General features: G+C 32.6%; 24 protein-coding genes across 24 annotated transcripts; 15 read left to right on the top strand and 9 right to left on the bottom strand.

The window, feature by feature from the left end:
- The first annotated feature begins 45,905 nt into the window (after nucleotides 1-45,905).
- Nucleotides 45,906-47,441, top strand: K444DRAFT_666776 (uncharacterized protein). Its single transcript, XM_024887221.1, has 4 exons — nucleotides 45,906-46,047; nucleotides 46,122-46,240; nucleotides 46,307-47,076; nucleotides 47,130-47,441. The coding sequence occupies exons 1-4, from the start codon at nucleotides 45,978-45,980 to the stop codon at nucleotides 47,260-47,262; spliced, it is 1,092 nt and encodes a 363-aa protein (XP_024732481.1). The 5' UTR covers nucleotides 45,906-45,977; the 3' UTR covers nucleotides 47,263-47,441.
- A 353-nt stretch (nucleotides 47,442-47,794) lies between these two features.
- K444DRAFT_596514 (MFS general substrate transporter) lies at nucleotides 47,795-49,445 on the top strand (the record flags this gene model as incomplete). The annotated part of the gene is given in 5 exon segments (XM_024878432.1): nucleotides 47,795-48,207; nucleotides 48,224-48,322; nucleotides 48,377-49,028; nucleotides 49,078-49,140; nucleotides 49,194-49,445. The coding sequence occupies 5 exon segments, from the start codon at nucleotides 47,795-47,797 to the stop codon at nucleotides 49,443-49,445; spliced, it is 1,479 nt and encodes a 492-aa protein (XP_024732480.1).
- Nucleotides 49,446-50,583: 1,138 nt separating this feature from the next.
- Nucleotides 50,584-51,611, top strand: K444DRAFT_617258 (uncharacterized protein). Its single transcript, XM_024881086.1, has 4 exons — nucleotides 50,584-50,979; nucleotides 51,046-51,101; nucleotides 51,166-51,314; nucleotides 51,372-51,611. The coding sequence occupies exons 1-4, from the start codon at nucleotides 50,792-50,794 to the stop codon at nucleotides 51,417-51,419; spliced, it is 441 nt and encodes a 146-aa protein (XP_024732479.1). The 5' UTR covers nucleotides 50,584-50,791; the 3' UTR covers nucleotides 51,420-51,611.
- Nucleotides 51,612-51,688: 77 nt separating this feature from the next.
- Nucleotides 51,689-52,400, bottom strand: K444DRAFT_666772 (uncharacterized protein; the record flags this gene model as incomplete). Its single annotated transcript, XM_024887220.1, has 2 exons — nucleotides 51,689-51,706; nucleotides 51,738-52,400. 2 exons carry the CDS (start codon nucleotides 52,398-52,400, stop codon nucleotides 51,689-51,691), a joined length of 681 nt encoding a protein of 226 aa, XP_024732478.1.
- A 789-nt stretch (nucleotides 52,401-53,189) lies between these two features.
- On the bottom strand, nucleotides 53,190-53,720 carry K444DRAFT_537914 (ribosomal protein 60S; the record flags this gene model as incomplete). Its single annotated transcript, XM_024875504.1, has 4 exons — nucleotides 53,190-53,236; nucleotides 53,295-53,436; nucleotides 53,500-53,577; nucleotides 53,652-53,720. The coding sequence occupies 4 exons, from the start codon at nucleotides 53,718-53,720 to the stop codon at nucleotides 53,190-53,192; spliced, it is 336 nt and encodes a 111-aa protein (XP_024732477.1).
- A 312-nt stretch (nucleotides 53,721-54,032) lies between these two features.
- Nucleotides 54,033-56,029, top strand: K444DRAFT_617256 (uncharacterized protein). The gene is made up of 5 exons (XM_024881085.1): nucleotides 54,033-54,836; nucleotides 54,886-55,052; nucleotides 55,103-55,316; nucleotides 55,366-55,551; nucleotides 55,600-56,029. Exons 1-5 carry the CDS (start codon nucleotides 54,177-54,179, stop codon nucleotides 55,756-55,758), a joined length of 1,386 nt encoding a protein of 461 aa, XP_024732476.1. The 5' UTR covers nucleotides 54,033-54,176; the 3' UTR covers nucleotides 55,759-56,029.
- A 176-nt stretch (nucleotides 56,030-56,205) lies between these two features.
- Nucleotides 56,206-57,093, top strand: K444DRAFT_645733 (uncharacterized protein; the record flags this gene model as incomplete). The annotated part of the gene is made up of 1 exon (XM_024885115.1): nucleotides 56,206-57,093. The coding sequence occupies one exon, from the start codon at nucleotides 56,206-56,208 to the stop codon at nucleotides 57,091-57,093; it is 888 nt and encodes a 295-aa protein (XP_024732475.1).
- A 139-nt stretch (nucleotides 57,094-57,232) lies between these two features.
- On the bottom strand, nucleotides 57,233-58,360 carry K444DRAFT_645732 (Pex19-domain-containing protein; the record flags this gene model as incomplete). The annotated part of the gene is made up of 3 exons (XM_024885114.1): nucleotides 57,233-57,331; nucleotides 57,381-58,132; nucleotides 58,177-58,360. 3 exons carry the CDS (start codon nucleotides 58,358-58,360, stop codon nucleotides 57,233-57,235), a joined length of 1,035 nt encoding a protein of 344 aa, XP_024732474.1.
- Nucleotides 58,361-58,699: 339 nt separating this feature from the next.
- K444DRAFT_617253 (ubiquitin-conjugating enzyme) lies at nucleotides 58,700-59,866 on the top strand. The gene is made up of 3 exons (XM_024881084.1): nucleotides 58,700-59,091; nucleotides 59,146-59,169; nucleotides 59,218-59,866. Exons 1-3 carry the CDS (start codon nucleotides 58,893-58,895, stop codon nucleotides 59,469-59,471), a joined length of 477 nt encoding a protein of 158 aa, XP_024732473.1. The 5' UTR covers nucleotides 58,700-58,892; the 3' UTR covers nucleotides 59,472-59,866.
- A 3,836-nt stretch (nucleotides 59,867-63,702) lies between these two features.
- Nucleotides 63,703-66,197, top strand: K444DRAFT_617252 (asparagine synthetase). Its single transcript, XM_024881083.1, has 7 exons — nucleotides 63,703-63,958; nucleotides 64,042-64,148; nucleotides 64,203-64,387; nucleotides 64,438-65,445; nucleotides 65,495-65,778; nucleotides 65,826-65,930; nucleotides 65,982-66,197. Exons 1-7 carry the CDS (start codon nucleotides 63,936-63,938, stop codon nucleotides 66,022-66,024), a joined length of 1,755 nt encoding a protein of 584 aa, XP_024732472.1. The 5' UTR covers nucleotides 63,703-63,935; the 3' UTR covers nucleotides 66,025-66,197.
- A 286-nt stretch (nucleotides 66,198-66,483) lies between these two features.
- On the top strand, nucleotides 66,484-67,688 carry K444DRAFT_633686 (mitochondrial porin-like protein; the record flags this gene model as incomplete). Its single annotated transcript, XM_024883648.1, has 5 exons — nucleotides 66,484-66,528; nucleotides 66,588-66,608; nucleotides 66,657-66,758; nucleotides 66,830-67,486; nucleotides 67,539-67,688. 5 exons carry the CDS (start codon nucleotides 66,484-66,486, stop codon nucleotides 67,686-67,688), a joined length of 975 nt encoding a protein of 324 aa, XP_024732471.1.
- A 246-nt stretch (nucleotides 67,689-67,934) lies between these two features.
- On the bottom strand, nucleotides 67,935-68,848 carry K444DRAFT_645728 (DnaJ-domain-containing protein; the record flags this gene model as incomplete). Its single annotated transcript, XM_024885113.1, has 2 exons — nucleotides 67,935-68,583; nucleotides 68,697-68,848. The coding sequence occupies 2 exons, from the start codon at nucleotides 68,846-68,848 to the stop codon at nucleotides 67,935-67,937; spliced, it is 801 nt and encodes a 266-aa protein (XP_024732470.1).
- A 346-nt stretch (nucleotides 68,849-69,194) lies between these two features.
- Nucleotides 69,195-70,753, top strand: K444DRAFT_537881 (methionine aminopeptidase 2-like protein; the record flags this gene model as incomplete). Its single annotated transcript, XM_024875497.1, has 5 exons — nucleotides 69,195-69,234; nucleotides 69,293-70,299; nucleotides 70,349-70,510; nucleotides 70,562-70,648; nucleotides 70,697-70,753. 5 exons carry the CDS (start codon nucleotides 69,195-69,197, stop codon nucleotides 70,751-70,753), a joined length of 1,353 nt encoding a protein of 450 aa, XP_024732469.1.
- Nucleotides 70,754-71,383: 630 nt separating this feature from the next.
- On the bottom strand, nucleotides 71,384-74,879 carry K444DRAFT_90669 (uncharacterized protein). Its single transcript, XM_024888800.1, has 10 exons — nucleotides 74,495-74,879; nucleotides 74,388-74,433; nucleotides 74,181-74,331; nucleotides 73,742-74,126; nucleotides 73,123-73,675; nucleotides 73,035-73,073; nucleotides 72,909-72,986; nucleotides 72,589-72,854; nucleotides 71,828-72,522; nucleotides 71,384-71,768 (listed from the first exon to the last, which is right to left on the bottom strand). The coding sequence occupies exons 1-10, from the start codon at nucleotides 74,728-74,730 to the stop codon at nucleotides 71,728-71,730; spliced, it is 2,490 nt and encodes an 829-aa protein (XP_024732468.1). The 5' UTR covers nucleotides 74,731-74,879; the 3' UTR covers nucleotides 71,384-71,727.
- A 601-nt stretch (nucleotides 74,880-75,480) lies between these two features.
- On the bottom strand, nucleotides 75,481-76,030 carry K444DRAFT_90645 (uncharacterized protein). The gene has a single exon (XM_024888799.1). It carries the CDS (start codon nucleotides 75,928-75,930, stop codon nucleotides 75,589-75,591), a length of 342 nt encoding a protein of 113 aa, XP_024732467.1. The 5' UTR covers nucleotides 75,931-76,030; the 3' UTR covers nucleotides 75,481-75,588.
- A 1-nt stretch (nucleotide 76,031) lies between these two features.
- On the bottom strand, nucleotides 76,032-77,256 carry K444DRAFT_90680 (uncharacterized protein). The gene has a single exon (XM_024888801.1). It carries the CDS (start codon nucleotides 77,045-77,047, stop codon nucleotides 76,334-76,336), a length of 714 nt encoding a protein of 237 aa, XP_024732466.1. The 5' UTR covers nucleotides 77,048-77,256; the 3' UTR covers nucleotides 76,032-76,333.
- A 3,166-nt stretch (nucleotides 77,257-80,422) lies between these two features.
- K444DRAFT_633681 (putative dicarboxylic amino acid permease) lies at nucleotides 80,423-82,689 on the top strand (the record flags this gene model as incomplete). Its single annotated transcript, XM_024883647.1, has 7 exons — nucleotides 80,423-80,628; nucleotides 80,691-80,787; nucleotides 80,859-80,915; nucleotides 81,083-81,127; nucleotides 81,247-81,550; nucleotides 81,604-81,693; nucleotides 81,764-82,689. The coding sequence occupies 7 exons, from the start codon at nucleotides 80,423-80,425 to the stop codon at nucleotides 82,687-82,689; spliced, it is 1,725 nt and encodes a 574-aa protein (XP_024732465.1).
- Nucleotides 82,690-84,849: 2,160 nt separating this feature from the next.
- Nucleotides 84,850-86,224, top strand: K444DRAFT_666761 (glycoside hydrolase family 30 protein; the record flags this gene model as incomplete). Its single annotated transcript, XM_024887219.1, has 2 exons — nucleotides 84,850-85,047; nucleotides 85,304-86,224. The coding sequence occupies 2 exons, from the start codon at nucleotides 84,850-84,852 to the stop codon at nucleotides 85,808-85,810; spliced, it is 705 nt and encodes a 234-aa protein (XP_024732463.1). The 3' UTR covers nucleotides 85,811-86,224.
- On the top strand, nucleotides 85,795-86,184 carry K444DRAFT_617244 (uncharacterized protein). The gene has a single exon (XM_024881082.1). The coding sequence runs from the start codon at nucleotides 85,938-85,940 to the stop codon at nucleotides 86,106-86,108; it is 171 nt and encodes a 56-aa protein (XP_024732464.1). The 5' UTR covers nucleotides 85,795-85,937; the 3' UTR covers nucleotides 86,109-86,184.
- Nucleotides 86,225-91,449: 5,225 nt separating the features above from the next.
- K444DRAFT_568593 (tethering factor for nuclear proteasome sts1) lies at nucleotides 91,450-93,065 on the top strand. Its single transcript, XM_024877206.1, has 2 exons — nucleotides 91,450-91,670; nucleotides 91,731-93,065. Exons 1-2 carry the CDS (start codon nucleotides 91,592-91,594, stop codon nucleotides 92,588-92,590), a joined length of 939 nt encoding a protein of 312 aa, XP_024732462.1. The 5' UTR covers nucleotides 91,450-91,591; the 3' UTR covers nucleotides 92,591-93,065.
- A 257-nt stretch (nucleotides 93,066-93,322) lies between these two features.
- On the top strand, nucleotides 93,323-95,064 carry K444DRAFT_633678 (recombination protein Rad52; the record flags this gene model as incomplete). The annotated part of the gene is made up of 4 exons (XM_024883646.1): nucleotides 93,323-93,330; nucleotides 93,380-94,050; nucleotides 94,098-94,130; nucleotides 94,178-95,064. 4 exons carry the CDS (start codon nucleotides 93,323-93,325, stop codon nucleotides 95,062-95,064), a joined length of 1,599 nt encoding a protein of 532 aa, XP_024732461.1.
- A 407-nt stretch (nucleotides 95,065-95,471) lies between these two features.
- K444DRAFT_568587 (uncharacterized protein) lies at nucleotides 95,472-96,681 on the bottom strand (the record flags this gene model as incomplete). Its single annotated transcript, XM_024877205.1, has 3 exons — nucleotides 96,476-96,681; nucleotides 96,220-96,421; nucleotides 95,472-96,138 (listed from the first exon to the last, which is right to left on the bottom strand). The coding sequence occupies exons 1-3, from the start codon at nucleotides 96,555-96,557 to the stop codon at nucleotides 95,472-95,474; spliced, it is 951 nt and encodes a 316-aa protein (XP_024732460.1). The 5' UTR covers nucleotides 96,558-96,681.
- Nucleotides 96,682-96,760: 79 nt separating this feature from the next.
- On the top strand, nucleotides 96,761-98,211 carry K444DRAFT_596475 (putative vesicle-associated membrane protein-associated protein C16G5.05c; the record flags this gene model as incomplete). The annotated part of the gene is made up of 7 exons (XM_024878431.1): nucleotides 96,761-97,058; nucleotides 97,105-97,175; nucleotides 97,240-97,262; nucleotides 97,316-97,374; nucleotides 97,433-97,548; nucleotides 97,599-97,733; nucleotides 97,771-98,211. Exons 1-7 carry the CDS (start codon nucleotides 97,019-97,021, stop codon nucleotides 98,209-98,211), a joined length of 885 nt encoding a protein of 294 aa, XP_024732459.1. The 5' UTR covers nucleotides 96,761-97,018.
- Nucleotides 98,212-98,949: 738 nt separating this feature from the next.
- K444DRAFT_645722 (uncharacterized protein) lies at nucleotides 98,950-100,226 on the bottom strand (the record flags this gene model as incomplete). Its single annotated transcript, XM_024885112.1, has 3 exons — nucleotides 98,950-99,618; nucleotides 99,677-99,955; nucleotides 100,038-100,226. 3 exons carry the CDS (start codon nucleotides 100,224-100,226, stop codon nucleotides 98,950-98,952), a joined length of 1,137 nt encoding a protein of 378 aa, XP_024732458.1.
- Between the last annotated feature and the right edge of the window lie 14,129 nt (nucleotides 100,227-114,355).

Raw genomic sequence — 114,355 nt, 5'->3', positions numbered from 1 at the left:
TTAATAATTCTTTAGATACTTTATTTCTATAAAATATTAGAGGTTATTATAGTCTATAATAACCTTAATTATAAACCTGAACTTTTTAAAGTAATAGTACTAATATTTAAAGGCTTTAATAATTATAAGTAGCTTTCTATTATAGGTATTATAGTTATATTTAGCTTCGGAAAGTTTCCGGAATTAGAATATTACTAGATACTAGTATTTTTTTAGGCTATTACTAGAATTAACTTATTATAAAATAGTACTAGTAATTATGAATTTTAATATATTAGTTTTAATATAAATTTTCTTAGAAGAATTAAAATAAACTAGAATAGATATTATAATAAAAGCTTTTTTTAAAGTCTTAAAGCTTTTAGCTACTTTATTTATCTATATAAAAAGACTAGATTTCCGGCCCTTTTCTATTTCTTTTAAGAGGTCTATTAAGCCTATAATTACCTAAAAGTAATAGTAAATAAACCTATAATAGAAATTAGTAAATCTAAGAAATACTTAAATATTATAAAATAATTCTAGTTCTAGTTATTTAATAATATTATAGACTTATTTAGGATCCGTATAAATACCTTCTATTTTAATAAAAAAGCCCAAAAATTCGACTTTCTTAATATTAAATTTATATTTACTAAGTTTATAAAACAGGTTATTTTTATATAGTCTAATAAGTATCTAGTAAATATAATTATAATATTTACTTTTATTTCAGAAATAAATAAGGATATTATTTAAATAAATAACTATAAAATAATTTAGAAGCCTTATAAATATAATATTAATATATATTTAAAATATAGCTAGTATATTAGCTAGCCTAAAAGATATTATAAAATATTCAAAATGGCTATAATAGGTTCTAAAAGCTATTTTTTACTTATATTTTTTATAAATTCTTATCTAATAATATCTATTCTTAAAGTCTAGCTTTATAAAGATCTTGGCTTCTTAAAGCTAATTAAGGATCTTATTAATAAGAGAAAGCAAATACTAATTCTTAATTATAACTTAAATAAGTCTATAATAATTAATATAAAGATATAGCCCTCTATTCTTTTTAAGAATAAAAAGAATAGATATTTCTACTAGGCTTTTACTAGGCCTTATCTAATATTTATAAAGCATATTCTATAAATATAAATATAATACTTCTAGTTAGGTCTTTAATAAATTATATAAAGATTTATATAAGACTATACTATCTATATTAATAGAATATTTAATACTATTAAGATTAGGAAATTCCGAAGCTTTATTAGAATTAAAAACCTTTAAGAAATCTTTATATTTATTATTCCGGAAATAAATAGGTATCTTTAAGGCTTCTTTCTAGAAAGTATTAATTTATTATATTAAAAACTTCGATTTAATATTACTAAAATTATATAATAAAGCAGAAACCTAGTAATTATTATAAATATATAAAGCCTATTATCTAGGATAGTTATATTTGCCTTTAATTAAGAATAAGACTTAAAATACTAGTTTAGAATACCGGTTAAGCTTTTTATTAAATTCTTTTAATATTAGAATCTTAATATTATTAGGCTATATAAATATATATATCTATTATTTCTTAATATAGTTTATATATTATATAAGGGTTACTTTATAAAATTCTATACTAAAGATAAGGCTATAAGAGCTAATATTCTTATATCTATAGAACAAGAGCTTAAAAAAATATATCTTACTATAAGTTTAGGGCTATTTTACTAAAATTATTACTAGTAGCCCTATATAAGCTCCGGAACTAGTAATAATTTTGCCCTAAACTTATCCCGAGTAGCTTTAAATAATACTTCTTAGTAATAAATTTTTTATAAATTATATAAGAAAGAAAATAGCTTATAAATATATATAATTATTTATAAATAAGCTAAAACTATTCTTTTAATTTATATTTTATATATAATTTCTTTTAAATTTTAAGTTTAATTAAATTTCTTTTTAATTATTATTAAAATATTTAATAAAATTATTTAAAATATAAACTTTTATAATATAATTATATATAATACTAAATTATATAAAAAATTCTTAATATTTTTAATTATTAAATTTTAATAATATAAATATTTTAAATAAAAACTAAAAAATATTAATTTAAATATATATAAATTATTAAAAAAAGAGTTATTAGATTTTATATAATATTTAAAATTAATTAATTATTATTTATTTATTTATTATTTATTTATTATTTATTTATTATTTATTTATTATTTATTTATTATTTATTTATATTTTAATAAAGAAACTTTTATTAAAATATTTAGCCTTTTATTTTATATATTAGACCCGGTTTGCTTTCTTATTTTATTCTTAATATATATTATATATAAAGAACTAGCCAAAGTCTATAAAAGGCTTTTTTTAATTATAAGAGAAATAGTATTACTTTTATAGGCTTTTCTGGAACTTCTATAAGCTCTTTTAGCTCTCTTATAGGCTCTCTTAAGCCTTACTAGTTCCTATAAGCCTTTTACTACCTATACTTTTACTTATAACTTCTTTTCAAGTCTTATTCTCACTTATAAAGCTTTTCTTTTCTTTCTATAAACCCTCTTAAGCCTTATTCTTACTTATAAAGCTCTTTCTTTTTTTCTATAGATTCTTCCAAGCCTTATTCCTATTTATAGAACTCTCTCTTTTCTTTTATAGATTCTCCCAAGCCTCACTTCTACTTATAGAGCTTTTTCTCTTTTCTTATAAGCTTTTCCAAGCTTTATTCTTACTTATAAAGCTTCTATTTATAGAGCTTCTTCCTATTTACAGGTACTTCCAAGCCTTACTTACTCTAAAATTAAAGCTAATAATTATTATTATATTTATATTTATTTATATATATTTTCTCTTACCTTTTTACTAGTTTATAAGCCTGCTTTTTCTCTTGCCTTTTTCTCTTCTCTTATACTTCTTTCTTTTATACTTTCTTCTCTAGCTACTTTGCCTATCTCTTTTTCTTTTTTCTTATTTTTCTTCTTATATTCTATTTCTTTTTTAAATACTTATATTCTATTTATTTCTTTTTTTTATTCTCTTTCTACTATACCTTAAACTCTTCCTCTTCTAGAAACTAGCTGGCCCTCTTATACTTATAGCTCCCTTATTTACTTTTTAGGATCTGCTTCCTAAATTCTTCTTTATATCTTTCTATTCTTATATTACTATTACTAGTTCTAGAGCTCTTACTTCTTCTCTTAGGTTAGCTCCTATATATAATTATTAACTATAATTACCTAATATCTAGTAAATCCTCTCTTTTTCTTACTAGTAGCCTGCTACTAGTACTAGATATAATTTATAAGCTTAATATAAGTAAGAGAAGAATTTGGATTCTAAGTATAAGATTAATAATAATTCGATTTAGTATTCTAGTACTAATAAGACTTATAAATAAGAAAGTAGCCAAGATTACAAAGTTATAAGTAGCTAAAGTAATAGGTTTATAAGTCTAGAAGAATTAGCCTGCCTATAAATAGGTCTATTAATTTATCTATATACTCTTCTTTCTCTTACTCTCTATTTCTCTTTTATTCCTAAATTACTATATAATATAAGGCCTATTACTTTAGATATAAAGTATATATTATGGTTTACTAGCTATTCTTAAGAAGGAATTAGAAGATTAATCGAGAGTAATAATACCCAAAGTAATAAAGTTAATTTAATAAAAATATTATATATTATAAACTTAAGTAAAATAGAATATAAGAAATTTAAAAAATATAAGAAATATAAATATCCAGAAGTTTTAATATTCCTATATAGATTTATTTATATAATAGTATTGGGTTTTATAGGTCTAAGCTTAATATAATAGAAAAAAATAATTATTTATAATAAATATCTTAAGATTATAGGCTTAATAAATCTTGAATCTGTTTTTATAAAAGGTTATAAATTCTTAGTTATATTTAGATAAGGTAATAAAGTCTTGGCTTTAAGTCTAATTATTATTAAGGAAGTTATAATCTAATCTAGTATTATTAAGTCTATTATATATCTCTAAGATATTTATTTCTAGCTATATTAATCTTATTTAAATAATTATATAAAGTAATATATCTTTTTTATTATAGCTAAAATTATTAATATTTAAGATTTAGTCTTCTCTTTTTCCTGTTTTTTAGAAAAGTCTTTTCTTAAATATTTCTCTATAATAATAGTATTAACTTACTTTTATAAATATCTTAACTCCTCTATAGTTTTGGCCTTATTAGAATTCTATTAAGTTTATTTAGTATATTTAAAATATTTTATATTTCCTAAGAAATGTTTTTTCTATTTATAAGTTTAATAAACTATATCTAAAATAGAACTAGTACTTTATTAAGGCCTTAAAGAGACCAAAATACTATTTGAGGTTTTCTTATATAATTTTCGGAACTTATTTTTTCTTTTTTAATAGCCTTATAAATTAGAATTTACTAAGTTAAAGTTCTTGGGAATAGAATTGCCTTTACTAGACTCTCTTGCCTTTATTTTCCTTAATTTAGAATAAATAATATATTTTGCTTTCTGAGCTTTTTTAAGCTATTTAGAAATAAATACTACCTTATTTCCTGAGAAAATAAATACAAGTATCTAATAAGTCTTATAATTAGATAAAGTAGTATTAAGAATCCGGACCTGATTTCTTTCAGGATATAGGTTCTAATTAATTTCGAGACTAATTATCCAAATATATAATTTAGTAATTATTTTACTATTTTTCTAATAAAGATCTTAAAGTTCCTTAAAAAAATCTTATTAATAGATTTGAGATACTTAAAGTATATTAGCTAAATAGGCCTTAAATTACTTCTAATAAACCTTATATAATAGTAGGCTTTATTTTATTATAGCTTCTTAAATATTATAAGGTTTATTTCTAAAAGTACTTATAATAGAGTTAATTTTAGAAAAGTATTTATTATAAATTCAAGATTAGGTTCTAAAGACTATTTTTTAGGAAAATATAAATATTCTCTATTTTTTAAAAAAACTTTCTATAATATAAGTCAGATATCCGGATCTTAAAAAGCTTTTTTTGGTTTAAATATATCTTTAGGATATTATATAGTAGCTTCTAATAAATAATATTAAGATTACTCTTAAAGCTTATTATATTAGGAAAGGAAATAGGTTCTAATTCTATTTCAGGAAATTCCCTAATAAGAATTACTAAAAAAGAGAAAATAGACTTATAAATAAAGTTTCTATAAAATATAATAAACTATAAGATATCCCTAAAACTATTCTTATATTACTTTAATTATAGAATATACTAGTTAATTATATTTACTAATTCTTGCTTTTATTAGAGTACTTCGATTTTAGTATATAATCTCTATTTTATAGTTTAGGTAATAGTAATTTAAATATTAATCTCGGTATCTTAATTATTACCGGAATTATTTCTATTATTATTACTAGCTCTCGAAGGCTTCTAAAAGGCCGTATTAAAAGTATTAGATAAGCTTTTACTATTACCTATATTAGAATTAATCTATTTGACTTCCTCTATAGAAATAGCTCTAGTAAGAAATTATATATTTTATAGATTTCAAGATATAACTACTTATTAAACTACTTCCTTTAAGGGTAAGGAGATTAGCTTATAAGGTATTTATTAGTAGGTAATAAGATAATAGAATAAATTAGTAAGTTATAAAACTATAGTATTAAATTTAGTATAGAACTAATCTCTATTTCTCCTATAAGATTTAGGGAAGCCCTCTCTAAATAGAAAGCCTTAATAGTATATATATAATTAGTAATTTATAAGCCTAATATATATAATATAAATAGTAATTAGTTAGGATATTAAAGGGCTATTAATCTCTCTAATTAATACCTATAATATCCGAGGTTTATTATATATTCTTAAGTTATATATAATTCTATATATATTATAATTTCTAAACTATTTTTATATTTATAAATTCTTTAAAGACTACTTTTAGTAATAAAGAGGCCTAATATTAATTAGTAATATATTATTCTTTTAATATATAAATTAATAAAGAACTATTATAACTATTTATAAATATAAAGTTTTAAGTTAAAAGAATTTATACTATTTACTAAAATTTATTATAGCTTTTTAAGAATCCTATATTTATATAAGATTAATTAAAAACATTTTAAAAAAGTATAATAAAATATTATAATCTTAAAATAGCCCTAATCTTTATATCTGTTTTTAAAATACTATTATAGCCGAAAATAGAAAAAGAAACTATAAAAAGAAATAGACTTTTTTTAATAATTCCCGAAAAATCTAAAAAAAATAAACTAAATCAGAAAAAGAAAATAAAGAAAAGAAAAATAAAACCGGCTAAATAAAGTTTAAGATAATAGATCTATTATTTCTTAAGCTACTTTATATTTTTAAGAAATAAAAATTATATAAAATAAAATATTATTTAAATATAATTCAAGTAATTAGCTAAAATAAGTTTTAAAAATAGACTAAAAAAAGCAATTTAATTCTAGCTAATATTTTTATAATTATTCTCTAAATAGCTAAAATAATAAAAACCTTTTATAAATATTCCGATCTAATATTATTCTAATTAATTTCTATTTAAATAAATCTAGTATTTTTTAAGCTTGCCTTATAATTCTCGAAAAAAAACTATTTTACTAAAACTATTTTTCGAATATAGTATTAAATAAAGGATATTCTAGAAAGAATAAAAGTTACTAAAACCAAATTCTTATTTATAGTTAGTACTTTTACTATTATTTTTAATAATATTAAAAGTAGAGAAATACTTTATTAAATAATTTACTAGTTTAACTAAAATAAAAAATATAGAACTTTTTTAGCCGGATTTATATTAATAGAAATTTCAGGTAAAAATAAAAGAGGCTAGTAATATAAAGTTTATATTATATATCTATTTTATTATTTAATATTTTTTTAATCTAAAACTAAAAAATAATATTATATTAAATATTTATTATTAGTATTAGCTAATAAGTTCTATTACTTTCTTTTTCTTTATTTTTTTCTATTTATTTTTTTAATTACTAATCTTTAAGTTCTTTTTTAATTATTATAGCTATAATATTTATATTATCTATTTTAATACTATTTTAAATTAAATAGAAAATATAAATAAAGCCCTAGTTCTAATATCTTATTATTAAAAATAATTAATAACTAAATATTAGCTAGTAGAAATTAGCTAAATAATTTTATAATAGTATTCTAAATAATATATAACTATTTTAAGATTTATATTTTTACTTATATTAAACTTTCTATATTAATTCTTTTATAATACTTTTATTTTTCTTAATTATATTTAATTTATATAAGATTAGCTTTTTATTAAATAATTAAATTAATTTTACTTTTAGTATTTTAGTATTAGTTATAGAAATAATTAATATTATACTTATATAAATAATATTAATAGAATTAAATAATATTATATTTATTTAAGTTATAAATTATATAAATTAGTATTTTTAATTTAGTAGCTTTAATTTAGTATTTCTAATTTAGTATTAATATTTAGTAAGATTTCTATTTCTTTAATTAGACTTTTAATAAATCTCTTATTTTAATATATCTTTTTAGAATATAATATTTAATTTTAGATTTAAATATATTACTATTAATTTTCTTTTCTAAATTTATAAATATTTTCAAATATATTTAAATATAAAGAACTTATTTCTTTAAGAACTATAAATATTATAAGCTAGGCTTTATTAATTAAAATACTAATATATATATTTCTTATATTATAATATATATAAAATTATATATAACTTAAGAGTATATAATAAATCTCGGATATTATAGATATTAATTAAGGAAATTAAAAGCCCTTTAATATTATAACTAATTATTATTTATATTATAAGTATTAGACTTATAAATTACTAATTATATATATATATATATATTATTAGAGCCTCTTATTTAGAAAAGGCTTCTCTAAATCTTATAAAAGAAATAGAAATTAGTTATATACTAAATTTAATATTATAGTTTTATAATTTACTAATTTATTCTATTATCTTATTACTTACTAATAAATACTTTATAAATTAATCTCTTTACTTTTAAAGGAAATAGTTTAATAAGTAATTATATTTCGAAATCTGCGAAATATATAACTCTTTACTAAAGCTATTTCTATAAAGGAAATTAATTAAATTAATTCTAATATAAATAATAATAAAAGCTTATTTAATACTTTTAATAGAGCTCCTTAAAAGCCTCTAAAAGCTAGTAATAATAACACAAATAATTCTAGTAATAATTAAAATACTAAAATTAATATCTGAATTATTATTATTTAAGCTATAGAATAGGGCTTATATATTAAAGTTAAAATACTTTAATAAAAGCAAAAATTAGCAAATATAATTAATTAATATATTCTATAATTAGAATAATATAAGAATATTTTCAAGAATATCTTATAGTTTATTATATCTTATAGAAACTCTATTTATAAGTCTATTTTATCTTTTTTAATAATTCTTATTAAAGAATTTCCTAAAATAAAGTTAGAACCTATTTCCTTTTCTAATATAATAAGCTTTAAAAATAATCTTAATACTATTTATTAGAAACTATTATATAATATCCTAAAGATATATTAAAACTAAAAGAAGCTTTTTAAGGTTCGAATATCTAATTATATTATAGAAAGTTTCTTAAGAAATAGAAAATATTTATATTTTTCTAGAAAGCGGTTTTTAGAATCTAATTTTAGACTTATAATAAATATTCTTTTAAAATTGACTCTATTATAAGTATTTTTAAAAATAAATCTTATAATATTTGAAAGGCTATAATAAAGTAAAATCTACTATTATATAAGATTTATTAGAAGTAATTTAAGGCCTATTTGGCTAATATACTTCAAGTACTTTAAACCCATTAATAAAATGCCTTTAAGAAACTCCGAGATCTTTACTAGAAAAATAATAAAATAGTTATTAAATTATATATTTAGATAATTAGTCTCGAAATTAACTAGAACTCATATTCTAAAAAAAAACCGGATCCGGACTCTTAATATTACTTTATCTAATTATAAGACTTATTAGATATTTATATCTATTTTCTTAGGAAATAAAATAGTATTTATTTCCGAATAGCTTAAGAAAGCTCAGAAAGCAGAATATATTACTTATTCTAAATTAAGGAAAGTAAAAATAAAAGAGTCTAGTAAAGATAACTTTATTTTTAAGAACTTTAATTTAGTGAATTCTAATTTATAAGGCTATTAAAAAAGAAAGAGAAAATTCCAAAAATTATATAAGAAATCCTCAGGTAATACTTTAGCTCTTTTAAGGCCTTAATAAAGTATTAGTTCTATTTCAGGTATAGTTTATTAGACTTATAAATAGAAAGAATACTTTTTAGAAAATATAAAATATTCTAAATATATTAAATAGATATAATAGAACTCTAATAAGCCTAAAGCTATAGAAGAATTAAGGCATTTATAGAAGTAAATTAATACTATTATTATAAAAGAATATTCTAGAAAAGACTCTTTTAATAAATAAAGAAAAGAAAAAACCAAATCTTAAATATTAATAATTTTAATTATAATAAAAAAGATATATTATTTTATATAATTATTTAAATAAAATTAATATAGCCAGAAATAAATACTTTAGAAATATATGGCAGATTTAGTAATACTAGATTAGATTATAACTTCTTTAATAATAATTAGATTTAAAGCCAGAACTTTATTACTTTAACTAAATATAATTAAGAATTTATAACCTTTTATAAAAATAGATTTAAGGTTTATTAAGACTATAATTTTAAGGTATTTATTATAAATAATTATAATAAGATATATTTTTTTAAATTCTAATTCTATAAATATAAAAATATTAGCTCTTATAGCTTTATTTTTAGTATAGAATTTTATAAAGTAATTCTTATATAATATATAGACTATATTAAGAAATAATAAATATATATACTTATATAGCCTAATAATATTAAGATCTTAATACTAAAAGAGTTCGGTAAAAAGCTTAACTAGTATTCTAAGCTAGTATTTCAAGTTTTATTTTTAACTAAAAGCAAATATAACTATTTTAAATAATAAACTTTATATATTTATAATAATTACTAAATCTCTATTTTATTATATAATTCTAGTAATGCTAAATAAGAGTTTTTAATATAGTAAATTAATATTAAATTAATATTTTCTAGAAAGAGACTTTAGAAATACCTATTTATTTCCGGAATAATAAATGCAAAAATTTCTTAGAGGTTTTTAATTCTAATAAAGCTTTAGAATTTTCTAATTTTAGTAATATGAAATATTCTATTAATATAAATAGTATAGTCTCGTATAGACCTTTATATAATCTATTAAAAACCTAACTAGAAGTATTATATTTGTATTAATAGAATATGTTTTATAAATATTAGATAAGGTCTAATAAAAGCCTAATAAAGGTATTTATTCTTTTTATTTCTAAGAAGAATAGAGGGCTATATCTTTATATTAATTACTATAGACTTAATTAAGTTATAATTAAGAACTAGTATCTATTTTCTCTTATTAATAAAATACTTAATTAGTTTTATAAAGCTAAGATCTTTATAAAATTAAATCTTAAAGATATATATTATTAAATAAGAATTTATAAATAATATAAATAGAAAATAGCTTTTAGGATCTATTATAGCTATTTTAAATATCTTATAATACCTTTTAGGCTAGCTAATATACTAGTTATATTTTAAGTATATATTAATACTATATTTATAGGACTCCTAAATTATTTTATAATTATTTATTTAGATAATATTCTTATTTATTTCTGAAATAAAAATAAATATTTACTAGATATTTACTAGGCTATATAAAAATAACCTATTTTATAAACTTAGTAAATACGAGTTTAATATTAAGGAAATCGAATTTTTGGGCTTCCTTATTAAAATAGAAAGTATTTATATAAATTCTAAATAGGTTTATAATATTATTAAATAGCTAGAACTAGAATTATTTTATAATATTTAAGTATTTCTTAGATTTATTAATTTCTATTATATATTTATTTACTATTACTTTCAAGTAATTATAGGCTTAATAAATCTTTTAAAAAAAATAGAAAAGGGCCGGAAATCCCGTTCTTTTATATAAATAAATAAAGTAGTTAAAAGCTTTAAAACTTTAAAAAAATCTTTTACTATAATATCTATTCTAGTTTATTTTAATTCTTTTAAAAAGATTTATATTAAAACTAATATATCGAAATTCATAATTACTAATACTATTTTATAATAAGTTAATTCTAGTAATAGCCCGAAAAAATACTAGTATTTAATAATATTCTAGTTCCGGAAACTTTTCGGAGCCAAATATAATTATAGTATCTATAATAAGAAGCTATTTATAATTATTAAAGCCTTTAAATATTAGTACTATTATCTTAAAAAGTTCAGGTTTATAATCGAGGTTATTATAGACTATAATAACCTCTAATTCTTTATAGAAATAAAATATCTAGAAAGCTATTAAATATATTAGATAATATATTTTATAATATATAATTTTAATATTATTTATTATAGAGATATCTTAAATTTAGTAAATGAATCTAGTAAAAACCCAATTATAAAAAAGATTCTATTAATATAACTTGGCTTTTGACTTTTTAAAATAAGCTAAAGAAAGCTTTTATAATTGCGATTTAGAGGTTCTTATAAATATCTAAGAGTTCTTTCTTTAAAATAAATATTATTTAATACTTACTATATTTATAATAGCTAAAAAGAAATATTTATTATAAGACAAATAAATAAATAATTTTATAAATCCCTTAATTATAGAATTAGTTAAAAAGCAAAATATAGGGAAATGCCTTAAAGGCTTTACTATTATAGCTAAGATAATAGAGATATTTATAATTATATTACTTAATAGAATTAAAAACTTCTTAGTTTCTCGAGTTTTTAAATTAGATAATTATAAATATCTAATTCCCTATATATAGATATATACGGCTATTAAAAGAGCTATAGTACTAGCCTCTTTATCTGAATTCCTTTTAGATATTATCTAGGTAACTTAGAAAAACAATTCTTAATATTAGAATATCTTGAAATAAAGATTTAGTAAAAGAGATATTAAAGAAAAAGAAATCTAGAGAAATAATTCGAGCCTATTTAGATATTATTTAAGAATTATTATATCTAATAATCCCGCTTTATATTAAGAAGTTATAAAGCTTTATTATAATAATCTAATAGCCGGATATTATATAATAAAGAAGACTTTTGAGTTCCTGAGAAAATTCTAGTATTAGAAGAATATAAAAGGAAATATTTACAAGTATTATTAAAAATATAATATTTGCCAGAAAGTTAAAGCTAAAAGGCATTTGCTATATAGTTTATTTAATAGTTTATTATAGCTTGAAAGATCCTGAAATAAGATCTCTATAGATTTTATTATAGGTCTATTATTATATAAGAACTTAGTAAGAGATTCCGATTTTAATATAATTCTTATAATTATTAACTAATATTCTAAAATAGTAAGATATATTATATATTATAAGATAATTAATTCTCCGGAACTTACTAAGATTATATAGAAATATATTTTCTCGATTTTTAACTTTTTTAATAAAATTATTTCCGATTAAGAAATAGTATTTATTAGCTAGTTTTAGTCTATTTTCTATTTCTATTTAATATATAAATAATATTTAAATATAGCTTATTATTCTTAGATAAATAATTAAATAAAAAAATAGAACTAAGTTCTAGAATATTATTTGAAATATTATTATAATACCCTAAAAAATAACTAGTTTAAGAAATTATCTTTTATAAAATTTATATATAATAACTTAAAATATTAGATTTTATAAAATATATCTTTTAATATATATTATAAATACTATTCTTAACTTTTATAAAATCCTGAGAATAGAATTATAAAAAAAATACTAGCTATATATAAGAGGCTAAAAACTCTTAAAGTAAAATAGAGAAAGCTTAAAGATTTATAATATTATATATAAAATAACTAGTAAATCTATTATAATAAATACTAATTAGCTAAATACTATTCTAAAAGAGCCTAAATACTATTATTAATAAAAAATATTAAATTTAAGGCAGGAAAGCTTAAGCCAAAATTTATAGGTTTATTTAGGATTCTTAAATATATTAATAATTTAATATATAAATTAGAACTACTAAATATATATAATTATTTATATTTAACTTTTAATATTTCTCTTTTTAAGAAATATATAATAAAAAAGAATTAAAAGCCATATTTATACTTTTTTTAAAGAATTTCCGGAATTAATAAATAATAATAAATAATAATAATTAAAAATAGAAGCTATTATTAATTACTAATAAGATAATAGAAATAAGAAATAATAGTATTTAATTAAATAGAAAACTTAGTCTAAAGATTATAATATCTAATTATTTACTTTTCTTAATCTTGAAAATTCCAAGAAACTTCTAAAATTATATAATTAAAACTATAGTTTAGAATTCGAAATTATCTTCTAATAATTTTTTAAAATTAAAAAGAATTCTAGATTATTAAAAAAAAGGCTATTTAAAAGAAAAAGAGAATCTAAATAGCTAAAAAAAGGGTCTGAAATAATAATAGAAATACTCTTTTTCTAGAGTTTTTTTATTTATAAAGGGTTTCTAGGGTTTTATTAAAACTTATAAGAATTATATTCAAATTATTAGAGAATATAATTAAATTAAGAAAGATTTATTATAAGTAGATTAGCTATAGATATTTCAAATAAATAAATTCTAATTCCTATAAATTCCTAATTCCTAAAATAAGAATACTAAATACCGGCCCTATTTAGGACTTAATAAAAAATCGAGTAATACTTTCCGGAATCTGCTTATCTTTTAATAAGATATAGTTATATTATAATAATATTAGTATTAATAATATTAAAAGAAGTAAATAAGAAACCTATAATAGTTATATATATCTTATAAAAGGCCCGAATTTCTGAAATTAAATCCCGAATAATTATAAGTATTATATTATTAGTATTTAAAGTATTACTAGTAATTTACTTAGAAATTTCAATAATAAGCTTAGTAATAAAATTAATATCTTAAAAGTAGACTTTATAGTATTCTTTTAAAAAATTAGTAAATATCTAAATATATTAAAAAAAAACTTATTTTTAAGATACTAACCTAAATAGTATTATTATTTACTTTATTAAAACGGGAAAAAGAATTCCGAAAATTATTAGTCTTTTTCTAGTTTTCGAAAATCTAATTAATAGTATTATTTATATTAGTATAATACTATTTAGAATATTTTTTAAGAAATTTCTTAAAGGTTATAATAGTATTTTCCTAGAACTAGTAAGCCTCTAATAAATAATAAGGAATCTGAAACCATATTAGCTTTAATAGATATTAAAATTAAAGAACTTACTAATATATAAGATTTAAAGCCCTTATTATAATAGTTATAATTCTTTTTACTAAATACTATAATATATAAAATAAAGGAATTAATAAATAAATACTTAAAATATTTTAAATATCTACTAGTAATAGGAAAAAAAGCTATAAGATTATTTTTATACTTATAATTATATTAGTATTATAATATATATATTATTACTAATTATTATATTATAATATTTCTTTAAAATAAGGCTATAATCTTTTATTATTATTAAATATATTTAGTAGCTACTTGCTTTATTTCAGAAGAATTATTATATAATATAAAATGCTTTTAGTTTTAGAAGCCTTTTTTCTAATATATCTAGAGAAATCTATATCTTTTTTATTAAAATATATAATAATTTATATTATTCTTTAGTTTTCCGAAAAGTATAATTTAGAGAACAGAAATAAATATATATATTTTTACTAGCTTATAAAATAGATACTAGTATTATTTATTTCTGGCTTAATAAATTCTTATTAGTTTATAAAGCAAGAACTAATATTATCTATTTCTGGCTTAATAAAAATAGAGGTATTAGATAATCTCTTTATACTTGTTTTTATACTAAAGGCTTAATTACTAGGGATTAAGGTAATATTAGTCTGAATTTAGTATTATAGAAAGATATTTTATTATTTTTTATAATTATATTAATTTTCCGGATTTTGAGATAATTACTTTTATAGAGTCTTAGCTATAGTATTAGGTAGGTATTTACTAAAGAATATAAAATATATTAATTTTTAAATAAAGAATAATATAATTTCCTTTTTTCTTATATTAGTAATATTATAAAAAATATCTAAAAAAAATAGTTCTATTTATAATATTAAAATTCCCAGAAAATTGAATTCCGGATACTTTAGACTTCTTTTTAGAATTAATACCGGATATTAGTTTCTTTATAGCTTATTTACTAGTAATTTTCATATTATATTTCTCTTCTAGCTAAGGTTTTAGATTCTTCTAATACTTAGTTAAAAGCCTTTCCCGGATTTTTCTAATCTATTTCTTATTAGGCTTGAATTTTATTTAAGTTTTATTTAATTTAATAATTGCAATTTCTATAATAATATAGCTAAATAGATCCTACTTATATTTAAAAGTCTTAGAACTCTTATAAAGATATTTATAATATTTATACTTATCCGAATTAGGTTTACTATTCGATTTTTTACTAGTTTAATTCTCGAATATAATAAAGATTATAAAAGCTTTTAAATACTTAATATTCTAATTTTCTAAAATAATTTAATTAAATATCTAGCTATATTATTTAAGTATAAGAATTAGAAGCCCTAGTTCGTTTTTACTATATAAATTACTAAGCTATTTTATTATTTAGATTAATACGAGTTTCTACTAAAAAGCTATTAAAAATACGATTATTATTAAAATACTTTTAATTTTAGTAATTTTAAAAGCTCTAGTTCTATTAAATATCTTTTCTTAATTAGTAAACTAGTACTTTAAACTTATTTCTTTTTTATTTACTTATAATAGAACCGAGCTATATACTTTTTAAATAATAGTAATTTATATTATATTTATAGAACTATATTTCATTAATAAAGCCTTAAGAATCTTATAAATAAAGCTTTATTTACTTTTTTTAAATCCCAAAATAGAATTTATAAGGATTTTTATATTAATTATTTAATAGAGCTATTACCTAATTATATAATAATATACTAGCTTATTTATCTAGTCTAGTTTCTTAATCTTATAGTCTTATAAAAGTACCAAATAGTAATTTCTAATATCCCCGAATATTATAAGCTATAGAGATACTAGTTTTAATTCTTTTTTAATTATAGATTAAGTATTCTTATTCCAGTTTTCTATTTCGACTTAATATCTAATATAATAATTCTCTATTTCCTTTAGTATAAGCTCGTTAATTATAGGGAAAGGCCTAGAAAGAGCTATTATATTCGTTTTAATTACTTTATTATTAAATAGATTAATCTTATTTCGGATATCCTTATTACTAGCTATTTTATATAAAGTATTAAACTAGTCTATTCAGGAATTGCGGTCTTTTAGAATAATAATCTTAACTATAGCTTCTAATATAATTATAATTAAGCTTATAGAAATAGTAAAAGCTATAGAAATGATTTCTATTAAGTAGTTAAAGACAAAAATATAAATTAAAATATGATTTTCGAAGAAATAAATTAAATAAGCTCTTAAATACTTTCTATAATATACTAATTAGAAAGCTTATTAGTATAAAACCGGGCTTATAACTAATATATATAAAGATTATAGAATAGAGAGTTATATTAAATAATAAAAGAATTAATTAAACTAACTAGAAAAGAGTTTAAATAAAATATAAAGCTTTAGGAAATAAGTATATAGATCCTAATTAAGTAAAGCAATTATACTAGCCCTAATTTAATAATTCTTACTATAATATTAATAGTATTAAATTTGGCTAAAGAACTTTTATTAATAAGTTATTCGAATTCTTACTTTCTATATATTTTAATTATTCTAAAATGCTTTTTTAAATAACTTATTATAAAAGAAGAAGCTTATAAGTCTAATTAGTTATATTCAAATATTCTTATATATTTCATTCTATTTTAAAGAGCTATAATAATATATTTAAAATCCGGAAAAGATATTTCAATAATACTAATTTAATTATATATAAAAATAGAAAAGGTTTATTCTAAATATACTATTATTAAAAAACTATAGACTTTAAATAAATTTAGAATATAGAAACAAAATATATAAAGCAAGAAATATTTTAGTAATAAAGATTAAAAAGCTTTAGTAAAAAAGAATATATATTATTAAAATAATATTTTCTAAAACTAGAAATAATATAAATAATATAAAGATTATTAATAGTTTTTATATATTAGTTCAAGAATTAGAAAATAACTTCTTATAACTAATATTAGAGAAATAAGCTTATAAATATAAGACTGGGCTTATTTAAAAGAATAAAGAAAGAATTATCTTAAAAATATAATTAAGATCTTCTAATTAAGATCTATATTAGATACTCTATTAAAAATTACTAGATTTTATAATAGTAGTATAAAAATTATTACTTTCTATAAAATAAAAGTAATAAAATATTATAATATTAATATATTACTAGAAATAGCTATTTGCTTTATTTATTTTTTAATAAATAATAAACTATTTTAAGAATATTAAAAAAGTCTAAAACAGATTTCTTAATAGAATTATAAAGAGATAATAAAAAATTAATAAGATTATTATAAAAGTTATAGAATTTAGGGTTTTAGAAGTATTAATTTTAAATACTATATTTTTTTATAGCCAGATTCTAGAAAAGATTATTTTAAGAAATTTTAGCTTTTAAAAATATAAGATTATATAAAATAATATTCGAGTATTTAAAGGTATTATTTCTTTTCTATTTATATTCTTTAAGGATATTAAATTCTTAAAAGCTTATATTAATAATATAAAGTAATTAATTATAGTCTTCTTAGATTAAATAGTTTTTATTATATTAAATAATTTATTTTTAAGCCAAAAAGAAAACTAATAGATTTAAATTATTAAAATAATTTTCTAGTCTAAAAATAAAAGCTTAGAGATTTATAATTACTTGCTTTTAATATATATAAGTATTTAAATCTCTTTAAATCTTCTATTAAAAAGAATCTGAAAATAATACTAAAAGCTAAAACTAATTAAAATATATTTTAATAGTTTGCTTTTCTGGCTAAATAATTAGGCTTTAATTCTTTTAAGATTAGAGTTCTAAAATAGCTCCTAATTTCTTTTATTATTTAAAATATTTAGGAATTTATATCTCTTTTTATTATAACTAGTTCGGAAGTAATTATTAAGTAAAAATATAGAATTTTATATATAGATAGCTTTAAAGATAATATAAAGTATTTATTTCTATATAATTTATATAAAAACAGAAATAAAAGTAATAAAGAAATTACTTTATTTTTTATTTTTAAGTTCTAATTTAAGGCTTTTTTCAAACTACTTTAGTAAAGCAAGCCAGAAATAAGTATTAAAAGTTCGAACTTTTTTTACCTATTAATTTTTTACTAAAATATTTATAGAAATATAAATATAAAATACTAAAGGCTATAAATTTCTAATAACTAAAACTAGAAACAGAAGTAAAAAAGTATATAAATCCGGTAAAAAATAGATTTAACTAAATAAATATAAAATATTATTAAGCTTATATAGTAAAAAATAAGTAGATATATAATTAAAGCTAATTAGAAACTCGAAATAAAATAGAAATTAGAAATATTTATTAACTAGCTTTTAGGTACTTTTCTCTTTTAATATATATTTTCTAGAATTAAATAAAGCTATAATATAGATTCAATTTATTAAAAAAGAAAATATTAATAGAAGTAATATAATAAAGTAGTAAATAAATAAATATAAGTTTATATAAGAGCTATATATAACTTATAGTAATTCAAACTCTTTTATTAAATAAATATTTAAAGAATATATTTAGAAAAATAAAAGAATAATTAATAAATATAAAATGCATTTATTTATAAACTATTATTATACTATAATAACTTAATTATATAATAAAAACTATTTATTTTTAATTCCGGATATTAAATTCTAAAAGAAAGTATTAAAGCTAGAAATATAAGATAATAAAAATCAAGTTATAATAGATCTAAAAAATTATAAAATATATTAGAAAAATATATAAGAGCTAGAAATCGAACTAGTATATATTACTAAAATATTAGAGAGAGAATATTAGGTAATTAAAGGCTAGAAAGATTATAAAATAAATAAATAATAAATAAATAAAAAGAAAATAATATAATAGCTAGATAATAAATAGAAAAGAAAAATAATAATATAATAGTAAAATAATAAATATAAGATAAAAATAATAGTAACTATAATTTACTAAATTAAAAAAAGAATAATACTATTAATTCTTATATTTTTAATAAATAAATTATTATTTATTTTAAAAAAAGAATAAATAGCTTATATAATATATTAAAGCTAGCTAAAATATAAAAGTAAATAGATTTGAATTTAATTAAAATACTAATTAGTAATCTCTATAATATAATTTATTAAATAGTAAACGGATTTTAATATAATAAATATTTAAAGCCTTATAATAAAGATCTTAAAAAACTAGAAAATAAGAACTATTATAAAATAATAGAAAATAATATTAATTAATTAATTTTCTTAATAAAAAATATCTTAAAAATACTATAATAGAAAGCTTAATATATCTTTATAAAAACAGATAAATTTAAAATAAATAGGCCTAAAACAAATAATATTATTTTCTTTATTTAATATTTTCAAGTTTTAAATTCTAATATTAAATATAAAAACCAAGTAATTTGAATTTTTAGAAATAATTTATAAAAATAAAATAGTAAAAGTATTAAATTAAATATATAATAAACTAAAAAAGCTTAGCTATTTTTAGTAAAAGAATATTTTATTATAAATTAGAAAAAATAAGAAAAAATAAGAATAATTAACTCGGCTTTTATTAAAGATAGCTAGTAGCTTATATAGAAATATTAGAAATAGAAATTAATATAAGATTCGAATTCAAATAATATATAATAATTAAATAATAAAATAGAAACATTATTTATTTAAATTACTTTTTTATAAAAAGAAACTTTATTTAAAAAATAGTAAAATTTATAAAAATAATATAATTTATTATTAAAGCTAATATTTTCTTTTAAGGAATTTAAAAAGTATAAATAATAACTTAAATTTAGTATTAAAGAAATAATAATTAGAAAGTAAAATATAAATAAATTATTAAATAGATTTTATTTTTTTTAATTATTATATATTATAATTAAAATATACTAGATTAGATAATTAATAGATATTAATATAGCTTATATTCTAAGAAATAAATAATACTTATTATAATTATAGATTCTTACTATATTTTAAACTTCTTATATTTTAATAAAAGAACTAGAATAGAAAAAAGCCAAATTTTATTTTCTAATTATAGTATTTTTATTCTAATTAGTAAGCCTTTAGTTTTATTACTATTTATTTAATAAGTTTTTTATTTTAATTAAATCTTTTTTTTTAATATTTTTTAATTTATAGCTTTTTAATTTCTAGTTTATTAAAGAATTTATTTTTTTAATATTTTAAAAAAATAATTATTTTTAAATATTATAAGTATTAGTAAAAAGTCTAGATTTTATTATAAGAATTATTTAGTATTTCTCTTATATAAGATCCTAATAAAAGTCTTTAATACTAATATTATATTATAAATATAAAAAGTAATATTTATAAAATATAAATATATATTAAATAAGTTATATAGCTTATTAATTTCTATTAATTTTATTTTATTTTTTAATACTAATAAAATAATAGAATTCTATATTTTTTATTTTATTAATCTAGTTAATTTAATATAATTTTATATTTTATTTATTAGTATTCTTTTTCGGGTTATTATTCTAATATTATTTTAATATTATTCTAATATTATTTTAATATTATTTTAATATTATTTTAATATTATTCCTAATAGTCTATTCTAATATTATTCCTAATATTATTTTAATATTATTTTAATATTATTCTAATATATTCTAATATTATTTTAATTATTTAAATATTATTCTAATATTATTCTATATTTATTTTAATATTATTTTTAATATTATTCTAATAATTATTCTAATATTATTTTAATATTTATTTTAATATTATTCTAATATTATTCCTAATATTATTTTATATTTTTTAATATTATTCTAATATTATTCTAATATTATTTTAATATTATTTTAATATTATTCTAATATTATTCTAATATTATTTTAATATTATTTTAATATTATTCTAATATTATTTTAATATTATTTTAATATTATTTTAATATATAATAAAGCTTTTTTAAAACTAGTAATTTTTAATTTAAATATTTAATTTTATTAGATATATTAATTTTTAAAAAATATTAAAAATCGGGTTTAAATTTAAGTTTAATAAGATTTACTAGCTAAATATATTAAATAAAATAAAGTTTAAACTAATAATTATTAAGAAATAATTTTAGAATTATATTAGATTTATTATATCTCGGAAAATAAAAATAAATCTAGTATAAAGTTATATAAATCTATTTTATAGACTTATTTATTTTTATAAAACCTATAAAGCTATATTATAAAATTTTTATATATTTCCGGAAATAAATAAAACTTTATATTCTAGAATTATATTAATTTTATTATTTAATTAAGCTTATTTAATAAAACTAGTTTTATTATATTTTTTTTTAATATATTTTATTAAAATAAAATAAAAAACTATTATAATTCTATATCTAATATAATTCTTTTATTATTTATTTATATAGATTTTAATATAAGTAATTCTAATATTATAAGATTTAAATCTAATATAAAAATATATATTTCTAATAAATATTAAGAAACTCTTATTAGTAATATTTTTTTAGAAATTTTAAAAACTAATACTAAAACCGGAATTCTATTTAAGTCTTTTAGTTTTTTTCTAATAATTAATAAAGATAATATTAAAATATATAAATAAGGTAAATTAGAAAAATTATAAGTTAGTAAATAAAATAAATCTAGTTAATAATTAGAAACTAATAGAAATTACTTTAGATTTTATAATACTAAAAATACTAGTAAAAAATATATAAAAGCTAAAAAAGAACTTTTACTTATTTTTATTAGAAATTTAAAGTTTTATAATTATTTTCTTTAAATATATAATACCGGAAATTAAATACTTTAGTTTTATTATTACTTTTAGAAAAGATAAGAAATAACTAATAAAGTCTAGCTATAATTAAAATTAGATTTCTAAGATAGCTTAATAAAATTACTTTTCTTTTAATATTATTATATCTTAAAATAAACTAATTTAATTAAGATCTTATAGTTTTTTATTTTTAAGTTCTTTTTTTTTATTTTATTATAAAGAAAATAATATTTATAATTCTTTAAGTATTTGAAAATTTATTATTTATTATAAATTCTAGCTTATAATATATATTTTAATATAATATCTAATTTAGTAATTATTAATATTATTATTAAATAGAATTTACTATATAATATCTCGATTTAAATTATAATTCTTATAATTAGAACTAAAAACTATAATATTTAAGCTATATATATAGAAATATTATTTAATTAATTAGACTATTATAATTTAGTCTGTTTTATTATCTTTTTATAGAGAAATATAGCTGTATTTATATTAGGCTAGTTCTTATATAAGTTTTAGAATATTTAGTTATTATATTTTATATATTTTTTTAGTTATAAAGATTTAAAATTAATAACTTAATATATATATCTATAAAAATAATTAAATAAATTAAGTAATCTAGCTAAGATCTGCTTTTAGAAAGAAAATTAAATATAAAAATAGCCTTTTCTTTTTTCTATCTTTTTTTTTTTTCTCTTTTTATTTATTTTATTATAAATATATTATTTTGCTTTTCTATATTATAAGATATTATATATGAGATTTCTATTATTAGAACCTGAAATACTTTAAGTTTAAATACTTATAATAGCTTATTTATTACTTAAAAAGAATTTACTTTTATTTATTTCGAGTCTATTTCTAAAATAAAAGAAAGCCCTTTTAGTTTAATATAGCTAAGTTTAAAAAAATAGTATATATAATTACTAAGGTATTCGAGATATATTTAAAGGCTTTCTATTTTTATTTAATAAATAATCTTTTAATAATATATAGAAATATTAGTATATAATAAATTAGAAACTTCTTTTTTTTTTAATTTCGAAGCTATTAGTAAATTAAATAAATTTACTAATCCGGTTATTTCTAGACTATAATAGAATATTAAAAACAAGTATTAAATTAATAATAATTATTATTTAATTTCTTAGCTCGAGTTAGAAAGCTAGTTTAACTTTTATTCTATTATATTTTTATTAAGATTAATTAATATAGTAATTATAAAATAAAGGAAATATATTAGATAAGCTAGTATTTTACTTTTAATTTATATTTTCTAAAAAATATAATAGAAAGCCTATAATTATATAGGCTTATACTAGTAAAAAAGCCGCTTATAAAAGTATTATAATTAATTATATAAATAGTATAATAAAGAATATAGCTCGTCTCTAATAATATTCTAGAATAATTATTATATTACTTATATCTAAAATTAAAAAATAAGTAATAATAAATATAAAATAGAATTTTTTAGATAATTTCAAATATTAATAGAAAAAGTTCGATTTTTATAATATTTCTAATATAAGTTATAGAGACTTAGATCTTAAAAATAGAAATAAATTTTAATTTATATTATAAACTATCTTAATTAACTAGAATTAGGCTTTTCTTTTAATATTTCTAAAAAGCTTAAATTTTTATAAAGCTAAAATTACTAATAGAAAATAGTAAATAACTATTTTTATTTAGAATATAAAACATATTATTAAATATATTAAAAGTACTATTAAGTAAATCGGAAACCTAAATAGCCTTTTTAAAAGACTTGAATCTAATAGTCTATTTATAAAGAAAAAGAAAATCTTTAATATAAGTTTTAAAGCTAATAATTTACTATAGAATATAATTTAAATTTTGGAAAATTATAGAATTAGTATATAAAATAAAGGAAATAAAAATAGCGAGAATAATAAGTTTTAATAATAAGTTTTTTATATATTTTCTTTTTAATATTATAAATATATAATAAGAAGAAAATTTTAATAAATAATAGTTTATAGGCTATTTTATTTAGTAAAAAGAATTAATAATAACTTAAATTAAAGTTTATAAATACTATATTATATTTTTTAAGGCCTATATAAAAATAATAGACCGAGATTTTATAATTTTTATAAAAAAGCCTATTTCTATATTATAGATATATTGAGACTAAATTAAATATATTAATAATTTATTAAAGAATAATTAAACTAGAAAAATATAATAATACCCTTAAAAAAAGTTAGCTTATTAATATTATAAATATATAATTAGACTTGTATTTTTTAATACTAGTCTAATATATCTAATCTTCTTTTTCAAGCTATAGTTTATAGAGCTAAAAGAATTTTATTAATTTAAATAGCTATTTTTTAATTTTAATTTTAATATAATCTAGTAAAATTTAAATATATTTATTAGAAATTCCGAATAGGGCATTTATTTTATAGAAACTATAAATTACTTCTTATATACTACTTATAGTTCTCTTTTTATAAGTCTAACTAATATATTTATTAATTTTATATTAGCTTTAAAAGTATTTATTTTCTGAGATAATTAGAAAAGAATAAGTAAATATTACTAAATTTCTTATAAATACTTATATATTACTCGAAAATATAATTAATTAAAAACCGGAAAGCATTTAAGCTATTATTATATATATTAGTTTCTAATAACCCAAATATTCTAAGATAAATAAGATTAAAAATAAGATTAATATATATTATAGATTTAGTTTTAAAAAAAAATTTATAAAAAGAAAGAAAGCTATTTTATAAGAAGTTTTATAGATATAAAATATTACTGAAATATAAGAATCTTTAAAGAAAATAGAATTATCTTAATAAAGAAGTACTAAAATAATATAGAAGCCTAAAAGAGAATATTATTAGATTTCGATTTAGAGATTAGTAAAGAAGTTTATAAAGTAGTAAATATATAGGCTCGATATATTTTAAGCTAAAATCTATAGAAATCTATTAAAAATCTAACTAGCTATAAACCGGTTAGCTAAAGTATTTAGTAAAGCAAATAAAGTAATTATCTTATAATATTTTATATTTAATTTTATATCTTTTTCTTAATAAACTAATATATATAATATAGCCTATATTTTTTTTTAATATAGAGTTATAGAGGCTCTAACTATCTTATTCTAATATATAATATCTTTTCGGGAAATATTTTATTTTATTTAAATAAAATTCTTTTAATTTATTAAATCCGGCTGTTTTCTTATAAGATTAATAGTAATAGATATTAGATTATTTAAATAGAATTCTTAAAAGGCTTTTTTAGTAATTATAAAATATATATATATATTAAATATAATAGAAAAATAAAACTTCTATTACTATAGCTAAATAGATCTTAAAAAAAGGCTTTTAATTTCTATAATTTATTACTTTAGCTAATAATAATTATAAAACAGTTTTTAGAAATCATTTCTAGTATAATTATTAATATCTCTATTAAATATATATTAATTCTAATAAGTAACTAGAAGAAATTCTTTAAAAAGTTTCTCAAAATATAGATATTCTATTATAAAATTATAATAAATATACTAGTTTTAGTAATAATAATAGATCTAGTAACTTTTATATTAGAAATAAAAAATAAAATAAAGAAAAGCTAATATAATTTAGTTCAAAAATATAAAAGAAATTTTATAATTAAATTAAGACTAAATATAAAACTTATAGAAAATATAGAAAGAAATATAATAAAATATAGCCAGAATATAAGTCTTTATTATATAAATTTAGTATTAGAAAAATATTTATTAGAATAATTATATTTACTATTTAATTAAATTATAATTATCTTTATACTAGTTTATTTTATTTCTATTAATAATAAAGTCTATATCTAATTACTAAATAAAAGTAGCCTCTAATATTACTTCTATTAATAATTTAATATAAAATACCTAAATATATTTCTTTATTACTATATAGTAATTTATATTTTAGATAATTATAGAAAGTACTATAATTAAATATTATAGCTAGAACTTATATATTTATTTTTATTATAGAAAACTATTTAATATAGAAGGCTATTATTTCTATATATTAATTCTATTAAAAGAATCTAATAATAGCCTCAAAAATAATTTACTATTTATAATTCTATATATTTAGTAAATATTAATATTAGTTAATATAATTTATAATACGAATTTCTATTATGAGTTTAAAAATATATTTAAATATATTAGTTCTTATTCTAATTTTATTTAATAAGAATTAAAATAGAACTCAAATACTAATATACTATACTTAGTTTAATTTTTAAATTTACTATAGATACTAAACCCGCAAATATATAAGAAAAGCCCTTTTATTAATTTTTAAGTTATTATATAATTAGAATTTTCTATTTTTGCTTCTATAATCTAGTAATATATATAGAAAAAAGAAATACTTTCGGGCTACTATTATTTTTCTTTTAATAAAGAGCTTATTTTTAAGCGGAAATATTATAATAAAGCTTACTAGTATTTTAATAATAATATATTTTCTAAGAAATATATATATTTCTTTTATAATATCCTCTAATTTTATAAATATATTATCTCTCTAATATAAGTATTACTAGTTTTATTAATTAATTGGATTAATAATGATCTCGTTATTAAATTTTCCTTTAATTATAATATTAGTATTAGCTAAAATATTAAAATTAAAAGAAATTATATTATTTTTAATATTTATAAAATTAATATTAATATTAGATATAATATTAGATCTAATATTAATATTTATACTATAATATTACTTATTAATTTTAAATAACTAGGGTTTAGGAAACTAAATTTAGATAAAAAGATTACTATTAATTCAGACTACTAGATTAATAGTAATATTATTATTTTACTAAATAGAAGAATTAGCCGAAATAGTATTATAGAAATAGATTCAATTATTACTAGAATATATTAGCTCTTTTCTTTATTTAAAGTCTAATTTATAAACTTTAAATACTAGTAACTTTTCTTTTTATTAAAAATATACTAATTTATTTTATATAAAATATACTACTTTATATTATTATTTATAGTAATTTTACTCGAGTTATTAAAGATATATATCTATTTTACTAGCTATAAAACTAGTTAATATTGCCTATTTTACTATTAGTCTAAAAGTATATAAATTTATTAATAATAGAAATATTTAAAATATAATTGTTTTATTTTATAATTTAATAAATAATAAATTCAATAATAATCTATATTATAATAAAATAATTATAATTAGCTATATTATAACTAGTAAGATAACTATAGAATTATAGTTATTATAATTAATAAATATATAGGCTATAAAAATTTCTATTAATTTCTCTAATTCTAGTTATAGTAATTTAGAAAAATAAGACTAAGAATAAAGCTAAACTAAATTATTAATTTAATTTACTTAAAAACCAGATATATTCTTATTTTTTACTATTATTTATAAATTTAAGAAATCTAATTATTTTATTAATAAGAATATAAAATAAGCCTCAAATAAATAAGCTAGAAATCTAAATATAGATAGATAAAATAAAATTTAAAAAGATTTCAGATTAATTTTACTAGTACTAATAAAATTAAATCTGAATTCTAATACTTTATAATTATATAAATATTCTTATATTAAATATTATCTAATTATTATTATAATATTAGCTATAAAGCTAAATATAAAAACTTCTAATCTATTACTTTCTTTATTCTTTATTTAATATTTTATTACTTCTATAACTTGCCTCGAAACTATAACTAAAATAATAAATTTAATTAATTTTACTATAAAAACTATAGCGTATTTAAATTACTATTTAAAATACGTTTTATTTTCTATTATAACCTTATTATATTTTAGTATTAATAAAGAATCTTTAAAAGTAAACTTTAATTTTATTAGTACTAAATTATAAATATAGCTAATAAGATTAGTAAATTAGATAAAGAAATCTATATTTATAATTATTAAAAAAAAAGAATATTTCTATTATAATAACTATTAAACTCTTTATATTTATTTAGCTAAATATAAACTATAATTTTTATAATTAAAGAAAGCTATTTATTTAAATATATTAAATCTACTAGTAAATAGAAATACTAAAATATTAGTATAATTTATAAAGCAAATAAGTATTTGCCTGAAATTCTATAAAATAAACTATAATTACTTATAAATAATATTAAAAGCCCTATAATTAAATGCTTTTACTATTCAGCTAAACCGATTTTCTTATTATAAAAAGTCGATTAAAGTTCTTTATAAGAAGTATATTTATAATATAATAGTCGAATTATAGAAATAAAGGCTTGAGATATTAATACTAGAATATAAATTAGTTCTATTTTATTTATAATTACTAGATTCTAATATATAAAGTTTCTTAAAAGTTCTAGTCTATTACTAGTTTTAGACTTCTTATCTAAAGCCATTATATTATTTACTATATACTAAATAGAAGTTATAACTATTACTCTAAAAATAATTAACTTTAAATCTTTTTTTAGAAATATATAAAAATACTTTTAAATAATCTATTTTAGAATATAAAAGATATCCGAATTACTATATAAGATTTTTTTAAAGTAATTATATTACTAAATTATATCTATTAAATTAAATAATAGTACTAAAATCTTACTAACTTTTATAACTAGTAAATATAAATAAAAGAAGGCGAATATATCTTATAATAAAAGAATATAAACAGGAAATATAATAAATAAATTAGATATATTATATTTTAGTAAAAGAATTCTTCTAAATACTATAAGTTTTTTATTAATAAGTTTCTTTTTTAATTATAGTTTATTATTACTTAATTCAGATATTAAATTAATAACCGAACTATAAGGTAAAGCTAGTTCTAAAGGCCTACTAATTTAGTTATAAGATATAGATAGAACTTTTTAGAGATATTAAAATTAAAGATAGTATATTTAAATATTATAGTTTAGAAAATATAAAGGTCTTAAAATATAATTAAAGATTTCCTAATATATTATTTTACTAAAATTTTTGGCTTATATCTATATTTAGTAAAATACCGGATTCGGTTACTAGTATAATTAACTATAGCAAATTTATATATTTTATAAAGCTAGTATTTCTATTTAATAGATTTATAACTTTAATTATAAATAATATTATATTAGATAAAAGTAATAGAAAGTAATTAATCCGCGAAAAAACTATAAATATATTAATATAAAATAAAAAAGAATTATAATTCGGTTTTTAATAATTATAGGACTTTTAAAAAATAGCTAGTTAATAAATAAAGGCTTAAATTAAATATATATATAGTTTTGAAACTTTATTAAAGATATTTTACTTTTATTTAATAAATATAGTTATATAAACTAATAGAATAATAAAATATATTTTAAAGTTTAAAAATAAATAGATTTATAATTATATATTTTATATTACTATTAATAGTAAAAAATAAAATAAAATTAATATCTTTATTTATTTATAAGCTCGAGTTTTTAATACTATTCTATTTATAAATTTGTTTTTTAATATTTGTAATATTATCTCAAATATATAATTAATTATTATAAAGCTTCTTTATAATATATTCGATATTCTTAATTTAATAAGAATTTCGGGCTCTTTATTATAATATTATTAGAATAAGTAATTTTATAATAATATAAATTACTAATCTTTTATATAATACTAGCTTTAATTTATTATATAACTAGAATCTTAATAAGAATATTATAATTAACTAAATCTATAGTTTTTTTAGAACTATTATAATATATAAAATAATATAATATAAAATATAATATTAAGTAATATATAAAGATATTTATTTCAAAAATTAATAAATACTATTAATAAATAGTTTAATTCGTTTTATATTAATATCTTTATTTTAAATATTTCCTTTTTTTATTATCTAAAATAATACTATTACTTATAATTTATAATTAGATATCTATTAGAATTATTATTTTAGATTTAGTATCCGGAATAAATTAAAGAAAACAGAATTAGAAAATATAAAATTTATATATTATAATTAAATTCCCGACTTTATATAGCCTCTTATATTAGTAGTATTAGAGCTTTTTAGTAATAGTATTATAGTAAATAAAAATACCTTAATATATATAATATAATATTAAAAATAAATATATAGATTTAGAATATACTTTTATATTTAAATAAATATTTAATAGCTTATAAATATACTTTTCTTATTAAAATAAATATTTAATAAATAGGAAATATATTATTTTTACTAAAATAAATATTACTTTTTAAAATAGAAATATATTTGTCTTTTAAATATAAGTTAGAAGTTGTTTTATTTTATATTTTAGAGATTAATATATATAGTTAATTTTAAATATAATTATAATAAATATATAAATAAAGTTAGAATTAATATAATATAGTAATTATTTTCTATAGCTATTTCTTTTTATATAAAATATACTAGATTTAATATATAATTTAAAATCAAATTCATATTTAAATAATTAAATATATAATAAAACATTTCCTATTATTTTCTTTTGATTTTATATATAAATTAATTAATATATTTAATATTTTAGTTTTTTATTTATTTTCTATAAATATATTTTAGAATATTTTATTAATTTCTAATTGAAATATATTAAATAGAAATAAGAAAAGTATTAATAATATAAATCTATATTAGTATAATAGTAAAATATAAACTATTTTATAAATTATAATAGAATTATTATAAATAGCTTTAAATAATACTTCTTAATAATAAACTTTTTAGAAACTTTTAATAAATTATATAAATAAAAAGGTTATAAATATATAAAATTATTTATAAATAAGCTAAAACTATTCTTTTAATTTATATTTTAATAACTAAGATTTAAAATTAAGTCTTTTTTAAATTATTAAATTTTAATAATATAAGTATTTTAAATAAAAATAAATAAGTTTAAAAAACTAAAGAAAATTAATTTAAAAAATTAATTTAAATATATATAAATTATAAAGTAATAAAAGTTTATTAAATTTATATAATATTTTTACTTATTTTAATAAATTCTTATTTTTAATCCTAAATTCTTTTATTAATATTAAATAATATTTTTCTTTATTTTTCTTTAAATATAAAAGTATATTTTAATAAATCTTTTAATATTTTAAATTATTTATAAGTTCTTAAAATAAATTATTATTAAAAGTTAATAATATTTATTTAATATAAGTTTCTTTAATATAAGTTTTCTTTAATATAAGTTTTCTTTAATATAAGTTTTCTTTAATATAAGTTTTCTTTAATATAAGTTTTCTTTAATATAAGTTTTCTTTTATATAAGTTTTCTTTTATATAAGTTTTTTTTAATATAAGTTTATTTTAAAAAAAATTTAAATATTAAATATAATTTTTATATAGTAATTTTAAAAGAAAATTATATTATTAAATATATTAAAAATATAAATTATTTTTAAATTGAAATATTAAAAATATATTTCTTAATTTAAAAGCTATTTTAATAAATAATTTAGGTTATATATTTCTTATATTATATATTTCTTATATTATATATTTCTTATATTATATATTATTTAATTAATTTATAATAAACTTTCTTTTATTAACTTAATTTATAAAAAAAAATTTATATTATATTATATTTTAAATAATTAATTTTATAAATTCTTAAACTTTAAACTTTAAATAATTTCTTTAAATTATTTAAGTTATTAATTATATAAATATTAAAGTCTTATATTTATAAACTTATATTTAATATATTATTTTTATTTTATTTTTATTTTTTATATTTAATATAAATTATATAAAATATTAATTGAAATTTATAAAAATTCTTTTTAATTATAAAAGAAATAATATTATTCTTTTAAAGCTTTTTATTTTTCTTTATAAATTATTATAGCTTTATTTATATATATAAAGCTCTTTTCTTTTTATATAGGCTTTTTTAAGCCTTATTTATATTTATAGAATTATTTTATAAATTATTTTAGTTCTTATTTTTATTTATAAAGCTCTTTTTTTTATAAGCTCTTTTAAGTCTTACTTACCTTTATAAATAACTTATTACTTATATTTTTATTTATAGCTTTTTTTTTAGTCTTTACTTATATTTATAAAGCTTTTTCTTTTTTTTTAATAAATTATTATAGCTCTTTTTCTTATTTATAATTTTTTCTAAATTATTTTATAAGCTTATAAAGCTTCTTCTTTTCTTATATAAACCCTTATAGCCTTATTCTTATTTATAAAGCTCTCTCTTATATCTATAGAACTTCCCTTAAGCTCACTAGGTATTAGGATTATAGTATATAAAGTTTTAGTATTTATTATATAACTTGTATTTTTTAGAAAATCCTGAGAGCTTATAAAAGCTTAAGAATTCTCCTTACCTCACTTCTCCCGAGCTTTAAAAAATCATAAGAAAAGCTCCTTATATTCTAGAACTACTAAAATAGGAAGAAAGATATAGTAGCTTCTTTTCTCTAATCCCTAGTTAAGGGCTAAGAATTTGGATATAATTATATTCTAATATATAATTTCCTAAAATAAAGTAATTCTAATATTTCTTATATAACCCGTTTTTTCTATAAAGCCCTATAAGCCAATTACTTAGGGTAGCCTAAATATAGAATAATATAGAAAAGACGAGTTTAGGGCCGCTTTACTAAAATTATTAATTAGCGGCCCTATATAAGCTCCGGAGCTAATTAATAATTTTGCCCTAAACTTATTTTGAGTAAAATTAGAATATAATAAAGGCTTTTAGCTAAATATATAAATTAGGTACGGACTCTTTATAAATCCTTTATAAATAATATAAGAAGGAAAATAGCCCGTAAATATATAAAGTTATTTATAAATAAGTTAAAAGCTAAATAAAACCTTATAATATTTCTGGATATACTATATTACTTATATAGTTTATATTAGGAAGTAAAAAAATATAAAGCCCTATTTATAAGGTTATCTATAAGGCTGCTATATAGAACTAGCTATAAGAAAAGACTAGAAACCATAAAGAGCTAATTATTTAAGGGTAGTCTAAATATAGGATAATATAAAGAAGTAACTAGGAATTATAAATTTATTTCTATTACCTCAAATAATTAGCCTTATAACTTATTAATAGTTATTATAAAAAATAAAGCAAGTAGAAACTACTTATAGAAAAATATAAAAAATAATTACTAATTTATAGACTAGAGCTTAATTTATAGAATTATTCGTAATTAGCTATTAAAGTTATTACCTAATAACTATACTCGAATTAAGAACTTCCTAAAACTATAAATTAATATCTATAACCTGTTATAAAACCTTTCTTATAAATAGAGATTCTATAAAAGTATTACAGATATACTAATCTTAAGTTATAGCTTGGAAAGAAGTAGACCTAGTAAATAGATATTCTATAGAATTTCTAGTAATAACTCTATAATCTCAGGATTTGCCTTATTTATATTAGCTAAATCTATTATAAAATATATCTATTTCTGGCCAGGAAATATATTTAGAATTATTTAGTTAAGCTTATAGACTATATTATTTAGGATTAATAGAATTATTTATTTATTAAAGGCCCGGTAATTATATAGGGCCTATAAAAGTTATTTTTATAAATAAATATAATTAATTAGGTCTATAACTAACTAGATATATAGAATAAAAGACAGGAATATAATCTGCCTATTTAAGAATAAGTTATATAGTAGATTACTAATCTAGTCTATAAAATCCTATTTAGATAGATTATTATAAACTTATATATTAATTCGTAATAATAACTAATAGAACTATAGCCAGATTTATATTTACTATAAGTAGGCCCGTATTATATTAGCCTATAAACTATATAGGATTACTAGTAAGATCTAAATAAAGTTCTTTCTAAGAATTACAAGTATTTTTCTAAAGAAAATATTATTTATAACTAATTATAAATTAACTATTAGCTAATATATTACCTTAAAGTAGTATTTATATTATATAAGTATCTTATTTTAGATAATTAGGTCTATAGATTATAAGAGAGCCCTAAGCTAGCTTATCTTAGTAATTATATTTATAGATAACTTATTAAGCTTAAGTAAAATCCGGAATTAGAAATAAGATATATATTTATCTAGAAAAAGAAAAGCTATAATATTTATTAATACTATATATAGAACTATTTTATCTTGGCTATAATAATAGTAATAGAAAGTCTTATAAAGAAATGTTTTACTAGTTCTATCCGGGCCTTATAAATAGAAATAAGTAGTTTATAAATTATTTATAATTACTATTATAATTATCTAAAAACAAGAATACTAGTTTATATTTAGCTAGGCTTATATTATAATTACTAGTAATATCTTATAAATATAATTCACCTATAGATTAGCTATATAATAGCTTATAATCTAGTTAAAGGTATTTTTAGATAGGGTAATATTTGCAAATATTTATTAGAGATTTATAAGGCTAAAATTAAATAAGAAAAGGCTATAATTATAGTAAGAATTAACTAAAAATAACAGGAAGTTAATTAACGGGTTATAGGCTAGCTTATAGGCTAAGTTATTACAGAAATACTTCTTATACTAGTCTTAGATTACTTATATATTTATAATTAGCTATTAGTAAATACTTATAAGAAAAAGTATCTATAAACTATAACTAGTTATTAATAAAATAGCCTTATTAAAATATAAGAATTATTTCTAATTATTCTTTACTAAGCTATAAGTAATATAGATAATATAATATATAGGATAATAAATGCCTTTAACTAAATAAAGCTTATTAAAAAATTGCAAACTATATATAATTATTAGTAAGAGCTATAAGTAGAACTACTTGCCTAAAACTAGACTATAATAATAAATATAGCTAATATTATATTCTTATTTATAATATTTCTATATTCGGGTTTTAGTAATCTATATAAAGTATTATAGGAACTTATAGTATAAATACTAGTAATTATTCTTATATATTATATTATATTTAAAAAAGGTTATTAAGATTAAGTAAATATTTATAGCTCTATTTATAATTTACTTAAATAAGAGATTATTTATAAAACAGACTATATATTATTCAGGAAAGTAAATTACTAAATACTAGACTAGGGGAAATTTCTAGTATATTAAATATTTAAATAGATATTAGAAAGCCTTTATAGGGCTTATATATTAAGCTTAAAAATATTAGGTAATTTTATTATTTATTCCTGAGACTATAATAGTTATATAGTTTATTTCTTTATAAATATACTTATAAATATACTTAATTACTTATATAAAAATATAAACCTTAATATTAATATAGGAATAGAACTTCTAGAGAAAATATAGGTTATATAGAATAATCTAGTAATTATTATAAATAACTTTCTGGCCTAGAAAGCCTAATTTATAAACTATAAATATATAACTATTATTTTAATACTAGTACTCTAAATACTTATTTTTGCAAATAATTATTATAATTATAAATATTTTAGGAAATCTTTTCTAGTATATAAATAAAGCTATAAGTATCTTATAAACTATATATAGGGCTTTTAGATTATTTTTAAGGCTATATAGTCTATAAAATATCTAATTAGTTATTATAGCTATAAATTTACTTATAAAATCTTATAATAGATCTAGAAGCTTAGTATAAATAACTTTATTAACTAAATCGGGAATTAAGAAAATAGCTTTTTTTCTAAGAAATAAAAATAAATATATATATAGAAAACTATATTTCTAGTACTTAATTATATATATATATAGCCTATATATAGTCCAAAAAGATAATTTTTTAGGTTTATAAATAGCTCTTTTACTTTTAATATAAAGACCTAATAAAAGAAATTCGGATAATTAATAGCTTATTATTTATTTAAGAAATAATCTATAATTTTAGGCTAGTATAGATTAGCTATAAAAGTAATAAAAAAGCTTAGCTTATTAAAGTATTATATAATAACTATTATATTTTAAAAGAGCTATTATATAAAATAATTACTATTTATAAAACTTAAGAAAAAAATAAAGTAATAGCTAATATTACTTATATAAATATTTTTATAAATTAGAATATTTATAAGTTCTATATATATATTTATATAAATATTTTACTAGTATAAATAAAGCTAATTAAATAAAGTAATCTTATAAGTAATATATATATTAATAATATATTACTAAAAAAAATAGCTAGTATAAAAAAGTAAAAAGAAAACCAGATAAATATAAAAGTAATACTAGTAAAAAACCTATTACTTTAATTATATTTACTAATAGATTCTATTATAGTCTTATAACTATAAATTATAATACTAGTCCGAATTACTATATAAGAAAAATAAGATATAGTAAAATAATATATATATGTAATAGGTACACGTAATAGCGTATAGATAGGTATTAGATATCGTGAATCTAGTTTCCTATTTTGGGTATAGCTTATAATCGGAATTATATAAATTATATGGGATTTCCTAATTAAGTAAAGGGCTTTGTATGCCTGGCTAAGTACTAGGGAATATATAGGGAAACGCTCCTAGCTCTAAGAGGGGTATTAATTAGTCTCTTATTAGAATTAATTCTTGGAATTAGTTATATTTATAAGTATTACTCTATAGTTTATTTACCTTAACTACTTATATATTACCCTATTATTACGTGCCTCATATTCTAATTAATTTAACCTTCGGGAAGTAGTTTATTATAAGGTAGTTAAGCCATTAATAGACAAAACTACTAATAGCTAGAGTATTAACTAGAAGAAGCGCCTCTACTATTACTAGGGCGACCTAGTTAGGTACCTAGGAAAGCGCCTAGTTAGCTACTTTAGCTACTATCTAATTAGGAAAAGGAAATAGAACTCAGATACCCCCAGAACTAGCTAGTAGAATAATAATAATAGAGAAGCTAATGGCGGCTCATTATTGCATTACTAAGTTAGAAGCAGAAATATAATAGAGGGAGGATCTAAAGGATCTAGAAGCTTAGATTCGCTATCTTGAGAAGATTTAGGTACCTATTATAAAACCTATTACGCTACCGGCGGTACGTTTGGTTTGCAAGGCTCCAAAAACCCGAGAATTACTAACTTATAAGGGGAAGAGTATTAAGAAAGCCCAGGACTTCTTCTATTAGGTAGAGCTGAAATAGTATAAAGATAACGGGATTACCTGGGCCACAAATATAGTAAAGTTATGTATTATACTTCCTCTTTGAGAATATAGCCAGGAATATCTGGAAGTATAGGGAGTAATTAGTAAGTATTAATATTACGGATTAGGAAACCTTTATTAAGTTTATAAAGAATTTTATCTTAAATCCGGAGAACTATAGTAATAACGCCCTTGCCAAGTTCAAGGATACAAAATAGTAGCCAGGTTAGAGTATCTAAAGCTTCGTATCCTACTTAGATAGCCTATTAGATAACTTGGGATATATGGGTTTATTACGAGAGCAGGATAACTTATTTAGTAGCTTAAGGCAGGAAATTCGGAATAAGATTAATTATTAAGAAAACGCTTTATAAGAAAGAGAAAAGCTTATTTCTATAGCTATAAGAATTAAGAATAACTTAAACCTATTTACTTAATAAGAATATAATAATAAGCTAACGGGTTAATAAAAGAAAGGAAATTAGAAAAAGGAAAAAGGAAATAATAAAGGAAAACGGAAGAGAAGTATATTCCCGTTACGAGATTCACATAACCGGGGTAGCAAAGGCATAGTAATAGGGTCTAATATAATACCCGTATCGGGATTTATAAGACCGGATATAACTTGCTTTACTTATTAGAAAAAAGGTTACTATATTATTACTTGCCCAAATTAGGGAAAACCGACTTACTATAACTATAATAAGTCTAGCTATAAGGCATATAAGTACCTAAAACTAAAGAAGCCGGGAAATAGGTATGCCCCGTAATAGTTATACTTATTTATATTATAGAGGGCAAGGCCCCTAAAATAAGAATAGTAATTAAGGTTATTATTAAGATAAGGAAAAATAAGTAAAGAATTAAAATATTAGTTAACTCGGGTATAAAGGCTAATTATATAAAGAGAAAATTAGCCTTAAATATAGATATTTTATTAATATTAAGGGCAATTCCCTTATTCTTACTAGAAAGAAAAAAAATTTATTTATATAAAGATTATATTCTTAAAATTATTACTAAGAATATACTAGGAAATAGAAAAAAGGCTAATATATATTTTATATTATATGATTTTAATCTAAACTATATTAATATAATACTTGGATTCCTATAGCTTTACTAGATTAATTCCCTAATTTCCTTTAGGAAAGTAATATAAAGATACTAGATTTAATTATAAAAAATTAAAGTTCTAAATACTAGGAAGTTTACTAAAGTAGTAAAGTATAAGATATATGTTTTTCTATTAATTACTTATCCTATAATAAATAACTAAAGAATTACTATTATTACTATAAATAAGATAGCTATATTTCCCAGAAAGTATTAGGACCTTTTTTAAGTATTCTCTATAGAAGCTATAAGTATATTACCCGACTACTATATAATAAAGCATTATATAGATCTGAAACCAGGATCCTAATTATTATATAGTCCTATATATACTTTATTAGAAAGAAAACTTAAAGTTCTTTGGGAATATCTTAATACTAGCTTAGAGAAGAGATAGATCCATTATTTTACTAGCCTAGCTAGTACCCTAATTATATTTATTTCTAAGAAAAGAGGCGGCCTATATTTATATATTAATTACTAGGGTCTAAATAGGATTATTATTAAGAACTAAATACTATTATTACTTATTAGTAAAATAATAAATAAGCTTTATAAAACAAAGATATATATAAAGCTAGACTTAAAAAATACTTATTATTAGTTATAAATACAAGAGGGCAATAAGTAAAAGATAGTATTTCAAATATATTATAAATATTTTAAATACTATATTATATCTTTTAGATTATCTAATACTCTAGTAATATTTCAGGTATATATTAACTATATACTAGTGAGCCTCGTAAATATTATTTATATAGTTTATCTAAATAATATTTTAATTTATTTAGAGAACCTAGAATAATATATAATAGTAATCTAATATATACTTGAGTAATTATAGTAATACTAGCTCTTTATAAACTTAGTAAAATGCGAGTTTAATATAAAGAGAATAAAGTTCCTGGAATTTATAATTAGCCCAGATAATATAGAAATAGAGGCTAGCCGGGTTATAGCTATTAGGAAATAGCCGGCCCTAAAGAATAATATCCAAGAAATCTAAGTATTTCTGGGTTTTACTAACTTTTACTAGAAATTTATTTATAAATATTTCAGGGTAATAAAAGGATTAACTAATTTACTAAAAACTAGTAGAAAACTACTATATTAGTTTAGCTAGACAAATAAGGCAAATAAGGCTTTTAGGAAATTATAAATTATATTTATAATAGTACTAATTCTTTATTATTTTAACCTAGCCTTAAAGATTTATATAGAAACGGATACTTTAGAATTCGTAATTATAAGTATAATTTCCTAGCTTTTTAGTAAAAGGGCAAAAGCCAGGTAATACCCTATTACTTTCTATTTAAAAAAGATAATTATAATTAAGAGTAAGTATAAGATATATAATTCTAAACTCTTAGCTATTATTCTAGTATTTTATACTTAGTAATATTACCTAGTATATGCCTGGTATACTATTATTATTAAGACAAATTATAATAACCTGAAATACTTTATAACTAAGAGAAAACTAAATAATTAATAAATAAGATAGGTAAAAAAGCTAGCTATCTTTAACTTTATCTTAAAATACTGGCCGGGATATAGTAATTCCGCTAACGGGCTATTAAGAAGGCCAGACTTTATAACGGGTATAGATAAAAATACTTTACTATTTACGCTTTATAATAAGCTATAGAATATAGAATAAAGAGCCTTATAAATAATAGTAATAAGACGCTATATTATTCCTATAATACTATAATATAAGGCCCAGGAAAAAAGAAATAGGCACTTCTTAATTAGTAAGATACTAAGGAATTCCGAAGAAGAAGTCTATTTTAGTAATAAAGTAATACCGGAAATACTATTACTTGAGCCTATTACTAGTATAGCTAGTTATAAATAATATATACTACGGATTCTAGCTATATGAGTAGCTAGGTCCAAAATAATATATAAGGAAAATAGAGAAATATTACTTAAACTACTATTATAATACTAAAGGCTTAATCTATTAGTATAATACTAGTAATATAAATAGTTCTTAAAAAAGACTTTTACTAGAGTTATTAAAACTTGGGAACTTAATATATCTGGGTTATTAAAATATTAGGGTACTATTTATATACCAAATAAGCTAGCTCTTAAAAAAGAATTACTATAAGCTAACTATAATAATTCTATAAGTAAGTATTTTGGTACTAGTAAAATACTAGAGATTCTCTAGAAAAAGTACTTCTAGTAAAATATAAGAAAAAATATAAAAAACTATATTAGAACTTATCTTATATATTAATAAACTAAAGTAAAAAGATATCTACTATATAGTATATTTAGTTCATTTCCTCTTTCCTCTAAGTTATAGCAAGAAATTACTATAAACTTTATTATAAGGCTATTTTCTTCTAGGTTTTATAATAAAATATATAATTTTATACTTATTATTATTAATAGATATATAAAAATAGTATAATATATTCTAATTATTAAGAAAGTCTCGGCTTCTGAGCTAGTAAAGCTATTTATATACTATATTATTAAAGACTTTAGTATGCCTGCAGGCATAACTTCTAATAAAGAATTTGTCTTTATAAGTAAGTTCTAGTTAAGTTTATATTTCTATTTAAAGGTTTAATAATAGCTAAGTATAGTATTTCACTCATAAACTAATAAATAAATAGAGAATCTAAACTAAACTCTAAAATAATACTTAAGGTACTATACTAGCTACTAGTAAAATAACTAGGTAATAAAGCTTACTCTTATAGAATTTACATATAATAACTTTATATATTTAATAATAAAAATATTCCTATTTTATATATTATATGAATTTTATCCTAATATAGAACTATATATTAAGAATAATATTCTAGAAAGAGAAGCACTAGTAATATATAAAAGAATATAAAGAATTCAAGTAAAACGGGAGGCACTAGAGAAGTAATAGCAAGAAATAGTAAATATATAGAAAAAGTACTATAATAAGAAATATATTAATAAGAAGTTTAAGATATATAATAAAGTCATGCTTTATATAAAGAATATTTAATAGCTATAACCTAGTATAAAGCTAGTAAATAAATATCTTAGCCCCTTTAAAGTTCTAGAAGTTATAGAAATATATAAATAAATATATTACTTGAAATTATTATTATTATATTAGATTTATAATATTTTTCATATTTCTTTCTTAAAACCATAGTACCTATAAGCTAGTACTATAGTAAAACTAGAACTAGTTAAGATTAAGGGCAAAAAGAAATTCGAGATAAAATCTATTATAGCCTATAAAAAAGGCAGAAAAGAAAGGAAGTATCTTATTTATTAGAAGAACTATTTACTAGTAAATAATATATGAGAATTATTAAGTAATCTAGAGAATATAGCTCAAGAATTACAAGAATACTTGGAAAAGAGTAATATTATAATACTATTAGCTAAATAAAGGCATAAAAAATAAATGCTTTTATTAGAAAACTATTAAAAAACCATATATTTATTCTTGGAAAAACCATACGAAAATTATTAAAAACTCTAATTTCTGTATCCTATAAATACCCTATTCTTATAACTACTTTTTACTATCCTTATTATTATTTTTATTAGAATTCTCTCGAGAAACAAATAATAAATTAGCTTATAAAGCTATTAGCTATTAGCAAGAAACGAGGAAAAAATAAGCTTACTTAATACTAAAGAATATTAACTATATTATTAAGAGTACTTTATACTTGCATTAAGCTAGTAAGAATTACTTAACTTATTTCTTAGATTATTAGGGAAATTCGTTAGCCTCAAATAATAGCTTTAATACGAGAAGTATATATAGTTTAGTATAAAAGAAAAGTAGTAATAGTCTTCTTTTTTTTGGGCAAAGAATAGGGAAAACGCTTGTATATATTAATAACTTAAAAAAGGTAGTTTAATTATACTATATATACTTAAGAAACCTTAAATAATATTAGAATAAGAAATAAAAGAAGGAATTTATAACTTATAGGATTATACTTCTTATTCTTAAAGTAATAGTAATTATATATCGAGTAATTATTACTCTTAATATAAGTAAGATTAGGGAACTTAGTAATATTCTTAGAATATTAAAGATAATAAAAGCAAATTAAGAATATAAGAGTATTAGCCAAACGGGTAGTAATAGGCTAATAAGTACTAAGAGAAGTATTTATCTTAATAAATAAAGAAGTAGAAAAGGGAATTAGAAAAAGACTTAAATAAAGCTTAAATAAGACTTAAAGGAGCTTAAAAAAGCTTAAAGAAAGCTTAAAGAAAAAAGGCAAGAAATAAGGAGAAGCTAAATATAATATTATAATTAAGGAAAAGGAAGATTAGTTAGTAAGAAAAGAAAGGCCTTTTTATAATACTTTTTTCCCGAATAATAATTACGAATTCGGAACTAGCTCTATATTAGGAATATCCAGAAAATTCTAAAGAAGGAATTCACGAATAAACCAGAAAATCGGATTAACTTTTCTAAGCTCTTGGGCCTATAAAGTAATAATTTATTTGCAAATAGAGGCTAAGTTAGGATTTACGAACTAATTAGGAGATTAGATAAGCTTTATATCTAATAGTATATACTATATTTGTACTACCTTTATAAGAGGAAATTACTAGAGGCAATTTGCGAACTAGCTAGGAAGAATTAGTAAACTATATCCTTAATTCTATTACCTAGTATAATAATAGGGCAATTATAGGAAGTTTTTAGGGAAAGCTAATAGCCAGGAAAGTTTTAGGGAGATATTTATAAAGCTATTCGCAGTTTTCCCAGGCCTCTTGGGAATAAGAGCCTAAAAAAAAGGTTAATATAATAGGCATACGTAATAGCGCATAAATAGGTATTAGATATCGTGAATCTAGTTTCCTATTTTAGGTATAGCTTGTAATTAGAATTATATGAATTATATAGGATTTCCTAATTAAGTAAAGGGCTTTATATGCCTGGCTAAGTACTAGGGAATATATAGGGAGATACTCCTAGCTTTAGAAGAGGTATTAATTAGTCTCTTATTAGAATTAATTCTTGAAATTAGTTATACTTATAAGTATTACTTTATAGTTTACTTACCTTAACTACTTGTATATTACTTTACTATTACGTGCCTTATAATATATTATATATATAATATTAATTATATATATTTATAAATATTTATAATTTATTTTATAGACTATAAGTACTAGATTATAGTAGCTTATATTTATATACTTATTCGGAATAAGGGCTATAATCTTATTATTTATTAGAAGATTCTTATAATAATAATTAGTACCTAATTCAAGAATTAAGTATATTTATAAATTAAATAAAATCCGGAAATTGGTTTACTAGCTTATAAGATACTTATAGGCTATCTTATAGATTATAATAAACGGATTATAATTCGTAAATATATTTATAAATTATAAAAGAATTATATAATCTAAGTAAGGGAAGTTAGTAGCTCGTATATTAGTTATAAAAAGCAGGTTATAAAAGAAAAGCTATATAAAGAAAAGTTCGGTATATAAAGCAGGCTATAATAGGCCTTAAAAATAAAAAAGCTTATTATAGATCTAAAAGTACTAGATTTTATAAGAGAAGTTAATCCGGGTATCCTTCTTATAACTAATTAATATAAAGGCAAAAGTATAATTATATATCCGGATATTTATTTAGAAGGCCTAGTAAAGCAAGTTATTACTTATAAAGAGGTAAGAAAGATATAAAAAAGGCTTGTGGATTAGAGGAAGTATTATATTACTCTTCTTATAATAGGCCTTAAAGTAATTATTTATATAGCTAAAATAGAGGGCTCTATAAGCTATATAGTAACTTATAAGCGGACCGGTTATATATACAGGAGCTAGCCGGAAGCGGGAGAGGAAAGCAGGAGGCCATATAGTAGGTGGGTTGGCAGGAGGGTCCTCTATAATATAAACTGGGGCCATAACGGACAGTTAACGGATCCGTTACTAGTGCTATAGGGCTGGCTTGTCCGCAGAGATATCCGTAATTAACTATTATTATTACCGGAAGGTAAAAAGGGTATTCGGATTAAGTTCTTGCAAGGCAGGGTACCGCTAGACATAATTAGTAGTATTTCGGGCCTATTAACTAGTAGTTAATTAAGCCAGAAAAGGGGAAGGATATAAACTCAATAGTAAGAGCAAGTTTTATATGGCTTAGCCCGCTCTGTAATAAAGTTAGAAGCAGGCCGGTTTTGCCTATAGGAAGTACAAAAGCGGGGAGGATCCATAGTAATAAAGAGAAGAAAGAGAGGAGAGTAATATAAGGCCAGGGTTTCTTTTCTTAGCGCTTTCTATGGAACCGCTAGCTTCAGATTTCCCCCTGAGCTTTAAAAAATTATAATAAAAGCCTCTCGTATTCCAGAACTACTCAAATATAGAGAAAGATACCTTAGCTTCTTCTCTATAATCCCAAGCTGAGTGCTAAGGATTTGGACATAATCGTGTTCCGATGCGTAATTCCCTAGAAGGGGGCGATTCTGGTGTTCCTCACGTGACCAGTTTTTTTCCAGGAGCCCCGAGAGCCAACCGCTTAAGGGTGGTCCAAACGTAGGATAATATAAAGAAGTGAAGGAAGTGAAGTGAAGTGAAGATAGAAGATAGAAGAGGAGGATTAGTACCAGAATGAATTCGCTTCCTTCTTTGACTTTATAAGGCTACGGATTCGTCTGGAGACAGTGCTATAATTATACTTGAACTCCCTAGCTATATCGGCATAATGAGTGAACTCCGTTCTTTGAATTGCGGCTACTGGCTGGTCGATACGACTTGATTTGATGAACTTATCGCGCATTTTGGTTGTGGTATTGAACGTGTTTTTAGCGTGTTTTGGTGCGGGACTTCGGTTACAGCCGTTCCGCTGCCGCCAGGAACGACTTTCGCTAAAAGTTAAGAATATCAAAAAGTCTCACATTGCGAACTTATTTTGACTAGTTAAAAATTTATACGAAGTAAAGAAAAATTTAGTTAATTATTTTGAAAAGAGTTATTTAGATATCTGAAAGAGGAGTTAAGTTTTATTATTTTTTGTGGCAAATTATTTGAGATTAAACCGAGGAGAAAATTCGCTTACGAAAGTTGTTCCTGGCGGCATTGGAACTGCTTGCCAAAACAGAAGTCTACGGAGTCACTTATTGATTATAAGATGAGAATGAATAATCACGACTTAATATTTGGCGTCTGAGAGGCAAGTAACTTAAGTATGATTTTATTAATTAATCCTTAAGAATTTGAAGGGTTGAAATTTTAAAAAATCACTAAAATTCCCTGTACGCACAGGCAAGTGGGACTAGGCCCATTACTCATTGCTGCAGTCAGCCCCGGAAGAAGGTATCCAATAGGCTTCTGACGGCGCTTGTGAACCTCGTCCAGACACTCAGGAACGCACTCGCGCTTTCATAAAAGACCCAGAGAATCCCTCATGCTCTCACACTCTCAGTAATCGAAACATGGCGTCCTCATCAGAGTGGGAGGAGGGGATTGAGGGAAACTTCCTACTCAATAAAGCTGTTGTCAGGGGTAAGCACGTCCAAGCGTTTCAGCAGCGGCCCGGCCCAGGTAGCCAGGTTGAGCTAAAATTATCCCCCCAACAGTCTTGCCTTCAGGAACCAAACCTCTTTCTGCAGAGTCTTGCGGGACATCTTCATGGACCAAGACCGCCAAAATCTCCGTTAACTTGCCAGACGGGGCTTTCAAGAGATACTTCCTCAAGGTACACAGCGAAGCCACTTTTCCATTCTATCAACATTGATCTAATTACTGATCGCTGGTCTGAAAGACCGCAACGGGGAATAGTGCTCGCGCACTGGCCGAGGGCGAGTTCCATTCTGTGTCCGCTATCGATGCCGTGGTGTCAGATCTGGTGCCAAAGGCTGTGGGCTGGGGACATTACCAGAACCACAAGTCACAAGATGTTCACTTCTTCCTGGGGGATTTCCATGATATGGTTCTGACCGAAGAACCGCCCGATCCAGCGCATTTCATGTGGCAGATAGCACAGATGCATCAAAAGGGAACATCCCCCAATGGAATGTTCGGCTTCCCGGTACCTGTTGTTTGTGGCATCATGGAGCGTACCGTGACCTGGGAAAAGAGCTGGGCAAAATCATTCACCCACCAGCTGAAGGATGTCATCAAATACGACAACCAGACGAACGGGCCATGGCCAGAATATGACGCTGCGTGCAAGCAACTCATAGATGTGGTCATACCGAGACTCCTGGGAGCCCTGCAGTCTGGTGGCCGCGAAATTAAACCCTCACTGATACACGGTGACTTGTGGGAACAGAATATCGGAATCGACATGGAAACAGACAAGGCGATCCTCTTCGATGCTGGCTGCACCTATGCGCACAATGAAATGGAATTTGGTACTTGGAGGTGCTCATGGGCGATATATTTCATGGGGCAGAAATACATGCAGCTCTACAAGAGCCATGTTAAGCCCTCCGAGCCAAAGGATGAGTGGGACGACCGGAATCGACTTTATAGTATTCATCCGTACTTAAATGATTCAGCAGGCCATCCAGGAAGTGTTTCAAGGCAACGGTCAGTGTTTCTTCTCAACGCTCGGAGAAAGTGCTGAATGAAACCTCTTACAGGGCGTACAATGATATGCTATATCTTTGCGAGAAATACGGCCCCTTGGAAACCCTCGGGAAGTATGATCCCAAGAAAGATATCAGCGTTACGGGTGATCATGTGCCATATGTTATAGAGCAGCTAAAGGATTGACATGCATATACCCCCACTTTTCCCCAGTTTCGTGCAGATCCCTTAAGGTGTACTGTACCTACAACTTCTAAAGGAGCCATTTCTGTCAGTGTAAATGGATAGAGAGTATCATGATTATCAACAAGCACCAGCACACTTGCAGTCGGATCAAGAAGGATATAGTTCCTAAAGTTTTGTCGACGTTGATTGGTGTCCTCTTTGCTTCTGAATGATTCGAGCATCCCAGAACAATCCACAGTCTGTAAGCGACTGATCCCCAACTGAAAACCCCACCCTCAAATCCACCTTCGAGTTTGCCCCTGCAGTCTGAATGCAAACTACACTTCTCAGCACCACAAGCCATCTCTTGCCATCATAAAGGCAAAGGTAAAGTCAGCCTTGCCCACACTCCTTTCCCTCTAGATTAGCAGCGTTATTTACGCGACGTTCTGCCTCCTGGCATGCACTTGCTCTACTTGTACTTTGGAACAAGTATCCGTCCATATTCTCCGAATCAATCTTTTTTTGGGCGGCAGGAATAGCCTTCGGGACAATGGATGACGAAAAAGGCAACGAGGAGAGCCAAGTCGCAAGAGAAGTGATCGATAGATACTCCCTCTTCACGACAGCAGAAAAATGGTGCATCATCGGTATGGTCGCTTACGCAGCATGGTTTTCAACTTTGAGCAGCTTCATATATTTTCCGGCGCTACACCTTCTCTCCGAGACCTTTGGGGTCTCAGTAGCAAAAATCAACCTGACAATCACTTCGTACATGGCAATTGCAACCATTGCACCGACACTGGTTGGAGACGCGGCGGATGTAGGGGGTCGCAGGCTCGTATATGTGATTACACTCAGCCTGTACATTGGAGCCAATATCGGCATTGCTCTGTCTAAGTCTTATCATGCCCTCCTTGGCCTTCGCGTCCTACAGGCTTTGGCAATTTCTGGCAAGCTTGTCCCGTGATTCTGGTTCAAGACTAATATCTTTAGGCACCTTTTCAATTGCGTATGGGGTAGTAAATGACATTGCTTCACCCGCTGAAAGAGGCTCTTTTGTTAGTGCGATATCTTTTGCGTACGTTCTTGAAACCCAAAAATGGAAGGTTCAAACTCACACAAAACTCACAAGCATAACAATTGCTCCAAGCATCGGGCCCATACTAGGAGGCGTCCTCACCTACGCCGCTGACTGGACCTGGATCTTCTGGTTTCTGTCCATCGCCGCCGGAATCGGCCTGACAACAATGATCTTCCTCCTCCCCGAGACTTCTCGGAACCTCGTAGGGAACGGATCAATCAGACCGGCAAAGTACTTGCGACTGCCTATATGTGGGCTGATGCGCCACTGGAACGAAAGTGATGTTACTGAAAACCATAAGTGGAGAACTCCAAATCCTTTCAAGTCTCTGAAGATACTTGCGAGGAAGGATAATATAGGGATTATCATCGCGTGTGGGTTCCTTTATACCGTCTACACTTGTCTCAACGTCTCGCTGTCAATCTTGTTCATTGACATTTACAAGCTCAATCAGTGGCAAGCGGGCTTGATATACCTTCCATTCGGTATTGGCGGGACCGTGTCCACGTTCTTCTCTGGCCCGCTTCTGGATACCGCATACCGCAATGCTAGGACAGCACGGGGTCTGCTGACAGACAAGGCGGTAGGCGATGACCTGGATAACTTCCCGGTCGAAAAGGCGCGCCTCGGTGTCATATGGATACCGATGCTTCTTACAGCAGCCTCCATTTTGACATTCGGCTGGGTCTTGCACTTCCACAAAGTCAGATTCCTCGTGCATGTCCAACAGGCCCAAAGCTGACACTTGTCAGCACATAGCCATTCCACTCTGTATCCAATTCATTGTAGGATTGTGCATGCAGCTCGATTTCAGCGTCAGTCCTCTTTCCCAACTGCAGCCTAGACTGATGATTAACAAGAAAATAAGATCTACAACACCCTCCTAGGCGACAAGAACCACCGAACACCAGCAGCAGCTCAAGCTTCTAGTAATATCGTCCGCTGCACATTCGCCGCCATTGCAATATCGTTTCTGCAAGGTTTAATAGATACGATAGGTATCGGATGGACTTTCACGATCCTGAGCGGCATGTGTTTACTTGCTATGAGCCTGTTTCTTTTGGATTACTGGAAAGGGACGAGGTGGAGACAGGAGAGCTTGCGCCGCTTGACGGAGTGACGGGGTAGATCTGATCTAGATTAAGACGGAAACCCTGATACCAAACAAGAGAGAATTCAAGAACAACATTCAAACTCGGGCTCTTGCAGAAATGAGAACATGGAGGCGACGATGGCAACAAGAAATGAAAGTTGGAAGACAAAATTGTCCGGATTCGGGTAAACACAGGAGCTGCCCAAAAGTCACGAGACCAACCTCCCAAATGAATCAGTCCCTTCTCCCAGATCCAATCTTCGATGGGAGATTATTGGAGATAGCCAGGCAGGAATTGATTGTCGGGTTTGTCGGGTTCTCAATATCGGTGGGTTCGGAATTCGATCTCCTTCTCATACCCGCGATATTCGTCATTCCCCGAAGACGAGCATTCATTTTCATCCTCAGAATCCTCCTTCACCGGGCAAGGTGCTCCAATAGGTCTACTCCAATCCCGTGCAGGTACAGAGCCCGGAGCGTTAATCATGCACTTCTCAATCCTGAGCTCCGTTCCATTTCCATTCTCATCTTCATAGCACCACGAGATGCGTCCATCGGCACTCATTCCCTCCTCAAATATAGCATCCGGATCATCTCGTTCTGCGTTGTCTGCACAATGATTCCGAACAAAGTTGTTGGCATCTTCAAGGGTAACGAAAGTGCTAAGAACATCTTCCCAGTGTTCCTCGATGCTGTCGACGAGGCCTTTTTCCATGACAATGTAAATATACGGCAGCCCGGTCGGTTTGTCCCTCTCGAATTCAAAGTTGGCGCTTTCTGTATCGGTCTCCGTACCTCTTTTCCGAGCAGCTTTGGGGATAATCCTTGCTGGGTGTAGATGGGACTTCTTCCGCCTGCTTGATAGCTTCGATCAAAGCTTCAGACGCGTCTCGAATGGCAGTTTTCGGCGATTTGGCTTCGATATTGACTCATTTCCTGGCGGGAGCCTCATTCTCAACCTCGTGCAGGGGTCTCTTTCGTGAGGTTGACTTTTCCCTAGCCATTGAGATCGACTCTGAAATTGAGAAGGAAAAGCGATTGGGAGACGCGACTCGCGTTCAAGATCCAGGTCCTCGTCAAACGGGGTGAGTTTAGCAATCTCTAAAATCAAAACAAGCCATACGCCCTTCCCCGTACCACAACTATTCCTCTTCTTCGCAACACTCTAAAATCCTCAATAGAAACCTATCATCTTCTCCTCCTTCTTCCAAGCAAATAAAAATAGAAAGGGTGCACGTATAACTAATCACTCGAAAGGCGCGTCACCTGACCTCATCGACCCCGCCATTCAGGACAGAAAGACCCCACTTCACCCCACTCCCTACCCTTCTCACCTCGCTCCTCCCCGTCCTCATCCGGTATTGACATTTGACATGTCCCTTCTCACACGGACTCTCCGCCAACAACTCAAACCATCACCCCTCACCCGCTCCACCATCTCAATCAGCAGAACTACGGGGAACAGGACAATGGCTTCAGCACCAGAAACAGAGAAGTTTGAATGGCTGGTCATAATGCCGGATCAGCCTGGAAAGTTAGCTAAGAGGATGGAGGTTAGACCGTAAGGAGACCCCCCTTTTCTTCGATCCATGTTTGACATGGGGAAAGGGCTGATGATTGATTGAAGGTCACATTTTGCGGGCTTGAAACCGAAGATGGATAGTGGGTTCTGGAAGATGGGCGGCGAGTTCCCATTCCTTTTCTTTAGATCATTGGTGGCGAGAGGGAAAGGGCTGATGAGAAACAGGGGCGTTGCTCGAGGAGGTCCCGAAGGAGGGAGAGCAGATGAAGATGCTTGGCAGTGCGATGGTTGCGTCTGCGAGTTCTAAGGAGGAATTGCTGGAGATCTTGAAGAATGACATCTATGCTAAGAGTGAGGTTTGGGATTTCGACAAGGTGAGTTTTGACTGAAGTTTTAGACGGGTGTCAAGGTGTGTTGCTGATTGGGTGTAGATCCAGGTTTATCCTTTCAAGTGTGCATTCAGGATTCCACATCCATGAGGGCGAGGATGCTGAGGGGAAGATGGAGAGGTTTACGTGTGAGAATGAGATGAGATTGGGGGTTCGAAAATCACAGCTTGCATGAAGTCTGTAGACATGGATTCTTTCAAAGCAATCAATTCCACCTGTAAAAAAATTCAAACCAAATTCATTTCGAGTTGTTGAAACCCGCGATCCGACTCATGAGTTCACCTACAAAACCGACAACGCATACCCATTTCCCCATCGATCTTTCGTAAATTCATCGCCTCGTCCCTTCTCATTCCTTCTCAAGCCAAACCGAACCACTTAACAGTGGGTCAAGTAAATACCACTCACCAACCCGAGGACACCAGGGTCAGTGGTCGATTGTGGCAGAACCCAGTCACACGACCCTGCTCCCAATTGATCCGGATCAAACTGCAACACAAACTGAACATGTCCATCCTCTCCGTTGCCATTGGCTGGGGGGGAGGGGAAGCTGCCGATGATACTGGATTGGCCACGTTGAAGGGTGGCAGCACCCCAATGGTAATATTGGATGACAGGTGGAGTTGCATCCATGACATCGGCATAGGTGACGTTTTCGGTGCTGGGATCCTCGCAGAGGGCACCCGGGATGAGTTTCATGATGTTCAAGGCGGGCAGGGCAGCATTGTTGTCGGTGGTCTTTTCGAAGTAGAGCATGTCGGCATGGTCCGCGATCTCCAGCTGGCAAGTGTTGGATCCAGCAGGAACCTTGAAGTCGACAAATTGGAGATTGTCCTGAGACTTGCCCTCTGTCCCTTGGATGTGTTGGAGGCGGACATGAGGAGAATCAAGGAGAGTGCGAAGCGGAGTATCTGCCTTGGCTGGTTGCATAACTGAGTTGAAAAAGCCAGGCTCTGGACTGAGGAGAGAGAAGAGAGTTGGGTAGACTGTGCCGCAAGCACGAGGGGGGAGGGTGGGTGATGCGGCAACAATTGCCAATGCAGAGAGGAGGACGGTGATTGAAAGACTCATAATTGCTGAGCTGAACTGAGTTGTGGAAGTTCAGGAAGTGGTGTTGGGATCTGGAAAGTTAAGCAAGGAGATGCTGCTTGAGGAGTTGAAGATCGAAGGGAGGAAAGAGAGGATAGTTATATGGGCCCCAATGGGAAAGCTCTTTGAGACATTACAAACGGAATGGGTTTCATTGACAGGACAGTATCCTTCACCAAAATTCTAAAGAAACTCATTTGCCAGACACTTGCCAGGCAGGAAAGTGCTCACCTGACTCCAAAACATATTGAAATGCACACAGTTTGAGACTTTCAATTGACCTTGCCCCGTTGGAGGAGAATTGTGTGGGTTGAGTGATGGCTGTGCAGAGAAACTTCTGGGGTATGTCCAAGCTAGAGGCTATGTACCTGTGCGGAAACGGAATGTGGTCAATGAACCCAAGAAGTTCCTGGTTCGGAATCACATCTGTGGCCATAGGATGAGGCTGAGGCTCCTACAATGCAGGTCACCGGCGGCGTAATCCGTTTGCATCTGTTTGGACAATGAGGAGAAGTTTCGGACGGAGCTTGGAAGTAGCTTGAATCCAGGCAGAAGGCTAATGAGACTCCGGGGGAAAGCCGTTGCAAACGAAGTGTTCCAGGCATCACATCCAGACCCTCATACAATCACGGGCCAAAATAGGCTCCGAGATCCAGAAATTCCTCATGAGCTTGCTTTTCTATGGAAAGCTACCCGACCAGCCAAATGTTGCACCGAGAGAAGACCGTGGCCATGCATTTGTAAGTACAGACAGGAAAGAAAGGAACCGCTCTAGTCGAAAAGACCGAAACCCATATCCTCGTCTGACTCCTCCTTTGCTGTAGAAGTTGTTAGTTTGGATGTCCGGATAGCGGCATAATACGAGGTAAATCGTACCCTCTTCCTTTTCTTCTTCCTTGGTCTCCTCAGCAGCAGCATCTCCTCCAGATGCGGCACCTCCAGCTGTTGGCGCAGCAGCGGCTCCACCACCTGATCCGACGTTCAACAGAAGGTCCTTGACATCCTTGCCCTCGAGAGCCTATAATTCCACGTATCAACACTGTCCTGTGGTGTATTATTCCCATTGAATTGTCCCTCATACCTTGGCGAAAAGTGAGCACCAGATAGGTTCAACATCTTCAATCTTGGCAGCCTTGATGAGTGTTTGTAATTTGTCGGCCTGTGTAAAATCAGCAACTTGCCCCACCGCTATCCTGACCAGTTCGCAGGGTCTCGAAGAAGGAGGAATCATACAGTGATATCGACACCGTCATCGGCGAGTATCAAAGCCGCGTAGGAAGTTGCGAGCTCAGCGTTCGACATTTTGAGAATCTATAGATTGGCAGCTGGGATCAGTACTTGAGCCCCTTCAGCATATTTTCCTGTGGTAGGCGACTCACCGACTGTGGGTTGTTGTCGGTGTATTGGTTTTCTCGTGAAGAATCTTGAGGAGCGTGGGTCGTCGCGATTTAAAGAAGTTCCACCCGATTTTGAAAATTGTTGGTGGTGTGCCGGCAGGGTGTCAAACCGCACATGATTGGCAGAAGAAGCGACAACTAGTGGACGAGGCACCGTGACAGTGCTTAGATAACGCCTGGCCCCGCCTGGTTATCGATGTTTCCCCGCTGCCCAGGATGTCATTGTAACTTGAGACCAGGCATTCTGCTGTCAACCTCACATTATTGCGCAGACTGTGCCTCGAAGACGGACACACGATCTTCCAGATATTGTTGAAGCTACAATCAATTGACAGATACACAACTCCACAACCTCGGCAACATGGCCGACACACCAACGCTTCCACCTCCCCTCGATCCGCGCGAAAAGCCCATACTCGAAAGTTTGCAGCGGATACGAGATGAATTGACCCTTCTGAAGACCGACAGGACGACATATGTCAAGTCTTCAGATGTCCTTCCTCTCTACGACAAAGTGGTTGATCAAGTCGAATTACTCAACGACGTTCGAATCGATAAGCCGCAGGAGACAAATCAAGGTTGGGCAAAGTTGAGCCATGTGAAGTCTACAGCGCCACTAACTCGAATAACTGTAGTTGACAGAGTCCTGGACGGGTGCTTCCAGCTGCTGTCTCTATTCTTCATGACCATTGGGCGAAATAACGAGGCTCCTGCTGCCTACGCCTTAAGCTCAACGATAAAACGACTGCTCGACCACTTGACCGAGGTAGATTTATACTCCGCCAAAGACCTCGTTCACCTCTCAAGTACTCTCGAGAAACTCAGAGTTATTGTCAAGAACGCAGACGGAACATATTCGGAGAAGCTCATCACTCTCCTCGCGAACAGAATCGAAGTATGCCAGGGATTGTTGTCAAATCTCCAAAGCAGACTTGACCGATTAGGCGGAGACCTACCATCGACACACGAGAAACTGATATCCATTCTTCGCTCTATATCGCTGGCAAATACGAAAACGAAGGTGCGCTTCGAACATCACATGTTAGAGATGTAATATTAACTCCGGTTAGTTCTCAACATCGGAAGTCCAGAAGTTGCAGGCCCAAGCAAAAGATATCGACGCACAAAGGGTTGATGGAAATTTCGCGACGGCCGCTGGAGAGGTGCCAGTTGGTAACGACGTTGTCTGTGCACTCCTCAACAAGTGCTTGATGTGGTCAGGAACTGTTCTTGAACGGTAGGTACATCCTAGTTTTCCTTAGGTCGGCCTATACTAATATCTACAAGGAAAGGAGAGATGCCCGAACCCTTCAGAGAGAGGTACCAAGTACTAGTTGACATCAGAAATAAGCTTGAGAAGCTCTCTCTGACGCAGGCTTGGTCCTTACGCGAGACTGATTTATACGATTACCAAAGACAATTGGACAAAATTGATGAAAGCCGAGTCGACGGCAATTTCGTTGATGCAGAGGGAAAGTTTGCTGAGCTTTATGTCCAAAGAGTATGAGCCTGAGAAAAGAGACATGTTGGCATATACTGATTCGTCGCAGACATTCCTATATTTGATCAGACGAAGTTATGCATACATCTACTACCTCATGGTCTCGTCCGAGCCTGTTTCTGAAGCCCTCCTGCCAGTGTACAATCAACTTCAGACTCTGAGACGATGTCTTATTGAAGTAAAAAACTCCGGAGGGGTCACTTCACCAAGAGAGCTGTACCCTTACAGCATGAAGGTACGCCATCTATTACTCAAATCTGAAGAGTAGCTAAATGATATCTAGCTCAATTCTATTGACAACATGAGAGTTGATGGCAAATTCATGGTTGGAGATGATGTACCAGAAGGGCAAGGCAGTGTGAATGATTTACTAGCGGAATGCTTTGAACTCAGTTACGATCTTCGAGTGGCTGCTGAGTCGGAGAATGAACCAGAGGAATAGGGTAACTTTCTGAGGGTGGCGTTCGGCTCCCACAGCGGAGGCGTTACGGGATCTGCTCTTTTGAATTTGCTATAGCCTTAGCATGGCTGTAAGATATCCGTGGGCCGGTAATTGGATCTGAAGGGAGACCTGAGAGGGGATGTGGGGTTCCGTGCGATCGCGGTACGGTAGATGCAGCGCAGAGAAAGAGCAATGAAGCCGGGTGCGGCCAAAATTGCTACAGTAATGGGAAATCGAGCCGATTTTCTTGCCCAGTCAACAACTTCCAAACGATAAATTGCCTCAGACTGAAGTGAATTCTCGTGCTTTTGTTGCAATGAAAGTTGTAGCAGGCTGGCCGTCCCAATCCGGCCAAGACCCATTGACACGGGATCGCGTCTCCAAGCGCGTCCGCCTTTCGACCTCAACTTCCTTCCTCGTCCACAACGACGGAACAACAACCCCAAAATGTTTAGCACATTCTCACCGCATGCTCACGCATTCACAAACTACTCACCGCATGTCCCGTCACCTCTTTCCTCTTCTCCACTGCGCAACTCGCCATCCCCGCTCTCGCCCCGCGATGTTAATCTGCCTGCGCGTGATCCTGAGGAGATGATGTCGAGTCCGACGCCCGCGTCAAAGACAAAGCCCAATCCAAAATCGAAATACAGCCCCGATGTCGAATTCAGCGAGACACCATCGTCAATGAAAACTGCACTCCCATCACCACCGCCCTCACGCGGCAGAGCATCAGGTAGTTCTAGAGAGAGCGTGTACAGCAAGCGTGTCACGAAGGCCAATCCGCTCATGAGCCGCAATGCGGATGAAGGTCGAGAGGCGAGGAGAAAATTGTTCTTGAAGAAGGTGAGGGAGGGAAGTGAGGAGCAGAGATGGCGGGAGAGGAATGGAGGGTTGGGCGCCGGGGACGATGAGGTGTTGAGGGTTATTTGGGTTGCGGAGGAAAGGAGACGGGAGGAAGAGAGACGAAGGGAGGCGAATGTTTTGGGGGTTGGGGTAGGGGAACTGGAGGAGGAGATTGTGGATGGGGAGGGGGCCAGCTTTGAGGATGAGCTTATGGTTGAGGTGGTTGCGATGGAGGAGGAGGAGGAGTTGGAGGCGTTGTTGGGGAGTTTGAGTCAGGATGATGCGGTGAATTCGATGCTTTGTGATGATCAGACGATGCAGTCACATCGGAATGAACAAACTCAGGACACGCCGTATGGAAGTGATGATGAGGAGTATGATCATATCTTCATGGATGTCATTGAGGAGGAGAATAGGATGGCGAGTCAGCAACAGCAGCAAATTCCCGGATATCTTGATACGGATTCTGAGATGATGGATATGAGCTAGAGCTGGCCATCATTCGATACCTGTTAGGATTATTTCTTCAGCGTAGGCGTTAAAGTTTGGGGCATAAGGATAAGACGGCGTTATGGTTATTGCTTTGGAGTCACAAGATTGGGCTACTGTATTTGGTGTCAATGATTCTTCATTGTGTAGGGCAACCTTCTTCTGGCGCCCCGAAAGCTTCTTGCGCTGCTTGCATATCTCCCACGAGATCAGCTGGAGGAGAGCCAGCTGCTTGCATCTGTAAACGTTTAGTACATAATCAATGCAAATAAAGTGTCAGTACCAACCTTCTGCATCCTGTCCACAATGTACTCCCTATCCGCAGCATTCTCATCCGTGTAAGTCTTCAACTCAAACCTCTTTACAATCTCCCTCACATATATCTGTTGCTCCTTATACCTCTTCATATCCGCCTCATTAACCTTCCCAGCGTTCTTCTTCATCCAATCTGGGAACTTATCATCTAGTTCCTTCATGGGCTCATACAAGATCTCCTTGTTTGTCAACTGCTCCATCATCCCCAATAACATTTTAGAGAAATCCTCTTCTCCACCTTCACCATCTAGACCGCCTGCTTGCATGGCTTTCATCATCTCTGCCATTAAGTCATCAGTGTTGTCTGATGTGGCAGCCGCTGTAGCTTGATCCCCACTTTCCCGCATCCGTTCCATTGTTTTCTTGATCGTTTCTTGAAAGGACTCTTCTGTTGCAGAGGCAGCTGCTGCAGGTCCTACTTTTGCCACAGGTTCTTTGGATGTTGATGCAGCTGAACCTGGTGCACCTAAGCCTGCGGCTTCTCCAAGAGCTGCTGCCCCACCAAGCTCCTTCAGCATGTTCTCAAGTTGTGCTTGCATGTCGGGTGATGTCTCTAATTCTCCCAGCAGCTCTGCCATCCCAGATTGTAGTTGTTTGGCAAAATCTTCATCGGAAAGGCCTTCTTCTATTGGAAAATCCGGAATAGGAGCACTGGGTCTACCTGGGCCGGTGGGGAGAGTTGGCTTTGCAGCGGAAGGGGTGGGCACGAATTCATCAAGCATATCTAGAGCTTGTTAACACGTGTTGCACATAATGGGGAGGACTGACCATCTAAATCGTCCAGGTCATCTTCGTCTGGGTCTGGGACATCCTCTGCAAGTACATGATCCTTTGACTTTGGCACTTCTGCTGATTCGGGGTCTTTTGGTGTTGGTATTGAAGCTGAGTCTTTCTCCATTGCCTTTCCAAAGCCCTCTGCCAGACCTTCTAAATCCCCTAGCTTCTTCTCCATATCTGCAGTATGCTTCTTGTGCAAAAATTACTCCTTTATTGTGTTGAGCAGGTGGATGGCTTGTGACAGCGGATATCAACTTGCCAGGTGCGTTCACGGTAGGTGCTATACAATGGGTGGTTCTAGATGGCAATGAAATAAACAAGAATCCTATCTGACTTCGCAAGCATTCAGAACGAAAGAGGGAAAATCTGTCTCTCCATTTTCTTGGAAGAAATTCACTGTTGAGCGAGCCCTGCCTCGCCGAGGCAATCAAGGACCCCTGTTCGCCCCTTCTTCCAACCAATCACAGCTCAACTCCATTCCGTGATACAAAAACCTCGCTCGCGACCCTTCAACTTCAGCCTCATCCTCGAAGCAAAAGTGAAGCGGAATCAGGCTCCGGTGCTCTACTCGCGCAAGGCTCTGGATTTTAAAAGCTATTCTTCGGCGTGCAAGTGTTTCTTCGCGACAACTGCATCTTCCCCCTCCCAACATTCCGCTCAGCCTCTATCAAGTCGCGATTCAACAGCCCTCCGTGCAATAGCACGACATGGCTCTGTGTCAAATGCGCCTCCAGGAGGAGAGGAAGCAATGGCGACGTGATCACCCCTTCGGCTTCTACGCAAAACCCCAGCGAAACCCGCAAACAGGTGTCCTTGATCTGAAGATCTGGGAGTGTGGCATACCAGGCAAGGAGAAGACTTTGTGGGAGGGTGGATTGTTCAAGCTGAGTGTTATCTTCCCTGATGGTGAGTCGCACAACACATCTATACATGCGATAGATAGGCTGACATATATTGCAGAGTACCCAACAAAACCACCCAAGTGTAAGAGTCCTATCTTGATTTTGTGACTGTAAAAGCTGACCGAAATAGGCAAATTCGTCCCACCGCTCTTCCACCCCAACGTTTACCCCTCCGGCACCGTCTGCTTGTCCATCCTGAACGAAGAAGATGCATGGAAGCCGGCTATCACCATCAAGCAAATTCTCCTCGGAGTCCAAGACCTGCTCGACGAGCCAAACCCCGACTCCCCAGCCCAAGCTGACGCTTACAACCTCTTCAAGAAGGATCGAGCAGCGTATGAGAGCAAGATCAAGCGGATCGTCAAGGAAAACCCGGCGCCATAGACTCTTTTTTGTGGGATTGCATATGGGTGGGTGGCATTGAGCACGGCGTTGGTAGGATCTGCTTTGGGGGCTTTACGCGGCGCGGGCAATAACTCTACAGGTGGCTTTTGATATGGGGTAGATGAGTTATTGAATGCAAAAAGAATATCAATCTGGGACGTAATGGGCTTGTGACACGTCAGTGAGGCCGCTTTTGCTGTTGAGAATGTGACTTCGTTCAAGATGGACCCGGGACACGCGAGTGCCGCCAGGGCACTCTCACCTGATTGCGGCCATGATACCCCACTCTGAGGCGCGTGGAAGAGGCGCGCGGGGGCAAATAGAAGCTGCTGGGTTTTGTCCTCTGAGTTTCAATCCCTCCATATGAGCCCTCTAAAGTCCCAGCAGCAGTGGTACGGATGACATTCATTTTCTGACAACCTTCGGAAAGAGTTGTAGCTTATCGCCCAACTGGTCCTGCATTACAGTTATATGCGAAAACTCCCTGTTTTAGCGAATTTTAGCCGCATCATGCACTTTTGGTACGCACCCCACCAAAAATTAATGATAATTAACAAAACTCACCCAATAATCGCACTACTACCTCCAGCACCATCCCAATTAGGCAATTTCGACTTTATTCGCAAGCTCCTACCATGGCACGTTTAAAGAGCAAAAAAATCGAGAAACCACCGCCTTTAGTAGGCAAAAAACGACAGAGAAAACCTATAGCTAAGGCCTCCTCTGCTCTAGTAGCTCCCAAATAGCCTAAAATCAAGCTCACGACTACTAGCAGGCCCCCAAAAGAGCCTTCTCCTAATACTAGTACTAGCGGAGCTAATCCCCAAAAGGAGCGTACTATTAAAATATCGTCATTATTATCTAGTAAGTCTCCAGAGCCCGAAGCTAAGACCCACGTGGTTACCATAAACTAGTAGGTTTACCTAAACCATAAGCTAGTTTATTCGGAGTCTTTTCAGGAGGATTTTTTATTAATTCTATATAATAGATACTAATTTTGGTAGGGCTAGGTTTAGATAAGGGTTAATAAAGCGGCAAAGACGAATAAGGAGATTAAAGCTAGGAGAAAATAGAAAAAAATATATAAAGCTTTAAGTAATTAATAGATCTTCTATATCCAAGATAAAAAGAGCTTTAAGAAATTCGAAAAAATAATAGTTTCTAGAAACTTAAAAAGCATTAATTACATTATTAAAGCTCGATTTATTACTAAAAAAGACCCCGAATTATTACCGGAACTAGAGAAAGTATTAGGAAAAAAAAGAAAAATACTAAATCCTCCTAAGCTAGTCTATTTAGATAATAATAGTAATACTAAAAAGAGCATTTCCCCTATTAAGAAGGCTAGGAAAATAGCTACTATTATTACTATTATATCTTTAGTCAAGAATAGGAAGATATAATTAAGATATTAGGAGAGATTAAGCCTACTTTTATAATATTAGAGATATAATAAGGGAGAAAGAAAAAAGTACCTAAATAGAAATTAATAGTATTTTATTTATAAAGGAAACTATTTCAGGATTAAATTAGACAACTTCTATAAATAAATAGATTAATAGAGAAATAAGCTTCCTAATAAGGCTAATACTACTACTATTCCTACTAATTTAATTATTAAATAGATACTATATAGCGAAAATTAATAGAGAATTAGTAGATAATAAAATAAGAGTAAAGAAAAAGTAAAAAAAAAAAAAAAAGTAAAAAATAAACTAAGAGAGGGCTTATCTTAATCTATTATTAACTATAATTACTATAGTAATAAATTCAAGGGAAAAGAGCCCTTTACTAGCTTATATAATATCCTATAGGTACTACTACCCCGTTATTTACTTATATATCTCGCTAATTATAATCTAATTCCCTTCCCTAAGTTCGTAGCTATTAAGTAAGCTTTATATTATTAAGCTAAACTCCTCTAGCAAAACTAGCTTCTTCCCTATCTATAAGCTAATTCGCCTTATTTTCAATATTAATAATCTTTTTCTCTTACTCTTTTATATTCCCAGTATTAAGATTATAATTATTAAGCTAAGTATTTCTCTAGTATCTTTAATTTATATACTTTATAAGAGTCTAGCCTAATTTATAAAGATACTAATATTAGAGAGAAATTAGTATTATTTAGGATATAACTAGATACTTACTTACCTCAAAATTAATGAGCTAATATTAGTAATTTAATAGCTATAGTATTAGAGAAGCAGATTAACCTAAAATAGCTAAAAATAATAGAGAAATTAGAGGCTAAAAAATATAGTATTCTATAGGGATTTCTTCTTATTATAAAGGATTAGGTTTTCCCTTAGTATACTATATAAAATTCGGAGGTTAATTAATCTTCTATATTAAATATAGGTACTCTAGTACTAATTACTAATATAGTAGCCCTCTCCTAAAGTACTATTCCGGATACCTAAGCAGGAAACTTGATTTAACTAAATATTATTTTTAGTATATATTCTAAAAACGAGATTAGCTTTTACTAGGGTATAGGTAACTTATAGAAGCAGGATTAGGAAAAGTTTATAATTCCTAGGATATTTAATAATAATTACGAATTAATTAGGGATTAGATAAAAAATAATATTTAGAATTAAGCCTTAATTTCCATATATTACAAGACTAGGGAAGCGAGAAATAAACTAATTAGATTATAGGATTTTAGGCTCTTTTAAAGAGATTTATTACTAGTATTATAATTATTATTTTTAGTCAAGATTATTAATATTTAAAGTTTTTCCCTTATACTAAATATTTTTATAACTATACTATAGGATTTTTATATATTAGAATAATTAAAAAAGCTATTTCCTATAATTCTAAATATGCTTTCGTTTTTTTAATAATAGTTATAATTATTAAGAACTATAGTATTTTTTAATTAGTATTAATATTAGCTTTCTAGTAAAGTAATAAGTAATTTTAGAACTACTTTTTATAATATTAAAATTACTAGAACTTTAAGTAATATTAAGTATAATAATTCTATTAATTTTATACTAATTCTATAGGGAAATTCTAATATCCTAAATTATAAAAATACTCCCTAGCTTTCCTAGCTACTTCTGGCCCCTATTTAAGCCTCCGAATAGTATTAATTAGATAATCTCTAAAGTCTAAATACTTCCCATAAACTTTCCTATAGTTCTTCCGTATATTAGACTTAATATTATAAAAGCTCTCCTTAATTAGGTTCAAAATTAGGTAATAAGAAAATAACTAGTATATCCAAATATCTCATACCCGGTATATATTAAGTATTCTCTAACTCTAGTATATACTATAGTTATCTATTATAATAATTGAATTTTTATCTAGCTATGAATTATATTACGGGAATATCTTATTTTCTATCTAATTTTTAAAAATCTCGGCTATAATATTACCTTAATAAACTAAAGAATTAAAATATCCATTAATTATATATACTAGTAAAAGAAATTATTTAGGAGATTACTTTAAGAATATCTTTATCTTTATAGGTAAGCCCTAAGGTACCTATTTATATTTCCTATATCCCGTATACTTATTAAAAGCTAATTTATCTATAGTAATAATCTAATCTGCTCTCTAAAATCGAGAATTATTATACTATTACTTAAGAAGCTCCTGGTTTTACTCCGCTACTACTACCTTAATTTTCTTATATATAATCTCTAATCTCTTTAAAAAATACAAGATTATTATTTAGTAAGGTTTAATACCGAATTCCTTATTAAGAAAGTTAATAATTTCCTCCTAGTAAATATTAATATATCTCAGAATATACTTTATTACCGCTTCTTCTATTTCTGGTATAATTATTAATTAATAGCCTGGTTTTTTCCGGGGATCCTAGCCAAGAGCTTTCCGAATCCATATCTAATATCTCTAATATTATATAGTTTCATAAGTAGTATTAAATCGGGTTATAATCTTATATAAATCGGAGTAATAAGGTTATGCGATAATAGCGTTAATAGCCGCGATTTCATACGGGCTTAGGTAAGGAGCCATAATCTGCTCTTATTATTAGTAAGAGCTACTTTAGGGAAGTAAATTAATCCACTTCTTATCTAATTCGGATATGGTTTAGTAGAGCAATTAGTAATTAAAGATAATTTAGGTAACTTTTGGTACACCCATTTTTAAATATACCGCTTTTCGTCAAAAACTCGCTAAAACAGGGAGTTTTCGCATATAACTGTAGTCCGGGATCGGCGTCAGAACCCCACCAAGCACTTCCAAAATTTCTGGCAGGAGTCACACTTTTGGAAGCTACATATACAACCACCATTCTGGGCCTCAATTGTTCTGGAAACGTACCCTTTGCCCTCTCTGAATCGTTGTGCCAAAAATCCCGGTGCAATTACAAGGCAAGAGTACCCATCCGCCTTCCCAGCACCCACCGCATCGTCAAAACCACTTGCAAAGAGAGAGCCTTGAACCACCTCAGCTCACGCATTTGACGTCGGCAAGATGTGTGGGATCGTGGGCTGTCAGTAAGTCATAGTTTCCTAGTCATCAATGCCCCAGAGCTCCCCCGAACAACGCATCGGAATGCACTGACTCATACTTTCCATAGTCATGTCCCAGACGCAAAGGCATTCAAGCCTACGGCTTTGAAAATGGTGAAGCAATGCAGGCATCGTGGGCCAGATTGGTCCGGAAGTTATATGGCCAACAGTACAAGTAAGGGAATCTACGAGAGAACGAGCATTGGGGACTGTGACTAACATCTCAAAGTTCTTGCCCACGAGCGTCTGAGTATTGTTGGTGTTGACAGTGGAGCCCAACCTCTTACCAACAAGGATGAGAGCATTGCTCTTGCTGTCAATGGTGAAATCTACAACCACAGGGTCATTCGAAAAACCTTGAAGACACCGTACCACTTCAAGACTCACTCCGATTGTGAGGTCATAATACCACTGGTAAGAGAACTCTTTGATGGTCAATGGGCAAAGGGCTGACTTGCATCTAGTATATGGAATACGATATCGATGTGCCGAAGTACCTCGATGGCATGTTCTCCTTCGTCCTCTACGACAAGACCCAGGATCGAACAATTGCAGCACGCGACCCAATTGGAATCACAAGCTTTTACCAAGGATGGTCGAGCAAGATGCCAGGAGCTGTCTTCTTCGCATCAGAGCTGAAGTGTCTGCATACCGTCTGCGACAAGATCATCTCGTTCCCTCCCGGCCATATCTACGACTCGAAAACGGATAAGATGACAAGGTATTATCAGCCGAAGTGGTGGGACCCCACCAACGTGCCTACTGCCCCTGTCGACTACAAGCTTTTGCGAGAAACATTCGAGAAGTCGGTTCGCAAACGGTTGATGGCTGAGGTTCCATATGGTGTGCTTTTGTCTGGAGGTTTGGACTCGAGTTTGGTTGCTTCAATTGCTCAACGAGAAACCTTGCGCTTGAAGGCTGTTGCTTTGGCTCAAATGGAGAGTACCAACGGGGAGGCGAAAGAGACGGAAGACAACGAGGATAAAGGAGAGGGTCTTGTTGGTATTGACGACGAGAACAAGTTGTCAACATTGACATACTTGCCTCAACTCAACTCATTTTCCATTGGTCTCCCCAACGCCCCGGATACCAAGGCCGCAAAAGAAGTTGCAAAATTCTTGGGTACCAAGCACCACGACATGACTTTCACTATCGAGGAGGGGTTGAACGCCCTGACAGATGTCATCTATCACTTGGAAACATTTGATGTAACAACTATCCGTGCCTCGACCCCCATGTTCTTGCTCTCGAGAAAGATCAAGGCTATGGGTGTGAAGATGGTTTTGTCTGGCGAGGGGAGTGATGAGATTTTTGGGGGCTACCTCTATTTCCATGCTGCTCCTGACAAGGAGGCTTTCCATACCGAGTGTGTCCGCAGAGTTCAGAATCTGCACCTGTCAGATTGTTTGAGAGCTAATAAGTCGACTTCGGCTTGGGGACTTGAGGCCCGTGTTCCATTCTTGGACAAAGAGGTAAGCAATCTGAGACGAGATACCAGCCCAATGCTGACCCAGGAAATAGTTCTTGGATGTTGCAATGAACATCGATCCAGCTGACAAGCTGATCACCAAGGAGAGGATTGAGAAATATATTATCCGCAAGGCCTTCGACACCTCAGATGAGCCAGGAGCGAAGCCGTATCTGCCAGACCACATTCTTTACCGACAAAAGGAGCAATTCAGCGATGGTGTTGGTTATGGGTGGATTGATGCATTGAAGGACAACGCCGAGCTGCATGTGACTGATGAGATGATGAAGAAACCAAAGCCGGAATGGGGAACTGATATTCCAGATACCAAGGAAGCGTGAGGTACACAGGTTTCGAGGTTTTCATATGACTGACTAATCACAGATACTGGTACCGATTGATGTTTGACGAGCACTTCCCACCGTACTGTGCGGAGACTGTGATGCGATGGACGCCGAAATGGTCGAAGCAGACCGACCCCAGTGGAAGGTGAGCAAGCTTTTTCTCGTTAGTTAACGACTCACACTGACTACAAACCAGGGCCATCTCTATTCACGCACAGAAATACAAGAACACGGAATGATCGAATTCTTCTCCATATGAGCAAATCTGTCAGGTTTCAGTCGTCGAGTCGGGGTTTTTACTTTGATAGGTGCTTCATTGGTCGCTTTTTCTCGAAACAAACGTGGCGTTACATAGATGGATGCGAATACCTGCAAATAGACTTGTTCTTCCACAATAGACCTCGTCCATCTCCGAGAAGAAAGTTAACTTTCTTACGTGAAAATATCTTCGCATGAATTTGAAGGTCACGATGTGCGGGCCCCCTTTCTCGTCAGCTGGTTGCGCGAGATTTTGAGCCAATCACCGACCTCACAAGCTCCTGCTGGTGCTGCAAGCTCCGGGACTGGCCGATACAAGGAAATTGTGCAAAGCGGGAAGCACCCGTATTGACAAACATTTTCTGGAGTGACACCTCCACAACCTCAGCAAAACAATCCAAATCTCAATTCATCTCACCACCACCCCTCGTCCATTCAAAATGTCCATCCCAGCGTTCTCAGATATCGCAAAATCCTCAAACGACGTAAGCAATTCCCCGGAGCTGATCTTTGATCTGTAACTGTTTGTGCTAACGTTCCGTAGTTGCTGAGCAAGGACTTCTACGTATGGCCAATCTCCCAACCCTCATGGATCTAACTGACATCATGCAAGCACCTGTCTGCAGCAGCTATCGAGCTCAAGAACACCACCCCCAACAATGTTGCCTTCAAGGTGACTGGCAAGAGCACACACGACAGCGCAACAAGCGGTTTGGTACGAAATTCCTCTCGCCGAGGAGACGATTCGAACATGCGAATGCAGACTGACTAGAAGAATGTGTACAGCTGGAGGGCAAATACACGGACAAATCTTCCGGTATATATTTCAAGCGATTTACAATCCATTCGGATTTCCCCTCTGGCTCTTATAGTCCCATCGATTTCTTGCTGGACTATAGTCAAGGACAAGCACATTTACTAATGTTCTATCGCCGCGCAGGCACAACAATCACTCAATCATGGAACACTGCCAACGTTCTTGATACCAAGCTTGAGCTCAATGACACTATTGCCAAGGGTCTGAAGGCCGAGTTCTTGGGCAACTTCCTGCCTGCCACCAAGGCCTATGGCGCAAAGGCAAACTTCCACTTCAAGCAGCCCAACTTCCACGCCCGTGCTTTCTTCGATATCATCAAGGGCCCTACCGCCAACGTCGATGTTGTTATTGGTCAGGATGGTTTCTTGCTCGGTGGATCTATGGGCTATGATGTCGCGAAGGCAGCGCTTACCAGCCACTCTCTTGCTGTTGGATACTCGGTTCCTGCATACACTGCATCTATCACTGCGACCAACAACTTGAGCGTCTTCTCTGCTGCATACTACCACAAGGTCAACGCGCAGGTCGAGGCTGGTGCGAAGTCTACCTGGGACTCGAAGGCCGGTAGCCAGGTCGGTCTTGAGGTTGCCGCCAAGTACAGACTGGACCCTGTTTCATTCGCCAAGGTAGGAGCCCCAGTCAGATATCTACATGAGCATATGCTGATACAGTCAACAGGTCAAGATCAACGACCGCGGTGTCGCAGCCGTCGCCTACAACGTTCTCCTCCGCCCCGGTGTGACCCTCGGCCTTGGCGCCTCCTTTGATACCCAGAAGCTCGACCAAGCTACCCACAAGGTCGGCACCTCCTTCACCTTCGAAGCATAGAGTACAAGATGCAGCATAGCCCCAGGGCATGATTGGCAGATGCTACGATAGAGAGCGAAGGCAAGACATACTGATTTTCGAACTGATTTCCTGGGCGTTTTTTTGCCCTTGCATGCATGCATTCTTTGCGAAGCGACAGTTGGGCTTGTATGTAGTATAAAAATTACCAGGAATGATTCTCCCACCCCATTCGCTGGAATCCGTTATCATGTTTCGTGTATTCTGGAGCTTGAGCCCATCTATCCACTACCTCTCTCCCCTCCCCTTCCCCTTAACCATCCTCTCAAACACAAAACTCGGCACAAAAATCCCTAAACCTATGATCCCCCCCACAAACAAAAAGTTCGCCAGCGTCGACCGTGGGCTCTCCCCACTCGGTACCCACTCCCCTGCCCTCCTCTTCTTCCACCTCTCACTATGTCTCCGCTGCGTATTCAAATGCCCCTCTCTATCAAAATGTGGAACATCATTCTCCTGTCCCTGACCAAACGGCGCTTGTCCAGTGCCCATTCCGCCACTGCTCGAAGTACCAGGAGGGGCTTCCGCTCCTGGAGCCCCAGAGTCCTGCGCTGCTTTCCGCTTGGCGCTCTGTTCACCCCATCCCCCACTCCTGTAAAAGCTCGGCGGTGGACCGTAGAACTGCGCTCTTCGGCGACTTAATCCGGATGCAGGGCGTCCTCCTGCCGGCCCGGAAGAGTGGTAGGAACCCTGGGGTCGGTGGTGGGAGACGGCGTGGTGCGAGGAGTGCAGGTGCAGCTCCCGGTCGTATTGTTGTCGTTTGGCGGGCGTGCTAAGAGTCGCATAGGCTTCGGAGATGAGGACGAAGCGCTTGGAGGCGTTGGGGTCGGAGGGGTTGCGGTCTGGGTGGTGGGTTTTGGAGAGAGCGTAGAAGGACCTGGAGAGGTGGGGGATTAGCTTCTGATTTTGGAAGGATATGAATTGGTAGATGGTAGTTAGGAAGAGGAAAGAGGAAAGTGAGGAAAGGGAACTGGGGGAGTAATGCCTCACCTCTTCACCTCGGCCGGACTGGCATTGATGGGTACCTGTAGAGTCTCATAGTGGTTCTGCTTGGGGCTCTCATCTCTTCGAGAAACACTGGTGTGGAAGAGCCGTGGGAGTCGTGTCCATACGAGAGAGGAGGAGAAGGGACGGAGTGGCATTCCTCATCCCGAATAGATGTTTCCGTTTCTTATGAAAAACGTAATTGTATAGGAGAGAGGATGTTCAATAAAGCAAGACCAGGTTGTTGATATCCGGTGACGGCATTAAGACCTAGAAGCTAGTCTAGTCCTAAAAGGGTAGTAACTTGACAAGTCAGAAAAGGCTTCGCCCCACTCAGCTTCCGCACTACTTCATCACCCCGCGATATGTCGAGATTTTCCTTTTCCGAAGCCAGGATTGTACGACACGAACTGGAACATTTGGGGAACTGAAACTCCAAACAAGTAAGCGATTTGATATTCGAGAAGAGAGAAAACCTCAGAGCGTGGCTCTGCGCAAGACAAGATGGCTGCGCAAGCTGCAGATGCGCTTGCAAACCTCAAGGGTGGGTGTCTCTGGTCGTGTGCAAGTGTTTGGGAAGAATATACTAAAAATTCCTACAGTGAAAGACCCAGAAGCCGTCATGGCATCGGCAGCAGCCGCGAAAGCCAACGGAAATGGCAACGCTCCTGAAGCTGACGAGGAGGATGACGAGGAGGATGAAAAGGGAGCCCCGGCCGAAGGAGGAGCGGACGGAGCAGCAAAGAAGAAGAGGAAGCGGAAGAGAAAGCCAAAGAAGGCTGGAGGTGCTGGATCAAATCCCACGAAGCAATCAGACCCTCCCCGAGTCCTGTTATCAAATCTCTTCCCAAGCGGAGAATATCCCGTTGGTCAGGAAGTGGAATACAGAGATGAGAACTTATATCGAACTACCAATGAGGAGAAGAGAGCCCTGGACCGGATGAACAACGATTTCCTCCAAGAATATAGACAGGGAGCGGAGATCCACAGGCAGGTTCGACAATGGGCGCAGAAGAATATCAAGCCCGGACAGAGCTTGACCGAGATCGCGGAGGGAATTGAAGATGGTGTGCGAGCTCTGACTGGCCATCCGGGTCTGGAAGAGGGCGACAATATCAAAGGTGGTATTGCGTTCCCCACAGGTCTCAATCTCGATCATATTGCGGCACATTACAGTCCAAACGCTGGAAACAAGACGCTTCTCAGCAAGGACAATGTCATGAAGGTCGATTTCGGAGTGCATATCAATGGCAGAATTGTCGATAGTGCCTTCACAATGGCTTTCGACCCTATGTACGACAACCTGCTTGAAGCAGTGAAGCAAGGCACAAATACCGGTATCAAGGAAGCTGGTATTGATGCCAGAATGGGAGAGATTGGAGCAGCCATTCAGGAGACTATGGAGAGTTATGAATGTGAAATCAACGGCAAGACGTATCCAATTAAGTGCATTCGAAACTTGAACGGACATGATATTCGGCAATGGCAGATCCATGGTGGAAAGAGTGTACCCATCGTCAAGAGCAACGATCAGACAAAGATGGAGGAAGGTGAAGTCTTCGCTATCGAGACGTTTGGAAGTACTGGAAATGGCTACGTTCAGGACGATGTAAGCCCCTGAAGATCCATCTCTCGAAACAATGCTGATTGGTATGCAGTATGAAACTTCTCATTACGCAAAGCGAGCAGATGCTCCAAAAGTAGGATTGGGAATTGGATCAGCAAAGAAGTTATTGAATGTGATCAACAAGAACTTCGGTACGCTGCCTTTCTGCCGGAGATATCTGGATCGCTTGGGTCAGGAGAAATATTTGCTAGGAGTAGGCTCTTAACCCCCGTTGATAAGTGAACTTGTGGCTGACAAGATGTAGTTGAACAGTCTGGTATCTCACGGTATCGTGGAGGCATATCCGCCCCTTGTAGACAAGAAGGGCTCATACACTGCTCAATTTGAACACGTGGGTCCACTCATTGATTTTGGATTGAAGCATTGCTGACTTTGCCAGACCATCTTGCTCCGACCCAACGTGAAAGAGGTAATTAGCCGAGGAGATGATTATTGAGATTTCGCATATTGGGGATATGGAGTTCGCATAAAAGCATAGCGAACCTCTTGTGTTCTATTCGTTGCATTTCGAGCTCTTCTGAATGAAAGCTTCGCTGTTTTCCAGCCTGAAATCTCACGTTTCTGTGCGTACTTGATCTTGATGTACGAAGAAGCCGGCCATCCCTTTGAATGATTCTTACCACTTCGAAGTCTCGAATCAGGATTAATTTCACGATCCGAGCGCCTCCATAGGAGCTCATATCCTGTGATTAAGTTGCACCTCTCTATTCGCAAACCTTCCATCTCGTTGAGATCCCTTGCACGACGCAGTTGAATCGTCCAAAGATCAGATAATTAATTTTCTATGCCATGACATGGAAAGCCTTCACCCCATCGATATTCGTTGCATGACGCACCTTAATCATCCAAAGATCAGATGGCTAAAATTATTTTCACCACATTAAAAACCTTTCCATCTCAATTCTTTCATTTATTAGATATTTACAAATCCATGTACAATTAAATTTATAGGTGAGAACTTCGCTGTATCCTGGAGGTTTCATCTGAACCCATGAAGTTTAGTGAAAAGGAAGCAAAGGCGATGTGCTACAAAACGTTTTCTGTCAAGTGGTGAAAGAGCTTTTCATCTACACCTCAAATACTCTTGCAACTACAAATTATTCTACTCTACTCTGTACGTAAGCGGTTTCTACTTCAGTATTGCTACTACTGGCCCGAAACCCTGGGATCATCTTTCAAATCAAACGCTCAAATGCAGGAGTTCTAATCTAAAAATCAATATCGAATATTTCGGCTTGCGCCGTTACCCTAACGCCTACTGCTATGAAAACTTCGCTTCAAATAAAAGCCAGACCAAGAAAACAAAAACGGTTGGATGCCCCGAGCCTCCAAGGGTAACACCATGTTGCGCGAAACTTCTCCGTTCGAGACTCCGAAACAATAAGGAGGATATCCTTTCCGCTGCCCTCCTCACAAAAACATCTCCGAGTCTAACGATTGCTGTATTTGTACTGTCGATTTTCATGTCAGCAAGGAAACGATATTTAGGGTACCCCTTATGTTGACCAACCTCTCATCCCATCCAGCGCCTCGTAAGCCGCAGAATAGTTCTCGAGACTCCCCACAACTACCCCCAGCGCCTGCCGCAAATGGCTCTTATACCCCTGCAGCACAATATCATCATCGCTATACTCATGACTACGCGATGCTTTGTGGCTGAGCATGAGCAAAGCGTAGCTGCATTGCATTGCGCAGCAGGCGAAGACGGGCATCGCGCGGGGGAGGGGGATGGGAGAGGGAGGGGAGACGAGCGGAGAGGGATAGGGCAGGGTGTGGAAGGAGTGGACTATGTTTAGAGCCGCCGTGCGGCAGATTTTTGTGGAGAGGGAGCGGGTGAAGGGTGCAGAGGGGTCGGAGGAAGAGTCTAGTGAGGGGGTTTTGGAGGTTGTAGAAAACACGGGGGCTTCGGGGGTGCAGCAGGAGAGGATTCCTATTCCTGCATCGTCTTGCGGTGGGGGGATGCCGGGAGCTGAGTTCATTGCAATGTCGGTTGAACAGCAGTCGAGTTGGGATATATGCTCGTTTGGAGGTGGTGATATTTTGGAAGCGGAAGCAGATTCCAGAGGTGTGTCGCAGCAGTCGAGTGTGCCTATGACACTTTCTCGCTTCTTCGGCGGCACTGGACTGGTGGGAAGATCGCAATGTTTCTGCGAGAAGATTGGGATGTTCATGAATGCTGTGTAGCGGTGGATTTTGATCCTTGCACTGTAAGCAGCACTGCCAGTTAGTATTCCTTCTCTCATTTGATTACGACGGCGGAAGGGGTCTTGCCTGTTCAGTCTGATTCGACTGATTGCCCTCATAGCTTTCCCAACAACGGCTTCATCTGCATCAGCCAGTAAGTTAGAGGGATTAGTTTCCGAATATAGGTCCGCTTCGTTGCACAGTGCCTCAAAAAGGGTCTCGAGTTCAGATTGCCACTGATAGATGTTCTTTTCGGACAGAGGTATGTTGTCTTCTAGACAGGCTTTCAGATCATTGGTGAACTGGTTTGCTACAATGATGGCTTGCTGGGCTTTGATGAAGAATTCGAAGACCTAGAATTCGGCCTTAATGTTATTAGCCACGGGAGGTTTTCGAGTAACACTTACACTTGGATCAGCAGCAACAACTGGGTACCCAATCTGGAATCGCGAGTCGTAAAGATCCATAGCCACGGATTTCAGGGGCTTTGGGGGAGGTCAGCAGTGGACCACGCAGTGGGGCTTCAAACTGACAGCGTTTTTAACGATCGCACCATGACATACACAAGCATACTAGAAATATCAGCTTCCCATTTTCCGGGGAAATCAGGGATAACCATACCGTCATCCACCACGCCCGCCTTCTCGCCTCAGCATATCGTTCACTCTCATCTTCCTCATCACAAATCCCCATATCTAGCGCCATAACCAGCGCCTGCCCAGCTCTCGTCCTCATCTTCGTCATATTCCCCCGTTGTGCATACTCATAAACCGTCAAAACCAGCAACGCAAGGATACTCTCAAGGCTCAACGGGACCCGAGGATGAAACTGCGCCCTCTCATGCTCAACGAAGTGTTTCTGCAGCGCATCTTGCGGCGAGATCATGGATTCGATGAGCTCGGTTTCGACGTCGATGCTGTTTAGACATGAGGTCGCGTAGTGGTGAGCTTGGTTCCTCCGCGCGGTTTTTGCTTCGGAGGATGCGGAGGCTGGGCCGGGCGAGAGTGGGATAAGGGTGAGGATAGCGGAGAGGGCGAGGCAGATCGGGGAGTAGGGTCTATAATCAGATTTGAGGCTCTCGGCTGCGGAGAGTGGATTATCGGCTACGATTTGCCAGACTGGTGGAGGCAGAATGGGAAAGACTGCGTGGATGTGGATGTAATATGCATTCAAGCTGCGATACAAAGTCAGCTGCCCATGAAGGATTCGGACACCGGATGGTTGCCAGGGCTGAACTTACATGGCGGCATCGCTTCCGTAGTGTCGAGTTCCTGGCAGAGGTTTTTTTGGTTGCCCCAGGTTCGATATCGCTTGGTACATATCCGCCGTAGACACGCTGGCCGTATTCGTGGATTTTTCTGGCTCTTTTCCTTTCGACGTTGCAGGTTGATCGAAGCTCTCCGGAGTAAACGAACTTGGGTCTGTGAAAAGTGCTTGACTACCAAAGAGGTCGTCAAATTTGCTGACATTGCTTGACTGTGAGGCTGGCGATATCGTGTTCATGTCAAAGCCCATATCCATGCCCAAAAACCTGCCATCTGGTGATATTACCCCTTGACCCACCAATCCATCGATGATGTCAAGTCCGGCGCCATCGGTTTGGAAGGTATTGGGGTAATAGAGGCCTTGATTAATGTGAGACTGCTGGTTTTAGATAGCGGAGATAGTAAGCTAGCTACCTTCTTCAAAATTGAATGGATTAGCATCCAGGGGGAGAATAGGGCTGTCCCCCAAGCTCGACGATGCGGCGGATTCGGCGGTTGTTCGATGTGGGCGAGCACCACCGCGCTTACTCTTTGTGTAGAGACATTCTTTGCCTCTGTCGAGGCACTTGAGTCGCTCAGGTTAATGTTCAAACCACCATAGAGCTCAGTGCTGTGTCTTACGTTCTTGCACTCTTGCCTGCCATCGCAACGAACCCGGGAAGCTCGACTAGATGGTATTTAGAGCGGTACATTGGGGAAATTCAAACTGCGAAACATAATCAGCTTACCAGGCTAGGCAAGCCACCTTGACTGGCGGCTTGCTGAACTTTCTGCGTGGCCCTTCCATGGCGTATTCATGGGGAAGCAATAGGGACGATGCGAAAAGGGGGAGGAGAAGTGTAGCGAGGACAGCGACGAAGGCATTCAGGCAACCACTTACGGCGGCGAGAGAGCCTCCCATATGTGGATTGATAAACCTTACCCGAATCATAGGTCTAGCAAGCGATTGCGGAGCCAATACCATATTTCATCCCCCGCTGAATAATGCTCATGCAGAGTGGCTGTGCCCCCGCGCTGCTTGCACGTGATGCTTATTCGACATGCGCACACGATGTCTCTCCCCTAACGTAATTCGTTTGGCGACAGATGGCTCTTGTCCCGATGACCCCAATCACTCTAGGAAAATGGTATATCGTCCCAAGGCCCCATTCCCTCTTGAGGTCTTTGAATCCCAGTCTGCATGAAGCAGTGAACTTGGAGCGGAACTCGCCACTGAAAACGTTGGCATAGCCCGCTACTGCAGCCGATTCAGAATGGAGTATTCACAAAAGTCGGCAAGATCGACTCTGTGATCGTAAATCAAACTCGGATATGCTGACGTTCGTGGCGATAGTTTTTTGAACCTGTGTCGGTTGCCGATTGGACCAAGGCCAAGACACGTTCTCGCAAGAGAGGATTCTCAAATAACCCCCAATACAGGCAAACATCGTATATCTCGCTAATGTAATCACCGATTCATGAGCCTTGAAGATCTGAACTGCACAAGATGGTAGCATTTCCATGAGGTAAAAGTGGGATGAGTTGAGGAACGGGTAGCTCTCCTTAGAGGGACCGCACTTGCGGCCGAGGGAAACGTAAAAATAACCATATTCCAGAATAAGACGCATGCGTGCATGCAGGTCTTACTGCCGATTTCTGACAATGCGGTTGGCCTAGGATTCCAGGGTCTCGCCAAGAAACCTCAACACGCCCTCCAGGAAATCAATGTACGCAGTCGAAGCTCAGGAGACCAACCCGTTTGAAACCAAAATGCGCAAAATAGTATGATTCTGACACCAAGAAGCAAGAACAAGATAACAGCAGATGGCGCAACAATGTCGATTCACCGAATCTTCTCCGTCGGGACAGAATCAGGGCGAAGCCTAAGCGAGACAAAAGCAATACGGCCTAGCCTCGTGCAAACTGCATGGTAATATGAAACCCTACCGTTCATACAGGCTACTGTGGATCCAAGATGCAAAGGCGCACTCAAATCGTTGTTGGCTGGAAAAGAAAACGCGGGTAATTGATCACGTGAGCGACGAAAAGGGGTAACGAGCAGCATCCCGATAATCGACATTTGGTAGAAATTTGAGGAGCAGTATATTAAAGTCTCGAGTAAAGCAAAAAAAACAAAATGAAAGTCAAAATTAAAGTGTATAGTAGATAAAATACCCAGGAGCATATCCTAAATGGACCGCAGTGAACAGCTCGAACAAATATTTCGAGGCTGAGCGAGACCACAACGTCAGAGAAAGCACTTGGCACACCAAGACTCGGAACTCTCCGACTTGTCTGAAAATGGTCATATCATTTGGATGCTCTAATTAAAAAAGTTCCAAAGTATACGCCAGAACTACCTCGCCCGCTAAAATGCTTTCGTGACTTCGTGAAGACATTTTTCGCTTGCGCAAGTAAGTATAATAATAACAAATTGAGCAGATCTGCTTTCTGTCCCAGACTCCCGCTCGTACAAACGACCAAATCAGCCTAAATGGTCTTCTCTTAATCTTCTCTCGTTAAGCTCACCCATCCAATAACCCAAGAACTCCAGAAATCAATATCCAAATCTCAAAGCGTAAAAAGTTTCACGCCCTCCCACAGTTACAATCTCGCCGATGCTCCTTCTGCCCACACCGCTCATGCTCGCCCCTCAACTGCTGGTACTTGCCCTCCAAATCCTCATACTGCTCCTTCAGATGCCTGACCTTTCGATGCAGCTCCTCCTGCTGCCTCGCCTGCCTCTCTCTGAATGCGCGCTGCGCCAGGCGGTTTTGCAGCTGCCGTTTCTGCTTCGAACTTGAATTCGACGTGGATTTCCTCCTTCCCGGGCCCGAGGATTCTGGTTCTGGTGTCATGTCGTACTGGCTTTGGTCGTCTTGGTATACGGGTTCTGAGGAATATTGAGTGGGAGAGGTGAGCGCTGATGGGTCGTAAGAGGTGGTATCTCCGGAGCAGTAGTACGGGATGTCGTCGGCTGTTGTTGGGAGGTAGGAAATTGATGGTCCTTCTGAGTCGTGGGAGTAATAGGCTGAGCTTGAAGCAGCTCCTTGTTGGGAGTAGGATGAGGCTGTGTAGGAAGTTATGTTTGCCGCATCCATGGGTTCGTAGTAGCCCTGCGAAGGAGAGTTTGACTGGGGGGTCTTAGCTCGTGCTTCCTTAGCTTGTGTAGGAAGACTTACAGAGCTTGACTCAGGCGAGCCACCATTCATCGCTGAGTTTTGCCAGTCATGATAAGGGGCTGGGCCAGGCCATGTTGACGTCTGGACCGCAGGCCATTGGCCACTAGTATAATACGCCATCTTCGTGTTCGTGTAACACTTGGTTGGAAAACAAAAGGTCTTGGGATCACCACCAAATCGCCACCAAAGTGGGAGTTCTCGCGCTGATATAACAGAACTCCAGAGTCCGGGAAATCATGGGTCTGACTGCAATGAGTATGTCCCCAACCAGGTTTATTCTATGCAAGTCGTACGATACTGACGTTACAAATCCCGAACATCAAGGCTGATCAGGGTTTGATTGGACGGGAGATCCCGTGACAAGCCCGAAGCGAGGCATTCAGGGGTTTTCGGGATTTGAGCTGGAACCCGAGGTCCCGTGACTTCACCGAAGTTGAACACGGCCAGGTGCGGCCAATTTTTTGCTCGAGGTGTTTGAGAGGGAATCTGATTTCTGTTCGTCGAGCGAACCTCGTACTCCAAATCCAGGTTTCCCGAATGCCACGTTTTTCGAGCCCCCGGACTCCCGGAACCGGCTACAGATGCCGACATATCTACTGTAATGATCTGCACTATGACTGCGTGGTAGGCATGACTCCTAAAGTCGCCAAAGTCACCATCAGTGGCTTGAAATTTACTTGGTATCCTGTAAGTCAGACATTTCGAATTCTCGGTGCCGCGGAAGTCATGTCCTATACCCTCAAAGTACCGTCAAATGCTGTCATGCACGATGATGCAATGCAAGTATGGACTCCACATGGGCTCATCCACGTGGCATCCCGGAACTACACGAGACGGATCTCCCGGAAAATTGGGTTCTGATACGTCAATTTGTTGAAGGTAGTCAGCTATATGCATAGAAGGTGCTTCTAGAAGACGGGCAAAAGACGGGCAGAAGACTTGGAAGAGCACATATGCAGGGCGTCACCGCAATTGCATGCAGAACTTGGTGTGTATTGAAGCACTCCTGCTCGACGGCCATGCAGCAAGGAGAGATTGAGAACACATATGCAATCGTTACTTCAATCACATGCAGCATTATTTGTGTATCAAGAGCAATTTTGCACCAATACCATGCATCAACCCCAACTGAGAAGGTGACACCAGGCCTTTATTTGATATGATATACCATAGTACTGGCCGTTCCCAACGCCCGAGACGGGTTGGAACAAGAAATGCCGCAATGTTTGAGACAATAACCCACTCACAATGGCAGCCCCACCAATTAATACTTGATATGACTCAGGAACCCCACCTCCACCAAGACTGAACGAAAGAATCGGATTACATGCATTAACACGACTACACCTCACATTGGGAGACTGCCGTTGGTGTGAGAGCTGATGGCCCGCAGTTTCTAGCCTGCTTGATTCCAACACTTTTCGAACCCAATCTCAGGAAGTCATCCAGGCTGCAAGGAAGACAAGGGAGAATGGAAGACATATGATACAAAACTCAGTGGAACAAATTCTTGAATCCCTCCTACAACTGCAATCCTGCACAGCTTAGAGACTCGGGAAGACTAGGGCGAACAGGAGGTTGAGGAGGCTAGATGCGGGCAATGAGATGGGAGCATTTCAGATCTCTTCAGGCGCGGGAAGACTGGCGCGAACTGGAAGTTGAGGATGCTAGATGTGGGCATTGAGATAGGAACCCTTCAGATCTCTTCAGACGCGGCACTGGATGTCTAAAAGCCAGATGGCCGTTCCACTGCAAGACTGAGGGTGTCGGGCATCGCGGGTTCGCGGAGGTGAGGAGGGACAAATCATTGAGCAAGTCTATCACGTGATAGGTGCTTCAACTCGGGATCGAGCCTGTCATTACTTTCATTTGTCCTCATTGCAAGCTGGTTTGTCTTGTCTCTCCCTTCATGGATTTATGGTGTGCGGCGAGGCGGCCGAATGGAGCGCATTCCAGTTTTAGCGGCATCGAGAAGGATTGAGCCAATCAAGAGAGGGCCTCCCGCCCCCAATCGACTTTGCACTGCAATTTTAGCGTCTAGGAAGGGGATAGAAATGTGTGGTGAAACCCATTTAGAGTACAGACCCAAACACACTTTTTTCGAGAATGTCTCATACGGCAACATAGAAGGAGAGCCGGCTAGGGAACTTCTTCGGAACTATGGGTGGAAAGCTTTTTGATATGCCCTCGCATCTGAGCTGGTGAAGCTGAACCTCAAAGAAGGAGGCGTTGTATATGAACTCAGGGGTAGCTGGAAACAAGGTGCCACTGCACAATTGCGGGTGTGAGAAGTCACAGCTCGGAGACTGGTGTATCTTGTCTACAAGTCCACATGAACTTCAGACTCATTTCGAACTCAACCTCAAGGCGGGGCGACATTGCAAAGCATAGAAAAACGAGGCGGAAGACACACGACGTACGCAATACCAAGAGAACACCCTGCCTCCACCCGTCGTAGAAGCAACACGCAGAGCAGGGAAAGGGGCTTGAGAGTGACAAGTGTTGGAATCGAGGTCAAATGTGGAAAGATGTAGAACATCGCGATCAACCAAACAGACAATAATCGTGGATCTCTTCCTTGTCTGCATAGACATGAGGCTCGACTTGCACTGCAAGAAGTTGAGGCTCCAGGGTTGATGAGAGTTTGATAAGAAGAAAAAACCTTATTGAGTGGGTCCATCACGTGGACGCTTGGGTGAGGCTGGTGAGGCGTGCTCCCGCTGGCCGCCACCCACTGCCGGCTCCAGCCACGCCAGCCCGCCCCGCTTTTTGTTCCGATCTCTCTTTCGACCTCTCTTCCAACCTCAGCTCGTCTCTGGTCTCGTCTCCTCTCTTCACCCATACGTTCTTCTCTGGCCCAAAGCATGTCATGTGACGGCCCCAATGGATGTAATCTGCCCGGCGACTCCGAAGCCGTTGGATGCTATTTGTGAGGCTTTGACGAAGGATTGCTGACTTTTATTCCCCAACTCGCGGCCGCCAAGTGCAGAGGCAGCCATGAGGCTATGCCAAGGTCACTTTCCCTCGGCTCAGAACCTTAACAGGCTTTCGCGGTCCGTTTCTGTCGTTCTAGCGCCTTGGGATTTGGCTGGGCAGTGGGTGGGCACTGGTGAGGACGTGCTCTCCCAATAAACGACTTCGCTCAGAGTGGGCAAAATCCGCGGGTGGACCCCAATTGCCTGTCCGCCAAGTGTCTTGGCTAAAAGCACCGTGAGATAAACGACTCCATCCGTCATTGCTGCGCCGCATGAGGAAGGTGTTTGTATGTATTTTGGCGGGGGAATGCAGTCCCTGCGCCCCAGCTCCAGCCTGACCAGGCGCTGCTCTATGAATCCCATGGCGCGCTAGCGTGCCTGCCATGATAAACTCAATAAAGGTCAATGACGCCCTTCCGCTTCAATCGTCTTCTTTCTTTCTGTCTGTCTTTCTTTCCATCTCCCATCACCCATTACCCATAAATCCAACCCCTCTGATTAACCAAACACGCTGCCCACGATGGCTGGTGTCAACCACAATGACCAGTCGTCCGACGAGTTCAGAAGTGACCGCGAGAAGAGGGACCACCTCCAAGATGTCAACATTGCTAGTCCCAGAGATTTCGATGAAGACACTCATCATCACCTCCACCGAGGATTGAAAGCAAGACAGATTACTATGATCGCAATTGGGGGTGCAATTGGAACTGGTCTTATTATCGGAACGTGAGTTTGGTCCTCCTCTTGGCAGCTGAGGTGATCGGCCGCCCGCTGACCTACATTCCCAGTGGAAAGTCTCTTGCCCAAGCTGGACCCGCCCCCCTATTCATCGGCTACACGCTTGTGGGGTTCTTGTGTTTCCTAGTTATGGCGGCATTGGGAGAGGTATGCAACGTTCCTCCCCTCTCCGAAGACCTGCATTTTGCCGGACAGTGTCGCTGATCATTGATATGCAGATGGCTGCTTGGTTGCCACTTCCGTCTGGCTTCACGGGCTATGCGACTCGCTTTGTGGTAAGTCTACTGTTCTCTTATTGTTCTGTTTTCCGTGAGGGCCGAGAGAGGAAGGTGGTTCAGGGGCTATCTTGACGCCTTTGTCCTCTTTGTCTCCTGGACCCAAACAGGAGAACGCTCAGCTCCGTCAAGCCCTTCTAGATTCCCCATGCTAATATATTTGACAGGACCCGGCTCTGGGATTTACGCTTGGATGGAATTATTGGTTCAAGGTTCGTGAAAAGCACCTTCTCGGATATGAAGAGTCTCCGACAGAGTGCAGTTTTGATGACCTGCTCTTTATTTCGGGCACCCTATTCCAAATCACAGCCTTGGCTAACAAGTACCTCAGTACATAATTGTCACTCCGAATAACATCACAGCGTTTTCGCTGGTCATCCAGTACTGGGTGCCTCGGACAAGGGTCAATCCTGGAGCCTTCATCACAGTAGCCCTCGTTGCCATCGTTCTTATCAACTACTTCGGTATCAAATTCTTCGGCGAATTCGAGTTCTGGTTATCGTCAATCAAGGTGATTGTCATCATTGCTTTGATTCTCCTCAGCTTGATTCTTGTATGCGGAGGTGGCCCAGATCATCATGCAACTGGATTTCAATACTGGAAAAATCCCGGTGCCTTTCATGCCTACATCTTGAGTGAGTAAATGGCCTCGTTGGGGAGAGTGAAAGGATACTGACAAAAATTCCAGCTGGCAGCGCAGGGAGATTTTTGGCCGTGTGGTCGACCTTCACCACTGCAGTCTTTGCGTATCTGGGAACTGAATTGGTTGGTGTTACTGGTATGTACTTGAAGAACGGACTCTCATTTACTTTGACATAATCGAATTTCAGAGTTCTGACTTGTTCTAGCTGGGGAGGCATCCAATCCTCGCCGAAACATTCCCAGAGCCATCAAGCTCACGTTTTACCGTATCCTCCTCTTTTATGTGGTTCTTGTCTTCCTCCTAGGAATGCTCGTCCCGTACAATTCCACGAAATTGATTGATGCCAACAAGGCTAACACCACGGCTGCTGCCTCCCCATTCGTCGTTGCTATCATCATTAGTGGCATCCCCACACTGCCGGCGATACTCAATGCGGCTATCCTTATCTTCGTCTTTTCAGCAGCAAATTCAGATCTCTACATCGCATCCCGTACCCTTTATGGGCTCGCACACGAAGGAAAGGCCCCGAAAATCTTCAAGTGGACAGATAGTCGCGGGGTCCCCGTCCCAGCACTGGGACTCTCCGTCTGCTTCTGTCTCTTGGCTTATCTTGGTGTTAATACCGCATCATACACCGTCTTCGGCTACTTCATTAACCTCGTCACCATGTTCGGACTATTGACTTGGATCTCGATCCTTATTTCCCACATTTTCTTTGTTCGAGCACGCAAAGCACAGAACATCCCGGACTCGGCTTTAGCTTACGTTGCACCCCTGGGCATGTGGGGATCAGTCGGAGCGCTCATCTTCAGCACCCTCATTATGTTCTTCAAAGGATTCGCTCTGTTCGCCTATAAGAAGACGGCAGCCAAAGGAACCCACCCCACATTCGACTCGAGAACCTTCGTCACGACCTATTTGGGCCTCCCAATTTACATTATTCTTTTCTGCGGGTATAAAGTTATTATGAAGTCCAAGCTTATCAAGCCTGAGGAGGCAGACTTGTATGGTGGAAAGGCGAGAATCGATGCTGAGGAGGCGGAGTTCTTGGCAGCGCAGGCCGAGAAGAAGGGTGGCCCAGAGACGAAGGTTGAGAGGATTTACCGTCTTACGCTCGGAAATTTATTCTAGTTGGGGCTTATAGGAGGGTGGATCTTCTGCGATCGAGGATGGGGAGTTCGAGGGTATTTTCTGCACGAGATATTCATTGCACACAATAGAGCCGGGAATGATTAATGCTTTCAACGAATAAAGCCAGATAATTGCAAATAGTATTTACTCATTTCCGAGAATCGTGACATTTTTTTGATCGTGTCTTAGGTTCTGTTGCTCAGGCCTTGCAGGCCCGTGGCATTGCTTGTACCGTTGAAATAGTCTCGATTGGGCGTCGTGAAGCGTGGCTTAGACTTTTCCTGTTCACCTCGCTCTCAGTAAGCGTGCCAGCCGCTGTCGAAGTTAAACTATTGCTGCACATCGACTCGATGTTCTAAAAGTTTGGGACATGGAGATTATTGCTTAAGAGTAAACAAACCATCGAAGTCACATTTTTGTTGCACAGGCATCAACTCAATGTCCGAGGTCTTGGATGTTGAGGTCGATGGCGTGGAGGAGTGTGAGTGAAGGTTTTCAGTTGAACATTGAATCAACATTCAGCATTGTTCTCCAATGTAACGCAGCATTCGATGTGGCTGAAGCTTTCCCCCTTCAACTCGGTAAGGTTTGGGGCTCATACTTATACTTCTCCTTTGTGTGCGGAATACTGGCACGCAAGCTACGTTGTTGGATGGGGATGAGAAGATTAGGGGGTGGGATTAGAGGACGTACGGGGATTGAGCTCAGCTTCTGAATGGCGCAGGCAAAAGTGGAGGGGAGGAGAAAGAAGGGACGGATGAGGAGAACACAGAGATACGGACTGGGCTTCAAAGAATCTCAGTATTACTGGCTAGAAGAAACTCCCGAGACGGAAGGGCATGATGAGAGGGGTCTAGTTCAAGGATGTCGTGCGTGATTTCGAGGGTTGTGGATTTGGGCCGTGTGGAGGGGAGAGATGAGAAAACAAGGCCGCTGCCAGGAGCAGTGTTTGAGATTAGGTATAGTCGGTCCGACATAACAACGACAAAATGAATTAATATAAATCGTACTAATCGGAATTATCGTATATTTTATATTAATTAACTGCCCATTCTCTGATTTTTAATATCTTTAATATTGGGAGAGCTATAAAACACGTGATTATTTTTATACGGGCTCGCACAGAAATTTTCGCGTTTTGTAAAGTTGAAAATCACCCCGAGATCGCACTTGATTAAAATCATAGACTTTAAATACTTTACACTCTCTTCAGTGGTAATTCTTAAAATTTGAGCTTCTGCTATATATAGTCAGCTTATAGAAGCTTAAGGGGCCTTATAAGTTTAAGTTTAATATGCTATTTACTTGGGCACATAATGAGCAGAGAGGATTTGGCGTCTATTTAGGGTCCAGATATTGCGCCTCAGTGGCTTGAGTTCAATGCGCCACGGGCGTTTGCCCCTGAATCTTAAGCGAGGAAGAGTTGTGTTTTGAAATATTTATTCAGAGATGTGTCAGCAGCTCACGGTTTTAAATGCATGGACTTTCACAACACTGCCAAATTGTTGTAACCCGAGAGGTTTGGCAGCACCCAGAATCTGGTCTGCCAAAAGAGCCCAATTTAACTTAGACTGCATTGCGCCTCTGCCTAGCTGTCCAGGCTGGTGGATAGTACGAGCTAGGTCTTCTCATTTGATCGTCGCTTCGCTAAGGCCCCTTTAGGCATGGGACACTCAGCCCGGCACAGTCTTCGATAGGAGAGATCCAGGTTTATTGTTGCTGAACTTGTCGTATCTTTGATGCTCGCCAGCCTTGGCAGAAGCATTCCTATGTAACTATTAACTTGAAAGTAATCCTCTCCTTCTGGAAATCTTCCCAAAGTCAACATCTCCGACTACAAGGTTTCATCAAATGGCCATTTCTCTCCCGTCGACAATGGTAACGACTTTGCACCTGCTGACCCCCCCCTCTCCATCGCCTCAGCCGCTTGCACAAGCATAAGCAACATTAAAACCGACTACAACACATTCAGTTCCTTCACCGACGAGTTCGGCATAATCCGCGAGACTCTCGTCTGCCCTAGCCTCGCGAACCCTAACCGCATACAGGCAAAATTGCCTTGTCGCCCCACAGCCTCTCATAAAATCTCGGAAAATATGGATTCTAATTTTTTATATTTTGGTCCTGTAGCTAGGAATCGTTCGCTAACTTGACGACAGGATGCTCAGCTCCCTACTTTTTGTTGCACTTGCCCTGCAGGCTTTCTCTTCTCTCCTAGCAGTGGCTGCACAACTCCGTATCACCATCGACACGTCCCATCAATATAAGCGCGTAGATGGCTTCGGAGTTTCCACCTCATTTCAACAAGCTCAGCAAATCTACGGGAAATATGGTCTCTCACCAACGAACAGAACAAAAGTCTCTAGATCTGCTATTCATTAAGACAACAGGAGCAGGCCTCACAATCATCTGCAATGGCATCGGCTCGGCCAATTTTTCTGCCCTCGACTACGTGAACAGTATCCAGCCCCTCTCACCAGGTTCCCCAGCTGCTGCACCGTTTTATAACTGGAATGGCAGTGACAGCGGGCAGCTCTGGCTCTCCTAGATCGCAGCTAGCTAAGGCGTGAAGACCTTCGCAACAGATGCATGATCTGCGCCATGATACGTGAAGACCGACTACGACGACATAAACGGCGACTCTCTGTGCGGAGTAACAAACACCTCTTGCGCATCAGGAGACTGGAGACAAGCCTACGCCGATTATCTGGTGCAATACCTTCTCTACTACAAAGCCTCTGGGATCGAAGTCACACACGTAGGATTCGTGAACGAGCCCGAATTGTGTGAGAGATACGCAAGTATGAACTCGAACGGCATGAAATGCGCAGATTTCCTACGCGTTTTAGCACCGACCCTGAAAGCAGCAGGTCTGGACACGAAAATCACCTGCTGCGATGCAACAGGCTTGAAATCGCAAGCCAGAATGCTTACCCGTATCCAAGCTGCTGGCGCAGAGAATCTTCTCTCAGTCGTGAGCTCTCGCGGCTACAGCTCGCCACTTAGCGGCACCTTAAACGCCACGCTGCCGGTCTGGCAAACAAAATGGTCTGATCTCTGTGGAAACTGGACGAATGACTGCTACTTTAACCATACGGCTGTGGGCGATGGCGTAGTTTAGTCGGTTTGTCAGACCTGGCGCGGTGAGGATTGATGCCAGTGGTGGGAATGAGGAGGTGCATGTTAGTGTGTATAAGAATGTGGATGGGGTTGTTGCGGTGCAGGTTATCAATAATTCAGCGGATGCTATGGATGTTGAGTTGACTCTCGACGGCGGGAAAGCTCTGTCAAGTCCAGGTGTTATCTTGACTGATAATGAGAGTGATTTGAAGGATTCGGGCCAGATTACTGCTGGGAAGAATGGGGCTTGGGAGAGAACGGTGCCTGCAAGGTCGATGGTGAGTTTGGTAGGGTTGTAGATGTAGTGATGGAGGAAAGGAGGTGCTGAACGCACGGTCCCCGGGCTAAAAGGCAAAATAAGATTAGAGGACGGGTCCTCGAAATGCATAGAATAACACAAATGATGATTTGATGGTACACATGGATTAACACTTTGATTGAAAACCCAACTCGAGTCACCCTAGCGAATGCTCTTGGGTGAGTCCGAGATTTCATGGATTTGTGGCGAATGTTCTAAACCCGTCTGGGACATTGAGCCGATCTGCAACAAAAGCTCTATGAGGAGAAAACTTAGCTCAGCGCAGACGAAGTCGATGTTCCTACTGTACTAACAAATACCACTATTGTGGCCACCTTCATTTCGTCCCCAAGAGTTGAGAAGAAAGGTCGTGGATGAGAAGATATATATAATCTCTCATTCTACTCCAAAACTTCGGATGAAGGATGCGATATGCAATGAAAGGCCACGTATCGAGGTTGAGGTTCACCGCCACTGGTTGACTTCATTTTATTGTACCAGAGCATCGAGGTTGTTAAACAAAACATTGGGAGTCTTGAAATCATGTTTTCTCCTATCGACAAAATCGACGGCCTCGATTCTAGATATACACAGGAAACTTGAATTTGGAAATTCACTTTCCACTTTAACCCCAATCTCAATGTCCCAGAAACTTTGGAACATTGAGCATGCAGCAAAAAACTCAACTTCGAATATGCACTCTCCACTGCAATGACAAGCTCGAGGCTCCAGAACCTGCACCGGCTTCAAAAATTCACTGTCAAATTTAAGAACGCGATCTCAATACAAGTATCCAGACCTTCTTGGAACATTGGGGCGATGTAATATTACTACAAAACTTAGACTGTAGGGATTTACTCTTAAATGACCTAGAATCTTTTAGAACATTGGAGCGATGTGCAGCAAACGCTGAGCTCGAGATTCACTACAAAGGAGATACTCCAGAATGTTTGAGAGCGGCTTGGTACATTGGGTTGCTGTGCAGTATTTTCCCTGGAGGCGGAGCAAGCCAGATGATTTGGTGCAGAGTGAAACTGTCTAGGGTGATATATCCGGCGAGTCAGCTGAGTGAGTTTGCTTCTCGTGTTTTGAATTTTCCCCATGTTGTGTGCAACCCGAGGCCGTTTAATGTGTATGATGTCGATATCAACCAAATGTGGGTCCAGATTGTTGAAGGAGTCTGATATGGCCTTAAAAAAGGGCCTCCGGATCTGGTCGATGAAGAGCTTCTTGGCTTCAAGGAGGTTCAAAGTGCAGGTGCAACATTGACCACGTTAGAAGGAAAACCATCCTAGATCATTTCTTGATCCCAAAGTATCGCTCCTTGAGAGGCTGCAAAGGCATTCGTAATGTTGATGAAGTTCGGATCGTGCCGAACGAGAGGGGTTGCCACTGTCGAACATTCTCGGACTTAGAAGATTCAACAGGCGGTTGCCATCTTATGAGTCTCGTTATTCACTAGTGTTCTCTTGAACAAATGAATCACTGACAGGGTTGCAGTGTTTGGATTTGACAGCTCATTTGTGCTTTTTATGGTTACGTTGTGTTACAGTTATATGCGAAAACTCCCTGTTTTAGCGAATTTTAGCCGCATCATGCACTTTTGGTACGCACCCTACCAAAAATTAATAATAATTAACAAAACTCACCCAATAATCGCACTACCACCTCTAGCACTATCCTAATTAGGCAATTTTGACTTTATTCGCAAGCTCCTATCATGGCACGTTTAAAGAGCAAAAAAATCGAGAAACCACCGCCTTTAGTAGGCAAAAAACGATAGAGAAAACCTATAGCTAAGGCCTCCTCCGCTCTAGTAGCTCCCAAATAGCCTAAAATTAAGCTTATGACTACTAGTAGGCCCCCAAAAGAGCCTTCTCCTAATACTAGTACTAGCAGAGCTAATTCCCAAAGGGAGTATACTATTAAAATATCGTCATTATTATCTAGCGAGTCTCTAGAGCCCGAAGCTAAGACCTATATAGTTACCGTAAACTGGCAGGTTTACCTGAATTATAAGCTAGTTTATTCGGAGTCTTTTCAGGAGGATTTTTTATTAATTCTATATAATAAATACCGATTTTGGCAGGGCTAGGTTTAGATAAGGGTTAATAAAGCAATAAAGACGGATAAGGAGATTAAAGCTAGGAGAAAATAGAAGGAAATATATAAAGCTTTAAGTAATTAATAGATCTTCTATATCCAAGATAAGAAAAGCTTTAAGAGATTCGAAAAAATAATAGTTTCTAGGGGCTTAAAAGATATTAATTATATTATTAAAGCTCGATTTATTACTAAAGAAAACCCCGAATTATTACTAGAACTAGAGAAAGTATTAGGAAAGAGAAGAAAAATACTAGATCCTCCCAAGCTAGTTTATTTAGATAATAATAGTAATACTAAAAAAAGTATTTCCCCTATTAAAAAGGCTAGGAAAATAGCTACTACTATTACTATTATATCTTTAGTTAAGAATAGAAAAATATAATCGAGATATTAGGAAAGATTAAGCCTATTTTTGCGGTATTAGAGATATAATAGAGGAAAAAAAAAAAAATACCCAAATAGGAATTAATAGTATTTTATTTATAAAGGAAACTATTTCAGGATTAAATTAAATAACTTCTATAAATAGATAGATTAATAAAGAGATAAGCTTCCTAATAAGGCTAATATTACTATTATTCCTACTAATTTAATTATTAAATAGATATTATATAGCGAAAATTAATAGAAAATTAGTAAATAATGAAATAAGAGTAAAGGAAAGGTAAAAGAAAAAAAGAAAGTAAAGAATAAACTAAGAGAAGACTTATCTTAACCTATTATTAACTATAATTACTATAGTAATAAATTTAAGAGAAAAAAGCCCTTTACTAGCTTATATAGTATCCTATAGGTACTATTATCTTATTATTTACTTATATATCCCGCTAATTATAATCTAATTCCCTTTCCTGAGTTTATAGCTATTAAGTAAGCTTTATATTATTGAGCTAAACTCCTCTAGTAAAACTAGCTTCTTCCCTATTTATAAGCTAATTTGCCTTATTTTTAATATTAATAACCTTCTTTTTCTACTTTTCTATATTCCCGGTATTAAGATTATAATTATTAAGCTAAGTATTTCTCTAGTATCTTTAATTTATATGCTTTATAAAAATCTAGCCCAATTTATAGAGATACTAATATTAGAGAGAAATTAGTATTATTTAGGGTATAGCTAGATACTTACTTACCTTAAAATTAATAAGCTAATATTAGTAATTTAATAGCTATAATATTAGAGAAGCAGATTAACCCGAAATAGCTAAAGGTAATAGAGAAATCGGAGGCTAAAAAGTATAGTATTCTATAGGGATTTCTCCTTATTATAAAGAATTAGGTTTTCTCTTAATATATTATATAGAATTCGGAGATTAATTAATCTTCTATATTAAATATAAGTACTCCGGTACTAATTACTAATATAGTAGCCCCCTCCCAAAGTACTATTCCGAATACCTAAGCAGGAAACTTAATTTAACTAGATATTATCTTTAGTATATATCCTAAAGACGAGATTAGCTTTTACTAGGATATAGGTAACTTATAGAAGCAGAATTAGAAAAAGTTTATAATTCCTGGAATATTTAATAATAATTACAAATTAATTAGGGGTTAGATAGAGGATAATATTTAGAATTAAGCCTTAATTTCCATATATTATAGGACTAGGAAGGCGAGAAATAGACTAATTAGATTACAGGATTTTAGGCTCTTTTAAAGAGATTTATTACTAGTATTATAGTTATTATTTTTAGTTAAGATTATTAATATTTAAAGTTTTTCTCTTATACTAAATATTTTTATAATTATACTATAGGATTTTTATATATTAGAATAATTAAAAGAGCTATTTCCTATAATTCTAAATATATTTTTGTTTTTTTAATAGTAATTATAATTATTAAGAACCATAGTATTTTTTAATTAGTATTAATATTAGCTCTCTAGTAAAGTAATAAGTGATTTTGGAACTATTTTTTATAATATTAAAATTACTAGAACTTTAAGTAATATTAAGTATAGTAATTTTATTAATTTTATACTAATTTTATAGGGAAATTCTAATATCCTAAATTATAGAAATGCCCCCTAGCCTTCCTAGCTACCTCTGGCCCCTATTTAAGCCTCTAAATAATATTAATTAGATAATCTCTAAAGTCTAGATACTTCCTATAGACTTTCCTATAATTCTTTCATATATTAGACTTAATATTATAAAAGCTCTCCTTAATTAGGTTCAAAATTAGGTAATAAGGAAATAACTAGTATATCCAAATACCCTATACCTAATATATATTAAGTATTCTCTAACTCCGGTATATACTATAGTTATTTATTATAATAATTGAATTTTTGCCTAGCTATAAATTATATTACGGAAATACCCTATTTTCTATTTAATCTTTAAAAATCTCGGCTATAATATTACCTTAATAAACCAAAGAATTAAGGTACCTATTAATTATATATACTAGTAAAAGAAACTATTTAGGAGATTACTTTAAAAATATCTTTATCTCCGCAAGTAAGCCCTAAAATACCTATTTATATTTCCTATATCTCGTATACTTATTAAAAGCTAATTTGTCTATAGTAATAATCTAATCTACTTTCTAAAATCGAGAATTATTATACTATTACTTAAGAAGCTCCTGGTTTTACTCTATTACTACTACCTTAATTTTCTTATATATAATCTCTAATCTCTTTAAAAGATACGAGATTATTATTTAGTAAGGTTTAATACCGAATTCCTTATTAAGAAAGTTAATAATTTTCTCCTAGTAAATATTAATATATCTCAGAATATACTCTATTACTACTTCTTCTATTTCTGGTATAATTATTAATTAATAGCCTGGTTTTTTCCGGGAATCCTAGCCAAGAGCTTTCCGAACCTGTATCTAATATCTCTAATATTATATGGTTTCATAAGTAGTATTAAATCGGGTTATAATCTCATATAAATCAGGGTAATAAGGTTATATAATAATAGTATTAATAGCCGCGATTTCGTACGGGCTTAGGTAAGGAGCTATAATCTGCTCTTATTATTAGCAAGAGCTACTTTAGGGGAGTAAATTAATCCACTTCTCATCTAATTCGGACGTGGTTTAGTAAAGCAATTAGTGATTAAAGATAATTTAGGTAACTTTTGGTATACCCATTTTTAAGTATACCGCTTTTCGTCAAAAACTCGCTAAAACAGGGAGTTTTCGCATATAACTGTATTTTGGGCCCTCGGGTGGCTTCGTCTCATAAAATTCGCTAGCTCGAAAGCAATTTAGGTTTGTGCTGTACCGAATCCTCGCACCCTTTCTCCGTTGTACCAAAGCATCAACAGTGCAATCACCATCTCGAGTCCACGACAATCAACAACACAATACAGGGACTATAAGACCCATTAGCTAGCCTAGACAAGCGATCTTCAGCAAGATGAACGTTCTGCTGCCCACGCATCCGTCATCGTTCTCCGAATTCCCACTTCATCATCACGACCAACATAACAATCCTGGTAAGCAAGCACACGACGACACAACGACGTAGGAGCTTTGTTACTAACAGCTTGTATCAGCCTCTCCTCACACATCCAGCTCAAGAATGGGATCTCGAAAGCGGAAGGCCGACGACGATGGCATCGACGACAGCATGAGCATCTCACCCCAGAATTCCCCCGCTTTTGCTCCTCGCACTATTGCTCGACCTGCGAAGAGATCAAGAGCCAACGAAGTCGCCGGCCGTCCCCTCGCACTCCCCCGTCTCCTCGAAACACTTGACGCCGAGTCTCTACGATCCGTCCTTCAAACAATATGTGAACGACATCCCCAGATCGGTGCTGAAGTGGTGGACTCAGCACCAAGACCTTCCGTTGCCGCAACCATCGACGTCCTCTCCTCATACCAAGAAAAGCTACGAGAAGCCTTCCCATTCGGCGGTAACGCTGGCTCAGATTATGCCTACAATCGAGTCAAGCAACCGTTGCTTGATCTCATCGAAGCCCTGACCGACTTTACGCCGCATTACCTACCCCCGCACGAAACCCAACCTACCGTCTCCCTCAACTACCTCGATAACGCAACGAAAGTCATTCACGACCTCCCGGAATGGGACAGTCAATCACATAAACACCACAAAGACAATGCTTACGACGAGATTTCGAGGGCTTGGGCTCTAGTCATCAGTGAGGCATCGAAGCGCGGAGGAGGCTTCCAGCTACATTCCGGCGGATGGGACCAGAGACTTCAGAAGCACAACGAGCAGAGCGGTGGTCGAATGCAGGTCGCTGTCAATGCTCTTGGATCGGAACTGAGTTGGATGGGCGGTGTGGGTGGTGGAGGCGGTTCCAGTGATCCTAACTCGATCCGCAACCAACTTCTGAATGGCACATATGGCGCACCTTCAGGTAATCTACCCGTCCGCGTAGGACTATGGTAGAGAGGTGACATGAGTGGTTCAGGATCATGATACCCGAGGCCCATTTCCATGGGGTACATACGAAGCAGCGAGATTGTCACATCGGTTCGGGATGCTATAGAAGGCAGCTGTTCACACATCGGCGTCTAGTGTTTATTACAGTACCTGCCCTACGGCAGTACTTACGAAGCTTACGAAGATTCCCATTTTCTTTTGTCAGAGCTCTTCGAGCATGCTTGGGAGTTGGGCTTCTCGGATGAATTTGGTTTTTATGCATTTGAGCCTTCATGCAAAGGCGGCAAATAATGTCAGGAGTACACTCTCTCTGCCAGAGCGAATTGGGTGTGGTAGCTTAGACTAGGACCATGGAGAGTGATTACAGCGATGTGAGGCAAGTGTCTGCATGTGATGATGTATTGATAAATTCTCCATGAAAATTTGAACAAAAGTGCTAAAGCAGATTTAACCGTAAATGCCAAATGCCAATGAAGAAACGGTGTATCGACTTGATTCTATACCATCTGATACTAAACACGATTTATTAGTGGCTGAACCTGGAACTGTAACGAGCCTCTAAGGTGGTAGTATTATTCTGTACGAGGATGGTCACGTGTCGAGGCGTCTGCCTTGAATTAAGGCGGCAAGGAATCGCGACTTCAGCAACTCCGCACGCGACGACCAACCATCTATCATCAACACCTCAATCAATGTAAACGCGGAAGCTTTGTCTCTTTGCTAAGTTATCACTTCAAGATGCCTGCGTATGCTCTTGCCCAACTTTACTAGATATTCATTTGCTAACTTCTGTAGCGTCGGCGACCAGCATCTCAATACAGGCGGGAAAACAATAACAAATCCCTTCGAAGACGTCAAGCCTCGAATCTCCGAGTACACAGCCCAAGAAATTGCTACGCTCCAAAGCCGACTCGAAAAGCAACTGGGCCCAGAATACATCTCCTCAAGAGCCGGACCCTCGGGACAAAAGGTACACTACCTAGCAGCAGAGAAATGCATCCAACTCGCCAACGAAGTCTTCGGCTTCAACGGCTGGTCCAGCCAGATCATGGACGTACAAGTCGATTTTGTAGACGAGAATCCGCAGACCTTTAAGGTCTCTCTAGGTCTCAGTGTTATTGTACGAGTCACACTGCGAGATGGAACCTTTCATGAGGATGTCGGGTACGGACACATGGAGAACTGCAAGGGAAAGGCGGCGGCGTTTGAAAAGGCAAAGAAGGAGGGCACGACGGATGCATTGAAGAGAGCCCTCAGGAATTTTGGCAATGTGCTCGGCAATTGCATTTATGATAAGGAGTATTTGAAGCATGTTACTAAGGTCAAGGCACAACCTACGAAGTGGGATGTGGAGAAGTTGCACAGACATTCTACGTTTGTGCCTACGCCGATGAAGAAGGAGCTGGAGCCGGGGTTTAAACTGTTGGAGGAGAAATCACAGAATGGAGCTGCTGGTGCGAGTATCTGTGAGTCTATAAACTCACTCTGGAAGGAGAGTAGCTGACTTCTGAAGCCACTGAGGATACCTTCGATGACGAATTTGGAGGTGAGTGTTGCACCTCGTTCGCGTTGTACTTTGTTAACAGTTTCTAGATTTTGATGAAGCAGACTTCAGTGTTGCAGACCCGGAATCCCATCCGGACGAGGTGGTTATTCCTCCTGAGCTACCTGCTGCATCTCACCATTTCAATGGTGTTCGAGGCCGCCCTTCTGCCCCAAACGGAGGCAACCTAAATATAAATAGGCCACCTGCCAGTCACCCTCCACCAGGGCCTGGCCCAGGAAAAGGTCAGCCTGTAGGCAACAATAATCAGGCACCTCAACCTCAAACGCCCAATAGTGGATTTACGAGGTCGAACAGCGGAGCAGGTCAAGCTATGCGTCCACCAGCAGATTCGGGACTTCAGTCACGCCCTCTTGTTGCTGGACGCGTCCTCAACCAGCCAAGTCGGAATGGTCCACCTTCAGCACCGGCCTCTCCAGCTCGACTTAACAGACCCTCCGACGACGCTGACGCCTGCATGCCTCCACAAGGAGCAGGCTTTTTCTCAGCCAGAGCAGCAGCCATGCTCCCCGAAGGCCAGACCACCGAGGGAGCCCCCGCACCACTACCCAGCCACCTCCCCGCCTTCAACCCACACGCCGAATCCCCATCCATCCGCAAAACTCCCGGAATCGACCACAAAACCTCCAAACCACTGACTCGAGATCTTAAACATATACCTGGTTCATCTCAAGCTGTGGCTGCCAGCCCTGGGCCAAAGACGACTAATATTGTGAACCCCCAGCTAGATGCGACAAGAAGGATTGGTGCACCTGGGAGCTTTAGTCCGATGGCGAATAGGGGATCATTTAAGCAGCCATTGAAGAGGCCGGTTGATAATGGAGCGAACAGGACGCCTTTGACGGATTTACCTGCCAATGGACCTGTGGGAGGTGATGCTGGTGGTGATACCAAGAGGCAGAGGATTAATGGTTGAGTTTTGTTACAGTCAAATAAGGGGGGTACCTTCAATGGCGTTCAGGAATGGCATTGTTACCAGATTGCTCCAAGGCGTTATGGACGAATGGGCGTGGGAAAGAAAGATACAAAGTCTTCTTCAATGTATAGGTCCAATTGCTAGGAGTTAGGAGTTATTATGCCGAGAGCTTTGCAATAGGAACTAATGCATTTGCTCACCATCAATAAGACACATGCTCGGGCACTTGCTCTCAAGAGAATAGAGACTCTATTTTCCGATTTGTGAAATGGTCAACGCTGAACTCAGGCGCCTATGCCTATATTCATCCTAGGACAGATGTCAAATCCGCAACTCCGTCCATGCAATATGCAGCAAATCACGCCCAAATGCCAACTCCGAGTCCCACCAGCAAAAGCCCTCCAAGACTACTTCACGATCAAAACCGCAGAAGGGATCAACCCCGCCTCCTTCAACGTTTTGCCAAAGTCTACAGAGCCAGAGAACGTCTTCTTGGGGTATGTCATGGTGAAGCTCTCAACCGGCACCCCTCCATTATCCCCTTCGAGAGCTTGAGCAACCTCAAAAAGCGTTGTCTCTACGGGGAAGTTCTTCATGACTACACCCCCCGCAGTCTGCAGTCTCAATCTCGCCTCCGTAACCTCCTTCTTGGGCGCACTTCCACTAGATGGAGGAGCGGCAGCTTGAGCGGCGGCAAGAGATGGATCAAGTGGCGGTGCTCTTCCTTCCCGCTCAGCCTTTTGAGCTTCAGCCTTCAGACGACGGGTCTCCTTGTCTGCTGCAATCTTCTCTTGAATCCGCTTCTTAGCTGCGATATCGTTGAGCTTCTCTTGGCGCTTTGCGGCAGCGGCTTTGATCTGCTCTTGTTGGGCGAGCTTTTCCTTGATATCTTGAACCTCTTTCGTAGACTTCATGCGGATCTTCTCGTTCTTCCGCTGCTCCTCCTTGTCGAGAATAGCTTGCTTGGCTTTCTTCTCTGCGTTCTTAGCTCTCAGTTCCTCGAGTTTTGCCTTCTTTTCTTCTTCGGTCAGGGGTGCGATCTCCTCTGTAGATTCGGAAAAATCGACGTGTTCGCTATAATATGAAGAATAATGGTCAGCCCACTCTGCTCAAGGATATACCCGTCTACCCCGCTTTGTGGAGATCATGACTTACGTCTTGGACGCATGGAACTCGGCCTGCGCCATGCTTCGGAACTTCTTGCCGCATTCATTGCAGACCATGGATCGTGCGACTTCACCTTCCTTCAGTGGGGCGGGCTCGATGGAGGGGTTTGTCTCGTCATTGTTCTCCTCGCCGGCGATCTCGTCGAGGGGTTTGTCTTGGTTGTCCTCGAGCCACTGGAGAGCTCCTTGTACTGTAGTCTTGTGTTAGACTTGTAGAAGAATATAGGCGGGGGAAAGTGACTTACAACCGCCAGTCTTCTTGACTGCCATGTCTGCTCGAGCCTTCTCGAACCCCATGTCAATGAGGACCTCTAGGTCTCCTGCCATGATGCTTTTTTATTGTGGTTGAATTTAATTAAAAGTTATGATTATGTGCGAGATTGTGAAAGGTTGTAAGGTGGTGATCGAAAAGAGCTCGAAGGGTCGAAAATCTTTCGTTTTTAGAATCAGGTCACCGCTGTCGCAGCCGTGTCAGTTTAGAACGACAATGACGTTGAAGTTTAGCGAGGCGAGATCTCACGGGCACGTCCGCGAGCGACCTCTTGTGATCAAGCCATCTCAAACAATCACGAATTGCCCTGCGTGCGATCGATCACCTTGAACCAACACCACGAGATACCTTTTGGTTGCAAATTGCGTCCTCTGCACATCCCCTCTCTTTGTGCTGTATGAAAGGCAGCTGCGAGGCTAGGTTGCAACTGCATTGTTGATTCTGTGCCTGCCGAAGTCCAACGTCCTTACAAAGCGAAACCCAACCGACACAATTTCGGATAACACAATCACTCGCAATGTCGGTCGAGATCGATCCCCAGGAGCTGGCGTTTCAGCGTAGGTACATCTGCTGCTGTGCGAGGAGCTGGACTGATGGGAATAGGGCCGTTCACCTCGGAGGTTTCGCAAACCCTCAAGATTAAAAATGCCAACCATACTCCTGTTGCGTTCAAGGTAAGCGCTCTCCGACCCTACAGAGGTTATGTGGAAAGATGCTGACGAGATGGGTGTGCTACAGGTTAAGACAACTGCCCCAAAACAGTATGCGCCGTCTCGTTTGCAGGCAGAGATCGGGTTATTAATGGGTGATATAGATACTGTGTCCGTCCGAACTCTGGAAGAATCGAGCCTGGAAAGGAGGTTGAGGTTGTTGGTACGTTCTATCTATAGGGGAGCACGTTGCATATGTCTTGGTGCTGACCATCTCGTAGTTCTTCTCCAAGCCATGAAAGTAGAGCCTCCTTTGGATGCAAAGTGCAGAGACAAGTTCCTTGTCCAATCTGTCGCGGTTACCTCTGACAAGGAGTTCACAAACATTAACGAAATTGTGCGTACTACAAATTCCAAGCTCATTTGCAGCCATCTGACACAAGACAGTGGGAGCATGTTGGCCAGGCTGAGAAATCCTCTGTCCAAGAGAAGAAGATCCGAGTTGTCTATCTCCCACCAGGAGTATCGGCTGCAGCAGCAACACCATTAAAGAACGGCATCAACGGCTTGACCAACGGCGCAGTAGGTTCCCCCTCATGTCTTTCTCAGCACTGCTAAGAATCCGCAGACCCCCGACACAGCACCCCCAGCTTACACAAGCCAGCGCTCGCCCTCCCCGGAAGAAGCAGCCTACACTCCCGACACCCGCCGCTCCGTTGGAGGCGCCCCCGCCGTACGACTTGAAGACGAGCCCTCCAACGCTCGCTCCCTCGGAGACGTCAAGTCCTCAGCCTCGAATCCCGCAATGCCTTCCAACCCCCCACCTGCCGTCCCCCTCTCCTACGACGAGCTGAAGGCGAAGTTGGCGGAGGCACAGGCCACGATTGCTTCATACGCACAAGAAGGCGGAATGCGGATGCGGAAGGTGGCGAAGGGCGAGACGAGCAGTGAGACGGTCAACCAGATTGCGCATCGGGTTCAGACGCCCCAGGGTGTTCCCTTGCAGGTCGTTGCTGCCTTGTGTCTAGTGAGCTTCTTGCTTGCCTATCTTTTCTTCTAAACTCCTTTTTGCCTTTGGGGTGGAGTTGGGAGAGTGGGTATGTAAGCTTTAGTGGGTGGCTGTGACCTTGCATTTTGGTGGGCATTTCCATTTCGAACCATGAAGGAATGGCCTTTCTTGATCGAGTCTCCTGGGCTTGGTTGAGAAGGAAGGAAGTAGAACGGCTGAATCAATGGCGAGATGGATGGGTATGGCATAGCACGGCGTGTTTCCTGACACAAACACAACACCAGCACATGAACGAAAGTCGACGATCTCTCTATCTCGCACCTGTACTCTAGTATTGCGCCTCAACGGATGGTTCTCTTTTCTTTTCTTTACTTTTCATACGAAGGTGGTTGGGAGTTGGATTGAGCTGAGCTGGACTGATGCTGATGCTCGTACTGAATCAATTGATGAGAGGAGATCAGGAGATGAGAGGTGGGGAACGTACGTACATTGGGAGAGCAAAGCAAGCGAATCGACGCAAATCAACTAACTTTCCTGCTTTCCCTTGAGTGAAGCACTTCTCGTGGAAGAAATTATACATGCAAGAAAAGGGCCGAGGAACGGGCGGAATGAGGGTCAGTAAGAATACTGATTAATTGATCCATTCTGAAAAGGACGAGTGATCGTAGGCGCGCTGCGGTATGTACAGTTCATGTCCTCCCACTTGAACGCCATTAATCATTTCTCTCCTTTATACATCTGTCATTTCTCATTACGCATTCTATCACCATCCACCCCCACCACATGAAATCAAGCCTCCACCTCAGCCTGACTCCACTTACTCCCACTTCCCACAATCCGTCCCCCCTCCTTCCTTTTAACCCTACAGGTCATCCCCACCTTCTCATCCATCACAAAACTCCAAATAACCCCCACCCAGCTCCGATGCCGTGGCAAATCTCGATAAAACTCATTCGCCACCCTGTTCACCTCCCACAGCCTGCTCCACGGCACGGCAGGGAAATCGTGATGTTCATTATGCAAGCCCACATTATACGTAAGATAATTGAGAACCCCGTAGTAGGAGAACGTCTCCGGAATAGACGTGTTTGTCAAGGGATCTTTGGCGGAGGAGGGCAAGGGCGTGAAGATATAGTGCTCGGCGATAAAATGTCCCGCACATGGATGCAGACTGCCGGCCAGGAAACTCGAGAGTATAAGATACCACAGAGAGTGGAGCGAGGTATAGCGCACAAGGATGACATCGAAGAGGCCCTGGGCGAATATATTGGCGAAGTGGATAGATGTGAAAGGCACTTTGTATACGAAGACGGGGCGGAGGGCGTAGAAGAGGATCTGGAAGGTGCAGAAGAATGCTTTTCCTAGCAAGGAGTCCAAGAACACGGCTTCGAAGCGTGTGGGGAGGTCGGTGTCGAGCCCGTCGACGCCGAGGGATTTGTGGTGCGTGAGGTGGTAGGGCTTCAATTTCTCTCTGTTAGCTTCATCTTCCCCCAAAAGGAACGGAGGGGGAACGTACCCTAAAACTCGCAGAATACGGAATCCCAATCGGCAGATTGGCAAACACAGCAAGCGCTCGATTCAGCTCCGCCTTCCTGAACGCCAGGTTATGGCTAATCTCATGGATGGCGAGAAACAGATTCTGGTTTGCCGTTGCGCCGATGATGTATGCGGTGCTCCAGAAGCGCAGGGACCAGAAGGGCGTGTTTTGTAGGTTGTAGGCGGCGAGCACTTGGATGGTGACGACGAGCAGGACGAGGTATTTTGTGAGGGGCTCTGGCCCGCAGAGCTTAGTTACCTGTGCCAGAAGTCACTGTTAACTCCCACTCTTTCACGGAAACCAATTGATGGGATGTAGATGGAGGGAGAAAGGAACGTACTTCAGGATGTGCTTTAATGATAGCCATTCGCCGCGTCCGGTGCGGCTCCTCCGTATACGTCCAGAAGAAATCATGTTCCTTGACCTCAAGGGGCGGGGCGGTCTCGGTGTCAGGGGAGCTGCGTAACCGTGCTGTCTTCTCATTTTTAGGGATGTTGGAGGTCGTGACGGTCGAGGTTGAGGCAGGCATCTTGAACGATTGATATGCCTGCGTCTCAATGGGTTGGAGAGGGGTGGAGGAGAAGTGGTGCGAGGTTCACTGTTTGTCTCTCGCATGTTGAAGTTAGTTTTAGTGGTTTTCGGGGGTCCAAGACAGCCCAATGAACAGCCCGGTCTCCGGAAAGGGGTTCGGTTCCTCTATTGTGCGGGTGCGCCAAGCCACAGCACACGTGACCAATAGCCGCTCTGCTCACTCTTGAAATTAGGGGCCTGAGGCCCCAAATAGGCTTAGTAAGCCCTGGAACGGAACGCCATGGGGCTGTGCACTATGGGGCTTAATACCCTGTATCCCTTCGTCCGGTGAGACATTGCCAGGCGCTAGCAAGGGGGGTGTGGCTGCACGCAAGCCTCACCTCGCTTTATTACGCTTCAAGAGGCTTGCGTGCAGCCACACCCCCCTTGCTAGCGCCTGGCAATGTCTCACCGGACGAAGGGATAGCTAAAATACCCTGTAATATGCCCTGTAAGGCTGAATCGGTTCAGCTGGCATAGGGTAATTAGTGCATGTGATTTAGGGCGTTCAGGGCTATATACGGGCTACTTACCACTGTAGAACAGCAGTCAATTCAGTATCGTTTACTTGGTTTACATTGCACGCACGTGACCCTAGCTTTATTAAGCTACCTTATAGGCGAGGCGCTAGGGCTCCGCATTATGAAATGTTTATGAAATAACTATAATTTCCGAAAAGAGTACTGTTTAATAGTAAATTCAAGTTTTAATTAATATTTAGTTATTAAAAGTAGTAAAATCGTGGTATTTGCGTAATCATAGCTAAATACTAAGCATGGGAAAATTTTAACCGTTAGAAGAGTATTTATCACGTGATATATCTCCTAAAGGCTAATATATATAAGTCCCCGCTTAGTAAGCTAAGCTAAGCTAGTGCGTAAGGACTTGTGACAGCGCTGGCTGGGGGCCATATGGGGGTGGCTATCACATGACTGGTTTCACCTAGCTAGCCGGCGTTTCAGTGGTTTTAGCTAGTACTTCCCTTCTTTTATCCCCTTTCCTTCTCTCTCTCTCCTTCTTCTCTTTAGCTTAGTATTCTCAATACATGGGATTTTCCTGGATCTTTGAGCCTTTGTACCATTGCCTCGATCCCGCCGTCACAGGACTCGGAAGCCTCCCACGAGCTTAAAAAACAACGCTCTCAAAGAGATAATTGAAGAATTAATTGATTTGAGCAAAGTTACTCCTAAGTACCCTTTGCCCCCTCCTCTATTACCCGAGGTCTATCCCCTATAGGCTCTAGGGTATAGCTTCAGGCTCCTCGCTTCTGAGGGTGTGCAGGCGTGTAGGGGTATTCTAGGCTAGCAGGGGGAAGCGAGGCGCTAAGGCGAATCATTAACAACTTTTTAATCATGGAAAAATTTAATTATGGGAAGGTTCCCATTAGTGATCAATACGTCTCACAGCTCCACGTCTAAGAAGAATTCCACAGTGGGCTTATAGGTACTTCATAGTGCGGACCTCTGGTGCTTCGCCTATAAGGTAGTTCAACACTCACCCTCGCTTCACCTCAACCTCACCTATCCTCACCGGCCTCCATTATGCGCTCTCCACCGCCTCACCTCTGCTCACCCGTCTTGCCTGGGTGTGCTCATCCCCGGTCGCGCGGCTGTCGAAAGCGTCAACTCCTGGCGAGAAGGATTCACGGGAGCCAGAACGGGCTCCGAGGGACCATAATGAGCACCTAGTATGAGGATGGGCTTCTAGACCTACTATCCTGGTATTGAATATTAATGTTATTACAGAAATAGAGTTAGAATTTTGCTTTATAATACACTTCTAATTCTACCAGTGTGTCAAATGAGTAGAGTAAAGTAGAGTAGTGGGTCCTACTTGTCACGATTCATCAGATGCCCAGATGCCTGGCCAGATGCCAGATGCCTCCACGTGACGCGGCCGCCTCGCTAGGGAAGTATGCTTGGAATGCACTGGAGATATTTAGAAGGCTAAGCCCCTTCGGGACTAGCGCACTGCGGGGTGCATATACTCCCTCGCAGCCTCCTGTATTCTAGTTTTCTCTTCCTTAGCTTTGAATCGTCTTTGTAAGGAATCTTCTACCTTGCTTTCCAAGCCCTAAATACCGTACCTATAATAGTATTTAAAGCTTACTTCTTTTAATTTTATAGAGGATTTCAAATAAACTAATTTAGAACTATTAGAAATATAAATATTATTAAGATAATAGAACCTTAGAAATACAAGTAATAGACTCTAGAATAATAAAAGTAAAAAGCTTTAGAACCCTTAAAGAAATCAGGTATTTATATTTTTATAAATATATATTAATAATATATTAGAAACTTCTTTTAAAAACCCGAAAATTAAAGAACTTTAAATAAAGGCTATTCTTTAATTAAGTTCTAGAATAATAGATACTTATAGGCTAGTAATCTAACTATTACTTTTAAGTCTTATTCTATAATCTTATAGGCCCTATATATATACTAGTAATAAAACTATTAGAGAGAATATAATAAAGAAAAATATAATAGGTTAATTTTTTAGAATATTATATAATTCGAAATAATATTAACTTTTTCTAAGGCATTTATTAGTTTAAGTTATTTTATTAGTAATTCTTTTTAAATTAAATATTCTATTAATATTTCTAGAGAGTTTTTAAATAAATCTATATTATAAAATAGTAAGGAATAGTAATTTATATAAGTGATTATCTAATTAAAAGAAGCTCTAAAAGAAGCCTCTGGATCTAGCTAAATAAAAGGGGCCACTGAGTAAGCGAAGCTAAGCTCCCTAGTACCCGTATATATAATATACCCCCCAGAGGCTTCTAATTCTATATATAAAAGAAATAGCTAGTAAAGTACTCCCACGGAGTACCCCTAGCCAAAAGAAGTATGTGTATAGTCTATCTCCCCTAATTAAGAGCTAAGAAACCGTTATTCCCTAATGCCTTATATTAAGCTAATAGAACCAAAAGAAGTAGGAAGCAGAGTGTCCTCAGATGTTTCCGGTAGTATACTCAGTTCCCAAAAAAGCCTAGCTCCAGCCCCGGACGGCTCCGCAAGCCCAAAGCCAGGAAACTATATTATATGTACTATTAGTATTCAAAATGCCCTGGTAGCTTCGTTCCCTTCTTTATCTAATCCTTCTTCTCAAGCTATCCATATAGCTTCTTGTATCCCTTTACTACGAGATGTTCTCGTATATCCTTTAATTGCTCGTCCGTAGGCTATAGATTAAGTTTCCTAGTACAGGAACTAGTGGTTGCAAGCTCTAGAATAGAGCAATTAACGGGCTTCTACGGGTGCTTTTCCGCTCTTGTTTCCTTATAAGGGTACGAGTGGCCTTGCGAATCAGATCGTCTAGTAAGAGAAGCAAAGATCCCAAGTAAAGAGTATTCGTTTTGCTGAATTAGGGCCTCAAAGATCCTTCCGTATTACTCGAGTATATAAACGGGCTCTCCAAGTATATTAGCCTCAATTACCAAAGCGAGTTACTGTACTCCCCAAATAGGTATAAACTTGGCTGCTACTACTTGAAGAAAGTCCTTAATTACCAGGAATCCTTCGACTTCTGTAACTCGGTAGGTTTGAGCTTATACGAGAGCTTGGTACTAATTATTAATCCAGGCTTTGGGAGATTCTAAACCTATTCTGCTACAATCCAGAATTCTGTTATAATCCTCCCTTACTTGTTCTTGCGTATTGTTCTCCGATGGCTGGAATTTATTACAAAGAGCTCGTATAATATTCTGAAGAGAGAGCCTTTGCTAGGAAACGAGTAACTCAAGGTATAGTGCGAGCAGAGCCGGTTTAATCGTACGGTATACCTAATCCCAGATATTCTAATACCGAGAGCTTTGCATTAACTAATTCGATTACTTAATAGTATACTTCTTGAGCCTGAATGAGTATTCTTTCTTAATATTATTAAAACAAGCTGGATATAGAGCTTTTAGTTATACTTCCTTTTCTGCTTCTGGCCTCCTATTCGTATCCCATATTACTAATAGAGTATTTCGCTCGATATTCGATTACTCAATTATTTAATTAATTATGAGAGGTAGAGAGGGCTCTATAGAGAGTAGGTGAGGAGCTTCTGAAATATTAGGATTAACGAGGTATTATATGTTTCGAAAGGTGGAATTAATTTTAAGCTCTATATACTATACAGGGAAGCTCCTGTAATTAGTAAGGCATATATCGGAGACTAGTAGAGCTACTATTCTAAAGAGAGAAATAAAGGATGAGAAAACCAGGTAAAATATATTTTTCTGGCAGTTATAATCGTAGTAAGAATAAACCGCAATTACTAGAATACTTACTAATTACTAATAGAGGTATATAGCTAGTATACCAGGCTTATAACTATTATAAAATAGTAAGGAATAGTGATTTATATAAGTGGTTATCTAATTAAAAGAAGCTCTAAAAGGAGCCTCTGGATCTAGCTAAATAAAAGGGGTTACTAAGTAAGTAAAGCTAAGCTTTTTAGTACCTATATATATAATAATTTATTAAAGAAAAGACTTATTTTTTTATTAAAAAACTCATATATATTAATTAGCTTATTATTATTAAAAAACTATATAAATAAGCTAAGAAAGCTAATTATTTATTTTTAAATATTAATTTAATTATTATTAGTTATTAGAAAAATCTTAAAAAAGCTATTTTATATTATAAATATAAAATCTAGAATCTAGAAAATATAATTAGACTATTTTTATTTTAATAATTTAAAACTAAAGAGAAAAGAAAATCTTAAAGAAATCTCGGATCTAAATAATTATAAGTTATATACAAGTTTATATACTAGTTTAAACTCGGAATTATATATAATTATTAGATAATTATAGATATTATATTTAAATATTAAATGCCTTATTTAAATATTAGATACTTTACTTAGATACTAAATATCTTATTAGTTCTAGTTTAATTCTTATTAGTATTATATATTATAATAACTATAATATTATTTCTTTTTTTAAAATAAGCTTATTTCTGACTTTTAAAAGTTTTTATTAAATTCTCAAATTATAAGTTATATATTAAAAATTAAAATTCTTTTATATATAATTTAAAGAATTTCTATTTATATTATATAGTTTTAATAATATATTATTTTTAATATAGTTTAATTAATAAAAGAGATTCTAGAATAGTTCTAGCTATTCGGGATTCTTATTATAAATATTATAATTCTCAAATACCTGGTATTTGAAATATCTTACTAGATACTAAATACTTTCTAGATATATATAATATAGCTACTATATTAGAGAAATATACTTGAAATATACTAGAAATATTTAGAAGGCTAGCTTTTTTAGAACTAGTATATTATAAAATATATATATTTTCTTATAGTTTTTCATATTCTAGTTTTCTCTTTTTTAGCTTTAAATTATTTTTATAAAAAACCTTTTACCTTACTTTTTAAGCCCTAAATACTATATCTATAATAGTATTTAAAGCTTACTTTTTTTTAATTTTATAAAGAATTTTAAATAAACTAATTTAGAATTATTAGAAATATAAGTATTACTAAAATAATAGAACCTTAGAAATATAAGTAATAGACTTTAGAATAATAAAAGCAAAAAGCTTTAGAATTCTTAGAAGAATTAGATATTTATATCTTTATAAATATATATTAGTAATATATTAGAAATTCTTCTAAAAACCCGAAAATTAAAGAATCTTAAATAAAGGCTATTCTTTAACTAAGTTCTAGAATAATAAGTACTTATAAGCTAGTAATCTAATTATTACTTTTAAGCCCTATCCTATAATCTTATAAGTCTTATATATATACTAGTAATAAGATTACTAGAAAGAATATAATAAAGAAAAATTATAATAGATTAATTTTCCAAAATATTATATAACTAGAAACTATATTAATTTTTACTAAGGCTTCTAATAAAGCTCTTACTAGTTTAGGTTATTTTATTAATAGCTTTTCTCGAACTAAATATCTTATTAGTATTTCTAGAGAATTTATAAATAAGTTTATAAAAATAGAATTCTTTATTTTTATTATAAAGATTCTAGAAACTAAAAACTATATTATTATTAAAGAATTATATAAATAGGCTAAGAAGTCTAATATCTTATTTTTAGATATTAATATTATTATAAAAAGCTATTAGAAAAATATTTATAATTATAATAAAGCTATTTTTAAGAATACTAAGTTTTATAATATTAAACTCAAGAATAATATTAAATACTATATAGCTATAATAAATTAGTTTATAATAGCTCTAGCTACTTCTATTAATTTTATAATTCTAGTATAATAAAAAACTATTTATATTACTTATATTACTTATAAATATTTATAAATAGTATAATATTTTAAAAATTTAAATAAAATAAAATATATATTTATAAATAATATAAATAATTATAAATAGCTATTATATAATAATAATAAATTAAGATTTATTTAATAATAATTAAATAATATAAGTATTTATTAAATAGTTCTAATAAAAATAAATTAGGGCTTATATAAAACTAGCTAAATACTAATTTTTTATAATAATAAACTAGTTATATTTTTAAGATCTTAATTTTTCTTATTTTATTTACTAAATAATACTATTACTTAATTAAATAAAAATATAATACTAGAATAATACTAGATAAAAGACTTATCTTATTAGGCTAGTCTATTATATATATTTATTATATAATATAATATGGCAGGCCATACTTATTAAAAATTATATTATTTTAGTAGTTTTAAAGTTTAGGTCATATAGTAAAGGCTATAGTCTTTTATATATAACTTATAGAAATTATATAAGAAAGCTAGTTTTTCTATAAACTTAGAAATAATCCTTTATAAATATTTAATTAATTAAGCTTTTATATATTATATACTATTTATACTTTACTATTTATGCTTTTAATTTATTATTTTACTATTAAGTTATATTTTATACTCTAATATACTTTATATAGGTTTTTGTTTTATTATAATTTCCCTCTTATATATTTTATAATAAGTAATATAAGAAGAATAGAAACTTTATAATTAAGGTAATACTTTTATAAAGTTCTAAAAAATATTTATAAGGCGAATTATTAGCTTAGTAAATTAGAAGAGAAAAGGGCTATTATAATACTTTAAGCCTAAGATTAAAATATTAAGGATATATAAGTATTAATTTTAGTATCTTATATTAATTTCTAATATATCTAGTAACTTAAATACGGATTAGCTATAAGATATAATTACTAGTATAATATATAAGAATAATAGAAATAGAAGCTAATTATAAAAGGAAAAGAAATAAAGGAAATAAAATAAGAAAAATTATACTAAAATAATATAAGTTAGACCTTAGTTAGAATTAGATTTTAGTACTCGGAAATAAAATTATATTATTAATTTATATATTATTTTTAGTTATAATAAAAATCGGAATTAAAATAGCTTTAATCTTAGTAATAAAGCTTATTCCTAAATCTAAAAAGAATATCTAAAATAGAAAATATCCTTAATTTCAAATAAGATAATAAATAGAAATTAGAAAAAATTAAAAAAAATCAGAAATAAGAAATTATATAAATAAATTAGAGAAATCTCTAGAGAAAAGAAAGATTACTAAATAAAGATAATAAGGAAAATTCAGAAAAATCAGGAAAAATAATAGAATTAGAAAAATTATTTTTATTATTATTATTTTTATTATTATTATTTTTATTATTATTATTTTTATTATATTTATTAATAATATTATAGAATATACCTAGTTTAGTAAAAATAAGGAGAAATACTATAGATATTAAGCTAATAGAATAGAAAAGAAAATATAAGTAATAGAAATAAGACTAGAAAAGCTATTACTTTATTATTACTAATATTAAAACTCAAACCTTAATTATATTTATTATTATTAACCAGTTTCTTTCTAATTCCGGTTCCTAAACTAAAAGATATACTTAAACAGGAAGTTAGTTTTTTAGGAATCTTATTAATAGAAATCTTAGATATAGAAACTTTATAATTAATTATAAAAAAAAGTATTAAAATTAATATAACTAAGAATAAATATATACTAATACCGGATTTAAATCTATTATTTATAAGAGTTCCTAGAGTATTATAGTTTTAGGAAAGTAATATCTCTATATTCTTAAAATAATATATAGATATATATAAGAACTATTATATTCCTAATAATACTAATAAAAAAAAGAATTATTTATTATATTTCTCTTATTTATAAGAATTAGATTAAGGCTATACTAGAGTACTATATTAATAACCCAGGAGATTACTAGAAAACTAAGTTCTTTAAGGCCTTATTAAAGAAATTCCGAGAATATAACTAGGAAATACTTAAAATTAGCTATAACTTTCTTAATTAAATTATTATATAAGCCTAGAATAGAGAAATTCTTTCCAAGTCTTATATTAATATATTTAATAAAATATTAAAAGAATTATTAAAAAAAAAAGAAATAAATAAAATTATTTAGTACTAAGAGTTTATAAAAGAATTATTTATTCTAGTAAGAAATTATATTCTTAAGAATACGAATTTTGAGCCTATAAATATTTTTACTTATAAATATAATAAGATATATAAAAAAGTAATAATATCCTATTAATATAAAAAGAAGAAATATTATTTTAATATTACTAATAATCTAGATATATTTAGATTTAGATAAGAATACTTAAATATAATAGTCTATAATATAATTCCTAAACTAGAAAATAATAATTTTTTACTAATTTCTTCTATTATATTTCCTAAAGCTATTATAGGTATAAATAAGAAAAGAACCTAGCCTATAGCTAATTATATAAAACTTATTAAAAATAGTAAACCTAAAAGAAATAATATTAACTAGCTAGTAAGAAATCTAGAAAAACTATTTATTATTATTATAACTCAAAAAGACTTATAAAAATAACTTAATATAATTATTATTATAATTCGGGAAAATATTTATAGCCTATTTATATAGCCTAGCTAACTATAATAAATATAATAGTATTAATAGCCTAGTAAGTATAATTCGAATCTTTAGGGTAAATATACTAGAAGTTATAATAGAGATTATAAAGAATACTATAATAGCTATAGTAATTAAGCTAGAATAAGTAAAAGATCTAGATAATTATATTCTAGAGGAAATTAGTTTTAAGTATAATTACAAAATACTATTTAAGTTAATATAGCCTATAATATAGACCTAGAACTAAGAGAATAAATTTACTATAAGTACTATAATAAGAATAAGAATAATAATATTAATCTAGAATATATCTATATTTTTTAGTTTTATTACTTATTAATAAAAGAACTTATAAATTATAAATATACTTACTAATTTAATAAAAAATAATATAAAGAGCTATTTAAGCCTAGATAAAAAAGTATTTTCTTTTTTCTTACTAATAAATACTAGTAGTTTAACTAAATTATTTCCTAAATCTAAAAAAAAGAATTTAATTATAACTTAAATACTTGACCTAAAAATATCTAGAAATTAATAAGAAATACCTAGTTTACTAGGCAAGAAAGAGAAAAGAAAACTAGCTAATTAGAATCTATATATAAAAATAAATAAGTTATATCTAGAGAATTTAAATAACTACTTTACTTTAGAGGAAATTATATTAGAATTACTAATACTTTAGGTTCTGAAATTAATAAATAGTACTAAGATTTAGCTATAAATAGTATTTCTATTAATATTATAATAGGTTTCTTATTAAAGAAAAAAGAAAAAGAAATAAAAATAGCTAAAAAGATTTTCTGAAAATAAGCCAGAATAGAAAAAAAACTACTTTATATAAGAGGCTAAAAAAATACTACTTTAAGAAATAATAAATAAGGAAATAGCCTAGCTAAGAATATAGATATTAATATTTCCGGAAATAAACTAGATAAATTAGGAACTTAGTATACTTTTAATTATAATAAGTATAAGACTCCTAAAATTAATAATATTTTAATAAGGTTACTAAAGAAAGTAACTATTCTATTCCCAAAAACTTAGAAAGAAATAAAAATACTTATTAATACCTTAAAAACACTAGATCTAGCTACTATATTTTAGAATTAATAAATTAAGAATAATACTTCCTATTTTACTATCTTATAAATAGGAAATACTATTATATTAAATATAATTAAATATATTAGAAAACCTGCGGAACTAATAGCTATAGCTTATATAATAAATAGAATATTTAAGAAATTAGAAATACTAGTTTAGGTATTTAATATTAATAGAATTATTTAATTTAAAAGTAATAGTATTAATATTCGAATATTACTAGCTTATAAATATATTATATAATTATTATATCTCTAATTTATATTTTAAGAACCTTAAAAAAGTATTAAATATAAAAGAATAATTAATACTAGAACTAAAATTAATATTTTCTCTAAAAATATTTCTAGAAATATTAGTAAAATAATATATAATATTATAAATTATTAAATATTTATTATTACTAGGGCTAAATTTGGATTTATAGAAATAATAAAGCTTAGAGCTAAGGTTATAAATAAAATAGGATATAAAAATATATTTTTCCTAATTAAAGAAGTTCTAAAAATCCTATTTAATTAATTATTCTTAGTAAAAATAAAAATAAATATTATATATAAAAGTAATAGTTTATAAAATAGAAGATTTACTAATTCTAAAAATAACTAGAATACTTATACTATTATAATTATTTTATTTTTAAAAAATATTAGAAAATAGAAAAAAGTAATAGTTTAAAAATATTAAGTTTCTAGAATTAAGAAATTAAGTAATATAGAATAGGAAACTAAAAGTAAAAAAGAAAAATAGAATCTAATATTATAACTAGTAATAATATTAGAGAAAATAGAAAAATATTAGGATTTTTTATAAATTCTTTTATTTTGAGTTTAGAAATTCAGGAAATTAATAATATTTTTAGAGAAACTAAAGCAGAAAAGATTCTAATTAAAATATTATTAAAAGTAATTCCGGATTTAATAAAAAAGAAAGTAAAAAAAGTATTAAATAAAGATATTTCTAAAAAAGAAATAAAGTAATATTTCCTAATAATAAAGAAATATATTCCCGAAACTAAGAAATATTAAACCCAAGACTAGAAAGAATTCTGGAATATATAAAAGCTTAAGAAAAATATATTAAAATACCGGATAAAAAAGTACTTTTTATATCTAACTAGAAAGAAGCCAAGTAAAAAGATTATAAATTCTAGAGATTAGATAAAAAGAATACTAGAAAAAATAGTTATAGTTCTTAAAGAAAAAAATAATAACTATAGTTTATTTCTAGTTATAAGAGTATATAAAATAAAGAATAAGAAAATTTAATTAGTAAATACTAATAATAGAACTAAAAAAGGCCCTAGTAAATATCTAAACTAGTTTAAGAAATCTAAAGCTAGAGAATACTTATAGAAATATACTAGGAAATATAAGAACTATTTTTTATTAAAAATATTAGCTATTTTAAAAAGTTTATAACTTATTCCGGAATATCTTAAATAATTAGATATTAGTAATTAGCTCTAGGAAAAAAAACTAGCTATATTTCAAGAATTAATAATTAATTAAAAAAATATAATTATATTTAATTAGAAAGAAATAGGAAAAGTCTATAAAAATATTAGCCTATCTATTCTAATTAAGACTATTAAATATAAAGCCTAATAAGAGAAGAATTTCTTATATTCTAAAGCTCTAGTATTAGTAATAATAAAAATATTATTAAAATATCTAAATTATAAAATTCTTAAGAAATATAATAGACCTTACTAAAATTTATAATTCTTAGTTATAAAAAAGATTACTAGAACTTATAAACTAATTAATACTATTATAAAGATAAATTTAGTAATCTTATAAGATACTAACTTATTCCTATTTACTAATAAAATCTCGGAAGAATTTACTAGATATATTTATATTTCTCTAATTAATTTCTTTTCTAAATATAATTAACTTATACTAGATACTCGAAATAGAGATTTAATTATATTTATAATATTTCTAAGGCTATTAAAAATAATTATATTATCTCAGGGAATTACTAATTCCGTTATATAATTTATATGAATTATTATAATTATTCTGGAAAATCTATTTCCTAAAATTACTATACTATTTATTAATAATATTAGAGTTAAGAAACATTATATAGACTATAATAAGTAGCTTATTTTACCTGGAATTCGGTATTTTATATTTAAATACCTTTAAAATCTAGATATAACCTTAAATAGAATTAAATAAGCCAGAACTTATTATGGGTACGGCATTTAGGGCTTGGAAAGCAAGGTAAAAGGTCCCTTATAAAGACGATTCAAAGCTAAGGAAAGAAAAACTAAAATATAGGAGGCTGCGAGAGAATATATATATCCTATAATATACTAGTCCCGAAGGAGCTTAGCCTTCTAAATATCTCTAGTATATTCCAAGCCTACTTCCCTAGTAAGGCGGCCGCGTCACGTGCGTCTAGGAAGTAATAAGATATAAGTAACGGAATATGGGCAATTATATTAGCTAATAAAGTTAAAAGCTAAATTATAATATTATTTCCCTCTTTAGAATAAGCTTATTCCCGAGCTTTATAAAAGCTATTAATTTATCTAATTTCGTATTATTTTCCTTCCTAAAATAAACTAGTATCTCGGATATAGATATTATATATAAAAGGCCGGCGCCTTTACTATGTCACTTAGGAGGATTTATTATTATTTCCATATAGTTCTAGATAAGTATTATTTTTTATATAGTCTAGCTAATATTATAGGTTTTATAGAGATCCTAGTATATTAATATTATTATTATAAAAACTCTATAAAACCAGGGGGCTATTACTTAGTACCAAAGCTAGATACTATACTAGATTCTTATCCTAACTAACCTAATAAATTCTATACTTTAGCCTATTTCTTACTAGCTTAATTATAATAACTCGCTTAATATTATACTCTTATTTACTATTCTCTAGTATTAATAGGGGCGGTTCCGGGTTTGCTTAACCTAGTAAAGGATTCTAGGGATCTTTTTATAGCTTCTCTATATAAAAAACTAGGTATATCTTTATAGTTTCCGGTAGTTTTAGGAGAAACAAGTAGCCACGCTATTCTAGAATCTCAAACGGGCCTTCTATTTAGTTCCCTAGCTTCTGGCTCGGATAATTGGATTTCTAGTACTTTATAGTAACTCATACCTTGTCTCCGACTTTGAAATTAATCTAATAGTAATATTTATTAGCTTATACTATATATTATTCTTGTACTTACTCTATATTACCTTAAGCAAGTTACTATAATTCATGTAATTAATTTACTAATACTTTAGCTTTATCCCTATTTAGCTTCTCTTTAAGTGAGTTAGCTTTAATAGGAAAGTTCTAGTCTAGAGAAATACGAGGCTCATAGCCCTTTTTAGTTATAAACGGGAACTAGCTAATAGTTTTATACTAAAGGGAGGCTTATTAATAATTAATTATAGTAACCTATTTATTCTAGTTATCCTAGTAATAGTTAATATATAGACGTAATTTCTAATTAAAGTACTAATTAATAATCTCTATTTATCTATTTATTTGGGGATAATTAGCTATTAAGAGCTTGAGTTTTATATTAATTCTTATATAGAATTCGCTTCAAAAATCGGATATGAATTAGGGTCCCTAATCTAATATAATTATTTCTGGAATACTTACTTGGCATATTATATAAAGTAAAAACAGAGGCACTAGTTACTTGGCTATAATTATATCTCATACGGGAATTATAATTAGATACTTAAATAAGTAATTTACGAATATAATAACTATATTATGGCCCGATTTGCTTTCTAGGTAGCTCTTAAAGTTCACGGTAATATATTACTAGGGGTAATTAGAAACTAGAAAAAGATAAAGCAAACTAGGCTTCTTATTTCTAGGTATATGCAATCTCCTATAAGTATAGTAATTACTATAATATTAATTAATATCCTTGCCTATAAATAGCTAGTAATATTACTTCTTTAGTAATTAACGGAGCTTTATATGTCTAGGATATCTAGAAAGGGGTTTATTATATGCTTTACGGATTAGGGCGGTCCGCAAAAATAGTTCG

This window comes from Hyaloscypha bicolor (assembly GCF_002865645.1).
Source record: "Hyaloscypha bicolor E unplaced genomic scaffold K444scaffold_125, whole genome shotgun sequence".
Classification (NCBI taxonomy): Eukaryota; Fungi; Ascomycota; class Leotiomycetes; order Helotiales; family Hyaloscyphaceae; genus Hyaloscypha; species Hyaloscypha bicolor.
This window is presented reverse-complemented; position numbering and strand designations above follow the sequence as displayed.

What these genes read in the sequence shown, in the direction of transcription:
- K444DRAFT_666776 (XM_024887221.1), top strand. Translation starts at nt 45,978, where the DNA reads ATGGCGTCCTCATCAGAGTGGGAGGAGGGGATTGAGGGAAACTTCCTA. An exon ending in CAATAAAGCTGTTGTCAGGG is followed by an intron (nt 46,048 to 46,121) that starts GTAAGCACGTCC and finishes TCCCCCCAACAG; the next exon opens with TCTTGCCTTCAGGAACCAAA. An exon ending in TCAAGAGATACTTCCTCAAG is followed by an intron (nt 46,241 to 46,306) that starts GTACACAGCGAA and finishes CTGGTCTGAAAG; the next exon opens with ACCGCAACGGGGAATAGTGC.
- K444DRAFT_617258 (XM_024881086.1), top strand. Translation starts at nt 50,792, where the DNA reads ATGTCCCTTCTCACACGGACTCTCCGCCAACAACTCAAACCATCACCC. An exon ending in AAGAGGATGGAGGTTAGACC is followed by an intron (nt 50,980 to 51,045) that starts GTAAGGAGACCC and finishes GATTGATTGAAG; the next exon opens with GTCACATTTTGCGGGCTTGA. An exon ending in TGGGTTCTGGAAGATGGGCG is followed by an intron (nt 51,102 to 51,165) that starts GCGAGTTCCCAT and finishes GATGAGAAACAG; the next exon opens with GGGCGTTGCTCGAGGAGGTC.
- K444DRAFT_617256 (XM_024881085.1), top strand. Translation starts at nt 54,177, where the DNA reads ATGGCCGACACACCAACGCTTCCACCTCCCCTCGATCCGCGCGAAAAG. An exon ending in TCAGGAACTGTTCTTGAACG is followed by an intron (nt 55,053 to 55,102) that starts GTAGGTACATCC and finishes AATATCTACAAG; the next exon opens with GAAAGGAGAGATGCCCGAAC. An exon ending in TGTACCCTTACAGCATGAAG is followed by an intron (nt 55,552 to 55,599) that starts GTACGCCATCTA and finishes AATGATATCTAG; the next exon opens with CTCAATTCTATTGACAACAT.
- K444DRAFT_617253 (XM_024881084.1), top strand. Translation starts at nt 58,893, where the DNA reads ATGGCTCTGTGTCAAATGCGCCTCCAGGAGGAGAGGAAGCAATGGCGA. An exon ending in GAGTGTTATCTTCCCTGATG is followed by an intron (nt 59,092 to 59,145) that starts GTGAGTCGCACA and finishes CATATATTGCAG; the next exon opens with AGTACCCAACAAAACCACCC. An exon ending in CCCAACAAAACCACCCAAGT is followed by an intron (nt 59,170 to 59,217) that starts GTAAGAGTCCTA and finishes TGACCGAAATAG; the next exon opens with GCAAATTCGTCCCACCGCTC.
- K444DRAFT_617252 (XM_024881083.1), top strand. Translation starts at nt 63,936, where the DNA reads ATGTGTGGGATCGTGGGCTGTCA. An exon ending in TTATATGGCCAACAGTACAA is followed by an intron (nt 64,149 to 64,202) that starts GTAAGGGAATCT and finishes AACATCTCAAAG; the next exon opens with TTCTTGCCCACGAGCGTCTG. An exon ending in GTGAGGTCATAATACCACTG is followed by an intron (nt 64,388 to 64,437) that starts GTAAGAGAACTC and finishes ACTTGCATCTAG; the next exon opens with TATATGGAATACGATATCGA.
- K444DRAFT_90669 (XM_024888800.1), bottom strand. Translation starts at nt 74,730, where the DNA reads ATGGTATTGGCTCCGCAATCGCTTGCTAGACCTATGATTCGGGTAAGG. An exon ending in GCAGGCAAGAGTGCAAGAAC is followed by an intron (nt 74,332 to 74,387) that starts GTAAGACACAGC and finishes GAGCGACTCAAG; the next exon opens with TGCCTCGACAGAGGCAAAGA. An exon ending in GTGCGATCGTTAAAAACGCT is followed by an intron (nt 72,987 to 73,034) that starts GTCAGTTTGAAG and finishes CCTCCCCCAAAG; the next exon opens with CCCCTGAAATCCGTGGCTAT.
- K444DRAFT_90645 (XM_024888799.1), bottom strand. Translation starts at nt 75,930, where the DNA reads ATGCTCCTGGGTATTTTATCTACTATACACTTTAATTTTGACTTTCAT.
- K444DRAFT_90680 (XM_024888801.1), bottom strand. Translation starts at nt 77,047, where the DNA reads ATGGCGTATTATACTAGTGGCCAATGGCCTGCGGTCCAGACGTCAACA.
- K444DRAFT_617244 (XM_024881082.1), top strand. Translation starts at nt 85,938, where the DNA reads ATGGATGTTGAGTTGACTCTCGACGGCGGGAAAGCTCTGTCAAGTCCA.
- K444DRAFT_568593 (XM_024877206.1), top strand. Translation starts at nt 91,592, where the DNA reads ATGAACGTTCTGCTGCCCACGCATCCGTCATCGTTCTCCGAATTCCCA. An exon ending in CGACCAACATAACAATCCTG is followed by an intron (nt 91,671 to 91,730) that starts GTAAGCAAGCAC and finishes AGCTTGTATCAG; the next exon opens with CCTCTCCTCACACATCCAGC.